The sequence below is a fragment of the Girardinichthys multiradiatus genome, chromosome 9 (genome assembly GCF_021462225.1).
Source record: "Girardinichthys multiradiatus isolate DD_20200921_A chromosome 9, DD_fGirMul_XY1, whole genome shotgun sequence".
Classification (NCBI taxonomy): domain Eukaryota; kingdom Metazoa; phylum Chordata; class Actinopteri; order Cyprinodontiformes; family Goodeidae; genus Girardinichthys; species Girardinichthys multiradiatus.
The window spans coordinates 36,605,901-36,722,303 of record NC_061802.1 but is presented as its reverse complement, the minus strand read 5'-3'; the positions used below and the strand labels follow the sequence as shown (position 1 = coordinate 36,722,303).

Below are 116,403 nucleotides of genomic sequence, written 5' to 3'. Positions count from 1 at the left end.
CTGTTTTTTGCTGTTGACAGCAAAAACTGTCTTTTTTTACTTTGTATGCCAGTTTAAAAAATAATAAACAAAACAGCCCTTTCGAGCAATTTCGTCATAAAATGAATTCATTATGTAGAGTCTGCAGATGGAAATATGTCAGTTTAACATGGATGTGTTTTAATTAAACAGTGTTTTTCCAACTACATTGATAAATAACACACTTGCAATCTAAACAAGTTGCATGCTGCATTTCTTACTGTATATACAGTGTCCACAGATTTCTTTTATTCTTTGCTCTCTTCTCAATCTTACATGTTTCAGATCAGATACATTTCAATATTAGACAAAGATAGCCTGACAAAATTAATAGATTGTTATATAATTGCTGTGAAATAATGTTTTGCTAACTCGTCAACAAATTGTTTTAATTTGATCATATTTAAGGTCATGACATGGCATCTCAATTGGACTGAAGTCCCAACTTGATCCAGGCCACTCCAAAATCTCATTCTGTTTTGTCATTTAGAGTTGGACTTGCTGGTGTGCCTTGGCTTAAAACACTGACGACCCAAAAGACACAAAGACCTGTCTCACATTTGCCAGAAAATGATGAGAAAAAGTGGAACACTTTAATAAGTGTGCCCGTTGCATTTGACATAAAACTCAGACACAACAATGTAAATAAAAAGCACACCATACGACAGTCAAACATCCTGCGCATAGAGAGATGGTCTGGGGTTATTTTGCTGTTTTAGGAATTACTTACTTTAACAATAAAATATTTTTATAAAATCTTTATGGAGAATGTCTTGCCATCAGTTCATAATCTTAAGCTCAAGCGCATTTATGGAGCAGGGCTATGATCCGCTTCTGATTGGGTCCAAAGCAAAAGTTAGAATTAAGGTTTTGGAATTTTCTTTGCAAGGAAAATATGTCACTTCTCACAGGGAGGACAGAACCACAGTTTTTCCCAGCCAATTCAAATTTCCATGGATGATTTTCCGGAATATTCTGATTCTGTCACTGTGTGCTGGAAATATGTAATAAAGGTCAAAGCCCCAAGAGTTCTGCCACATTTGAGATCTCTCAGTAGTGATATCAGATGAAAGCTTTACAGCATGATTCACAAGAAAAACAAACTTCAGTAGGTTGGGCTTTAAAGGATGTATTTTTTCTAAAACATTCGTTTTTTGAATATTTCCTCTTGAGATGGAGGCCTGGTTGCTGGTTTTTGTCTTCTGTTCTTAAAGGAACCAGCTGATCCAAAATGCTGCAGCAAGACTTCTGATGGGAAAAAAAATCATATTTCCCCTACTTTAGCTTCCCTTCATTGGCTCCCTGTTAAATCCAGAATAGAATTTAAAATTCTCCTCCTCACATATAAAGCCCTTAATGATCTAGCTCCATCATACATCAGAGATCTGATTGTTCCATATGTTCCTAACAGAGCACATCGTTCTCAAACTGCAAGTTTACTGGTGGTTCCTAGAGTCTCTAGAAGTAGAATGGGAGGCAGATCCTTTAGTTATCAGGCTCCTCTCCTGTGGAACCAGCTCCCAGTTTTAGTCCGTGAGGCAGACACCCTGTCTACTTTTAAGGCTAGGCTTAAAACTTTCCTTTTTGATAAAGCTTATAGTTAGAGTGGCTTAGGTTATCCTGAGCTATCTCTGTAGTTATGCTGCTATAAACTTAGGCTGCTGGAGGACATAATGTCCACTTTCCCTCACTCTGCTACATTCTTGTACTACTCTCCAATTTTGTGTTATTTGCTGTTATTTCAGCTTTTAACTCTATGTTCTCTCTCTGTTTTTTCTCTTCCTAGAAGCAACATCTGGCCTGGCTCTGTGTTTAGCTGTGACACCGGCGTTGGCCAAGCTGCTGCTGCCAACAACTTAATGTTCTCCTTCTACAGATGATATACTTGGCTCTGTCTTTCAGTGTTTAACCCTGTCTCTATCCTAGACATAGCTAGTGGCTGAGCTTAAACTGGTTCAGAGTTCATCTGCTTAGCTGTCTTTCTCTCCTAGATGAAGCCGCTAAAGGAACTATAACCATTAATGTTGAACTTTTCTTTCCCATTGAAAGTACTGCTGGATCAGTGCTTCTATATACTTTTTGTGTCTCTGTTCTGTTCTCTCAAACCCCCAGTCGGTCTGTTATGATTTGTGGTTGTTTGGTTTTTGGTTTCTGGGTGCCTTCTGCTACTTTCTAGTCTGCATTCTGGGGTCCTCTATCTCGCAAGTCCTAACACGGTCAGGGCTAGGGACGGGTACATTTCACACTTGAACCAATGCGGTACAGATGCCCGGTATCGGAATCAATACCGGTACTCAACAGTACCAGTTTCCGGTACTTTTGTGTGTGTTTATGTGGTAATCAATATTAATTCATTTAATAATAAAATCTCAAAATTTTTCAATTTAACATATTAATCTATCAATATAAAAACTTTAACGCATGTATCAAAACAACATCCAGCTGTTTGTATTGTAACATTTCAATTGTTCAATCATTTCTCTACATGCTCATCCAATAAATAAGTAAGTAAAGTTTATTTGTTAAGCTCCTCCTTCCAGGAGGAATGAATGCTGCAAGTCACTGACTCAATGCAATCTGTTGGGTGTCCTAAGATAGGAAATCTATTATTAAAATTTAACCAATATTAATAATAAACTGAATCCGACTGCACCTTTTGATAGTTAGGATTAATTGGAATGTATGTACCCAACATGAAATCTGTATGATTCGATTGAACTGACTTTGTAAAGTGCCTTAAGACGACATGTGTTGAGACTTTCTGGCCAGGATTCATGTTTCAGGAGGTGCTTCCAAAAAGAGGGGCAGTTGAAGATAAGAGCTCTTGACTGAGGCTTAGTTAAGTGCTGGAGAGCAGGCAAGCAGGTGATGGCGAGAGACGCTGGAGCTGCAGTGGCCGACTGGAGAGAATTGGCCAGGAGAGCTGTTGCTGAAGAGGTCCAGGTTTGTTGTGGGAACCAGTCAGAGCTTTTAACTTGAAAGGCGCAGAAGACACAGGACATGAACTCAGGACAAGGTAAGCAGATAAACAGAAGAACTCCTCCATAGAGGACAAAATATTCAAAAGGTTTGACAAAGAGATACTCGGCCTTGACTGTACCAAGAACAATTTGCATCAAGCCAAATCTGGTTGTCCAACAGCTCTTTAAATCCCCAGCAGCCAAATAGGAGATAGCCAGCAGCTTTGCAACAGGCAGCTACACCCACCAGCAGAGATCATCTGTTCAGGAGGGATCTCACACAAAATCACACTCACACATCAGGATCATGATGCAAAAAGTTATTCTGTTCGTTACCAAAAGTATGCTAGCAAAATGTAGTGGATAGTTCTTGACTCCTCCCATGCAAACATTTAAACCATGTTAAAACATAAAACCTAATATTGAAAAATCTTAACATTCAGATAAATCCAAATATCATATATTTATCCATAATGGCTAGTCTGGTGGGTTGTTCATTGTCATGTTCAGCTGGTAAGGTTAGTGGTTTTGTTGTGCAATAATGTCCTGTCTCATTTCAGACAACTTCACTTTCTGAGTTTCCTACCTGTAATCAGATGCAGTCACATCCATGTTATCCATCTGTGTCTCATTCTCTTCCTTTGTTTGTCATTTTATTCCTCATCCTATGCACCTTCCTCTTGCCAGTATTTTTTCTGTTGTGTTAAGTGTTACAGCCTTAATTCTAGTCCTACCTTCCAGTGCTTTTGACCCAGTATTTAGTTTTTGGACCTGCCTCTGCTTTAGATACCTCTGTTTGAATTGGATTTTTGTGTGCCAACCTTGGACTGTATTAATAGACTGCTGATTTGAGATAGAGTATTTTTAGGTAGTCCAAGCATGCAGAAGCTGGATGTCCTACTGGCTATTAACATAATATTTAGTACATCTCCCTTTTGCAGTATAAACAGCTATGACTTGTCAAGGTATGAACAGAAAAAACAGGGGGTGTCCGGTAGTGTCTGGCAACACAAGATAAACATAATATCCGTTGGCCTCTGTGAGTTATAGGTCTGTTGTTTTTGGGGAATTGCGCCTCCGTCACACAGATGCCAGCTGATTCCATCAAGACTGTATCTGTGGAGCATAGGGGCCGGATGTTCTTTCAGCCACTTCTCACCAATTTATGTGATTTTCGCTGCTGGGTGGTGTGAGCTGCCACTAGCACATCGCCACGTGGGGACTTGGTTGATCTACAAATACTTTTAGGAAATAAGTGTGAAAGCAAAATCCAAGCCTGCATCTTGGCAATGACATGGAAAGCATTGTGCTGTATCAAGATCACCAGCATTATGTCAGTGGTCATTATGCTATGGCTGTTTGGTGTATGTGACAGATATGGATCTGTGTGTCTGCCATATGTGGGTAGAGGCTTGTTCTTAAAGGATGTCAAAGGAACAAAAATAGGAAAAAAGAATGAGAAAATAAACTAGACTTAATGTTGCTTAACTTTAGCATTCATTTTAAATATCACACAATTGTTTTGACAGAAATGAGGACCGTATCTAACTGGAATACTTTTAATTTGTTTAGTTTCTCTATAAATTGCTATGAAAATAGTTTACTTGTGAACTTGAGTAACATAAATAAAGTTGTTGGGACCCACAGCCATGAGTTACAACAGGAAATGTGGTATGGACTTTTCTGGAACTTTCAAAATAAATGTATCTACTTCTGGCATAACTTAGGAATTGGGGGTAACAGCGAACATCCCATGATGCCACTGTCCACATAAAACCCTTACTTCCCCCACAAGTCTTTCTCTGTCATCCGGACTCTGCGTGAGGCTGGCCGGTGAGATAGCGCGCTGTCTCTTTGCTGACAAAAAGACATAAACTCTCCAAACTGGATCCAAGGGTGTCATAAGGTCACGTGATCATATGCACTAAGTTAAGTACGAGTGAATCACTGTTAGTGTACCCGGTGATTTCATTCATAAAGAGGGGAAATTAAGGTATAAGCGTTGATTTACTTTGTCTCTGAGGCCCACAGAAGCAAACTGTCTCAGAGAATTTTCTGCAGAGACGCAGTCTCTACAAGCCGAGTCTGAAAGGACGACAACAGGAGCCGCATCACCGTGGTTACAGAAATGTGCAGTTGGTTGGCGGACACAACGAGCCGTCTTTCATCCACAGCTACGGAGGTTAGCTGACTGTGGATGTTTCTTCAAACTTTGTCGTCGCCTGGACAACTCCTCAACACGTTCATACAAGGTTTGGTGTTTGGGCAGAGTAATAGAGAAAGATTTAGGTTGAAATGACCTAAACGTTTTTCATTTTATGAAGTTTGGTTTTGTTTGTGTGAAACTCAGCTATCTTGGTGCTAGCAGAATATCTGCAGCACACGTGTTCAGTTTTGTGTTCTTTGTTTGTGTGTTTTTAAAGTTAAGACACACTTTATTAAAGGGTGATTTTAAACACAGAAGATCGGCCATAACGCGCCATCCACGCTTCTGCATTTTAACCCTTTTATTAACGGTAATTTTAAAGGTGTGTGTTTGATTCTGGTGCTAAGCTATCAGCTTCCTTTGTTAGCTTTCACTGCTAACAAGCTAAGAACACGTGCTTGCCTGCTAGGGAACATTTAACAGAAAGGTTGTTAGTTTTCAAGCTAGTAAATAATAGTCCCTAAACATCATTTTACTAAATCTGATAACTAAGTAAACACCATTAAACCCCATTTCTCCAGAAAGATTTGGCTCTTTTCCAAAAATACTTCCTTAAATATTTTACCATTCCCTTAATAATATTTCTTTAAATATTATTTTAATAAATAAAGGCAGATAATTAGACACCGTTGAGAATTAGTCCAGAAGTTTGGTTTTATTCAGCAGATCATTATTTAAAACATTATTTTATTAAAATAATATTTTATCTGATCTTGCATTGTGAGTGGTTGTCTAAGTTGGTTCCAAGACTAACTTAACTTCATTTCCAGATTCTTCAAGATAATCCTTGGTTCTCAAACATAAATATTTCATGGTAATGTTGCATTACTCTTTTTGGTCATGGTTTTCAATCATCTTTAATCAACTTGTTTATATTGTACATAGCCCATTAGTCTTCATTATTCTTTAATTCTGCTTGGTAGTTTAGTTGGATTGTTTTAGCATAGTAAAGACTTCGTTGATTGAAATATGTTTAACTTTGAGTTGACTTATTTTTGTTATTAAATTCTTGTATTTTAAGAAATTGTGTGAATTCATTCCATGTTTGTGCAGAGTTTTGCTGTTCAATAATATCAGAACGTGGCTCACACCTTTCTATTTTGTCCTAATACCATCGCCTTGTATTCACAAGACAACCATTAAGAGACCGAAATATTATTTGATAAAATATTAAAATTAATATTTAATAATATTCTCAGATTCATAATCACAACAAAGCAAATTGTAAATGAAGCTACTGCTCTGCAGATCCAGTGTATCATGAATAAACATAATCATGGAAAATATTGCTTCAGATCTTAGTTGTAAACTGTCTTTTTTAACATTTTTACTTGACTGAGTTGTTATAAATATGAAGAATTTACCCCCATCGTTGCATGTTGCTGTATTCGTAATTAAAATCCAGAGTAGAGAAGGGCATTCAATCAGCAGGCTGGGCAGATGCTAATAAGTCCCAAATAAAATTTATCTCAAATATTTTAGTGGCGTGTAAAATGTGATGCTAGCCAGGTTTTCTATGATGCTCGGCATATACAGGGTCAGAATTTTCCATACATTCTTCATGGAAATGAATGTTTCACATTAATTTTGCATTTTCATCCTTTGTTTTCCAGAATGAAATTATTATTCACTAAATGACTTCAATGATTTTTAAAAAGAGGAATAGAGGTGATACATGAAAGAAATTTTATTCCTGATGAGACATACAGGGGTTGGACAATGAAACTGAAACACCTGGTTTTAGACCACAATAATTTATTAGTATGGTGTAGGGCCTCCTTTTGCAGCCAATACAGCATCAATTCGTCTTGGGAATGACATATACAAGTCCTGCACAGTGGTCAGAGGGATTTTAAGCCATTCTTCTTGCAGGATAGTGGCCAGGTCACTACGTGATTCTGGTGGAGGAAAACGTTTCCTGACTCGCTCCTCCAAAACACTCCAAAGTGGTTCAATAATATTTAGATCTGGTGACTGTGCAGGCCATGGGAGATGTTCAACTTCACTTTCATGTTCATCAAACCAATCTTTCACCAGTCTTGCTGTGTATTGGTGCATTGTCATCGTGATACACGGCACCGCCTTCAGGATACAATGTTTGAACCATTGGATGCACATGGTCCTCAAGAATGGTTCGGTAGTCCTTGGCAGTGACGCGCCCATCTAGCACAAGTATTGGGCCAAGGGAATGCCATGATATGGCAGCCCAAACCATCACTGATCCACCCCCATGTTTCACTCTGGGCATGCAACAGTCTGGGTGGTACGCTTCTTTGGGGCTTCTCCACACCGTAATTCTCCCGGATGTGGGGAAAACAGTAAAGGTGGACTCATCAGAGAACAATACATGTTTCACATTGTCCACAGCCCAAGATTTGCGCTCCTTGCACCATTGAAACCGACGTTTGGCATTGGCATGAGTGACCAAAGGTTTGGCTATAGCAGCCCGGCCGTGTATATTGACCCTGTGGAGCTCCCGACGGACAGTTCTGGTGGAAACAGGAGAGTTGAGGTGCACATTTAATTCTGCCATGATTTGGGCAGCCGTGGTTTTATGTTTTTTGGATATAATCCGGGTTAGCACCCGAACATCCCTTTCAGACAGCTTCCTCTTGCGTCCACAGTTAATCCTGTTGGATGTGGTTCGTCCTTCTTGGTGGTATGCTGACATTACCCTGGATACCGTGGCTCTTGATACATCACAAAGACTTGCTGTCTTGGTCACAGATGTGCCAGCAAGACGTGCACCAACAATTTGCCCTCTTTTGAACTCTGGTATGTCACCCATAATGTTGTGTGCATTTCAATATTTTGAGCAAAACTGTGCTCTTACCCTGCTAATTGAACCTTCACACTCTGCTCTTACTGGTGCAATGTGCAATCAATGAAGTCTGGCTACCAGGCTGGTCCAATTTAGCCATGAAACCTCCCACACTAAAATGACAGGTGTTTCAGTTTCATTGTCCAACCCCTGTATATCATAATGAATATAAAAGGAGAAGAAAATATTCATACAGGTTTAACTATTTAACTTTAGCTTTGAAGGTGAGGGAATTTCTGTTTGGTCGATCATTTCTTTAATGTAACAATCCTTTTTGGGAATAAATCTTATACTGTTGGAAAGCCTAATTATATCCAATTAAATTGTGTCATATTTATAAGGAAATGAATTTGTATGGTGAGCAGCAGAGTTGATTATGGGACATTTGCCAATAAAAACTGTCCAAATCCTCCCCACCAACACCGAACAGCTTTTGGTGGCAGTATCATGGTGTGGGGCGGCATCTCCCTCACTAGAAAAACAAAGCTTGTTATTATTTGAGGAAATCTTATTGTAGAGCAATATTGTCCCATATCTTCATTCTAAAGGAGCAAACTCTGTGGTCCAAACTAGAGTCAAGAGCTGAATAAGCTGTTGGCAGTGTTGGCATTGGCAGACACTCTTCTCCTCAGCCTATAAATGCATTTTCCTTAAAACAAAATTTGCCCAGTTTAAGTGAAATAAATACATTTTCAATGGTATAAGAATTATTCCCAAGAGGAACTGTTACAGCAAAGAAATATTCAATGAAACATATTTGCTTAAGGTTCTAGTGAAATTCAAGATGAAACTTGTCAGAATTTGTACAGTAATTTGAAATAGTTGGTTTTCTGGAACAAAGCCAGCTGTTGGGCCAAATCCACACGTTTATAATATGTTTGATGTCTGGACACTGAAAAGGCCATCCAAGGAAGGGATGAATGTTTGCCGAAATGTGAGGCTTTTAAACTTAAGAACATTGTACTAACTGTCATGCACAATGCTGGCAGCATCATGCTGTGGGACTGTTTTGCTGACAGTGGTACTGGTACACTGCAGAAAGTGGCTTGACTAAGGAAAAAAAGCCCCATTAGAAATCAAATCACTCCAACCTGAAAAATAGAATGGTTTTAATGAATCACTAAACACGAAATTAAGATATTTACACCCATGATGATTGTCTGTTAAAGGTTAAAATGACATGTATTATACAAATGATTAAACAAACAATTGGATCAGAACCTGAGTGTGGGAGAATTACTTAAGTAAAATAAATGTTAGTAGCTGAACCTTTACACAGATTACAAACGATTCCTTATTATTCATCGAAACAGACCAAACCTCAAGTCATAGTCTATTAGGTACAGAGACTAACATGCGTGAATGCACGTTCTATCAGTGTAAAACATCCCGCACTCCCCAGAGACGAGTCACCAAGCTGCATTTGACATTTAGGTCTCTCTATTTGTGGTATGAAGAGGCAAAGTCTTGTCTCGAACAGATCTGAGTGAACCAGGGTTTTAATCTTGTTTTGCATTTCATGACATTATCAACATCAACAACAGCATCATTTAAATATAAACTCTGTAAAGGCAACAGAAGGGGAGTGATAAAAAGACAGCCAGTAGTCAGTTCTTCTTGTGCTTTGATGTTTAAGGACCTATCATTAATAATTCTATTGCTACATGATGAAAAGCTTGAATTGGCTTTTTGAAGGCATATGCAAGGGGTTTTCTTCTCAGATTAAGAGCTATGGATTTGAAAAGGTAAAGCAAAAGAACTTCATGTGCAGAAAGAGCTTGAAATCATTAAAGAAACATTAAATCCTTATTTCTTATTAGCTTGATGTAAATGTAATTTAAGAGGTTTTCCCTCTTAACGACCAAACCTGAATGTTGTGCGAAGGCGTCATCTAGGTCTTTCTTTGTGCTTGTCATCAGACAGACACTAATTTATCATTTTTATGTGCTGTACAGGAGGCCTAATACAATAACCTGGACAGAATTATGGTAATCACTGAATGTCTACATAAATTATCACCTCACACCTTTAGCACATTAAGACCTCAAAGCCTAAACCACAGTAATCCATCTTGATCTAGTTACAGTGAAGGTTTACATACATTTTGAAACCATCGCTTACATCTTTTAAAAGAAAAATCCGAGGGCACTTTCATCAAGAGAAATTATACCTACTGATACAGATTCAGTGGGAATCCACTCCACTACTCTGTAATTATGAACAAACATGACTATTTTGCATTGTTGTATTGCTGTCAAATATATCCTGACAATTCTCACATAAAGAGATAGCTTGGGTGTCTTGAAGTTAAGTTATTACCAGCAACAGTTTATTTCCTTATTGAACAAAAATGTATTGCAGTGAGTTTATAGAAAAGTTAAGAAATCCTCAGATTGGTGAAAGGCTAAATGATAGACAGGCCAGATACAGACACAAGCTGTGCTGTGTTACCAACCAGTTCTGAAGGAAAGTCAAAAATTAAACCCATACAAAACAGATCAAAATCACAATAAAGCAGCCATGTGAATATGTCAGGAGAGGCCCCCTGTCTTTTATTTAGGTTCTGACTCTTAAATTGAGCTGCATGGCAGGACAGTTGTTACTTTGCAGCAAGAAGGCCCTAGGTTCAAATCCTTGGGGTCTGCATGGAGTTCGCATGTTCTCCCTTTCCATGGTTTCTTTCTGGGTACTCCAGCTTCTTCTCACAGTCTAAAAGCATGACTGTTAGGTTAATTGGTCTCTCTAAAATTGCCCTTAGGTTTGGTGGATACAGCTTATAGGTAGTGTGTGTGTGGATGACTGTGTGTCTCTGTGTTGCTCTCTGATAGACCGTCGATCTGTTCAGGGTGTACCCGGCCTCTCGCCCGATGACCACTAGACATAGGGACCATGTACCTGCTACCTTTCATGTATAAGTGGCTTTAGACAATGGGTGGGTGACCTCCTGCAATTTTACAAAAAGGCATTGCTATATTTGTCACTGCTTTCTTAGCTTATTCGCCAAGAGCACTACACTCACTATACTCTTGGCAACCCAGATTGACTCTTGGAGTTCCTCCCAACATTACTATAGTGCAGTAGCATACAAGCTGTGAAAACAGCAATCAGTGATCTCATACGAAAGAAGTATATTATCTATAATATAACATTACATCCCATGGATAAAAACTATTGATTTTGAGTTGTTTCACATGAGCTAGAATCGGGGGTCTTTCCTGGCAAACTGATAATCTTCTATCGCTCTGAACAGTCTTGTAGTTTTCAACAAAGTTGCTACGATACATTTCTACTATAGGAAAGGAAACAGTTGGAGATAATAACTCAGACCCCTTGGTTTTGGATGATTTTAGCCATGATTTTAAAAGAACCCAAACTAAAACTAGTTCTATCCGTGGGATACAACACTATATTAGCTAATATTAAACTAACCGTAAATTTGAGGCGGTTTCCTATCCAGGCAACGTCGTTGTTACTCTGCAAACCTACTTTAGGTTGAGGCTGTATAAATTCAACATATCAATCCACCAGATGTGCTGCGATATTTTCCATACAAAAGTGAGATACTGCAAATCCCAGGAATGTGCTAACTTTAACAAAGTCAGATAATCCAAACAAAGCATTACTCCACCCTTAGCAGACATAAAAGCAAACAGACAGGACGTGGCAATGGCACAGGGGAAAAGCGCATGACCCATGTACGGAGGCTCCAGTCCTGGACACAGCCGTCGTGGGTTCCAAACCCGGCTGCATGTCGTCTTCTCCTCTCTCTTTCCACCCCATTTCCTGTCGAACAACTTACAAAATAAAGGCCACTAGTGCCACAAAGATAAAAGCAAACAGATAATACACAGTTGATGAGGTGGATTGATACAGCCATCAATTTTTGCCTGTTTTTTTAGCTTAGTAACACTGATGTTCAGCTAACTAATCAGCACCCATTAGCGTCTTGTGAAAATACACATATAATATCCGCTATTCTAGTGCTGTATCCTAGGGATGTAACATTTTTGGTTTGAGTTGTTTTAAAATGGTAGCAACAGCTTAAATGGGAAATCAGTCAGACTTCCTGTTAGCCTCCCATCACTCTTAGCATTTCTTCAGTTTTCTACAAACTCACTGCTATATGACATCTGTCTACTCCATGATAATGACTTCACAGAGCCTCCTTTTTAAATATCCAAACTATCCCTTCATATACAAACATTTCTTTAAGGTTTGACACCTTTTTTAAATGGAAGAACATTGTATGGATTTTTACAGCGTATGACCATCAATTCTTACTGCATTCATAAAATATGGCTGAGCTCATCTAGCAGGACTGCACCTCAATTTGAGGCTGCACTGACTGTCTCTTAGGACACAGTATCTTTGAAAAAGCTCTTCGGAAGCTGCTGTGGCACAAAGGATACAGGAACGGGTTGATGGCCGAGTTCAGCCACAGAAGCCAGAATGTGATCTCGTACCAGTAGTTTGCCACACATTCGCCGCCACAGGCAGCGCGGATAATCATAAGCAGAGTGTACGGAGCCCAGCATATCCCAAAAATACAGACAATAATAGCCAACGATTTGGCAATCTTTTTATCTCGGGAAAGGCGCGATCCGGGAGTTCTCCGGCCGGGAACCATGCAGGAAGCTGTGTGCTGAAACAGCCTGGAGTTTCTTCTCTGCGGAGAGAACTTCTCCCTCTGGACAAAAATCTGACTGGTGTCAGGGCACCCGCTACAGGAGGGGGACAGAATGTCGTCGTCCTCTATGACCGGCGGGATAGCAGCTGGCTCGCTGGAAGTCACCTTCCGAGTCTTCACGAAAAACACAGACCAGCCGCCTGCGCTGTCTCTGAGCTTCTTAGGTTTCCTCTGTGGCTTGCCCTCAACCTCTGCACCAATGTTTCCTCTCTTGTTTCTCTGATGGATGTTAAGGTAGATGCTGAGGTTGAAAAAGGCCACTGACACAAACGGGGTGAAGAACTCAAAGGTCGAAGCGCTGAGCAGGAAATACCAGGTGAAATAAAACTCTGCATAGCACTCGTGGTCCGGGACTATGCTCTGGCCCACAATTGCCTCCCAGAAGATGATCGCAGGGCCGTAAAGGAGGAAAGCCAGCACCCAGACCGCCACCATCTTCAGCACCGCCTGGCGGGTGATATTCCTCTGAGCTCTGTATTTAACCTGCAAGTAAAGGAGAGGCACGAGTGTGACTTAAGGTGATGCTCTCTTAACATAAACTGCCCCATAATACATCTGTTTGTGACAAACAAACAGGCACAGCTGCCTTAGCACAAACAGCCTGAAAACCCCACTGGTTTCTTCTCCAGATGAAGCCCTTATTGTGTTCTGTCAGAGCAGCAGAGAGATGCTGTAAATAAAACCCACTCATGACGCACTCACTCCACAGTGTGTCACTGAAACCAAAGACAGCATGGGAATGTTGGGCTGCGAGCCACATTCACTTCTGCAAAATGGCTGTGAAAGAGACATCTGGTTTCCCCACGTTCATTCTCTCTGCACTCGATGCATTTAACTTCACCTCCTCCCAGTCTACACTATCATTTGGAAGGGTTCCTTTATTCACTATTCTTTGTGCCTTTTTGTTCTCCTGTTCTTTATTTTTTTTAATAAAACTGCCTCTGCACATTGCAACAGCTGGGTATATTGCTGCTGCTGCTGCTGATGTGGCTAAAGACTAAGTTGAGAAAAAGAAAAATGTGATAATGACATGACGCCTCTTTGTGATTGCCCCCCAATTAGAGCTGGCCTCAATCTTGGGTCTAAAAGCAAAGACACTTCTGCATATTAATTGAAAGAGGTAATGCTCCCCGCAGATTTATTAGCATGAAAGAAATATGATTTTATCCCCGGCTATTGAGAACTGTCAGTCAACTAAAGATCAAAATAGCTAAAGCAAGATGCTTTGCAGCTAAATTTAATTTTTACTCTGCATGCACAGCAGGGAATAGTTTACTTAAACTGAAAAAAACAGATTATAAGAGAGTAAAAATCTACATATTATAGTAGCCCAGATTTTAAAAATACCAAAAAGATTTCTTCACTCTAACCACACATTTAACAGGCGCATTGATAGCAATGTATTATTCTGCGGCAATTAACCTTACAAGAGGCAAGTTTTTAAAAGAAACAGTCAAGGATAATGAGCAAGGAAACAAGCCAACATGGACTTTAATTTGTCTTTGTTCCAAATAAAACCTTGTTTCACCTTCCCTGAAACTGACTTCCACAAGCCCTCCCTGCTTCCTCTCCTACCAAATCTCATCTCGGTACCTAATGGCAGTCAGGCTACCTCTGGTGAGCACATGGAGGGCCTTGTGGCCCTCCAAAGAAATGCCACCCCACACCATTACTGACCCACTGCCAAACCGGTTATGCTGAAGGATGTTGCAGGCAGCAGATCGCTCTCCACGGTGTCTCCAGACTCTGTCACGTCTGTCACATGTGCTCAGTGTGAACCTGCTTTAATCTGTGAAGAGCACAGGGTGCCAGTGGCGAATTTGCCAATCTTGTTGTTCTCTGGAAAATGTCAAGCGTCCTGCACGGTGTTGGGCTGTGAGCACAACCCCCATTTGTGGACGTCGGGGCCTCATACCATCCTCATGGAGTCAGTTTCTAACCGTTAGTGCAGACACATGCACATTTGTGGCCTGCTGGAGGTCATTGTGCAGTGCTCCTCCTGTTCCTCCTTGCACAAAGGCAGAGGTAGCGGTCCTGCTGCTGGGTTGTTGCCCTCCTACGGCCTCCTCCACGTCTCCTGGTGTACTGGCCTGTCTCCTGGTAGCGCCTCCAGGCTCTGGACACTATGCTGACAGACACAGCAAACCTTCTTGCCACAGCTCACATTGATGTGCCATCCTGGATGAGCTGCACTACCTGAGCCACTTGTGTGGGTTGTAGAGTCCGTCTCATGCTGCCACGAGTGTGAAAGCACCACCAACATTCAAAAGTGACCAAAACATCAGCCAGAAAGCATAGGTACTGAGAAGTGGTCTGTGGTCCCCACCTGCAGAACCACTCCTTTATTGAGTGTGTCTTGCTAATCACCAAAGATTTCCCCCTGTTGTCTTTTCCATTTGAACAACATCATGTGAAACTGATTGTCAATCAGTGTTGCTTCCTAAGTGGACAGTTTGATTTCACAGAAGTTTGATTTACTTGGAGTTATATTGTGTTGTTTAAGTGTTCCCTTTATTTTTTTTGAGCAGTGTATTCATTTGTTTTTGAAAATGTAGGTTCAAAAATAGTTTTTCCAATTTACCATGAAAATAAAGAAAACCTGTGATTTAGATGGAGTAAAATGCAACAAATTGTTTGCATGGCATGTAGAAACACCTGATGTGCACCGTCAATAATCTTCCTGTGTGAATCACATACTGAGAATGGAAAACGTATTTATGGTCTCAATAAAAAGTACAACAGGGTAAGATTCTATACAGATTTGCTCATTAAAACGGCTATAATATTTTTATATATATAGCTTTTGACTCTGCTTTACTTTTCTATTAGACAGGACCAGAAATGCTTTACCTTCCGTTCTCAGTAAGAGCTTTAAACAGGAAGATTAATAGTGGCACATCGCCTCCCACCCCCATTTCAACTGTAAACTATCATCAACCTCTCTATAAATATTTGGCCACATCAAAGATGACAAGGGCTTAAATGTTATTTTAAATAATGTTCATATAAACCACTATGATGGTTTTGATATTGGAGTTGTTTGAAGATGGTCCACATTAGTCTTTGGACCAACTAAACTAGATTTACAATGAATGAAGCCACCAAGAGTTACCTACTATAGGATCAACTGGACATAGCTGTGGGCATGGGCTGGTATAAATGTATTCTGCTATGATAAGTTTAAGCAAAAAAACATGATTTCTGTATTCACACAACATTTAAAAAAAGATGATGTGCAACCTGATCAAATTGCTTTAAAAAAACCGAAAACAACTATTATTTATATGAGGGCAGTTTCTATAAAATGACTGTTTTCCACAACTAGAAATATTTTCAGTCAATCTTGTTGACTCTTGTAACTGTAGGAAAATGTAGAAGCCTTGTCAAGCTGATCGTCAATGCGCAGCAATAGATGGTAGGAGGGGCCAAACAGAGCTATTTAATGTTCCAAATTTATTATTATTTTTTTTTTCTTGTGAACATGGGAAAAGTGCAGCAGCCTACGTTAAACCATCTGACCAGCAGTCCACAGCAACAGCTGGGGTAAATGCACCACTACCTAATGCTCATATCAGCCAAAGAAAATATCATGTATTTTAATGAAAAAGACTTTAAATCTAGAAACCAGTATGACAGAAACGTTAAGTGGTTTAAAAACCATAACTTCTTCAAACATTGGTTCACATTTGCCCCTTTTCCACCGGCTCAATTTGGCCCTACTCGACTCTACTCCTCTTTCTGTTTTTTTCTGTACCGGTACCTACTTTTTTGGTCCCTGCTCCTGAGCAGGTACGACCAGGGCTGAGTAGGGAGTACATGTAACGTGAACAGACTAATGTTCCCTGAATGGCCAGGAGAGGAGGAGAAATTAGAAGGTTTTCGTTGAGACAGGGCAGGGAAAAGTTAACAAAGCTCAAGAGCAACTACAATAATATTAAGGACCACAGTGGCCGGAGTGGGTCATACATGTAATTTTACCATTAACAGGTCATAAACTATACCTGAAGGCTGACAGAAAAGAAAAAGGACACATCAGCTTTCTGAATAACACATAAAATCAGCTCTTCAGAGGCACAAACATTTCCCCCAATACCACCATGAAACAATGTGTTTGGTTCGGACATTTATTGACGGTCCTTAAGCGAACCAGCGTCTGCAGGAGGGAGCAGATAGAGAGCAGCTGCCCCGTAATCAGACTGCCTGCATCGGACTAAACCAGAGGACAAGCCTGCTGAATTTGCGGAGCACGAATATGCAATATCCAACCTAAAAATAAGTTCAATGGTCAAAAGTCCAGTTTTTCGCTTTTAAGTCCTTGTCCTTGTTATTGCCATGGATAAGACAAAAACTTCCTCATGAAGCCCAAAATTGTAACTTCTTCAGGCAAACTTTGGAGCTTCACCATCCAGACACCATCTCCTCTCTGCTTCTCCTGCCACAACCCCTGGCATCAGAACCCCTGAGCCTTAGTGTGTATTCACACCAGGAAAGTCCTTCGGTCCGCTTGTTTGGTCTGGACCAAAAGCGGACTTTATTTTTTTCATTTGGTGCGGTTTGTTTTCACATTGTACTTTTTGCAAGTGAACTATTACTTGTAAACAAAGCCACGCGGGTGACGATCATTCTTCCCATTGGACAGAAATGACGGGGGCGGGACAGAGCACAGACCCAGAAATTTAGGAAAACATCTGTAGACGTGCTACGTGCAGCGCCTCTGTTCTGCATAATTGTGCCCTTATTACAGCTGCAAAATTATTGTGAGGGTGAAGAGCAGCACAGATTTTGAGACGTTGCATTTATAATGTTGGAACCCCGTCGGAGAATGCCTGCTGAACACCGACGTTCTCTACATGCCTTGTCCCACAACAAGCCAGTATCGTTGCCAAGCTACACACAGCTTTTTATGTCCGAAGAGACGTACGCTTTTTGTAGTTGGTTCGGATCGGGGCCGGTTTGTATTTAGACCATAAGCGAACTGCACCAGAGTCCGTTTGGAAGCGGACCAAGACCACCTCAAAAAGTGGGTCTCGGTCCGGTTGTTTGGTCCGGACCAGGGTTCGCTTGAGTGTATTCACACCTGCGCAAAAGGTCCAGACCAAGGGGGGAAACGAACCCTGGTCCGTTTAAAGCGGACCAAAAGTGGCAAGTGTGAATACACCCTAACTTTATAAGTTCTGGCTGGGCTGTGGTCCAGATAATTATCCCAGTGGATCATTTTAAACTTAACAAATATAAATAAGACATTCTTGCATATACATTAATACAAAAGTTATTATATTTAGTTTATTTATGTTTTTGTTTTCTATTTACTTTCTATCATTTCAGGCAGATTACTTTAATGTGACAAAGTAACACCGTAACCAATGGCAGCACAGCTGATGGCTGGAGGCGGGGCTTCAGCCTTCAGCAGGTCAGTGGAAACACAACAGTTACCGTACGTAGTAGAGCGAAACAGGCTAAAACAAGCCAGTGGAAAAGGGGCATTTGATACCTGCAACCAGCCCATTCCTACATGTCTGTCTTCACTATAGGCGTCTACAATAATTTTTCTGTTGTTAAAACTCCACTAATATTAGCTGATTGATGACAAATGGTTTCCTTGATTGAATATTGATCTGATTAATACGATTATTACAGAGCTATGTACCCTGATATCCAGACATTCAAAGAAATAACTCATAGGATATAATAAAAACCTTGAGAGACACTGTGGAAGTCAGTGATATATCCTTGTACCAAAATCTGTCTTGGGGTGTGACATCTTTGAACTGACTGAGCTCCTATGTGACTCTCATGTGTGTATGTGTGGTAATGAGCATCTTCACAGGTTGTACTTACTGCCCTAGTGACTGACAGGAAGCGATCATAACTAATGAGGACAATGTTGAAAACAGAGGCAGAGCATAGCAGGTAGTCCATGACCAGCCAGACCTTGCAGAGCCCCTTCCCCAGCATCCATCTCCCGGTCAGGTTGTAAGGGATGTACACTGGGATGCAGAAGGCACCTGGAACACACACAAAGATATACTGCGTGATGATTCAACACCTCCAAATCACTAACATTCACACCTCTCCACAGTCTGGATGCCAGCCCTTTAACAAGTAAACGCAATTACAAAATCATTATGATGGCTCATAAAGAGAAGAAACTGTTTTTTTCATTAGATTTGTTTTAATTAACCTCAGTTAAAGTAGAGACATATAGAAAGGGCGTGTGTGCTCAGCTACTATAATAAAGAAATGTTATAATTAGGCTCTTAATAATGCAGAGGAATAATGATAAAGAACATATTTAGATGGGAAAACTCCACAATACAGCTGCTTATATGATAGAATTTTAAACTAAACAAAATTTTAAATTAAACAAGTAACACATTAGAAATAAAGATACGCTTCTGAGAGCACCAACTCACCCACGAGAAAATCGGAGATGGCGAGGTTCAGAAAGAAGTAGTTGCTCTGATTCCTAAGGGTTTTATCCACGATGAAAGCCATGATGACCAGTGCGTTCCCAGCCACCACCACAATCACCAGAGCCACCATAAGCGCCGATAAAATGACCACCAGGTAACCCGGGAGCACGGTCCCAGCCTCGGACACCGCAGGTGTCAGGTTGGCGCTGGAGTTGGACTCCAGGATGTGCGCGCCCATGGTTAAAGCAGAGCCACTACCATTGTAGGCTTAATGTTTGACGGGGCGCACCGAGGCGCAGCAAAGGTCGGGCAGCGCGTCCGAGAGTTCCGCTCCACTTTAATGTGGAGCTGACTGGAGACCAGTGGATGGATGGATACCCCAAAAGTCCCATTTTCCCCCTCAGTGAAAACTCTCCTTTTCTATAAGTTTTTCTTTTCTCTTTTTCAATTAAAATCTATTTTTAAAGACCGTAGATCCATTGGGTGTTCTCTCCCTTCTTGATTTTCAGTTATCAACGGGGAGTGCTGCTGGATGTGCGGGTACCACGGGGCGCACCGCTGATTTTGTCACCAGTGTCAGTCCTTTCATCAAGGAGGAACTAGCATCCGCTCATATTGTCTAAATAAAGCTCCCACTGCACTAATAGCGTTAAACAGAGGCCGAAAAGACCAAATTAATGTGGAAAGTCACCGCAAGCCTTTCTATTTCTATAGCACAGGAACATTTGCTTTTAAAAAGATCGAGATAGTTTCATTTGGATAGAAGCGGTGTTAAGAATTTTGCGCTTTTATTTTGAAGACACGTCAATGTCCGGTTTCTGTCTCCTTATTTAATGTCACCCACCTCAAGTAACCTGGTTAAAAAATACTTGTTTCTTCGGGTTTCTTAGAAGCGCCAAAATTGCCACCAATCCCTCAATATAATAAAAAACATTAAACACACATTTATATCCAACAATGTATATACAATTAGCAATTCATAAATAAATACATAAACGGAACTATAATTATAATAATATTTCCATAATTTATATACACCTACAGTAGAGACCAAATGTTTGGACTCACCTTCTCATTCAAAGAGTTTTCTTTATTTTCATGACTATGAATATTGTAGCTTCACACTGAAGGCATCAAAACTATGAATTAACACATGTGGAATTATATACTGAACAAAAAGGTGTGAAACAACTGAAAATATGTCTTATATTCTAGGTTCTTCAAAGTAGCCAACTTTTGCTTTGATTACTGCTCTGCACACTCTTGGTATTCTGTTGATGAGCTTCAAGAGGTCGTCACCTGAAATGGTTTTCACTTCACAGGTGGACCCTGTCAGGTTTAATAAATGGGATTTAAAGCCTTATAAATGGGGTTGGGACCATCAGTTGTGTTGTGCAGGAGGTGGGTACAGTACACAGCTGATAGTCCTACTGTTAGAATTTGTATTATGGCAAGAAAAAAGCAGCTAAGTAAAGAAAAACGAGTGGCCATCATTACTTTAAGAAATGAAGGTCAGTCAGTCCGAACAATTGGGAAAACTTTGAAAGTGTCCCCAAGTGCAGTCGCAAAAACCATCAAGTGCTACAAAGAAACTGGCTCACATGAGGACCGCCCCAGGAAAGGAAGACCAAGAGTCACCTCTGCTGCAGACAATAAGTTCATCCGAGTCACCAGCCTCAGAAATCGCAGGTTAACAACAGCTCAGATTAGAGAACAGGTCAATGCCACACAGAGTTCTAGCAGCAGACACATCTCTAGAGCAACTGTTAAGAGGAGACTGTGTGAATCAGGCCTTTATGGTAAAATAGCTGCTAGGAAACCACTGATGAGGACAGGCAACAAGCAGAAGAGACTTGTTTGGGATAAAGAACACAATGAATGGACTTTAGACCAGTGGAAATCTGTGCTTTGGTCTGATGAGTCCAAGTTTGAGATCTTTGGTTCCAACCACCGTGTCTTTGGGCGGCGCAAAAGAGGTGAACGGATGGACTCTACATGCCTGGTTCCCACCGTGAAGCATGGAGGAGGAAGTGTGATGTTGTGGGGGTGCTTTGCTGGTGACACTGTTGAGGATTTATTCAAAATTGAAGGCATACTGAACCAGCATGGCTACCACAGCATCTTGCAGCGGCATGCTATTCCATCCGGTTTGCGTTTCGTTGGACCATCATTTATTTTTCAACAGGACAATGACCCCAAACACACCTCCAGGCTGTGTAAGGGCTATTTGACCAAGAAGGAGAGTGATGGGGTGCTGCGCCAGATGACCTGGCCTCCACAGTCACCGGACCTGAACCCAATCGAGATGGTTTGGGGTGAGCTGGACCGCAGAGTGAAGGCAAAAGGGCCAACAAGTGCTAAGCATCTCTGGGAACTCCTTCAAGACTGTTGGAAAACCATTTCAGGTGACTACCTCTGAGGCTGGTGACTCGGATGAACTTATCGTCTGCAGCAGAGGTGACTCTTGGTCTTCCTTTCCTGGGGCGGTCCTCATGTGAGCCAGTTTCTTTGTAGCGCTTGATGGTTTTTGCGACTGCACTTGGGAACAATTTCAAAGTTTTCCCAATTGTTCGGACTGACTGACCTTCATTTCTTAAAGTAATGATGGCCACTCGTTTTTCTTTACTTAGCTGCTTTTTTCTTGCCATAATACAAATTCTAACAGTCTATTCAGTAGGACTATCAGCTGTGTACTGTATCCACCTCCTGCACATCACAACTGATGGTCCCAACCCCATTTATAAGGCTTGAAATCCCACTTATTAAACCTGACAGGGCACACCTGTGAAGTGAAAACCATTTCAGGTGGCTACCTCTTGAAGCTCATCAACAGAATGCCAAGAGTGTGCGGAGCAGTAATCAAAGCAAAAGGTGGCTACTTTAAAGAACCTAGAATATAAGACATATTTTCAGTTGTTTCACACTTTTTTGTTCAGTATATAATTCCACATGTGTTAATTCATAGTTTTGATGCCTTCAGTGTGAAGCTACAATATTCATAGTCATGAAAATAAAGAAAACTCTTTGAATGAGAAGGTGAGTCCAAACTTTTGGTCTGTACTGTATATAAAGCTTTATTTGCAGAAACCGTTAATTCACATTTTAATTCATTGTAAGTCAGTCTTACTCATCTTGGTATTTAGTTATTAAACTGTCTAATCCTTACTTGATACTGCCAAGCAGCACAAATTTGTACAGGTCCTTCTCAAAATATTAGCATATTGTGATAAAGTTCATTATTTTCCATAATGTCATGATGAAAATTTAACATTCATATATTTTAGATTCATTGCACACTAACTGAAATATTTCAGGTCTTTTATTGTCTTAATACGGATGATTTTGGCATACAGCTCATGAAAACCCAAAATTCCTATCTCACAAAATTAGCATATCATTAAAAGGGTCTCTAAACGAGCTATGAACCTAATCATCTGAATCAACGAGTTAACTCTAAACACCTGCAAAAGATTCCTGAGGCCTTTAAAATTCCCAGCCTGGTTCATCACTCAAAACACCAATCATGGGTAAGACTGCCGACCTGACTGCTGTCCAGAAGGCCACTATTGACACCCTCAAGCAAGAGGGTAAGACACAGAAAGAAATTTCTGAACCAATAGGCTGTTCCCAGAGTGCTGTATCAAGGCACCTCAGTGGGAAGTCTGTGGGAAGGAAAAAGTGTGGCAGAAAACGCTGCACAACGAGAAGAGGTGACCGGACCCTGAGGAAGATTGTGGAGAAGGGCCGATTCCAGACCTTGGGGGACCTGCGGAAGCAGTGGACTGAGTCTGGAGTAGAAACATCCAGAGCCACCGTGCACAGGCGTGTGCAGGAAATGGGCTACAGGTGCCGCATTCCCCAGGTCAAGCCACTTTTGAACCAGAAACAGCAGCAGAAGCGCCTGACCTGGGCTACAGAGAAGCAGCACTGGACTGTTGCTCAGTGGTCCAAAGTATTTTTTTCGGATGAAAGCAAATTCTGCATGTCTTTCGGAAATCAAGGTGCCAGAGTCTGGAGGAAGACTGGGGAGAAGGAAATGCCAAAATGCCAGAAGTCCAGTGTCAAGTACCCACAGCCAGTGATGGTCTGGGGTGCCGTGTCAGCTGCTGGTGTTGGTCCACTGTGTTTTATCAAGGGCAGGGTCAATGCAGCTAGCTATCAGGAGATTTTGGAGCACTTCATGCTTCCATCTGCTGAAAAGCTTTATGGAGATGAAGATTTCATTTTTCAGCACGACCTGGCACCTGCTCACAGTGCCAAAACCACTGGTAAATGGTTTACTGACCATGGTATCACTGTGCTCAATTGGCCTGCCAACTCTCCTGACCTGAACCCCATAGAGAATCTGTGGGATATTGTGAAGAGAACGTTGAGAGACTCAGGACCCAACACTCTGGATGAGCTAAAGGCCGCTATCGAAGCATCCTGGGCCTCCATAAGACCTCAGCAGTGCCACAGGCTGATTGCCTCCATGCCACGCCGCATTGAAGCAGTCATTTCTGCCAAAGGATTCCTGACCAAGTATTGAGTGCATAACTGTACATGATTATTTGAAGGTTGACGTTTTTTGTATTAAAAACACTTTTCTTTTATTGGTCGGATGAAATATGCCCAATTTTGTGAGATAGGAATTTTGGGTTTTCATGAGCTGTATGCCAAAATCACCCGTATTAAGACAATAAAAGACCTGAAATATTTCAGTTAGTGTGCAATGAATCTAAAATATATGAATGTTAAATTTTCATCATTACATTATGGAAAATAATGAACTTTATCACAATATGCTAATATTTTGAGAAGGACCTGTATTATTATTTGTAGAAATTCAGATTGTATAAGCTGTTAAGCAGTTGTTAAGACTCTAGCCGTTTAGACTGGAGTCAGGTGTTTAATCTTGAAAGATGTAAAGGATATTTTGAAGATTTTATTAAAATTTTTATGTTTCTCAACTTTGGATTTAATAAATGTGCTATGGGCCTCCCTCCCAATATCACAAACACACGCCAAATATGATCATAGGAGCAGAGCTGATAGTTAATGGGATATTAATTGCTTTATTTCAATAAAAAGTAATTTTATATTATTGGGATTTGAATTTGATAGACCAAATGACAGGGGTGCATAGTTGCCTGTATTGAACGGAAATGATAAGCAATTATTTTTGCAAAAGTTAACACAACAAAAGTTTGGAAGAAGGTGCTTTAATCAGATCTGATCAAAAACTGCTGCTTTTTGGCTTGCATTCAGAACAATCATACTGAACACTGTTTGGTTGAAAACTGATGCCACACTTCATTGTGAACACAGAATTACAACATCTCTCAAAACACTAAATCCCCTGTGGAGCTTCTTCCAGCCATTTCTCAGTGATTATATCTTCTTCCACACAAGCACATTTAATTTTTATTTTGCTTGTTCTGTAATATTGGTATAAAACAGTTGCTTGTTAATATGGGAGTACACATTTGGCGAACAGCTCTTTTATTTCTACTTGTTTATTTCTGCAGACATTTTAAGAACCGTCCAGGGGAGAGGATGTTTTATGATGCAACACCAGGAACTGGAGGAATCCATCAGGCTGCTGGAAGTAGGGGACTTGACTCTGGAGAAACTTCCAAAGACCTTTACATTCTACTGATTGCAAACATCTATGTGTTTAGTTATGTTCCATTTTAGTTTAAACATTTGTGTTGTAGTTATAATTTCTTGGCTTGAATTAGTTCCTTAGATTTATTTATTGTTTGCTTCGTTTCCATTAGGCTAGTCTTTTTGTATATATTCCCCTGTGTGTTCATTGTTAGTTGAGTTTTTCATTTGTTTGACATTTCATTTGGGCAATTTTTCTATTTTTGAAATATTTGCTTTTCCATTTACTTTTGTTTGACTTCTATTTGTTGGAGAAAACTAAACAGAAATATTTTTAATACCCTTTTTCTTGTGCCTTACTGGTTGGTACCTGACACCCCACCACACATCACTAATGGTGGCAGCATCATACTGTGGAGATCATTTATTTCAGCTGGACAGGGAAGTATGGAGCAAAATATGGGGCAATCCTGGAAGAAAACCTGTTAAAAGATGCAGAGTTGAGGCTGGGCTGGAGGTTTACCCTGCAGGAAGAAAACAACACAAAACATGCAGCTAGAGGTACACTGGAATAGTTTATATCAAAGCATATCTACATGTTAGAATGGCCCAGTCAAAGAACAGGGCTAAATCTAACTTATAATCTGTGGCAAGACTTGAACATTGATGGTTTCGGGTGCTTTTAATTCGTCCTGACTGAGTTTAAGCTGTTTTGTTCAAAAGCTGGCTGAGACATACAAAGCACTGAACACAATCTTTTGCAGTGAATGCATACCACACATTCCAGATTATGATTTGTAAAAGAGTTTAAAAATCTAGTTTTTTTTCACGTGGATAAAACATACAAAAAAAAAAATTCAACATTTTACAAGTAAAGTGTTGTTAGGAAATTAGTATACATGGATTACAAAATACAAAACCTGGATATGTTCTCTATGTGATAATGGAGACACCCGCATGAGGTTCATAAACTTTATGGAGGCAATCATGCTGACCAAACATGAACTTTGGATTTTATTCTCACTACCAAGATGTGAAACATTACTTTTTGACTCAGAGCCAGACCAAAGAAGAAACATGAAAATACCCTCAAAAAAGAACCAGAGGAATGTTACATGTGTTGTTCCTCTGTCAGAGGACGGATGAATCCTGAATCCCTCCAAAAAGCACGGACCATAATAACAGGGAGTAAGTCAAGCTGTACTCTCTTTCAGGTTAACACAAACACCCATTTCATGTTATGTGATCTTTGTGTTACATTGTTTAGAAAGCAATCTGTGAATGAAGGAAATCATAAATTCACCAAGTACTCAAAAGGAGACGAAGACGCAAAAACAGCTTAAAAAAACCTCCATCTGAATGTCAGACAGCAGAAGCATTGTGGCTCAATGATGATAAAGTGACTGCGTCTGATGCAAAGTGTGGCAACTGTCACAGCTTATGACAAAGTGAAATGAAAAGAACCAAAAGATTCTCTGGTGAAAATAACATAAAAATACTTCAAATGGTCAAATATTGGAAGAAACTTTACTGCTTCTGTGTTAGATTTTTTTTGTCAGATTTTTCTATGATGTAATGGATAACACTTATTTTACAATTTATAAAATCCTTTATTAAAAAAAGCTATATTTACAAACTGGACTTTTGCAGTTCACCTTGGCATATATCACCTGGATATCAGCTTCTGGGCCAAATCCTGACTGTTGGGGGGTGCTTTATCAATGCGTGCATGGTGTTCCAGTGTTTGCAATATTCATTTGGTCACTTTCCTTTTTAAGACTGATCACAGGTCCTCAGTAGAATTAGGATGTTTTCCAGACACTGTGTCTGATATATGTGCCTGGATCCCGGAGAGGTTATCACTTTTCTTTGGGATCATTGCTTCATTGTGTTCATCACCAAATGGCTCCTTGATCAATGGACAAAGTTGCTGAGGATTTGTTTTTTTTTTACGGCAGTGTTTTTAGGTAAAATTTCAAAAACATATGAACTTTTAAACCTTCGTTTGTGGTGTATACGTGTAAATCGATTGTTAGAAATGATGTAGAAGTCCATGTTCCACATGTCTAATTTAACCTTGTGTGTTGGAAACCTCAACAGTGGAGCAGGTTTTGTTTTGTCTCACTTTTTCCTGACTCTGTTTCCATTAAACCTTGATATCATAAATTATTATAAGTGAATCCCCCCATCTTTACCATGCCTTAATATATTTCAGTTTTTTGATACTCTTGTAAACATTGGGCACTTTAGGATTAAATACTTGCAAGTTTTAACAGGAAATGTACTTGTATTGTAAACATCTACAGTATGTAGACATTACTGCAGAAAAACACCCAATCTGTCTTCCAGGATGTCACAGTTCTTCCAATAAGTGTCACCCCAATCAGCAGCAGGAAGTGTAAGGGTGAAATGTGTAACCCTAAGACAGCTAATAATTCTCCCCCGTTTTGCATATGAATATGAGATCACTCCAAGTCCAAAAAAAATTGATTATGGGTTGAGATGATTGGGTTCAGTGTGATGACAGCTTGTCAGAGATAGAAATCTCCGCTAAGTGAATTAGCTGTTATTAATCCTTATAGCCGAAATGTGCAGAATTCTAGCGTGTCTTGCATGCGTTATCATTTAAATGAAATGTCAGTCTACAACACGCTGCCCGTTTTATCTCCCTAGGTTACAGAACACATATAGCAGCGAATGTATCTGTGATGACAGCTGTTGCGTCATTCTGATGGAAACCTATCTGCTGAACCCTAAGGTATCTTTGGGAAAGTTGCTCTGTGTAGCCTTAATATGCAAGCAGTGTCCAGAATAGGATGGAGTGTCACAAACACGAGGAGCTGAGGACGACGGGAGATGAGGAGAAACCCCCAGAGGAGCCGAAGTGAAGTAAGAGGATGGAGAACTGTGAAAAGTTGAATATTTAACAGGCTTCATGTGGATGTCAGATGCGGATGGGGAAATTGGGCAATGTGAATAATGTGAGTGTGTGAGTAAGGGTGTTTGTGGGGGTGAAACCTCATTTTGTTGAGCAGTGATTTGTATCAGCACATTTCTGTTATATTCTGGACAAACCATGTGTGCGAAATTCAGTTCAGCTCCAGTTTTGGAATGAAGATGAACTAGTTAAATTAAGGGAAGAATTTTTCCATTTCTTTTTTCAGATGGTTCAGACGGAGAAAACCCCACAATCTGTTAATGTCAACGTTTCTTTTAATTTTTTATTTAACAAGTTCAGCTGTAATCACATCATTAAGGACTTCTCAGATAAACACATATTATTTAATGTATTAGACCTAGACTTAGAAGTTACAGTAATGTAGAAAAGTTAGATTATTTTTTTACACATCACATTATAACCAGAAACGTCAGCCTATTTTATTTTTTGATTTAGTATGATATCTCAACCCAAAGTAGTGCACAACTGTGTAGTGGAAAGAAAGTGACGGTTGGTTTTTATTATTTTTCTTTAAAGTTTAAAACTCTAAAAAAGTGTGTTGTGAATCTGTATTCACCCCCCTTTACTCTGACACCCTTAAATAAAATCTGTTACAACCACTTGCCTTCAGAAACCAACTTGCTTGGTAAACAGAGTCCATCTGTGTATAATTGATTCTCAGTGTAAACTGAGCTGTTCTGTGAAGGCCTCAGAGGTTTGTTAGAGAACATAAAGGAACAAACAGCATCATGAAAACTTGTTTAAGAATTCATGCAGCTTGTTCTTGACACATCATCTAGGCAGGACTTTTTTTTCTCCAAAAATTATTAAGCAAGTAGGAGGGACCTTTAAGAGTTCATAAAGGTTCTCAACTGGAGTACGTGTAAAGTATATTTATATTAATAGAAGTATTTTTCTCATTCTTGCCACCGTGACTTAAAGAGCATTTTTTCTGTTCTTGCGGAGTTTTGCATTGTCCTAACTGTTACAGGACAACTCTTCCAAGCCTTTCGCAGTTTGCCACAAGCCAAGGACAGGACACAGCAAATGTGCAAAAGTGAGCTCTGGTCCAAAAAACCAAAAATGGGACTTTTCTAATTGCATGCAGAACACTTTGTGTGGCCGAAAATACTGTACAACCCCCTGAACACCCTCACCATCTCCACCATGAAACACGGTTGTGGTCGTATCATACTGTGGGGATGCTTTCCTATAGCCGGGACAGGGATGATGGAGGTGGGAATTATGCATTACTAAATCATTGCAGTTTGTGGTTGTAATGTGAATATTTCTAGTATTTACATACTTTTGCAAGGCACTCTAAATAGCTCTAAATAGATTAATAGATTGACGACAAAAACTCACCTAAAAGCAAGCTTTTTATTTATTTAAGAAACAAACAAATCCTTTTTTCTTCTGAACTTCACTTTGTCTTCTTGCTTTTTGGTCTTTTGGTCTTTGCTCCCGACTTGTACGCCTCATCCTGTGAAACAAGAGGACAGAATCAGAGCAGACTGATGATTATTTTGCCTTGGTGCTCCATTTAACTGTACCAAAGCTTTTCTCTTGCAAAATATTTGAGTGCCGCTTTGAAGCTCATGACAGACTCTCTAGCCTAAACTCCCGCTGTGTGTGCAAACGTACAAATTACAATGTGATGATTGACATGCACCATACTGTTCTAATGTATTCCAATAATTGCATCAAACTAAACATTGCATTTCTAAGTACTCTTATCAAACATCCCCCGCCTTGCTACAGCGCCGTCGAACCAGCCTCCTGGGTTGTAGCCCTCTGACAGCTCCGTTACATACAGCAGGGTGAGGAATGTTTTTCCAAAAATTGTCAAATTCTTTAACATCCATGCACTGTTTTGTAGCTCACAAAGCCTTTGCAACAGTTTCAAATACTAACGTCTGTTATTTGCACCCCTAGATGGATTTATTGCAAGTTCTCCTCTGAGTTTTGGCTAACAGTTTTTTATAAGTGACTCATATGCTGCAAAATAACTGGCAGCAATCTTTTGCTCTCCAGGTGTAAAACTGGCAATCCAGCTTGTTTTCTCCAAGATTTTTTTTTTTACCTCCCAGCTTCCAGTTCAGGCGTCACGAGATTTCATCCAATTTTGGCTTCAGCCTTAGCAAAGCTGCTCTCACTCTTCAATGAGAGGAGGACTAAAGAGATGCTGTTAATAAGGTTTCAATCAGTAACATGTCTTTGGAGAATAAACGGTTGTAGCTTCAGGGTTAAACATGTGTTCTGTTTCTTTTCTTTCATAAAAACATTGCCAACTCATTGCTGTTCCTAATTGAGTCTCTGCAATGACCTAAATCTGCAGTAAAAAATATTTTACCCTTCGGATGTCAGAATGACAAAGAGGGTCAAAATACAAAAAAAATATTTGTATTCTGCCAGGAGCATGAGCTGCATTGTATTTAAATTTGTTAATGCCTTTTATTAGTGTGTGAAAACTGCCTGAGCCTTAAAGTATTACAAATGTCCATGCATAGCATAGATTAGCATGAAAAATATTAATTATCCCCAGAGAAGAAGGCGGCTTCCCCTCTGCAATATGTGCAGCCATTAGGAAGGAGAACTGAAAGCTCTCAACATCAACCGAAAACGTAGAAGAATATAATAAAAATGTCCTGCATTGTCCCACAGCTGGGATATTCAGGTGTACCAGCAGCAAAGTGAAAGATAAATGGAAGCATGCAGGTACACACAAAGGTAAAAAATATAAGAACAAAAAAAAACAAACAGACTGTAAAGTAAGGGAAAAATGTACAGCATAGGTAGAAAATATGATACGGTTTTTAAAAATGTCATACTCAGATAAAAAAAAAAAAAAACTCATGTAAGGATTATGATTATTGATGAATTAATATTCATCAAGAATCATAATTTAAAATAATTTGAAAAATATTAATTTCTTAACCAAAAATTATTACTTACGAATAGAAATCAGAGATATTCTCTGGTGTTGTGATTATGGGCTCAAAGCTCTTTAATAATTACAAATTATTAACCAAAACCACAAACTGCCACTGTTTATTCAACCACTTCACCAAAGGTGGGGGAACTTCGACCTTGTTTTGACAGATAAATCACTCTTGCAAGAAATAAACACAAACGCTTCTCTTGATTATATATATGAAGATTTATTGAAGCCAAATAATCCTGATATACCATTATTCTGGTCCAAAACCATCACCTAACTAACAAGCACCATTCTACACAAAGGGAATAACAATGACTACCTAACAATAATAATACAATAAAAATATATATATATATGCATTTAGTGTCTATGAAGATCAAACCAGCAGTTTATGGACAAAATGTGTAATTTGGGTTAAATGGAAAGAAATCCTCCTGTCGTGCTGATGTCTCGATTGCAGCGATCAGCTGATAAAACGGTGGGGCCACGCCCCTTTAGCCTCAACCAGCTGATCGCTCCAAATCTTGACAAAGGGTCATAAAACTCTGAGGCGGGAACTCAGTGGAAAATCTCCAGCAATAAAACTGGAACAAAGAGTGGTCGGGCGAGGCCCAGACTGCAGCTGCCTTGAATGAAAAACTTTTAAAAGTCCAACTTCTAACTCCTGGCTGATTTGGGATCAGCCGGACACAACATGAACAGCCCGATTCAGCAGCGCTTGTGCACCAAATCAAATCAAAACACAGCTCAGCATAACATAATTTAATCAGTATAGCATGCAACAAGTTAATACCTGAGATTAACTACTGGTAATCCTACATCACCTTAACTGCCTCATCCTGCCCAGACCTCTAAATGCACCTATCCGGTTTACTATGAAAAGAACAAAATTACTTTGACGTTGATTTCTGCTCTCCACCGGTTGAGGATGGATCAGGTCTGAAGAAAAGGAGGGGAGGGGGACCACACGTCCGTGATCAAATTAAGAAAAAAAAAAAAAGGTAACTTCTCATCCGTCCTCGAGGGGAAAATATGAAGAACCTTTAGTCGACTGCATACACAAGGAGGAAACTCTTCTCCTTGGACATAGAACCTCTGTAGGTTTTCACTTGCGCCGGATGTGGCGCGGTCTTTGATCGGCAAATAAATCCTCTGATCTTCTCGTATCAGGCAGATTTCCAGCTTTCAAGCTCTTCCGGGAATGGTCTTGTGGAGCAAAAGTTCGCCTGCGAGCTCTTGTCTCACCAGAAATGCGCCTCCTATGCGCTGTCCTGCGACAGGCGGGAAATGGCCCCGAAACTCTGCATCTCAGCCGGTTTATACTCCCAGTGATGTCAGAGCTGCGACGTCTGTTGAGCTGCGTGCGTCAAAATGTGCGACCAAAATGGATGGCCCCAACACTCAGCAGCATAATTCCAAAAATTTCATCATAAAAAACAACAGACTATTTCCAAGAATTGGAAAAACTGCACAAATAACAACAGGGACGTAAACACTGATGGAGTTTGTCGGGAGCAATGATGGTTTTAAAGTCTAACAACAGCTGGGAGGAAGGATCTGTGATAACACTCCTTTGTGCACCTAGGATGCAGCAGTCTTTCACAGAAGTAGCTCTCCAGTACTGCAACAATTTATTCAAGAGAATCATGATAATTTGCAACCACCTAAATAATCAAGGTAAGATTTTCCCTTTTGCCACAGTAAAATTGTAATGTATTTTTAATAATGACTAAGTACATAAAAAACTAACAAATACATCCAAATCAGCCTCCTGTTGGACATCATGATTTTGCACGCTTGACCTTTTTGCATCTCCATCTTTATCATAGTCCCAGCCTCACAGATTCACTATTACAGGCAGAGATTCATCACCTCAGCAAAACAAATTGCATTTTATCATGTCATAGCTCTTTATAAAGTGGAATGCAAAATAATGCATGGTTCTTAAAATCTTTTGTGGCCGGCATTTGTAATCCTGATACCACTAACCAGAATCTAATGCTAGCAATTGCTTTCAGATGGTACATAATTAGTTATTAGCATCTAATTGTGTTTAATTTAATCTCAGTATAAATTCAGCTGTTCTGTGAAGGTCTCAGAGATTTGTTAGAGAACATTAGTGAACATAACATCATTGTGAAAACTAAGGAACACAGCAGACAGATCAGGGATAATTATTTAAATGCTTAAGGCGGGGTTAGATTATAAAACAATATCCAAAGTTTGGATTAGACAGTGACCATCACTGTCTAATCCATCTTTTGCAAACTAAGTAGGCACAACTGTATGAATGGCCATGCACCTAAACTGATCGGCCTGGCAAGGAGAGCTTATCAGGATCAGCCAAGAGGCCTATGGTAACTCTGGAGGAGCAGCAGAGATCCAGAGCTCAGAGACAAGAAACAACTGGTTGTGCACTCCACAAGTCTGGCCTTCAATGAGGACTGACAAGAAGGAAGCCAGTGTGAAAGAAAGTCATAAACTTGTGCTACTGTTTGGCACAAGCCATAGACACAGCAAACATGTGGACAAGGATACTCTGCTCAGATTAGAATAAACAAAATGAACTTTTTGGGCAACATGCAAAACACTAAATCTGGCAGAGAACTAACACTGCACATAAAACTGAACAACTCATCCTTACATTAAAACATGGCTGTATCATGCTATGGAAAAGAGCTTCTTGAGCAGGGACGGGGAAGCTGATCAGAATCGATGCGAAGCTGGATGGAATCAAATACAAAATAACCGAAAGAAAACATGTTATATCCTGCAAAAGACTGGAGATTGTGGTGAATTTTCACCTTCCCGCAATATGTCTCAAAACATACTGCAGAATGGTTTAGATCAAAGTATATTCATGAGTTAGAAAGGCCCAGTTAAAGTCCAGATCAACACACACTTGAGAATCAGTGGAAAGTCTGCATCCAATCCAACTTCACTGAGGTTGAGTTATTCTTTAAAGAAAATGGGGCACAGGCTTTAGTCTGTAGATATGCATAGCTGGTACAGACATACCCCCAAAAATCCTGCAGCAACAAATAATAGAGCATCGATGCAACACCTCATCAGGAAAACTGTTTTGTATTATGCATCCATTGGAACAATGTTTTTGATTATTAGTCAGCCATTTTTATGCCTGAAAACATAAACCAGAATAGATCTACTTAACCAAACAAGGAAGCATTAGACATAATTGTGGTAATTAGTGCTGGAACTTGTATTAATCTATTGTTGCTCAACTTGTGTTCTGAAATGTTCTTAACGCAAAAAAATCATCCTTTTGTTGAGACCTCATTAACTCTGACATTGTTAAATAGCTGAAACTGCCTTTTATGAAGATATGGATCAGGATAATTGAAGTACTCCTTTGACCTCCTCAAAAGCTTCAGACAGACTTCTGATGGCCTAAGCCAACTACAATTAGGAGTTTCATTTTTTGGAAGAACAATTAGTCTAAATCCCTTATGAGTTCTCCCCGCAGAGCCAGCGAGCATGAATCGGTTGTCACAGAGTCTGGGTTTGAAGTCCGAGGGGACTAAACTCAGGAGAGAATTGAAATCAAGCACTCATTTGTAAAATGGGTAAACGAGGATCTCAAGAAAGACAGCTTTAAAGTGGCTTTGCAGTACATTTATGGTAACAACCTATAATGTAAAAGAAAAATGGATCTAACTTTAGGTGTGAATGGTGTAGAAAGAAGGAGAAAACCCAGCGCTTCTTTTAAATAAATGTCTGTCAGTTGACAGCATCTGAATATTTACTGTATAAAACAAGGAACATGTATTGCCACCACTGTTAGATTTGTAAAAGCCTGAAAAATCTATCCTTTACTACAATAGCAAACTGAAAACATTCAGAAAAATGATACCTTTAATATGAGTACATTTGTTCAGTCGAAGGAAGAAATCCAATGTAAAGAATATTGTCACAAAGTGCTGGTGGGATACTTAGTTACATCCCTGCGGTTAATACACAACCCCCTTTTGGTAATAGGCCAGCACTTATTTTCACCAGGTTGAAGCATACAGAGAGAGAGAAAATTTTCACCATTCCTCTTTACTATTGTCTCTAGATCAGCCAGAGTCCTAGGTCCTCTCTTAAGGTGCGTTCAGACCGAACACATTTCCAGCTAATTTTTTGCCTCATTCGCGTGCTGTCGCTCACCCGACATTTCGCCAGCAATTCCCGTGGCCAAGTATTCACACCCTTTATCATGAAGCTCAAAATTGAACTGAGGTGCACACTGTTCCCACTGATCATCCTTGAGATGCTTCTACAGCTTAAATGAAGTCCACCTGAGGTAAATTCAGTTGATTGGATGTGATTAGGAAAAGCACACACCTGTCTATATAAGATTCCACAGTTGACGATGCATGTCAGAATGCAAACACCATGCATGAAGTCAAAGGAATTGTCTGAAAACCTCCAAGACAGGATTGTCTTGAGGCACAAATCTGGTGAAGGATACAGCTGCTTTAAAGGTCCCAATGAGCACAGTGGCCTTCATCATTAATAAATGGAAGAAGTTTGGGACCACCAGGAGCTGGCTGGCCATAAGCTGAACGATTGGAGGACGAGAGCCTTAGTCAGGGAGGTGACCAAGAATCCCGTGGTCATCTGTCAGAGCTCCAGGGCTCCTCTGGGCAGTAAGGAGAACTTTCCAGGACAACCATCTCTGCAGCAATCCACTAATCAGGCCTGTATAGTAAGCCTGAAGGAAGCTACTCCTTAATTAAACTCCATGACAGCCTGTCTGGAGTTGGCCAAAAGGCACCTAAATGACTCTCAGACCATGAGATACAAAATTCTCTGGTCTGATGAGACAAAGATTGAACTCTTTAATGTGAATGCCTGGTGTCATGTTTGAAGGAAACCAGGCACCACCCTACAGTGAAGCATGGTGGTGGCAGCATCATGCCCTTGACTTCAGGCTGGGTCAACGGCTCACGTTTCAGCAGGACAACAACCCAAAGCACAGAGTCAAGATCTCAAACGAGTGGCTTCAGAATCCTGTGAATGTCCTGGAGTGACCAGGCCAGAGACCAGACTTGCATCAGATTGAACATTTCTAGAGAGATCTGAAAATGGCTGTACACAGACATCTCCCATCCAGCTTAATGGAGTTGAGATGTACTGCAAAGAAGAATGGATGAAACTACCTAAAGATAGGTGTGCTAAGCTTGTGGCTTAGTACACACATATGTTGCATACTTTACGAATGCAATGTATATGCCACCTCTATGATTTTTACACAACAGCCAATAAAATTAAATCAAACTTTAAATGCACAGTGGTGCAGTTGGTAGAACTGTTGCCTTGCAGCAAGAAGGTCCTGGGTTCGATTCCCATCCAGGGGTCTTTCTCCATGGAGTTTGCATGTTCTCCCCGTGCGTGCGTGGGTTCTCACTGGGTATTCTGGCTTCCTCCCAACAGTCCAAAGACATGCCTGTTAGGTTAATTGGTCTCTCTAAATTGCCCTTAGGTGTGTGAATGAGTGTGTGCATGGTTGTTTGTGTGTTGCCCTGCGATGGACTGGCAACCTGTCCAGGGTGTACCCTGCCTCTTTCCCATAGACTGCTGGAGATGTCAATGGGCAACAATGCTCCACTCGCTTCACTGTGTCATCAGAGTTTCTATCTACTACTTCCTGGTTTCAACTCAACATGGCAAACCTGGATTTTATGGAGCGAGTCACTGTGCTATATTTATGGAGAGCCGAACAACGCCCCTGGTGTCGATGTTCCTAGGTCCACCAGATTCACCAGAGACGGAACCAGCTTGGAGAGTACCACTACCTACTTTAGGAGCTCCGTCTGGGTGACAGTCGCTTTCAGCGGTACTTCCGTCTATCCAGGACCCAGTTTGAGGACCTGCTACATGCGCTGTATCCCCGCTGCAAAACGCCTGTCCATCTGTCTTCGGTGAGTAAATAAATCTCAGCTCAATCAAAACTTCACCCTACTTCAAAGCCACATCCAGTCCCTGATTGGTTGACGCAATGCGAATTGACAGAAAAGTTCAGATTTTTCAAACTCCAGCGGAATTCACCTTTCGTACATCGCGGGCTTCGCTTCGCTCTATTCCCCACTCACATCGCTAGAAACGCGTCCTATGCATCGTTTTGCTCCTGAACGCGCCTCTACATAGGGATAACATGTAAATCACTCGCTAAAACTACCTAAAGATAGGTGTGCTAAGCTTGTGGCAAAAAGACTTGAGGCTGTAATTGATGCCAAACGTGGATCAACAAAGTGTTAGGCTGTAAATACTTACGTAAATGTGTTTTCTTAGTTTTCTAACTAACTAAATGTGGACAAAGTGCAAAGCTGTGAATACTTTCCGTATGCAATGTATGTGCCACCTCTATGGTTTTTACACAACTGCCACTGAAATTAAATTAAACTTTAAATTTCATGAAGAAACTATGTAAACTCTCTAACTGTGCTGATAATGATTCACTTATCTCAGGATGCTGAAACTGAAAGCGACAACTTGAGGCTACCGTGTGATTTATTTGGTTAATAATTATCTGACAACTCAAACAGCAGTTAAATTTTTTCCCTGAAAGTCAGTAGATGCCTTTAAATATCGACACAAAAATATATATGTAGATAATTTCATAGCAAAACCAACCTGTACAACCAGATTAAACATTGTAATTTCCAGACTATATCCCAACACACACACAATATTAAAATTGGGTGAGCAGCATCAGAGACACACATACTTGAAAGACATGACCTAACTTTATGTTCCTCATGGTCCCCTTCATTTCTTCTTGTGTAGACCTGCAGAACATCTGTTTCCAATGTACAAGCACACATGAGATGATAGTAAACAGTGCAGCGGCTTTAGTCTCATTTGATACAAGTACACACATCCTAGTAGTATTTAGCAAACTACATGAGAGATTTGATATGGTAAGACGGTCTGGGATGCCTTGTAAACAACCATTTGGCATGTAGATAGCGTCTAATGGTTGTTATGGAGACTTGGTGATGCTACCCTTTGCTGCAGTTCTCTAACAGGGAGCTATGAAGATAGTCTTTCCTTTCGTTACCGTCCTGCTCACTATGCATGGTGGTACGATAAATATGGTAAATGGTAAATGGCCTGCACTTGTATAGCACTTAATCAAGTCTCCAAAGAAAATCAGTCATCCACCCATTCACATACTGACAGTTGTAGGCTACATTGTAGCCACAGCTGTCCCGGAGCAGACTGTGGCTACAATCAGCAGGCAAGGTGGGTGAAGTGTCTCGCCTAAGGACACAACGACTGAGACAGACAGAGCCAGGGTTCGAACCTGCAACACACCGATTACAGGACAAACCCCTTCCTCTCTCACCACCATTGCATCAATATGGTTTCTTGTCCATCTTTCTTTCTCCCAGTTCCAACTTTTTTAAAAATAAAAAAAAAGAAATGGTCATTTGTGTGTCTCACCGTGGAGGCAATGTATCCCTCCTCCATCAGAATATTTCTGGCGCAATTGTTGATGTGCTTGAAACGGTCTGGACCCAACAAAATGCCTCCATACCACCGAGACACAATCACCATGACGTTTCGCACGTCCAGAATCTGCAGTAAGACAAACAAAGAAGCAAACTGACTGCAAATTTCAAATAAATCGACATGTCACCTCTCTCTGGCACCTGATATTTCACACCAGGTGTGTTATTGTGGTTAAATTAGAATGAAATGTTTCAGTCATTGCTGCCAATTGTTCTAAAGTTGGGGATCTGACAATTTAAAACTCGAGGGAATTTCAACGTTTGCTTTCTTAGATGATAAAAAGTTAAAAATTGTCATGTTTCTGAGTTTAACTCGAGGTGTATTTTAGAATAGTAGGTTTAGGACAAAAAACTCACAGTTTCATTGTATTCTTCCTTTTCATCATATAGTTGATTTGATATGCCATTATTTTCAACAGCAAACGATCCAAAGTGTGACCCAAATGTGTTAGCATATTTTATACAACTAAAAGATAGCACTGTCATTAGCGAACACTGCTGTCAAAATGGTGGCCAACAGTTTGGTCTCGTAGTGACAATTAGATAAAGTTTCCCTAAAAAATAAAAGCCAAAGCCTCCCTGATTTTGCCCTGGTACAAAGAATAACATTTCATTCTGCACCACAACACAAACAAAAAGTACAATCTGTGACTCAAGGGGGACCCATTCATATCTGGCTGAAAGCAAACCCGCCTGCATCAGATCCATCTTTATTCATCGCTGAACATGTCCACATGAACTTGGCACAAATCTAAAGGAGGAAACGGGTGGAAGAACTTGAAAGAGAGGTATTAGATTGGAGAAAACAAGCCTAAGAAGAGAGCTCTTCTAGTAAATGCCTCAGCACCTCGAGGGTGCCACAAGTACAACATTAACCAATGTGTCATGAAGTTGAAGGCCTGATATTATCAGGCCATTCCAGACGCTGATGTAGACAAGATAGTTCATGTTATATCCTGGTTTAATATGTGCTAGTGTTAGAAAGAAGCCATGGTGTGTAAAGAAATTATGAAAAGAAGTACAGAGATCTCAGTCACTGGTTTGGAAGTGGCTGTTTTTGAATCCCTTAGCAGTAGGCGTTGCTGTTTTAATTGACAAAAACCAAAAACTACCATATTTGGACAAAAAGGCCAAGCTTTGCTATACCAAACAATGATTGCACAACAGTGTCAGCACAATAATCAAAAAGAGTCACTGAGATTATAAAGACAGATGAGAACAATTAACTGAATTAGCATTTTAATGACAGAAAATTATCTTGTTTGAATGCAGGTCCATTTTAGACCCAGCAGCCAGTGATGGTTCTTCCTCATTACCATATGCTTCTACATATTTCCATTTTTCTCTTAAAAAAATTATCCTAGTAAGCTGTTTAGTCAGCCAGCCAACTGCATATATTAGGCAGTGGTCCAGAACTGATCCTAGAACATTTTGTGCAGCCAGTTTTAAGAAATCACAGTTTTGTTGTTTTTTTGTAGAAACAGTTTGTGAAACTGTACTACTGTATTTTGTGGAACCTGTATTTTCCTTATCAATCAATGTCTGTCAGCCTTTACATTGCTTTTCACTGTGAAAGTGAGACTGTGTGGGCTGCTGCAGCTCCTAGGCCTTCAGTGTGATGTCACTTGTTCTGTCCACTGTGGTCAGACAGCTGTCAGTGTGGGAGGGAGCTTTTGACCGCATATGATTACCTGGATCTGCTTAGTACGTAACTATCAACAAGTCACATCAAAACAGAAAACATGCTTATGTTAGCCCTCGTTTTAGCAAACTGCTCTGCATGAAAACATTGTAAGGATGGAAAAGATTTGAGTTTAGTGAAGACTGGCTCAGACCTAGCCTTCTAAGCTGCATGAAGCCCTAGGGATGTACTGGACTGGCCTGCAGTGGCCAATTATGCACACAGTTAATTATGCACACAATCATCTGAAAAGGTTTTTTACTGCTGAAAAAACCGCTTTTATTTTAAAGGCGTCTGCTGTCTTTCTAAGTTTGTATAGGTAAATTTGAAGCGTTGTGTGCGCACCAGTGCCAGTTTAAGAAAGGTTCTGATAATATAGTGCCATTAAAAAGTATTTGCCTCTTTTCAGATTTCTTCTGTTTTTGGATTTTCTGTTACAAACATTTTAGATTATCTGACAAATTTCAATATTAAATATAACCTCAATAAATGTTAAATACAGTTTTCTATGTGAAACATGATTGCCTCCCTTTTAAATCTTGAATCAATTGTGATTACCATGTTTTTCTTTTTGTGTACCTTCACTAGGCACACTCAAGCCCGTTTATTACTTGGCCTCTAGATTCAAGAAATTACTCAAACAGAACCTGCTTGTGAATATAAAGTAGGCAAAAAGATCTCAAAAAGCAACACATCAAGACCAATTCTGAAATCTAAGAACAGACGAGAAACAAAATCCATACATCTACCAGTCCAAAAAGGACCGCAAAAGCTCTTTCAAACCAAAACTCTTTGCCAGTCATTACAAATATTAATTGGCAGCTGTTGCCATCCAGGGTGGCAAAATCAATTAGATTTAGGCATTTACTTGTCTCTGATGAACAAGGTTTGTTTAATGATCCATCCATTCATCCTTGGGGTACAGCGTTGACAGTTTGCCAGTCCACCACAGGGAAACATAGAGACACACAGGACAAGCAACCATCCACACACACACACACAGTCACTCATAAGGGCAATTTAAACTAACCAATGAACCTAACAGTCATATTTTAAGTATTTTATTTTGGGTCACACCTACATGTTTGTGTAGTCAAATGGCAAATACTGAACTGAAATAAAGCAAGTGAAGAACATGGCAGTGCAGAGAAAGTAAACAGAATACAAACTCAAAACCCAAAACACAGTGTTCAGGGTGATGAGCTGTGTTGCTTTTACACCAAACATAGCTTTTTGCATTGTGGCCAAACAGTTCGATTTTGGTTTCATCTGACCAGAGCACCTTCTTCCACATGTTTGGTGTGTCTCCTAGGTGGCTTGTGGCAAACTTTAAACGAGACTTTTTATGGATATCTTTGAGAAATGGCTTTCTTCTTGCCACTCTTCCATAAAGGCCAGATTTGTGCAGTGTACGACTGATTATTGTCCTATGGACAGACTCTCCCACCTCAGCTGTAGATCTCTGCAGTTCATCCAGAGTGATCATGGGCCTCTTGGCTGCATCTCTGATCAGTCTTCTCCTTGTTTGAGATGAGAGTTTAGAGGGACGGCCGGGTCTTGGTAGATTTGCAGTGGTCTGATACTCCTTCCATTTCAATATGATTGCTTGCACAGTTCTCCTTGGGATGTTTAAAGCTTGGGAAATCTTTTTGTATCCAAATCTGGCTTTAAACTTCTCCACAACAGTATCTCGGACCTGCCTGGTGTGTTCCTTGGTCTTCATGATGCTCTCTGCGCTTTGAACAGAACCCTGAGACTATCACAGAGCAGGTGCATTTATACGGAGACTTGATGACACACAGGTGGATTCTATTTATCATCATCAGTCATTTGGGACAACATTGGATCATTCAGAGATCCTCACTGAACTTCTGGAGTGAGTTTGCTGCACTGAACGTAAAGGGGCTGAATAATATTGCACGCCCCACTTTTCAGTTTTTTATTTGTTAAAAAAGATTGACACATCCAATAAATTTCATTCCACTTCAAGATTGTGTCCCACTTGTTGTTGATTCTTCACAAAAAATTAGAATTTTATATCTTTATGTTTGAAGCCTGAAATGTGGCAAGAGGTTGACCAGTTCAAGGGGGCCGAATACTTTCGCAAGGCAGTGTATTTAGCCTAACGGACACACATGATACCGAAGGTCCCACAGGGTGTTCAGAGCAATAATACCACAATCCAACTTCCTAATATTTTGCAGTCCTGCTGTTAGGTATTATTTAATGAAGTTAAAGGTAAAGTGAATTGTTTCTGGAGAACATAGTGCTGTTCTCATGGATTTCAGCTTCAGTTGAACTTATCAGACTAAGCATAGCATTTAAATTTGTTTGACTATTGTTTTTCTAAAAGCAAAAGTAAGATAGAATAAAGTTTCAGGTTGTAGTATGGCAATTTACATTTTATTGTACAGTTGCAATGCCTACTGTAAAAAACAGCTAATAAAAAATAATTTTTATCATTGGCTGAACTCAAGTAATTGAGTTCAGCCAATGACATCGCCCTCCACAGCAATACTCATGTGGCCCTTGGAAAAATCTAATTGCCTGGTTCTAGCTGTGAGTGTCAAGGCAGATTTATCTTTTGAGATAAATTGTGAATTGCTGCATACTTTAGATGACACATATCGACAGCTTTCATAACCTATTTAACCAATGTTTAAGCAGCATGTTAAGGCTGACCAGCAGAAACTCCTCTTGGGACAAAGTATCTCTCGCTGATAAGAAAAACTGATCATAGAAACTGCAGCATCAGCAATTTCACCAGAGTTAAATGCTTAAAAATCAACAAACTAATGTAAAAGCTACTGAATTGATTAACTTTTATGTTACACTTGGTGAGGACTTATTATCAGCAAATGCCTTATCCTGAATAAATTGGATCAGTAACAGGGACAGAAATTGTTATTTGGACTATTTCTAAAACAGGTAGATCTAAAATAAATTAGAGTATCATAAAAAACATTTTTTCACTCATTTCAGAAAGTAAAAGTCATTTATTATATAGATTTATTACACATAGGGTGAAATATTTCAAGCCCTTATTACTGGTAACTGTGATGATTATGGCTTTTGGATAAGAAAAAACAAAAGCAGTGTCTTTTACATCTATTTTAAAAAAAGCTATTTTTAATAAATGTGTAAATGTCATGTAATGACCAAATTATGGCCTACACCATCATAGGGAAGACTGCTGACTTGAAACATGTCCAGAAGACAGTCATTGACACCCTCCACAAGGGAGGTATGCCACATAAGGTCATGGTACGACAATTTGCACGAGGAACAGAAATAAACAAAATCTCGAGAGGCTTGTCAAGCAAATTCTTGAAGCTCAAGAATTTGGGGGGAGTGTCACCAGGAGTGTGCTGAGGCTAGAGTCAGTGTATCCAGACCCACTGTGCACAGTCAAATTCACCAAATTAGCCACAAATCTCAAATTACTCGTGTCAAGCCACTCCTGAACCAGAGCCAACGTCAGAAGCTTCTCATCTGAGCTAAGGAGAAAAAGAACTGGACTGTTGCTCAGTGGTCCAAAGGCCTCTTTTCAGATTAAAGTACAGTTTGGATTTTATTTGGAAGGTTGCAGAGGAAGAGTAGGGAGTCACTGAATACACGTTGCTTGAGGTCTAGTGTAAAGTTTCCACAGTCATTGATGATTTGGGGTCCAATGTAAGTTGCTGTTGTTGGTCCAAGGTCAACACAACAATCTACCGGGAAACCCTAACCCAGTTCGGACTCTCACAGTTGGAAGAAGCTAAAGAGAGATCCATCAAGTATTGAGCAATACTTGATTATCCTAACTGATAAACATCTGCTCAGTAAAGATCATATTTCACATATTTATAGGAAAATACAAGTGGATATGTCAGATAAACGTTAGCTCAGTGGACTTAAAGGCTCAAACAAGTTTACATTTTAGAGTACTTGACAGCAAGTCTAAAACAAAAAGAAATTGACATTTTTCCCTCAAGATGGATTCCAGTAATGCTGTTATCGAATGTGTAAACCTGATGATGTTAGAAAATCAATATAAAGAAGTGTTCAACTAGTTTTGTTGTGTTTTCTTCTTCTTTGTTTCTTTGTAACAAAACACAAAATAAAGAAAATGTATATTTATATATACATTTTAGGCATGAGAGACTGAGCTTCAACAAATTGCAAAGTTATTTATTTTGAATCAATTTATACTTTTAAGAATCACCCCTGCTGCCCTCCGTATATCACTACAGCATAATAAAACTCCTAAAATCCTTTAAGCCTTTTGGTTTTGGTGTGCTAGCTTAAGATGAATAGAGGTCACCACCTGGCCACCGCTTCAGAACTTTCTGGAGCCGCCCCTGTGGCAGATTTTAAAAACATCAGAGCTGGGTAAATTTCCGATCTGCAATATCTGATTGTTTTAATGCATTGGAGAAAGCACAACAAAAGGAAAATCTAATAGGTAGAGTATGGATTCCTTTAGAGAACCATCTCTGGTCGAAATAATCCACAAAACACAGTTAACTCATTCATTTGTGCTTCCTGCCAACCTTGAATTTTTGCTCTTTACCTGCTAAAATGCTCCACTGTGTTTATCATCTTATCGCTAACTACCTGGCGAATATTGAGTGTTTAGCACGAGGCACAGTACAGCTGGTTTTAAGAGCTTGTGTATGATAATGAGGCACGTGAGAGCAGTGAACGTGAGATAAAATATTGCATCGAAAACAGAGAGGAATGAGATCCAGAGCTGCCCAATAAAACCACACAGATTTTCAGTCTTTGATCTTCATTCCTGCATTTTCAGCAGTACATATGGGCTGGAGAGTGGAAAAATAAGACAAAAAGAGCAACATAACATTGGATTTTTTTTTAGCTTTTCCAAGACCACTTGGATTTCTGACTATTAGATCTGAGTTTTCTCAAATATCTCTTACTGTTTTGGAAGTGAACAGCTTGATTCATCTGAATTCAGTGCAGCAGATCACACTCTGCATCAAGAAGCCTATGTATTATTTCACAGGCATTTTTATCTGAAGCAGGGTCCCACAGGCACAGACGGCTACTGTCACCTCCCGAATGAGTATGAACTTTAACGAGAGTCATGGACCTCATCTGGAAGAGCTCTGACACCACGCAGCACCTGCTGGTAATGAGTATGACAGAACCACTCCGAGTCACCGCTGAGGCTTCATTACGGCAAAACTTTTTGTTTTGTCACAAACCTCACACTGGCTTTCATTCAACATTACAGGGAAACAAAAAGTGTGAGGACAATTGGACGTTTTAGTGTGATGTGGGAGTGCGTGTGTGAATCACGGTGCCATCTGACAGCAGAGCCAAAGGACCAGCGTGTTTGATATCAGAAATAAAGTGATTAATAACAGAGCCAAAACCGAGGTGAACAAAGTTCTTAGCAAAACAAACTTTGGTCAATGCCTCTGCGTTGGTGTTTAAAAGTGCACTCATTCTATTTTCCTTGAAGGAAGAGCACAAAACTGAGCTCATAGTTGGTTAAAAAAATCAGTCATAGTTTGCTCCAAAAATACGAAATATCCCTAGGAAATACCAGATGTTTAATGTTAAACCTATTAGATCTTAGAAATACATAAGTGTTTGACCTCATGGGGCTTCATTTGACTTTTGAATATGAGGGGAAATTAATAGGTAACAGATAGATTCTCACACTTGCCAAACATAAGGACTCAGTTCCTCTCATTCATCATACATTTCAACTTCCATTGGATACGAGAAAATGTAAATACAACCGCAGAACTAAATTCTACCATTTGGAAATTAATTAAACCCGAATATCTAAAACTATTTGTGAGATTCATCACATTTCAGAAATCAGACATACCAACTTTCTTCTCCCCCTGAAGTTTTAGATCCACTCTCAAAATGTTGGGACAGGGGCAACAACCCAGACAATGTGAGAAATGACACACCTGGTGAAGCATGTCAAAAATAATAAGATACTATGGCAACATATACTTTTGGGTGAATTACAAGGTGCTGATGTGTAGAAAAGAATATGTCAGTAAGGCCCAGTCTTTCAGAAGTGAGGACAAGGATGAGTCTTTGCTCTGTCAACACTAGACAGGCAGGAAGAAATACAATATTTCAAGAATAATGTTTGATCATATATTAAAAAAAGATGAATTCACCATCTATAGTAGATACGATAAACAACTATTGTATAATTATATCATAAAGTCAAAGAGTGTTAAATGTCCTTCTCATTATTCATTTTATAACTAAAGAGATGCCAAGACTTCTCCTTGACAGAATGACCTTTTCCACTTGCAATGCAACCTGAAGTAGGGCTGCCCGATTATGGAATAAAGATTATTGTGGTTGATATTGAAATCAAACTTATTTAAAATTATTACTGATTAAGTTGAGAAAAACATTGCATCTATTCCACTCAAAGCCCTGAACATAAAATTCTTCCTGATATTTTCTTGTTGAATCTTCCCTTTGAATAACTGACAAAGTGTGAATTAAATGTAAGTGTACTTTTGATCTCTGTACTTTGATATCTGGAAACTCAAATCTAAACGGAAAATACATCACACCATATACTAAATAAAAACAAAAATTACAACTTATTATTTCTAAGTATATTAAATAAATGATTAGAAGTGGTGGCCATGTGGTTAGAGAGCAGGGCATCTGCATCCTAGAGAAACCACAGGTACCCTGGGTCGAATCCCACAGCCTTCCACTCTGGGTCCTTGAGCAAGACCCTTAGCCCCTGAATGTTGAAATCAAAATGAGGCTCAGTATTGTGTGTGGCCTCCACGTGCCTGTATGACCTCCCTACAACATCTGGGCATGCTCCTGATGAGACGGTGGATGGTCTCCTGAAGGATCTCCTCCCAGACCTGGACTAAAGCATCCACCAACTCCTGGACAGTCTGTGGTGCAACGTGACGTTGGTGGATGGAGCGAGACATGATGTCCCAGATGTGCTCAATCAGATTCAGGTCTGGGGAACAGGCGGGCCAGTCCATAGCTTCAATGTCTTCATCTTGCAGGAACTGGTGACACACTCCAGCCACATGAGGTCTAGCATTGTCCTGCATTAGGAGGAACCCAGTGCCAACCGCACCAGCATATGGTCTCACAAGGGGTTTGAGGATCTCATCTCGGTACCTAATGGCAGTCAGGCTACCTCTGGCGAGCACATGGAGGGCCTTGCGCCCCTCCAACGAAATGCCACCCCACACCATTACTGACCCACTGCCAAACCGGTCATGTTGAAGGATGTTGCAGGCAGCAGATCACTCTCCATGGTGTCTACAGACTCGGTCACATCTGTCACATGTGCTCAGTGTGAACCTGCTTTCATCTGTGAAGAGCACAGGGCGCCAGTGGTGAATTTGCCAATCCTGGTGTTCTCTGGCAAATGCCACGGTGTTGGGCTGTGAGCACAACCTCCATTTGTGGACGTCGGGCCCTCATACCATCCTCATGGAGTCGGTTTCTAACCGTTTGTGCAGACACATGCACATTTGTGGCCTGCTGAAGGTCATTTTGCAGGGCTCTGGCAGTGCTCCTCCTGTTCCTCCTTGCACAAAGGCGGAGGTAGCGGTCCTGCTGCTGGGTTGTTGTATGGCCTCCTCCACGTCTCCTGATTTACTGGTCTGTCTCCTGGTAGCGCCTCCAGGCTCTGGACACTACGCTGACAGACACAGCAAACCTTCTTGCCACAGTTTGCAATGATGTGCCATCCTGGATGAGCTGCACTACCTGAGCCACTTGTGTGGGTTGTAGAGTCCGTCTCATGCTACCATAAGTGTGAAAGCACCACCAACATTCAAAAGTGGCTAAAACATCAGCCAGAAAGCATAGGTACTGAGAAGTGGTCTGTGGTCCCCACATGCAGAACCACTCCTTTATTGAGTGTGTCTTGCTAATCACCAAAGATTTCCACCTGTTGTCTTTTCCATTTGCACAACAGGATGTGAAATTGATTGTCAATCAGTGTTGCTTCGTAAGTGGACAGTTTGATTTCACAGAAGTTTGATTTTCTTGGAGTTATATTGTGTTGTTTAAGTGTTCCCTTTATTTTTTTGAGCAGTGTATGTTAAATTCCAGTTACTTTCACTAAGTTAGTATTTGATCACTCAAGGTGTATATTTCAGGTAGTTGCACAGACTTGTGTTGCCAAGTGCTGCAAAGGCCCAAGAGTAGCAACTTTGATCTAAACCATCCCACTGCAGCTGTATGTTTGGGGTTGTTGTCCTGCAGGAAGGTGAACCTCTGCTCCAGTCTCAAGTCTCCTGGTGCCTCAAACAGGTTTCCTTTCTGATCTATTGCCCCTTTTCCATTGGCTCCACTCCACTCTGTCTCTACTCAGCACATAACTTCTTGTGTTTCCATTGACCCACTGACAGCTGGAGCTATGGCTTGAAGTCCTGCCTCAGGGAAAAGGTAAAAAAAAAAAAAGAAAATAACATAACATAATACTTTAATAAGTACAGTTTGTATTATTGTATATGCAGGAATGTCATGTATTTTTTTTTTTTTCCATGTATAAAATTATTCACTGGGATAATTTTCTGGAACATAGGTCATAAGGAGGTTTTTGTCTCAGCCATGGCAATAACGAGGACAAGGACTTTAAAGTGCAAAACTGCAGACTTTCGACTGCCGGTAAAGGTAGTTTTAGGTTGGATATTTGAGCTCCGCGGATTCTGCGGGTTCCTCCCATTTAATGCGAAGAAGGCAGTCTGAATTCGGCCACCTGCTCTCTGCCTGCTCCCTCCTCCTGCAGACGCTGGTTCTCTTTAGCGCCGTTGATAAATTCCCCAACCAAACACGCTGTTTCATGGTGGTATTGTTTTGTATGTTATGGGGGAAATGTTTGTGCGTCTGAACAGCTGATTTTTGTGTGATCAGCTGATTTAAGTTGTTATTAAATACAGCGCACATCTAATTCAGAAAGCCGATGTCTCGTATTTCTTTTCTTTCAGTCTTCAGGTGTGGTTTATGATCTGTAAATAGTAAAATTATATTTCGATATGAGCCGCTCCGGCCATTGTGGTCCTTAATATTATTTTAGTCACCCTTGAGTTTTATTAACCTTTCTCTGCTTTACCTCAGTGAATACCTTCTAATTTCTCCTGGTCCCATGGCCAATCAGTGAACAGCAGTGTGTTCATGTCACATGTAGTCCCGAGTCAGTCCTGGTCAAACCTGCTCAGGAGCAGGGACCAAAAAAGAAGATACGGGCACAAAAAAAAGCAGTATTGGTACTGGAGTGGAGCCGGCCTAAATTGCGCCAGTGGAAAAGGGGCATTTGGGTCCATCCTTCTTCCCAGTAACTGTATGGACTCCACATAATGCAGTTTATTTTTGCAAAGAGATTTTTAGGACTGTGTATCAGTTTGTATGAGGACTTCAAAAGCAGTTTATCCTTTCCTTCTACTTTATAATTAAGAGCTGCTTTGTGATGGACTATCACATAAATTACATTGAAGTTTCAGGGCAGGATCTGAAAAAGTACTAGGGGTGTGAACACTTTTACAAGGCAGTATATGTCTGAACAGAACACTGGACATCCAAGGCAATATAGTAAAAAAAAAAAATGTATATATATATATATATATATATACACACACACACACACATCTGGAGATGTTTCCATTAAAGCCTTTTAAGTATTTAGGAGCGTCATATTGATAAAACTGTAGTTCAATTCAATTCAATTCAAAGATACTTTATTGATCCCCGACCATATATCAGTCCTAGTGAGTGCATTACCCTTGTGGATAATAATACACAGACACATTAACAAGTGGATTTGGGAGGGGTTGTTTTTCTTTAACTAAAAAAACAAAATGTGGCAATTTACCGTTTTTATTTAGGACACGTCTGCAGGTTTGCTTCTGAAGAGGCAGATCTTTTCAACAGCACAGCCCTGAAACTGGAGAAACTAAATCTAATTCTGTCATTATTAAATGTATTAATCACACCGAAGCTTTGCTGCAGTAATGTGTTATAACAGTGAAAAATAGACCGAATGTACTTTGCTAGAATAAATTTAAGTTGGAAATTTAAAGTTCTTTCACAAATAAGGCGTTGTTTTTCAAGAGAGAAATAGAATAAGGAAAAAAAAAACTCCCATTGCTGTCAAAAAACATAATCATAACCATGCTCTGTTTAAAACACTGATGTACTTCATTCAGCAGGTGTCTTGAGAGGCCTACAACAGAAGGGGAAATTACACCACAACTAGAAGCGTTTAGCTTTATATTGCAGCAGTCTATGGAGAGCTGCTTCCTGATAACAATTCCTGAGTAAAAGTCACAGAAGATGCCAAATTATGCAGGCTGTGAAAATTACCAGGGCAGCTCAGAACAGACACCAATTAAACATGCAAAAGCCACAAGAAGCTAAATGCGGCCAGCAGATTTAACAATGCGAAAGTGATAGCAATACTGAGCAAAAGCTTTGTTGCTTCTGCGCTGAATAATTTGTTGATTCTTTTAGAGCTTTACCCAAGGAACGCGGCTGAAACAGACAATGACTCGGCGAATGATAACCTGTAGTAAATGAAGCAATCTCCCCCCCGCTGCTGTCTCGCCGTCGTCCTCGCAGTCCTGCAGGAAGCTGTGCTTGTCCTCACAGAAAATCCTACAACAGACAGAGATCCCAACAGCTTGGCATTAGGCGATGGAGCATTAGGTTCTGGTCAGGGTGTGACGCCGTGACAACGGCAGCCTCTTCACAGGAAAAAGTTTGTTACGCAGTCTAAGTGTCAACATCTCCCAGTGAGTAATGACCACCCAGGCGATGCCACGGCAGCTCGACGCTGACCTTATTAAACCATGTTAAGAAAACAAACTGTGCACGGGCACATGCGTCAGAAAACTCAAAAACACACTGTGCTCCCACAATTTGGCAGGATGTGGTAAAGAGCCCTCATTTGCTCCTGTGGTTTTTGACCTTTTAACGCAGTAGTGCTTCCTTTAGAGGAGTAGCTTATCTAATTTTTCTCTCCACTAATGAGACAAACTGTAACCCTAACTCAAGGAAGAAGGCCTGATTTAAATACTCAACGCCAAATGCTCTGTACAGTATATACACTGGCTCAGAAGGAAATTTGGATCTCCTCATGTGAGAAGGACTGAAGAACTGGTTGAATTTAGCTACATTGAAGGGTTTTTGAGCATGAATGACCCTTGTAAGTTCATGTCACAGCACCTCATTCATGAAATCCCCCAAACGTTATTTATAAAGCTTTTAATATAACACAAGGCAAACAAAGTGCTGCACAGCTGAATAACAAAAATACAAGATAAAATCATAATTAAAAAGCAGTAAAAAACAACAACACAATAAAAAAAACAATAAAATAAACAATAAAAAGCAAAAAAAAAAAAAAACGTGAAAGGACTGGCACAGTTAAAACCAAATCATTGCACACCCTGAGAAGAGCTGTTTCAGTGCTGTGACATAACTTAAAACCAGACTGAATCTTCTCATAAATGACATATATCACTAGATGTTCCTGTAACTGAAGATAAAGTTTGAGAGAATGTTAAGATCCACGATGTCTTTTTTAGAAGATGCATGTTAAAAGCAGCTGGAACACAACTCAAAAGAAGAGAAGCGTTAACCCAACTGACTACCCAAGGAGCAACAGTACTGAAGACCTCATTCAACAGTCTATGGGGTATACTGTCACCTGGACAGTGTGACGGCCTCAGATATTGAATTATTTCAGAAATCTGTGTGATAGTCATAGGTTTAAAATGTTCTAAAACAGCAGGAAAGGCCGGGCGACATAGCAGGATCAGAGGTGCAATGTAAGGGTAAAAACCTGACAGCACTAACTTTATCAATCAGTTAAACAGTTTTTCAACATCTCCAAGGAAATGTGAAGCGTGTCCGTCCGCTTCCTCTCGTCACGCCGGCAGGTGAGTCTCAGTGCACTAGTGTGTTCATTGAGTAACAGCTCTGTAGCTGGTTAACAGTGTTTAGTCTTAAAAGGAGCAATGACATCCAAGATATCCTTAAAACCATCCAGAAGCTCATCAACATTTCCATGCTCGTGGGACTCCTGAGAGGAAAACTCAGATTTTGTAAATGCAGCTGAAAAATGCAACACCATCTGTGCTTTGATTCGGCGACAGGAGCGCACAGAGGTACCCGAACCTGGCACAGATGTTAAAAGATTGAACTAAAAAAAACAGCCAGACGATGAGAAATACCGGAATCAATAATCTCTTAGTCCTTAGATATCCATTGTATAACTGACTCATGATAATGTCCAATGTGTAAGAGAGCTTGGCAATCATAGACTAGAAGAGCAGACACGTCAGGCTGGTAATTAAAAACAGTAAAAGGCCAACAAACAAACCAAGGAGCAGGCCTGACAGATGGCGGGTCGCACATGCTGTCGCACATATTGTCCCATAACTTCAATCATTCAGATTTAAGTCCAGACTTTTTTATTCCAAAACCATTCAGAGATGGACTTGCTGTTTAGCTATGACTCACTGTCCTGCTGCATAAAGTGCTCTTCAGCTGAAAATCATAAACTCATAGCTGGACGTTTTCCTTTCCAGGATTTTCTGCTACCCTATCAATTATGGCCAATCTCCCAGGAGCTAAAGAAACCAAGCAGTGCAGAACATACAGCAATTTAAATGTTTTTCTGAGTTATTTTGTGGCTTCCTGGATAATTTGTTAATGTGCTTTTGGAGTAATTGTGGTAGGCCGGCCACTAGTTTCACCGCTGTTGGATGTTTCCTAGATTTGGGGATAATGGCTCTCCCTGTGGTTCACCGGCATCCAAAAGCCTTCAGCTTTATTATTTTTTTGGACTGATGTGTGCTAAAAACTCTGTTTCTTTAGATCGGGATGTGTTGCCTTTTGAGATCTTTTTGCCTACTCATGTTGTCAGACAATTTCAATTTAAGTGATCTATTAATTTTACAGGTGTGGCAGTATTTAGGGATAGGTACTGATGGTAAAATTAAACAAAAAAATCTTTGGACTTTGAACACAGCTAACAAACAGTTATTTCATGACTTAAAGGAGGAAATATAGGGCCAGGTTGGTTTAAACAGCTTTTTCCATTAATAAATGAAATTATCACTTGAAACCAGCTTTTTGTATTTACTCAGGTTGTATTTGTCTTTGTCTGATTTAAAACAATAGTTTGATGATATGATTTGAATGTGAAGAAAGCAAACAGAAGCAATCTGTAAGCAGGAAAACAAATGTCTTTTCGTTGCAATGTTTCCTTAAAGAGCATATCAGCAGTGAATCACATAACCGCTTTGACAGAGTCTGTTTCCATTTATGTTGGTGAATCTAAAAAGGTTTTTTATCTGGGTCCAAATGTGAAGAAATTAGTGTGTTGGTTATGACATGTCCCATTTTGTCCCTTGGCTGCAGTGTGGGGTGTTACTTTTTGCCTCGACGCCACCGTCTGTTTTGTATGTAATGATCACTTTGTGAACCCTGATCAACCAAGCCACTTTCTCCTGGACGTTTTCAGATGCAACTAAAAAGCACGGGTTCAATGAGGCTGCCCATAAATGATGGAATAACTTACCACCACTTCTCTGCAAAACTCAGACTACAGATTCATTTAAAAGTCTGTTAAAAACTCATTTATTTTCTTTAATAATTCTATGTTCACTTGTATAATTGGATTTTACACCATGTACTATGTGTGGGCACTACCAACCTGTAGGCATAAATATTATGAGTGGCACTGGCAATCTTCTTGTTTTCATAAAGTTTCTCCAGCACCATTTTAACCTGAAACACATGAGAAGAAAAACAAGGACCATCATAAAGAGCGAGGGCTGCTGGCTTTGTGCTTAATTAGCTCAGTGCTGAGTATATAAAGCATCGTACTAAAGGCAGGAGGGTTTATGAAAATGAATATTACCTGCAGCACTTGGCTTTATGCATGACAACCTCTGAGGTCAGTCTAGCACTGCAGATAAGTCAGCCTAAGTCAGCTATCTGACAGGCTCTATTACGTCAAACACTGAACTGAAAGGCTAAAAGCCAGTTTTCGCTAAAAGCTAGAGTTTGGGAGTGTAACAAATACTGTCGCCCCTTTTTTGATTCTGTCTAAAGATTACACAGCATCACATGTTCAGAATCAGCCGTTCTAGACACGCTTGAAAACAAAAAACGCTGAGCAAGCACTTCCTGAAGTTACATCAAGTCATGAGATTTCATGGCAGACCCAAAATGTTCAACTATAGACAAGCTCTGAATCATACCGTTTGATTACTGTTCTTTCTATTGCTAATCTCAGTGCTTCATTTATTCATATATTTTGTTTCTAGACTCTTTTTATGCATTTCTCTTCATCAAACGGCACTTCACAATGTGTCTCCTGTAGTACAGTTCATTTTAATCTGGAATAAAAATTTAGTGGCACATCTCTCTAAGCTCAGACTGCACCACAAAAAAGCTGAAATATCCATGGTGAGAAACATCAAAACCCAAACAAAACATCCTCAGAATGGCCAAGGATTGTCACCAAACATTTTTTAAATCTGCTATTTCATCACCATGTTTTTCAGCACAGTATAAAAAGGAGACCATGGAGCACAGAATGCTGGGGAACGTTGACTTCTTAGACAGCAGGGAGCAGATGGGAAAAGTAATCTTGACACAATTCTGGGTAAAATGGCTCAACTGCTATTTTAGCTTCCAGGGCAGAGACCATTATTGGGCTTTCAGGAAGAAGTCAGGTGTCACTGCTTCTAAAAATCTGCATTTACTGGGAGTCCAAAAACCCACCAAAAAATTTTATTTTTAAAAGACTTCATTGTCATTCTTCTTTTGAGGAAAAGCCTTTTTTATTTGGATGTAAGGTACAGCTGCAAAAACCTCTTTGCATGTGTGTTTAATAGTATGTGAACATGGTGTCAGAGTTTGAGAAGCCTCTGCAGCCTCAACCTTAAAATCCAAATATGCTCCACTGTGCTACACTGTGGTGGTGACCGATGCTACGATGTTTGCTAAAATAAATAATGCAGCAAGCTCTAGTGTTTGAAGGTTGTCATGCAAGACCCGAGTCATGTCCTAAAATGTCATAGTGACTCTAAAACAAGTCTTTTACTCAAATACGTCATGAATTAATAATTTCAGGAATTTATAAAAAGGTGTATTTGTTTGCAAGAACAACAAGCAAGAGATAATGAACTTTGTGAACGTCAGATGAAGGCTTTATTGGACATGACTATGGTTCTGTTATCTGCCCAAAGCACATAGGCTTGCCATGCACACCTAATGATCACAGGAAACTATTTGGGTTGCAAATAAACACTGAAATTGTTCCAACTTAACTTGAAAATTGCAAGGTTAGCAGATTGCAGCACTAATCTGATATAAAAGCCAATCTGTAATATTCTTTGGGTTTAGAACCTTTCCAGGCAAACTTAATCCTTAAGATAACATTAACTATAAATGAGTCTCTTACTAAGCTTTGATTCATCATTCTTTTGTGAGTTTGAAAAGTCGAAAGCAAGTTAGATATTTTTGCCTCTGTGCTGTAGTTTACAGCCCACATGTTTTATATAGTCATATGTATTCATATATAATTATGCAGGGTCTCTCTGTCTTAGAGCATTTTGCGCTGGGTTCATCACCTAACACAATGCCCACACATGTGGCAGATCTGCCATCCCGTAGAAACTGTCGGACACAGCCACCATTAGCACTCGCGCTACTGTCTCCAGGCTTGCAATCGACAACGTCTGTCTGCATTTGAAAGGTTATTAAAATGCCTATGTTATCGTGCAGAGCTGTGCTGTTGTAGCCCACGCTTTGTTAGGGTGATGCCACGCAGTTTTTTTTTGTGTGTGTCTTTTTCCAACTTTGCACACACCTCCCTGATGGCGCTTAGTGACAGCAGCCAATCATAAGTCATTGGTGTTAAAGTCCGAGACAAGTCCTTAGTCTTTTGTGATTTTACCAAGTCAACTCTGAAGTCATTACATTTGTGACGCGAGTCTGACTCAATTCCAAGTCACACGACACGAGGCCACACCTGATATAATTATTACTAACATTAGTAACGTCCGTCCGAGAGTTTAAGTCAATGTGAAATTAGAGCTGCACTATTCTGTAGCTGAACTATTCTGCAGAACCCTTGAGCACCATTTCTGATGGTGATGTTGATATTTATCTTGGGGCATCTGTGTGCAGGGATACTGAGGTAAACAATGCCATTTGAGTAGTTAAACCGTCTCTCTGTGCTGTGATCCACAAAAAATATGACTAAATTCAGACGGGTGCTATTTGGGTTTGATCAGAAATCAAAGTCTGACTAATCAATTGGCCCAAAGGGGGTTCAGAAAAAAATTATGAAAATTGAGTTTTGGTGTAATATTAAATCTTCAGAAAAATAATGCACAAATTAAGTTACATATGAGGTTTTATGAGTATGTATCTCTATGATTCACCAGAAATAATAAAAAATCCTGAGAAATAATCAGACATGTAATGGTATAGTACATAGTTACAAACTGGTTCGCTGACAGGTAAGAAATAGAAGAAAGAAGGGACAAAATGACAACACACAGGTACAAAACAAAGGTACAATTTAGCTAAAGGGTGAATTGAGTCAGAGCTGTCAGCAGCACGCTCTGGCTACCATCAGCATGTCTACGCACCTATGTGAGCTGTATTACGTTCATTTTTACAGCATTGGCAATACACAACCATAAGATTTTTCAGTAAATACATCTGGAAATGTTCTGTTTGTTCTTTTTGCAACCAAGTTTGAAAGAAATAGTGGCTCTTAAAATGCTTGAGTGTGTACAAATTTTCTTCCAGCATTGCCTGGAACAAAAGTTAAATTTCCACCCCAGGCGGAAACTGAGCCCCATTGGCTGCATTGACTGTCTACAGCATTAAAACACCTTACTGCTCTTAGTAAAGTAGGTGGCTAATTTTCCTGATAATTACTTTAGCAGTTGTAGTACTTAGCACTTAGAGAACATTACATGAAATTATGTAGCCTGTCCTGATCTCCATCATTTCAGTGGATGGAGCTCCTGCGGGACAGCTGCATCTGTTAATATTTTTGTCCAATTAGCATTTTGCAGCAGGTGAAAGCTTTTAAGATGAGCCAAAGAGTGAGATTAATATGTACGAAGTGGCAAAGAGATATTTCACTTCAATCTGTTGAATAAATCAGCAGATTTAGATACTTCTCACCTACAAAAAGCTCATAAGTTCCTCCTGCATCTCATTGAACAGTCTGGTTAGCTTGTTGCCTCCAGAGCTAAACAACAGAGCTACTGGAGGGTTTTAGTTGAGAAAATCAAACTGTTTTTCTTTCATTGGGAATGACACATATTTGTACTGAATGTCATAAACATTAATGCGCAAGTGTTGTACCTGGCTTGGAGTGACCACAGGTGCCAAATGAGGCTGGAAGGTGCTGCGTCGGTCCGTGATGGGGTTTCCATTTTTTATTGGAGGTATCTCCTCATCTACAAGTGGACAGTGTCACACATATTTATTCAGGATTTTAGTAGAAATGGAGCAGGTGACGACTTAAGTGAGCCATACCGTTTGCCTGATCCATGAAGAGGTGTGCTTTTTCTACCCTGAGAAGGCTGAAATTGGGTACATCTTCATCATCTACCACTTCCTCCTCGGCAGTTATGTTCACGTTTTCTTGTTGGACAACTGAAGTGGGTTAAAATAGAAGAAATATTTACATGAATGGTGGGGAAAAAAATCATGTTTTAACTAGCAGAGTCATTGATAATTAGGAGCCTTGAGGTTAATAAACATCTTCTGACAATTTGAACCAAAGGTTTCAATCTGAAGTGAAGTGACTGCTAAAATCTGTAATCCATCTGTTCCAGGATCCTCTATGTACACATAAAGTACCTCGCAAAAGTATTCATACTCTTAGAGCTTTCCAGTAGTTTGTCACATTACAGCTGCAAACTTTAATGTATTTTGTTGAGGTTTTATGTGACAGACCAGCAAAAAGGAGGCCATAAATGAGGTGGAGGGAGATTCATTGTTTTCAAAGTTTCTTAGAATTAAAAAATCTAAAATATTTAACATGCTTTTTAACTCTGCCACCTTTACTCTGATATCTGTAAATAAAATCCAATACCACATCACCCTGAATGCACCACCATCACAACACAAAAATGTGGTTTATGGCTGCATAATAGTGTGTTAATATTGTTCTTCAGTAGAAAGAGGGAAGCTGGTTAGAATTAATTGGAAGATGAATGGAGCCAAATACAGGGCAGTTCTGGAAGAAACCACATTTAAGGTTGCAAAAGACTTTGGATTGCAGTAGATAGTGTGGAGATAAGCCCTAATAGACTTAAAAACGAAAGATGGCTCTATAAAGAAATAAGTGAGTGGGTGTTAATATACAGTACAGACCAAACGTTTGGACATACCTTCTCATTGAAAGAGTTTTCTTTATTTTCATGATTATGAATAATGTAGCTTCACACTGAAGGCATCAAAACTATGAATTAACACATGTGGAATTATATTCTGAACAAAAAAGTGTGAAACAACTGAATATATGTCTTATATTCTAGGTTCTTCAAAGTAGCCACCTTTTGCTTTGATTACTGCTCCACACTCTTGGCATTCTGTTGATGAGCTTCAAGAGGTAGTCACCTGAAATGGTTTTCACTTCACAGGTGTGCCCTGACAGGTTTAATAAGTGGGATTTCAAGCCTTATAAATGGGGTTGGGACCATCAGTTGTGTCGTGCAGGACACAGCTGATAGTCCTACTGAATAGACTGTTAGAATTTGTATTATGGCAAGAAAAAAGCAGCTAAATAAAGAAAAACGAGCGGCCATCATTACTTTCAGAAATGAATGTCAGTCAGTCCGAACAATTGCGAAAACTTTGAAAGTGTCCCCAAGTGCAGTCGCAAAAACCATCAAGCGCTACAAAGAAACTGGCTCACATGAGGACCGCCCCAGGAAAGGAAGACCAAGAGTCACCTCTGCTGTGGATGATAAGTTCATCCGAGTCACCAGCCTCAGAAATCGCAGGTTAACAGCAGCTCAGATTAGAGAACAGGTCAATGCCACACAGAGTTCTAGCAGCAGACACATCTCTAGAACAACTGTTAAGAGGAGACTGTGTGAATCAGGCCTTCATGGTAAAATAGCTGCTAGGAAACCACTGCTGAGGACAGGCAACAAGCAGAAGAGACTTGTTTGGGCTAAAGAACACAAGGAATGGACATTAGACCAGTGGAAATCTGTGCTTTGGTCTGATGAGTCCAAGTTTGAGATCTTTGGTGACCTGGCCTCCACAGTCACCGGACCTGAACCCAATCGAGATGGTTTGGGGTGAGCTGGACCGCAGAGTGAAGGTAAAAGGGCCGACAAGTGCTAAGCATCTCTGGGAACTCCTTCAAGACTGTTGTAAAATCATTTCAGGTGACGACCTCTTGAAGCTCATCAACAGAATGCCAAGAGTGTGCGGAGCAGTAATCAAAGCAAAAGGTGGCTACTTTGAAGAACCTAGAATATAAGACATATATTCAGTTGTTTCACACCTTTTTGTTCAGTATATAATTCCACATGTGTTAATTCATAGTTTTGATGCCTTCAGTGTGAAGATACAATATTCATAGTCATGAAAAGAAAGAAAACTCTTTGAACCAGAAGGTGTGTCCAAACTTTTGATCTGCACTGTACAGGTCCTTCTCAAAATATTAGCATATTGTGATAAAGTTCATTATTTTCCATAATGTCATGATGAAAATTTAACATTCATATATTTTAGATTCATTGCACACTAACTGAAATATTTCAGGTCTTTTATTGTCTTAATACAGATGATTTTGGCATACAGCTCATGAAAACCCAAAATCCCTATCTCACAAAATTAGCATATCATTAAAAGGGTCTCTAAACGAGCTATGAACCTAATCATCTGAATCAACGAGTTAACTCTAAACACCTGCAAAAGATTCCTGAGGCCTTTAAATCTCCCAGCCTGGTTCATCACTCAAAACCCCAATCATGGGTAAGACTGCCGACCTGACTGCTGTCCAGAAGGCCACTATTGACACCCTCAAGGAAGAGGGTAAGACACAGAAAGAAATTTCTGAACGAATAGGCTGTTCCCAGAGTGCTGTATCAAGGCACCTCAGTGGGAAGTCTGTGGGAAGGAAAAAGTGTGGCAGAAAACGCTGCACAACGAGAAGAGGTGACCGGACCCTGAGGAAGATTGTGGAGACGGGCCGATTCCAGACCTTGGGGGACCTGCGGAAGCAGTGGACTGAGTCTGGAGTAGAAACATCCAGAGCCACCGTGCACAGGCGTGTGCAGGAAATGGGCTACAGGTGCCGCATTTCCCAGGTCAAGCCACTTTTGAACCAGAAACAGCGGCAGAAGCGCCTGACCTGGGCTACAGAGAAGCAGCACTGGACTGTTGCTCAGTGGTCCAAAGTACTTTTTTCGGATGAAAGCAAATTCTGCATGTCATTCGGAAATCAAGGTGCCAGAGTCTGGAGGAAGACTGGGGAGAAGGAAATGCCAAAATGCCAGAAGTCCAGTGTCAAGTACCCACAGTTAGTGATGGTCTGGGGTGCCGTGTCAGCTGCTGGTGTTGGTCCACTGTGTTTTATCAAGGGCAGGGTCAATGCAGCTAGCTATCAGGAGATTTTGGAGCACTTCATGCTTCCATCTGCTGAAAAGCTTTATGGAGATGAAGATTCCATTTTTCAGCACGACCTGGCACCTGCTCACAGTGCCAAAACCACTGGTAAATGGTTTACTGACCATGGTATCACTGTGCTCAATTGGCCTGCCAACTCTCCTGACCTGAACCCCATAGAGAATCTGTGGGATATTGTGAAGAGAACGTTGAGAGACTCAAGACCCAACACTCTGGATGAGCTAAAGGCCGCTATCGAAGCATCCTGGGCCTCCATAAGACCTCAGCAGTGCCACAGGCTGATTGCCTCCATGCCACGCCGCATTGAAGCAGTCATTTCCGCAAAAGGATTCCCGACCAAGTATTGAGTGCATAACTGTACATGATTATTTGAAGGTTGACGTTTTTTGTATTAAAAACACTTTTCTTTTTTTGGTCGGATGAAATATGCTAATTTTGTGAGATAGGAATTTTGGGTTTTCATGAGCTGTATGCCAAAATCATCCGTATTAAGACAATAAAAGACCTGAAATATTTCAGTTAGTGTGCAATGAATCTAAAATATATGAATGTTAAATTTTCATCATTACATTATGGAAAATAATTATCTTTATCACAATATGCTAATATTTTGAGAAGGACCTGTATGTGCATACCACACTTTTCAGATTTCTATTTGTAACATACTTTGATAACCAGGTTTTCTTTTCCTTCCAATACATAATTCTAACCTAATAATAATAATAATAATAATAATAATATTATATATAATTATATATAAATTATATATAATATTATTATATATTTATTATATAATTATAATAAGGTGGTTCAGGTGGTATGAATACTACTGCTACTAAGACAGGCAAAGCAAGCATAAACTATCTACATAATTTCTCTAAAGACAAAACCTGCTAAAAGCTAATTTTACATTGATTTTGCACATTTTCTCCATGGAGTATGCAAGGAGAAAGGTCTAGATGTTGGAGAGTCCATTTATAAGTATTCTCAACGAATCTTATAAAAACATTAATGTGACATTAAATTAGCAGGCCTCCCTATTGTTTCCCCAACTGATATTGGGCTACAGATCTGCTTCTGTGAGACCCAAGTGTTAAAATGTAATAACATGTATATAAGAACAAATAAACCATACTGCAATTGAGTAATGTTACTGTAAAAAAATATCTGGGACTAATTTAAGGTGGGGATGAATACACATTTAGTGTTCTGGAGTCTTTTCTGAATATGAAACTAGCAAATGTGTGGCTCACTGACATGCTATTAACACATTTTTTGGAGATAATCAAGGGCATTGAAGAAAGACGCAAACACAACATTATCATAAAAACAAGTACCTTTCAGGAAAAGAAAACTCACTGATGACAAAAACAGAGGTCAGAAAAACAAGGCTGCACCTGGCTTTGCATGCATAATAAGATGCATCAAAAAACAACTATTATAACTGGAAAAAAAAAGATTTCAGGCATATGCATTAATGTCATTCATAAGTCTTTTTAAGTAAATGCTGCGAAAGCTTCCACTGCCAAAAGAAAAACAGGAAATGACAAAGCTGCACTGTGGATCTTCCATGTTTACTCTCGTAATGAAAAGCTCAAAATTTCTTACAGTTTAATCAACGCAAGCACAAACCTCCATGGTAACACACTGCCAAAAGATTTAAAGTGGGTTTTATGTTTAGTTGAACAAATATTTGCTTCTTAATGTTTTTTTCTGCTCTTCATTTTGCTTCAGAGGTCTCATTCATCCAAACTATAACATGAAAGCCTTTATATTCCTCCTCACTTTTAATGTCCCCTGTCATCTCTTCTGCTTTTTTCATTTTCTTTATTTTTTTGTGAAATGTGCAACTTTCAGCATTATCACCAGTCCTTCTTCTCTCTCCCACCACGTGCCTGTCAGTCCCACTCCTGGGATGAAGAGCTGTGACCAGTTACACTTATTACCACATGAAGCTCTGAGAGAGGACTTATCGCACATCACAAAGGGAAGGCGGGTTAATATCTTTCCTGGCTTGTTGCCAAAAAGGTAAAATGTTCTGCCAGAGTCCGGTTTTAGATAAGTGAGACAGAGGAGAAGAGACTGACACTGGGGTAAAGCTGGAATTGAGGCACCTTTTGATCTGGTTTTGATCTGACATTACCATGGATACCGTGGCTCTTGATACATCACAAAGACTTGCTGTCTTGGTCACAGATGCGCCAGCAAGACGTGCACCAACAATTTGTCCTCTTTTGAACTCTGGTATGTCACTCATAATGTTGTGCTCATTTCAATATTTTGAGCAAAACTGTGCTCTTACCCTGCTAATTGAACCTTCACACTCTGCTCTTACTGGTGCAATGTGCAATCAATGAAGACTGGCTACCAGGCTGGTCCAATTTAGCCATGAAACCTCCCACACTAAAATGACAGGTGTTTCAGTTTCATTGTCCAACCCCTGTACATTATAAAGATATGAATCTAAATTCAGTGCACACACTCAAAAGTAGTAGTACTTTTTTAAAGGGCTTTGAGTTTGTCTTATCACACCTTCAGAGTGCAGAAGAGAGATGAATTTAGATGAGGTTTCACCTGCTAGTGGAGATTTGGTTTGATTGAAAGGAATTATTTTATTTCTAATAAATTGTGGGCTTCATTGTGGCCAAGATGATGATCTCAAACCATTATTGGTAAACAGAGAAATCAGATATTTACAAGCGCATACTAGAAGACACAACCTTTTTTTCTCACTGTCAAACTAAACTTTCTATTTTAGGACAGTTAGGATTACAAAGGACATCAGGGATAAAATAGTAGAGCTGCACAAGGCTGGGATGGGCTACAGTAAAACAGCCAAGCAGTTTGGTGAGAAGGCAACAACTGTTGGTGTAATTATAAGACAATGGAAGAAGTTCAAGATGACGCTCAGTGTTCCTTGGTCTGGGGCTCCATGCAATTTCTCACCTGGTGGGGCATCAATGATCATGAGGAAGGTGAGGGATCAGCCCAGAACTACATGGCAGGACGTAGTCAATGACCTGAAGAGAGCTGGGACCACAGTCTCAAAAAAGACTATCAGTAACACACCACGCCACCATGGATTAAGATCCTGCAGAGCACGCAAGGTCCCCCTGCTCAAGCCAGCGCCCGTCCAGGCCTGTCTGAAGTGCCAATGACCATCTGGATGATCCAGAGGAGAAATCGGAAGTCATGTGGTCTGATGAGACAAAAATAGAGCTTTTTGGTCTAAACTCCACTCGCCGTGTTTGGAGGAAGAGGAAGGATGAGAACAACCCCAAGAACACCATACCTACCGTGAAGCATGGAGGTGGAAACATCATTCTTTGGGAATGCTTCTCTGCAAAGGGGACAGGATGACTGCAGCATATTGAAGGAAGGATGGATGGGGCCATGTATCGGGAGATCTTAGCCAGTTACCTAACTGGGAGGGATCTCTGTAGATCCCCCAGTTACCATTGGCCTTTCAGCTGCTTATCTTATTAATTCTCTCCCTGCCTAGCCTGTCGGTTAAGGCCATTAGGGAATGTTTGGTAGGTTTGGATTTACACCATACTCTTTTCATTTTGTGATGATGAACTAAACAGTGCTCGGTGAGATGTTGTTTGATAACCTAATCCTGCTTATAAACTTTCCAAAATTTTATCCCTGACCTGTCAGGTGTGCTTCTTCATCACCGTGATGCTGTTTGTTCACTAATGTTCTCTAACAAACCTCTCAGGCCTTCACAGAAAAGCTGGACTTTATACTGATTTTAACTATCACAGCTGGACTCCATTTGCTCACTAGATCACTTCTTTAGGGAAGTGGGATATTTCTAGAAAGAAAAAAGAAACACCTTGTCCTTCAACTTCACCATTATGCAAGACTATTTGTTGATCGATCACATAAATTCCCAATAAAATACATTGAAGCTTGTGGTTATAGTGTGACAAAAGGTGAAAAGGTTATAATATAACTAGGTACTGTATGTGTTCACCATTAGCTCCAATGTAGTTTCAGTTTTCTTCCACCTTAAGGAGTGGCTGCTCAGCAAACAGTCAACTGGTACTAACGGATGCAACCAAAAGGTGCACGCTCAGAGTAGCACAGAGCAAGCTCTGCCATGCAGGTGGATGTCAGGTCTTTCAGAGTCATTATACAGGTCCTTCTCAAAATATTAGCATATTGTGATAAAGTTCATTATTTTCCATAATGTTATGATGAAAATTTAACATTCATATATTTTAGATTCATTGCACACTAACTGAAATATTTCAGGTCTTTTATTGTCTTAATACGGATGATTTTGGCATACAGCTCATGAAAACCCAAAATTCCTATCTCACAAAATTAGCATATTTCATCCGACCAAAAAAATAAAAGTGTTTTTAATACAAAAAACGTCAACCTTCAAATAATCATGTACAGTTATGCACTCAATACTTGGTCGGGAATCCTTTTGCAGAAATGACTGCTTCAATGCGGCGTGGCATGGAGGCAATCAGCCTGTGGCACTGCTGAGGTCTTATGGAGGCCCAGGATGCTTCGATAGCGGCCTTTAGCTCATCCAGAGTGTTGGGTCTTGAGTCTCTCAACGTTCTCTTCACAATATCCCACAGATTCTCTATGGGGTTCAGGTCAGGAGAGTTGGCAGGCCAATTGAGCACAGTGATACCATGGTCAGTAAACCATTTACCAGTGGTTTTGGCACTGTGAGCAGGTGCCAGGTCGTGCTGAAAAATGAAATCTTCATCTCCATAAAGCTTTTCAGCAGATGGAAGCATGAAGTGCTCCAAAATCTCCTGATAGCTAGCTGCATTGACCCTGCCCTTGATAAAACACAGTGGACCAACACCAGCAGCTGACACGGCACCCCAGACCATCACTGACTGTGGGTACTTGACACTGGACTTCTGGCATTTTGGCATTTCCTTCTCCCCAGTCTTCCTCCAGACTCTGGTACCTTGATTTCCGAATGACATGCAGAATTTGCTTTCATCCGAAAAAAGTACTTTGGACCACTGAGCAACAGTCCAGTGCTGCTTCTCTGTAGCCCAGGTCAGGCGTTTCTGCCGCTGTTTCTGGTTCAAAAGTGGCTTGACCTGGGGAATGCGGCACCTGTAGCCCATTTCCTGCACACGCCCGTGCACGGTGGCTCTGGATGTTTCTACTCCAGACTCAGTCCACTGCTTCCGCAGGTCCCCCAAGGTCTGGAATCGGCCCTTCTCCACAATCTTCCTCAGGGTCCGGTCACCTCTTCTCGTTGTGCAGCGTTTTCTGCCACACTTTTTCCTTCCCACAGACTTCCCACTGAGGTGTCTTGATACAGCACTCTGGGAACAGCCTATTCGTTCAGAAATGTCTTTCTGTGTCTTACCCTCTTGCTTGAGGGTGTCAATAGTGGCCTTCTGGACAGCAGTCAGGTCGGCAGTCTTACCCATGATTGGGGTTTTGAGTGATGAACCAGGCTGGGAGTTTTAAAGGCCTCAGGAATGTTTTGCAGGTGTTTAGAGTTAACTCGTTGATTCAGATGATTAGGTTCATAGCTCGTTTAGAGACCCTTTTAATGATATGCTAATTTTGTGAGATAGGGATTTTGGGTTTTCATGAGCTGTAGGCCAAAATCATCCGTATTAAGACAATAAAAGACCTGAAATATTTCAGTTAGTGTGCAATGAATCTAAAATATATGAATGTTAAATTTTCATCATGACATTATGGAAAATAATGAACTTTATCACAATATGCTAATATTTTGAGAAGGACCTGTAAAGTGTTTACCAACCTGAGGATTAAAGCATGACACACATTTCTTAAACCTCACCTGATTCTGAGCTGCAGGATTTTTCCACTAGAAAGTCTCTGATTCTTTCCACCCACAGGTAGAGGATGCTCTCCCCCGCATGCTCCCTGTTTAAAATTAAAGAGTTGCATGTGAGGCTGGAAGCTCTAAATCACACACAAACTCTGTACAGATATGGCACCCTGTGGAAAGAATAATGAAAGCTTTTGTTGTGACTAATATCGCTGCACACCATCTTCTTGTGAAGTCAGAAATTATGAGAAGCACTCACACGTAGATGTCTTCCAGGCTGTTTGCCAATTTGGCCCTCTCGGAGCCTCGCAACCACGCTGCACTACAAAAGCCGAGAACAAACACAGGGTTATTGAGTGGGAAGTGGAGTGTGTTTTTGAGTAGAACGTTGTTCTTTCAAATCAGCAGATCTCCCCGGTATTAAATCTGAAAATCAAATACACTTACTTGATCTGATAGATAGGTGGTGCTGTGCTTGGATAATCAGGTGGAAGAATTATCTGATCAGTGAGGAAAAAACAGATTTGAAATCTAACTGAAAGCAGAGACACTTGGGATTCATGTGCAGGACTTTTTTTCTTCCACACCTGCAGGCATGCTGTCATTTTCTGCTCCTCAGCGTCGCTGGAGATTTTGATGCAAAATATTCTGGACGCTTCATCTATCACACACCACTCATCTCCATAGATAGAAGACAAAGCCTCTATCTCTTCGATCTGAATGAGAAGAATCCAATTAGAAAGATAAAACAACTATTTTAAGAGTCTCTGGATTTTAATCCCTGGTTAATCCGCAAAGTGAGAACAATAGAAAAAAATAGAGAATGATTTAGCAAAAGCATTTGAAGAAGTCAAATGATGCTTTTTCATCCTCACTCATCTAAACCAGCAGCAAAAACACTTGCATTATACCTAAGATGCGACAAGTTAGGACAAAACCAAGAATACGTTCTGGATCCAGACTAAGCTCCTAAAGCCAAACACTAAAACAACCTGCTTTATTTAACGTTTACAAGAAATTAGTTGTGTACAATGTGTAAACAAGTACATTTTAAATAGCATTTTAGTAGAGTTATTCAATGCCACTAAGTAACTTGTTGTGCTGAACATGGTGTCAGGACCCCACCTCATGAGGAGTGGACACAACTGACACAAAGAGTGGGGAACGGAACAACGGGAGCCCAACACACTAAACACACAGGTTTGATTACATTCTGAATGTGAAAATGATAACTTGGGCCAGTTTATCTTTCATGTTCTCCTTTTATCTCACTTGCACTTTGTGCTGATGTTTGGCTCCTGTGGCCATCGCTGCACCTGCTAAGTGTTATCCAGTAATGGTTGTTTTTCAGTAACAAATGGACACTGATGTTAAAAACACAGCTGAGAACACAAAGGAGTTTGGGTTTTCATTGCAGGACTTTACTGAATTCAAAGTTTTCTAAAAGACACCTCTGTTAAAATAAACAAAACAAAAACAAAAAACAATGTCTGCTTTGTTTGTATTTAGCTTGAGGACATCATCAGTAAACACTATGGCTAACCTCCTGCTTAGAAAGCCAAATTTAACCATCTAAAAAGATTTCTGGTCACGAAAAACACAAGCATTCATGGTATTGAAAGTAAAGGAGCACCATCTATCCCTCCTATTATGATACCACTCTATTAAAAGTTCAGCTGGAAAGCTACAAGCAGGATGTCTGTTAACAGGCCGACTGCAGTCCGTACCCAAGCTATTAACCCGCTGAGGTTCAGTTTCTGTCTACTTGTGTTACTCAATAAGGGCAAAACAGACCATATTGTTTGAAATATGGACTTAAACATTACTAAATTCAGAACAGTATTCTATCAATTTCCTTAAAACTATATATCATTATCGAAATGAATGCTATAATAACACAATAACTGCAATAATTATCTTAATTCGTTCTATTAATAGTAGAAATAATTGGTTTTCTGTTTTAAATAAAAGATAGATGTTCAAATTATACCTTTTGTTTTAAATTGTTGAAAAAATACCATGACACAGATATGTTTTTTTACTCAGCGTTATCATACCTTGCCTAATCTCAATTTAGGTTCAGAAGCCATTTCCTCATCCTCTTCACAAACTGCTTCCATGTGTTTTATTGTTTCCAGAATTTCCCTAATTTAGGTGAGTTACTATCAGCCAGCCTGTGGTTACAATTTGGGCATTAATTATTGATTGCTGACTACACTAATGGTAAACATAATTTTTCATCTATATATTTCCATTCCTCTTTACAACATAGCCAGGCTTTTTTCCAGAAGTTTGGTTAGACAAAACTGTGTTTCTTTTAACTGCAGATAAGAAGAAGAATCCGTTCACATTTTCAAATTAATATAGAAAAAAAACTCAGCTAATACAACATTTTACATATTTTAATGTAAACTGAGGGACATAAATTACCCAAATTTTTCAGGTTTTAAAACACTGCAGTGGTCTTATTTTTTGTATCATTTACAAGTTCTTTCAGAACACAGTTTGCTTTGACGCACAGCTCTTTTGAAAATTTGTAATGTTTCTGCATTCTTAAGGAATAAAAAAAGCATGCTGATAAAGTGGAAGAAAAACAACAGGAAAAATATAAATAGATGAAATCAACAGAACTGATTGGTTACTTTATGTGATGTCACCAGAGGTATCAGGAAGCTATTTGGGAAGGGCAGATTTTATTTTCTCGATTAAATAACCATTTACATTATAACGACCCAGGAAGTAAAACTGCCCGTGATATTTTGTTCTATAGATGATGAACTATTCCTAAAGGACTCAGGTGGGTTTTTACAGAGAAATCAGGCTTGGGGCTTTAAACGTTCCTGGCATGTTTTCAAACTAAAGTGGGAATCTGCACTGAGTCTCTCTGCCTGTTTGTGCTTTCTAACTCTGCATCCTATCAATGTGATAATCACACTTTAAATAACCAGTGAACACAGTGTCTCATTTGTTTACTTCACTTTGTATGAGACACTATTAAAGCAAGATATAGAAACTTACTTGAGCCTGTAGATCTTCTTCACTCTCTAGATTTGTAATATCCGCCATGAATTTATCCTATTAAACATCACCTGTTGGGAACTGATCATTTAGTGTGTAAAGCACATGACAACACGAGTAATCCCCACTGTGAATTAGGCTGACCGTCCATGAAGAACTGCTTCCAGGGTAAAGTGGCTCCACAGGGAGCCTACGTTCTGACTTCCGGTTTTACTATTACGCTTTGGTGCACAACAAAAACAACGATGCACGGTATGACATGCTGAGATTTTGTCTTTTATTGTGTCGCCCCCAAAAATGTGTATTTTTCGCCTTTAATTCATGTGTTGTCATTTTGTCTTTAAAGGACTGGTCTTTTACTTTGAAGGGATCTGCCAGCCGACTTCCGGTGAGCGCCGATCAGCTGATCTCAGTGTAAACAGTCAGCAGTGACCGAGGTACGTGTGTAAAGGGAGAGTCACTGTGATACATATTTCTCTGTGTCTTCCGTCAGAGCCGACTGAAGACAATAAATGAGAAGTGAGTGTTTGTCAGCGAGTGAGAGCGGGATGCGTCGGAGGATCTACGCCGCTCGGTGTGCGCTCCAGTAGGGCAGCAGGAAGGGGCTTTCTCCATCACATGCAGCTCCTCGGTGGGCCCCTGTAAGAGAAAGCAGATGGATTTTAACTCACGGGACGTGGAAGCTGTAAGTCTGACTTTTTCTGTGCATTTAATTTAATCACAGTCATTGGATTGCAATGCCTCTCAAAATCGCATTAACACAAAAACTGCTGGAGAAACTGTAGTGCCTTTAAATAGATTTATATGGTCTGTATATTCCGCTTAAAGTTAACAAACTGAAGCTTTAGTGGCTAAATGCCTCGTTTTTTTTTATTTTGGTTATCATAGAATAAATAAATTATGTTCTATATAGGCATAAGCAGGCTTTAAATTCGTTAAATACTGCTAAATAGATTATTCCACCCATCTTAGAAACTGGACACATCTTAAAAGGGTCAAATAACAGTTTGATTCTAGTGAATCCGGTTTTATTCTGTTTTTTTGTCATATTTATCCAATTTATAAAGCAACATTATAAATTATAATGAATGCCATATGGAGGCATTTTAATTCAATTCAGTTCAATTCAGTTTATTTATATATATATATATATATATATAACACATGTCGTCTCAAGGCGCTTTACAACAGTCAGGTACATACATTCCAATTAATCCTAACCATTGAACAGTGCAGTCAGATTCAGTTATTTATTCAAATTGGATAAAAAGTTTTTCTATCAAAGGAAACCCAGCAGATTGCATCCAGTCTGTGACTTGCAGCATTCACTCCTCCTGGATGAGCATTTAGAGAAAGTGGACAGTCACTGGTGTTGACTTTGCAGCAATCCCTCATACTGAGCATGCATGTAGCGACAGTGGAGAGGAAAAACTCCCTTTTAACAGGAAGAAACCTCCAGCAGAACCAGGCTCAGTGTGAACGGCCATCTGCCACGACCGACTGGAGGTTTGAGAGAACAGAGCAGAGACACAAAGAAAACAAAGAAGCACTGATCCAGGAGTACTTTCTATGGGAAGGAAAAGTAAATGTTAGTGGATGTAGCTCCTTGTTTAGTACAAAACAACTGTAATTCACATCCAGTTATATAGAAATGTATAATAAAATCAATCCAATATCATATATTCACATAGACAGATTCAAATACAGTTACATAAGTTTGATCCTAGTTATAATACCATGCCGTCAAATTTTGTAAAAAAAATATCAATGGGTAAAACTGATTTAATCTGAGGAAACTCAGCCTGTTGCACCAACTTGATTACTTTGTAGCAGTCACCCTCCTCCCCCTCCTCCTCAGCAAGCATGTGGTGCCAGTGAACAGGAACAGCTCTGTTTTAACAGGTGTGTCACTTTTGATGTGCTCCTTGTTTGAGTAGAGCCTCGGGTAGAACCTGGTATTGAGAGGACAGAGCAGGCACAGAAAAATCCCAGAATATTCCCGGTTCAGGAGTACTTTTTAGTGAAAAAGGAAATCTTTTCACTTAAAGAAGGAAAGAGACAGTGTTAAAACCAGAAACAGCAGGCCAAGGGTATCTTCTGTATTGGTGGTTAAGGGATAGTTAAAACAGATCAAATTTTGGCTTCACACAAGCATGAATGTTTATTACTTTTACCTTAATGTCTTTTACAAATTCTGATTCCATAAGAAATATTAAAGTGGTTCTCAAACCTTGACGCTGACAACTCACAAAAACACAGTGGAAGGGACTTTTGACCGCAATCTTTACTTAAGTTCACTACTGAGTTAATTAGAAATGGGTGTATTGATGGCCCAAATAATATCGGCAGCCAATATATTGGTTTTGTCTAGTTGGAAAGCTGTTGTCACACTGTTCCCTATCTTATCATCTATTCTGCTGTATTATAAAACCTGTAATCAGGTTCTAAATATGAGGAGATTTTGTAGAATATAAAGTCCTGTTTCATATCTAAAGTAGGTGTGTCACTTTTGATGTGCTCCTGGTTTCAGTAGAGTATATATACTGGGTTTAAGGCAGTGGAAGCATTTAACTGCATCAAGAAGGGATATATAACTTTTCCCCATGATGTCATCATCTTGTTTTATTTCTTCTTTATATGTAAGGATTTTACCGATTTGCCTAATTAATCGGAAAGTAGCAAATGGCAGCAGTTTATATTTCAAGCATTCTAAATACTGAGCTGAGTGACTCTTCCTCAGCGTTGACAGATCATATGCACTTAGTCGGTTGTGGCAGATGGCCGCTCACACTGAGCCTGGTTCTGCTGGAGGTTTCTTCCTGTTAAAAGGGAGTTTTTCCTCTCCACTGTCGCTACATGCATGCTCAGTATGAGGGATTGCTGCAAAGTCATCGCCAGTGACTGTCCACTGTCTCTACATGCTCATCCAGGAGGAGTGAATGCTGCAAGTCACTGACTGGATGCAATCTGCTGGGTTTCCTTAGATAGAAAAACTTTTTATCCAATTTGAATAAATAACTGAATCTGACTGCAATGTTCAATGATTAGGATTAATTGGAATGTATGTACCTGACTTTTGTGAAGTGCCTTGAGACAACATGTGTTGTGAATTGGCGCTATAAAAATAAACTGAATTGAATTGAATTAAGTAATGGGATTATTAGGTGAAACCTGCAACTTCTTCTTGCACAGTTCAAATAAAAAGCAGATATACTGGGTTGTGACTGGGGTATAGTCGTTTTTTTTATCTTCTAATTAGTTTCTTAATAAAACATTGCTATTGTATTCATTAGCAGATACGCAATTTAGGTGAAAAATGTATGAAAAATAAACTGAAAATAAAATTAAACAATACTATTAATTAAATAGATTAAATAAAAGGCTTTCTGGTACAGCATTCATTTGTCCAGTAATGTAAATCTATTAATAGCAGGGGGGTTTTAAGGGGTTTTCTTAACATTGTTACATTCTAAAGATAAAGAGGCAGACAAACATCTTGAGTCACCTGCTTTTCAGTCCCAGGTAAACCTGTTTCTGAGCCGTGTTTGCTTCCCGCGGAAGTCAAGCTGCAGTCTCTTAATAGTCTTTTGTTGACCATGTGATTATTTTTTTTTTGATCCCTCTTCAAAGCCCCATGACATACCATAACATTGCTTTGTGACCACTTTCCATTTTTTCTTTTGCCTTTTAGCACCAATCATTTGACCAAAGCTGTGGGTTGTCATGCACACATGTCTGGTTACAGGGAAAAGGAAAAATCTGACTCCTTCCTGTAAGGCTGGGCTAGCAACGGCTTCCTTTTCAAAAAAAAAAAAATCCTCAGTCACTTCTGCTTGCTTTCTTAATTTCTGAGAAAACAAAAGCCCTTGTGACTTGTTTGTCACATGACATCATGCTGACTGGCTAAGTAATGTAAACAATAAGTAAAGCTGGGCAGTACTTTTAAATGCCCTGTCTGCTGGATTTAAACATGAATTTTAGTTTATTTCTGTAAAAATTGGTGACAGTGTATGAACGTTTATGCCTAATAATGTCACTTGGACATCTACAAGGGTATTTCTGTTTCTGTTAGAGATGCACCAGTTAATTGACCAGAGATCAGCCGGTCAAATACATTAAAACAAAAATGTCTTTGCTATTCATTAAATGTTTTAAAAGTAAGAACTCCAACCATTTTTAGTCTATAAATAAATCAACCAACGACTACTTCTTTAATGGACTTTTTTTTAGTTTAATACAAGTTAAACAAGTTAATACAAACACAGATAAGTAGCTGGAAGGCCTTATTGCTTAACTGCTTGGTCACCTTGCAGTTTACGCACCCATTCTCATAATAGTTGCTCGTTTTATGCATTCATGAAATAAAACAGTGTGTCCGAGCTACCGCACCCTGTTGGCGGTCAGACGCCTCGGAGCTCCTCCGGTCCTTGGTCCCAAGAAGCGATCACACACTTTATCTAAAGACTCTTAAACGAATGACTCTCATACAGTTTCTAACTTTTAGCTCCTTTAATCTAAATTTAGGCTGAGGAATGATTACAGAGATCAGCGCTGAAGGTCCTGTTTCGGACCGTTGCTGTCCGTGTAAGGATGACAAAAAGCCCCGATAGAAGGTCACATATAGTTTTATATCTAGCACTCCAATGCAATGGATGTGCCCTCCCTCAGTGATTATCAGTAGACTATGTGTCGCCATTGTGGTGTCTATCTGGTAGGTTGTGTAGTAGCGGGTGTCCATCCTTAATCTAAGTGTGCTGTGGCATTCTAATCAAACCAGTTATACCGGCCGCTCCACTATCAAACCCAGTGCCCCAGCTTCAGGTCATTTTATGACAAGCCTTGGGCCATTTATCCTTGTAATGTGTGTCGATGAGCCACCCAAGGGGTTCCCAGGCCAGCTGAGAGACACAGTCCCTCCAACGTGTCCTGGGCCGTCCCCTGGGCCTCCTCCTGGTAGGACGTGCCTGGAACACCTCCCGAGGAAGGTGTCCAGGATGCATCCGATATAGATGCCCGAGCCACCTCAGCTGGCTCCTCTCGATGTGGAGGAGCAGCGGCTCTACTCCGAGCCCCTCCCGGATGGCCGAGCTCCTCACCCTATCTCTAAGGGAGTGCCCGGCCACCCTACGGAGGAAGCTCATTTCAGCCACTTGTATCCGGGATCTCGTTCTTTCGGTCATGACCCAAAGTTCATGGCCATAGGTGAGGGTAGGAACGTAGACCGACCGGTAAATCGAGAGCTTCGCTTTTCGGCTCAGCTCTCTCTTCACCACAACGGACCGGCACAGCGCCCCCATTACTATGGCAGCCGCACCGATCCGTCTGTCGATCTCTCGCTCCATTCTTCCCTCACTCATGAACAAGACCCCGAGATACTTAAACTCCTCCACTTGAGGCAGGAACTCCCCTCCAACCTGAAGAGGACAAGCCACCCTTTTCCGGTCGAGAACCATGGCCTCGGACTTGGAGGAGCTGATCTTCATCCCAGCCGCTTCACACTCGGCTGCGAACCGCCCCAGCGCATGCTGTAGGTCTTGGCTAGAGGGGGCCAGCAGGACCACATCATCTGCAAAAAGAAGAGATTAAATCCACTGGTCCCCAAACCAGACCCCCTCCGGCCCTTGGCTGCGTCTAGAAATCCTGTCCATAAAAGTTATGAACAGGACCAGTGACAAAGGGCAGCCCTGTCAGAGTCCAACATGTACCGGGAACAGGTCCGACTTAGTGCCGGCAATGCGGACCAAACTCCTGCTCCGCTCGTACAGGGACCGGATGCCCCCTAATAAAGGGCCCCCGATTCCATACTCCTGGAGCACCCCCCACAGGGCATCACGAGGGACACAGTCGAATGCTTTCTCCAGGTCCATGAAACACATGTGGACCGGTTGGGCAAACTCCCATGAACCTTCGAGTACCCTGTAGAGGGTATAGAGCTGGTCCGGTGGGGGGCTTGTTCTCACATCACTTAACCTGAGCATTTTTCTAGCAGCTAAAGCTTTGCCAAAATTGGGTCAAGTCTTAGGACTTTGATCCTCAAACACACCACAATGAGCTGCAGTCTCCCAGTCTCAAATTAAAGGCAGCCTGGCTTGGCTGAAATGCTGGGGCCGCATTTTTAAATTACTGAGCAGAAACAATAGCCAGCTAACTTTATTGAAATAAAGCTACTTTTCCATAAATTGTGAATAAGAATCCACCCAAAAAGATAACAGATACTGATACTTTTACACAGATGATAGTTGAATCATGGGGTTTGGCTGTGTTTCAGACACTGTTTCTTTATTTTTACTTCTTGTGTTGTTAAATAACGTTATATGTTCTATTGATGTCAAAGTCAGACAGTCCTTTATTATTTCCCATTCCATAGTATTTTATATGTAACTACAGCTAATTCACACCTGGCTTCTTTTATGGTTTTTCCTGCAGGGTTCCATGGAGGAGCTGGAGCCAGAAGAGCAGCTCCTGCAACACGCCCGAAATGGAGATTTGCTCAAAGTTCAGGGACTACTCAAGTCAGAAACTGGGGCTGAGAGGCAAATTAATATCAACTGTAAAGGTGTGTGACTAACACATGGGTGTAGTTTCAGTTACAGTGTGCTGTTGTAATGGATTCAAGTATGTCCTGTTTTATTTTCTAAGGTAAAAGCAAGTCTAACTTGGGATGGACTCCTCTTCACTTGGCCTGTTACTTTGGTCACAGAGACGTAGTGGAGGAACTCCTCAAGGTAGTATTTCTTTGTATTTCATAGGTGGAATGTTAAATAACTACAGATTACTACAGATTACGCACATTTTACCTCACTTACGCAGGCAGGAGCAAATGTTAACCTGCCCAATAATATCGGAGACACTGCACTGCACAAAGCTGCATTCACAGGGAGAAAGGTGTGTTTATGTGTTAAAATATTCACCTCTGGATTTTAAATGAAATAATCTCTGCATCACTTAATTGATTATAAGATTTCTTTGCATGCATTTATCCATTCATTTCTGTCAACCAATCAATCAATCAATCAATCAATCCATCCATCACATATCAATCAGGAGGTTGTCATGCTGCTGCTGCACTATGATGCATGTGCTACTGTCATCAATGGGACTGCTCAAATTCCCAAAGATGTCACTCAAAATGCAGAGATCAGAAGCATGCTGGAAGGTGAGAGATACATCTTGTCATCTAAGAGTTTCCATGGAGACGTGCTTTCAATCAATATTTCCTGCTGGCTTGTTTATCGTCCATTCATACAAAGTATTTATGCTGCTTGTATCCTCCCACATTTCCTCCCGTCGTGTGGCGGATGCCAGCTGCTGAAAGAACAGAGGAGAGGAAACTGGAGGAGAAACTTCTGGAAGCTGCAAGAGAAGGAGACCTATCTATGCTAACTCAGCTGGTTAGTGCCAGATGTTCTTAATTGGTAGGATCTTCCCAAACATGGAGCACTGATGGCTGAGTCCTACATGTTTTTGTACAATTTTAAGGTTACATTGAGGATGTTGCGTTGTTAGGGATGCAGGAGAAAACTGAATGCATTTGATTATCAGTCAGAAAACATTAAATAAATCAAATGCTCAACACCATTCAGTAATTCATTTTAAAAAGAGAAAGGCTTTGTTATTTTAATCTGACAAAACATCTCTTGTGTGTTTATAGTTTAGGGCTCAAAGTTTCTCATGTTTTTGCAGCTGTATGTTTGATTTTAGTGTTTCTTAATTGGAGATGTCAATTGTGAATTATACTTACATGTGGGGCTGTTTTACAGTATAGCATTTGTACTTTTGCCATCCAATTGGATGCAAAAAACTGCTCTTACTACATCCAAACTCAGACGGCACCCTACACGGGAGCTGACACCCCTGGTAAAGACTTGTAAAGAACCTAAAAAATAAAACAAATTTTTATAGTGGCATAATCTCAGAATGAAAATTTCAGGAAACATCCAACCTATAAGTACATTTATTGGGTGGGGGAAGAAAAAAGGATAAGATTTGTATTATTACATGAAACCATGTTTGCCACAATTATCGGATCCATGCTCTTTTGCCAATAGGACAGAGTTTAAGATGCCAAGTACTCTAAGAAGGGTCCCAAGGACTTTGAAACAGAAACAAGCCGAAAGTATTACAGACCTTCCATCTGAGGTGCTTTTCTGCCTAATTATACACTTGGAGTGTTTGTTGCTGAAAAAATCTTTCATGAGAATAAAGATCACCGTCCTAGTTAAAGTCCTAAAATACTTTAGCAAACTCCACATATTTGTATTTCTGTTGGTTGGACAAAAAAGGCTTTTTCCTGGGATGCCTACTAAACAACTACTTATCATAGAAACTACTTATCATAGATACTGCCTAATAGGTGCTATGGAAACGTAATCTGACCGAAATGCCACTCTTCGTCCAAAAACTTTGGAAGTCTCATCCACAATCTACCTCCACTGCCATATTTAGGTCCTTATCAAACTTCTTATTATTATTCTTATTGTAGAAACAGGCAATCTAAGATTAGAAGCTATTTTTGTGACTCATGAAGATCAACACACATCTGCCTTACCTGATTAGTATGTTTTCTAATCTTTCCCTCATTGAAGAGTGGCCAAAAGAAATGCCTCTGTGTCACAGCATATCTATACCCCAGAAGTATTTCTTAGCTTTCAAGTTTTTTCCCCCACTGAAAAGATGTACTTATATTTTAGGGGGAATCTTTGTAAATTATTCAGTGTGAGATTATGCCGCTTTTATGAAAGATTAATTTATTGTCAGGTTTTTAAAAATCTGTACCGGACTGCCAGGGATTCTGTTGGCTGTTGCTGCACGGCCAATTTGAAATATCTCACACACTCCCATGTATCACTTTTCACATCTGCAGACAGATTGACAGCAACCCTTTTAAACACAATAGTTCACAAAAAACATTTAAAGGGAAAAACTTAAAAGCAGAAATCTGTTTTTGGAGTACGAAGAATCAAAAATCAGCAGAAAGCCATACAGCAGTTCTGAAAGACTTTGTTTCTATCCTGTGTGTTTGCTGTAGCTCAGCAGGAAGAAGCCTCCAGATATCAACTGCACAGATCTGCTGGGTAACACTCCGCTGCACTGTGCCGCCTATCGAGGCCAGAGGCTGTGCGCCATGAAGCTGCTCAGGAATGGCGCCAACCCCAATGCAGAAAACAAAAACGGTGAAGTACATCAGCCAATGCTGGCAGCAATGAAAGACTGCTGTTTTTCTCTTATTTTAACAGGAAATACCATAAAAGGATCAAAACAAGCAATAAACCAAACCTTCTACAGGTCCTTCTCAAAATATTAGCATATTGTGATAAAGTTCATTATTTTCCATAATGTCATGATGAAAATGTAACATTCATATATTTTAGATTCATTGCACACTAACTGAAATATTTCAGGTCTTTTATTGTCTTAATACGGATGATTTTGGCATACAGCTCATGAAAACCCAAAATTCCTATCTCACAAAATTAGCATATCATTAAAAGGGTCTCTAAATGAGCTATGAACCTAATCATCTGAATCAACGAGTTAACTCTAAACACCTGCAAAAGATTCCTGAGGCCTTTAAAACTCCCAGCCTGGTTCATCACTCAAAACCCCAATCATGGGTAAGACTGCCGACCTGACTGCTGTCCAGAAGGCCACTATTGACACCCTCAAGCAAGAGGGTAAGACACAGAAAGACATTTCTGAACGAATAGGCTGTTCCCAGAGTGCTGTATCAAGGCACCTCAGTGGGAAGTCTGTGGGAAGGAAAAAGTGTGGCAGAAAACGCTGCACAACGAGAAGAGGTGACCGGACCCTGAGGAAGATTGTGGAGAAGGGCCGATTCCAGACCTTGGGGGACCTGCGGAAGCAGTGGACTGAGTCTGGAGTAGAAACATCCAGAGCCACCGTGCACAGGCGTGTGCAGGAAATGGGCTACAGGTGCCGCATTCCCCAGGTCAAGCCACTTTTGAACCAGAAACAGCGGCAGAAGCGCCTGACCTGGGCTACAGAGAAGCAGCACTGGACTGTTGCTCAGTGGTCCAAAGTACTTTTTTCGGATGAAAGCAAATTCTGCATGTCATTCGGAAATCAAGGTGCCAGAGTCTGGAGGAAGACTGGGGAGAAGGAAATGCCAAAATGCCAGAAGTCCAGTGTCAAGTACCCACAGTCAGTGATGGTCTGGGGTGCCGTGTCAGCTGCTGGTGTTGGTCCACTGTGTTTTATCAAGGGCAGGGTCACTGCAGCTAGCTATCAGGAGATTTTGGAGCACTTCATGCTTCCATCTGCTGAAAAGCTTTATGGAGATGAAGATTTCATTTTTCAGCACGACCTGGCACCTGCTCACAGTGCCAAAACCACTGGTAAATGGTTTACTGACCATGGTATCACTGTGCTCAATTGGCCTGCCAACTCTCCTGACCTGAACCCCATAGAGAATCTGTGGGATTTTGTGAAGAGAACGTTGAGAGACTCAAGACCCAACACTCTGGATGAGCTAAAGGCCGCTATCGAAGCATCCTGGGCCTCCATAAGACCTCAGCAGTGCCACAGGCTGATTGCCTCCATGCCACGCCGCATTGAAGCAGTCATTTCTGCAAAAGGATTCCCGACCAAGTATTGAGTGCATAACTGTACATGATTATTTGAAGGTTGACGTTTTTTGTGTTAAAAACACTTTTCTTTTATTGGTCGGATGAAATATGCTAATTTTGTGAGATAGGAATTTTGGGTTTTCATGAGCTGTATGCCAAAATCATTCGTATTAAGACAATAAAAGACCTGAAATATTTCAGTTAGTGTGCAATGAATCTAAAATATATGAATGTTAAATTTTCATCATGACATTATGGAAAATAATGAACTTTATCACAATATGCTAATATTTTGAGAAGGACCTGTATGCTAATTTTGTGAGATAGGAATTTTGGGTTTTCATGAGCTGTATGCCAAAATCATCCGTATTAAGACAATAAAAGACCTGAAATATTTCAGTTAGTGTGCAATGAATCTAAAATATATGAATGTTACATTTTCATCATGACATTATGGAAAATAATTAACTTTATCACAATATGCTAATATTTTGAGAAGGACCTGTATGTGACTTTTATGTAATGTTACTTCTTTGAAATGACTCAGAGCAAAGTACTACCAGCTCTTCCTTTTTTTCAAGCTTTGATCCTAGCTTTTTTGTACTAGTGAAAATATTCCTTTTAGGTATTTCTTTGACGGTTTTACCAGCTTCAATACATATTTGTACATCCAGAGAAAAAAAAGCCACCAGCTCGGCATGTACCTAGAATCTCTGCAAGTTTCAAGTCTTCATTCTCTTTTCCAAAACTTAGTGTGTTTCTGTAAACAATCATCAGCGAAACAACAAATATAAGAGCTGATATTTTACTGGATGCACAAGTTTCGGATAACATCTTTACATTTACAGCTGCTGGCAGCAGCATTTAAACATCGTTCAGTCTAACGGTATTTCCCTTTCCCTCCACATGTGTTCTGTTGTGATAAAACTATTCGATTCCCTAACTAACAGGGCAGACGGTGTTTGACCTGGCCAGCGATGCAGCACTGAAGCAGTGTCTGGAAGGCAACGTGCATCGAGTGAGTGTTCAGGGGTTGGTTAGCTTCCTAACTTTTTAATAATTTGTTCTGACATTTGTTTTCTACGCCTATTATGTTTCTCATCTGCAGGGTTTGACCCGTCATGCCAAAAAGTACGAAGGACTCCTCTGGAAGGTAAAGCCTGGGAATTATGTTTTTCTTTTTTTTTTTTTTTTGTGGGTTTGAGAAGCTAAGCCTCGTAAAGGTACCATACTTACTGTCTGCAGGCACATTGCTGTGCCAGAAAGCTGATGTAAACCATGCATTATATTTCTTTGTTTGTCTTTTTTAAGGCAAACTCCTTGTTAGCAGTAGTTTCAATTAACAACAAGCAGCTTTAAAAAATAAAGCAAGAAAACAAAGTCAAATTGAAAGGAAAACGGCTGCATATCGGCTGCTACCATTTTGAAAAAATACCTAAGATGTCTTGCTAAGCTTTTAACACTTCACTGCTGTATGTCATTTTTTTCTGTGAGCCTACACTTGATTACCTGTTTGCTAAATGTGAGGTCTTACACAATGTATAGTGGCCATAGATAGTATTAGGTCCTGTTTCACTGAAATTTAAAAGCTAAGGGCTGAGAACTGCAATGTAAGCTATGTAAATGTAAACTATGGAAAACATTTGATATGAGGCTAAAGTAGAACTTTATGGACACCAGAACAGTGAACCGTTTTGACAAACCAAATACAGTATTCCAGGATAAGAACCTCATTACCAACTATGAAGCATGGAGGTGAAAGTGTCATGGTCTGGGATGCTTTGCTGCAGCAGGACCTGAACGAACAACTTTGGTTTATTTGCTTCTCAACAACAGTCCTACAGTAAATAAAAACCATTCAGCATCTTCAGCCATAACTAATTACACTGTTATTGGCTGATGTTTATGTATAGTTAATGCTTAGTTAAGTTGCCATGTCCATTACCCACAGCAGCATGTCCACTTCCAGTGCTAATGGCAGTATTTATTGTAGCTCTAAAAGAAGCAATTTGAAACAAGGAGAGAAAAACACTCCTCAACCCTGAATTTCAGTCCAGTGAACAACAGGACCTACTTATAACAATAAATAATATTGTTAAAATTCAGAAGTTCAGTTTTCAGGCCCTATCGGTTTACTTTTTTTATTTTGAGTTTTCTTTATCACCAGCTGTTTATGTATTTGGACCTATTTGCAGACCTGATTATTACTGAGAGTTCTGTGTTGCCATGTAAAGCTGGAGAATTTTGTCAAACTAGGATAGGTTCACATGAAAAGCTGCTTTAGTTTAGTTAAGATAAATGGATGCTGTGTATGGTACTGCTGTTTTCAGCCAATATAGCATTATGTGCATTATGATCAGTCAAGCTAAAGAAAGAACTCCCGACAGCTTATGACTCCTTGAGCCATGAGACACTCCTTCAGTTTTAGACATCCCTGTCTCCCTGGGCTTGACTTGACTCGGTGGAAAAAATTATCAAAATAGATATGAAAAGGTTATTTGCAGGTGTTGCTGACAGGTAAGCAACCACCCTCTCTTCTGCAGTGATTGTGTGTGGTGGAAAAGGATCTATGAGTCACATGTGTAGTGCATGATGAAAGCTGCAGCAGTAATATGGTTAGAATGGGGACAAATTGCTACCCAGGCCTGCACAGTTCCCGGCGGCTCAGAGCAGACAATCAAATTGCGTAAAAGACTTTTGAGCTGTCGACTTGTGCTTTGAAAGTCATGTTTTTATCTCTGTTCTTCTTCTTTCTATTTCTAGTGTTAGTCAGAAGTGCACATATTGGTTCAAATATATTCCTTCACCCCCACTAACATTTAAATAAATTTCCCTTAGCAAGCTGCAGGGAAACCACACACTTCAGTAGCCATTAACACACAGTAGCACTTTGTCCTGAAATGGTGAAACTTTATTCAGATTAATTGGTTTCACTGGTCCCTCATCATGATGCTATTACCAGCGTTTGACACCAGATTTAAAGAATCTATGTGAAGGTGGCAACTTCACTCAATACTACTCCAGAAGAGAGTTAGCTTGGTCAATAACAGCTCCACATTAACAGTCAAACTTGACAACATTGATTGTGGAACAGGTGCTCCTTTTTTGTGTTGGCATGATGACATTACGTCTGCCTCACTGTGAATGGTGAGGCAGACTAGGGTTGAGCCTTGGTGGTTCCTGAGCTTCATCTCATCTCAGGGTGATGGTCTGGGTTGGATGGATAAAACTTTGACACATATAGATGTTCCAGAAGGGCAATCATCCCAGAACCACATCAACACTTGGTTTAAAATGGATAAAACAGACCAACATTAAGTTTCTGAAAGGGTCATATGACCAAAGCACCGATGTATATGCTTTGGGAGCTACAGGTTCAGTGACAGAAAACAGAAAACCAGCCTTTTCTTTGTATGAAGAGTGGTCAGATAGCCATTCTGATGACTACAACAAAACATGGATTCTCTGCATCTTGCTATAGGATATTTACTGAAATATTAGTAGTGGTGTGTGTATAATTTGAGTTTGTCCCTGTGAGAAATAGAATAAAATACCAATAAGTTTCAGCTTGTGTACCATGTTGTTGTTTTTGAAAGTCACTTTTCAATGCAAATTCAAGTTTTTGGTCCTACAATCAGTTGATCCTGGAAAAGAATGATTTAAATGTATCACTTAAAATCCCTAAATTAATATAACATCAATTCCAAATATGAGAGTATGCAATCTTCAGTTGTAGCAGTTGTTTTTAACAAAGCTTTCCACCAAAAACTGGATGCAAGAACCTATCTGTTAACTTAAAATATGATATAAACAAACCCTGTAGAGCTGCAGCTGTCAGGTGTGACTACAAGCAGCATCTCTGTTCTCAGACAAGTACTCATAAAATCCAGAAATAAATTCATTATAGCAGATTATGGGATCAACAGGAAATCTATCCTACTAACAAGATAAAAGCCCAAATTAATAGAAGGCATTCCACATTGTTTCACTGGATGACATGCCTTCATTACTGTCAACACAGGCCTGTTGTTTTCTTTCAGTCATTTCCATGTATGCATACTGAACGTCTGGTGTTCCACAGCTGAAAATAAGTTATTACCACTCAGATGTTCATGTGAGGGCTTTAACAGTTAGAAACCACTAATTTCTGTTACCTTCTGAGTTAATTAGTCAGGGAAAAAAAGTGTTTTTTCAAGTGTTTGAACAGATTTTTTTATTAACTACTAAAAATACAAACGTATGTTCTGTTCCTGTTTTCCAACCCACAGAGCTCCAGATTTTTTGGCTGGCGATCCTACTGGGTGGTTCTGCAGGATGGGGTTGTATCGTGGTACTCAAAACAGTAGGTTCAACTCTCATTTTGGCTGTGTGCTCTGAATCAGACAGCAGGGAAAAAAAAGAAATTAGCATCTGATTTTTAAGTAAAAAAAAAAAACATATTTCCTTCATGTGCCAGATAAATGTGTGGGAATCTCACCATTCTGGCTTTTCAACTAACAATCGTATTTTTCATTGAGATTTCTGAGACTTCACTTCTCTCTCTGTCCAACGTAGGTCTGATGCAGCCGAAAATATCAGAAGGCAAGGCTGCAAGTCACTCACAAATGCTCACTGCTTGGTAGGCCAGCTTTAGAGTATTTGGCTTTCATTTTTGAACTTTTCTTCAGCCTGCATTTACACAACTTTGGCTCAAGCAAATATTTATGTTTCTGCCCTCTCCAGGTACGAGCCAAAGATAAATGCAATTTTACCCTCAAGTGCTTTGATGACAGCGTGCACCACTTCAAAGTTTGCCCTAAAAGTGAGCCGGAGGCAGCTAGAAAAGTACGTTTACATTCCCTTTGCTTTCTGTTGCTGGGAACAGAAAAATATCATTAATCACAGATGAGACCTTCAGTTCCAGCAATCAGATAAATGTTTTCAGTGAACCAACTGTCCTCCGCTGTTGATTCTCTTATACCCAGGAAATTACTTGATGTTACCACAGAAAAACACTTTTCTTAGTCACTGGCAGTTGTTAATGTCACAAAATAAAACATATGGATGATATAGATCCATCCATCCACGTATCCATCGGTGCAAGCTAGGATGGACGGATGGACCTATGCATGCGTGAATCTTTGCCATGTTGGTTGGTTCTATGAGTATGTCTTCCAGACAGCAAATATTTGGCCTGCCTTGCCTTTGTTGTGTTATGTTTTAGCATATTCTAATTTCGAGAAAAGGATCCACATTTTACTGGCAATTTAAGGCCTTTTAGAATCAGAATCAGAATCAGAAAAGCTTTATTGCCAAGTACGTTTTTGGACATACAAGGAATTTGTTTTGGCATAGTCGGTGCAATACAGTACAAATTAAACAGTACAAACATATCTACAATATAATATAAATATAAGTGCACAGTTTTAAGTGAGTGAGAGTAAATATAGAGCAGTATAAGATGCAAGAGCAATACAACAGTGCAGGTGATCATTGTGCAAGTAAGCAGGAGTCCATGCTGAGCGTTAATGTAACGCATAGAGTTACAGGTTACAGGTGTCCTGTCAGCAAAAAAAGGGGGGGTGTGGGGTAAAGGGAGAGTGTCAGTGTGGTTTCCGGGCTTTGTTAACCAGGCTGGTGGCAGATGGGAAAAAACTGTTCTTGTGGCGTGAGGTTTTGGTCCGGATGGACCGCAGCCTCCTGCCAGAGGGGAGAGTCTCAAAGAGTCTGTGACCGGGGTGGGAGGGATCAGCCAGAATCTTCCCTGCCCGCTTCAGGGTCCTGGAGGTGTACAGTTCCTGGAGCGACAGTAGACTGCAGCCAATCACCTTCTCAGCAGACCGAATGACACGCTGCAGCCTGCCCTTATTCTTGGCTGTAGCAGCGGCGTACCAGATGGTGATGGAGGAGGTGAGGATGGACTCAATGATGGCTGTGTAGAAGTGCACCATCATAGTCTTTGGCAGGTTGAATTTCTTCAGCTGCCGCAGGAAGAACATCCTCTGCTGGGCTTTCTTGATGAGGGAGCTGATGTTTGGCTCCCACTTGAGATCCTGGGAGATGATGGTTCCCAGGAAGCGGAAAGATTCCACAGTGTCAATTGTGGAGTCACAGAGGGTGATGGGGGCAGGTGGTGCTGGGTTCTGCCTGAAGTCCACAACCATCTCCACTGTCTTTAGAGCGTTGAGCTCAAGGCTGTTCTGGCTGCACCAGTCCAACAGATGGTCCACCTCCCATCTGTACGCGGACTCGTCACCATCAGAGATGAGTCCGATCAGGGTGGTGTCGTCCGCAAACTTCAGAAGCTTGACAGACTGGTGACTGGAGGTGCAGCTGTTGGTGTACAGGGAGAAGAGCAGAGGAGAGAGAACACAGCCTTGGGGGGAACCGGTGCTGATGGTCAGGGAGTCAGAGACGTGCTTCCCCAGCCTCACGCGCTGCTTCCTGTCAGACAGGAAGTCAGTGATCCACCTGCAGGTGGAGTCGGGTACACTCAGCTGGGAGAGCTTCTCCTGTAGCAGAACTGGGACGATGGTGTTGAAGGCAGAGCTGAAATCCACAAACAGGATCCTGGCATAGGTTCCTGTGGAGTCCAGGTGCCGGAGGATGAAGTGAAGGGCTAGGTTGACTGCATCATCTACAGACCTGTTGGCTCTGTAGGCAAACTGCAGGGGGTCCAGGAGGGGGTCGGTGATGTCTTTTAGGTATACAGTATATAAAATTGCTGTGGTTTTTACCCCTGGCAGGCAATCTGCTGCCCATACAGCTGCAGCTTCTGCCCACCACTCTGCACTTTTTCACATTTAGTTTTCTTACAACCACTAACTTCAATGTGTTGTATTGAGATTTTTTGTGATGGACAAAAAAGCAGGGACAAAGTTGATAAAATGATGGGTGGAGCAAAATACAGTTTGATTCTCTTAAAAGACTTGAAACTGGTGCGTGGTCATGTTACAGCGAGACAACATCCCTAAACGTACAGCTAGAGTTACAATGGAATAGTTTAGATTAAAGACTGTAAATGTGGTAGAATGGCTTAGTCAAAGTTCTGACCCAAATCCTGTTCAATATGCATCATCTGAGGGAGCTGAATATAAATACATTCAAAATTTTGTATAAGTTTTTAAAACCATTTATCATTTTCCTTCCATGTCTTAATTATTTTCTGTATTTCAAACATGTTTCAGTTACAACATAAAAAAATTTGAAAAGGTTTGGGGAGAATAAAAAACTTTTGTAGGACAAAATCTTGTGTTTGCTTAGTTAACATGTGATGTAAAAGTTAAGAAAAGGTTTTCATTTAATTTGACCCAAATTAGAGCCCAGAACAGAATAACCATGATGTGGAGTTGGGGATTTCATAATCAATTAGTCATGAATTTTGAAGTTCATATAAACATTTAGGTTATAACTAGAATATTGAACTTTTGTTTGTCGATGCAACTTCAGTTCGTCACAGATTTCGTAAATAGCCAATAAAGCACAGTAGCATCATTAAAGCTCAAACCATGTTGCTGACCCTTGACAGGCCTCTGATTCTTCACATCACAGTAAAATGAGCTGTTAAGAAGTTAAAGATGTTTTTACCATAAAGGATGTGAAACAAAGCAATAAAAATACAACTTGGGTAATGAGCACAGAAGTTTTGATTGTTATCTGTGGCTGTTCTGGCTACAGCTAGCTTTGTCAAACGATAACTTCCTGTGTTTTGTCACAGCCATCAAAGCTTTATCCTTTTATGTGTGTATAAAACCCTGCAACCAAACTTGTACAACGTAGGAAAAAAAGCTATGTTAAAGATCATACAATTAATTTAGTAGCAACACAGCAAAGAGGTGAAGTTTTTTGTGTTATGATTTTTTTTCCAGATTAACAAAGGCCTGTATGGAGTCATATATTAACTGTCTTATCTTTAGCATAAATATAAACTACAAGTGTAATCAAAGAAATGATGAATGATGCTTTTCTATTTTCTACAAGTATTAAATGAAATGAGTTATCTTTATTTATCAAGTTAAAACACATGATTGAAATACGATTGAGAACTGATGATTAAAATAAAACATTAAGGTTTAGAGATTTTTATCAGCTATACAGGTCCTTCTCAAAATATTAGCATATTGTGATAAAGTTCATTATTTTCCATAATGTCATGATGAAAATTTAACATTCATATATTTTAGATTCATTGCACACTAAGTGAAATATTTCAGGTCTTTTATTGTCTTAATACGGATAATTTTGGCATACAGCTCATGAAAACCCAAAATTCCTATCTCACAAAATTAGCATATCATTAAAAGGGTCTCTAAACGAGCTATGAACCTAATCATCTGAATCAACGAGTTAACTCTAAACACCTGCAAAAGATTCCTGAGGCCTTTAAAACTCCCAGCCTGGTTCATCACTCAAAACCCCAATCATGGGTAAGACTGCCGACCTGACTGCTGTCCAGAAGGCCACTATTGACACCCTCAAGCAAGAGGGTAAGACACAGAAAGACATTTCTGAACGAATAGGCTGTTCCCAGAGTGCTGTATCAAGGCACCTCAGTGGGAAGTCTGTGGGAAGGAAAAAGTGTGGCAGAAAACGCTGCACAACGAGAAGAGGTGACCGGACCCTGAGGAAGATTGTGGAGAAGGGCCGATTCCAGACCTTGGGGGACCTGCGGAAGCAGTGGACTGAGTCTGGAGTAGAAACATCCAGAGCCACCGTGCACAGGCGTGTGCAGGAAATGGGCTACAGGTGCCGCATTCCCCAGGTCAAGCCACTTTTGAACCAGAAACAGCGGCTGAAGCGCCTGACCTGGGCTAAAGAGAAGCAGCACTGGACTGTTGCTCAGTGGTCCAAAGTACTTTTTTCAGATGAAAGCAAATTCTGCATGTCATTCGGAAATCAAGGTGCCAGAGTCTGGAGGAAGACTGGGGAGAAGGAAATGCCAGAAGTCCAGTGTCAAGTACCCACAGTTATTGATGGTCTGGGGTGCCGTGTCAGCTGCTGGTGTTGGTCCACTGTGTTTTATCAAGGGCAGGGTCAATGCAGCTAGCTATCAGGAGATTTTGGAGCACTTTATGCTTCCATCTGCTGAAAAGCTTTATGGAGATGAAGATTTCATTTTTCAGCACGACCTGGTACCTGCTCACAGTGCCAAAACCACTGGTAAATGGTTTACTGACCATGGTATCACTGTGCTCAATTGGCCTGCCAACTCTCCTGACCTGAACCCCATAGAGAATCTGTGGGATATTGTGAAGAGAACATTGAGAGACTCAAGACCCAACACTCTGGATGAGCTAAAGGCCGCTATCGAAGCATCCTGGGCCTCCATAAGACCTCAGCAGTGCCACAGGCTGATTGCCTCCATGCCACGCCGCATTGAAGCAGTCATTTCTGCAAAAGGATTCCTGACCAAGTATTGAGTGCATAACTGTACATGATTATTTGAAGGTTGACGTTTTTTGTATTAAAAACACTTTTCTTTTATTGGTCGGATGAAATATGCTAATTTTGTGAGATAGGAATTTTGGGTTTTCATGAGCTGTATGCCAAAATCATCCGTATTAAGACAATAAAAGACCTGAAATATTTCAGTTAGTGTGCAATAAATCTAAAATATATGAATGTTAAATTTTCATCATGACATTATGGAAAATAATTAACTTTATCACAATATGCTAATATTTTGAGAAGGACCTGTATGTGACTTTTATGTAATGTTTCTTTTTTTAGTTGAGCTGCTTCCCCCAGTTTTCAGTCATTGTGGAAGCTGCAGTGCCTTACAATTGCAATTTATTCATACCCCTTGAACATCTTAAAGTTTTGTGCCATTATAAACATAAACCTTCATGTAATTTATGAGCCAAATAGGAGGCCTACGTCCAAATGCCTGACTTGTATTGTGTGTTCCCCAGGCTTCATGATTGTGATTGTTCCCTAATAAGCATCTGAGACGTTCATGAAACAGCTGTTAGGTGATCTGAAAAAACAATTGTTTCAACCGGATTTTATTTAGGTGTATCAGAGTCGGGGGTGGGCAACAAAACTATAAATGAGCACACATGGAAATAGGTAGTAAACAAAAAGTGTGAAATAACTAACCATTTTTATATTTTAGATTCTTCCAAATAGCCACCCTTTATTTTGATTATGGTTTTGCTCTCCTGGTATGATCTCAATGGGCTTCATGAGGACAGAAAACATGTTTTGAACAGAAACATATTTCGTCTGACTGTAACTAATTCATAATTTTGGAGTGACCCAAAATCTAAGGAGGGACCTAAAAATGATGGTGAGTACAAGGAGAGCTTCTAACCTCATTGACTTAGAGCTCCTTACCTAAAATACATTTCCAAAATACCAATGGTAACATGCATAAAGCTGCTAAGCCATTATAAGAAGGGTTTAACTGCTGTAATATAGATTTTTCCTCTTATTATTGAGAGTTTAAATCATTTACAACATGACATTGTTTACTAAAATGTAATGAAAACAAACATTGCTCCTTTTACATAGCTTTATTGTCTCATTTCCTGTCAGAAACAAACTTCCTGGTTGAATGAACATAATTTTAAATCTAGATCTGCCCGGGGTATTTATAATTTTTAGCTTAACTCTACAGGTCCTTCTCAAAATATTAGCATATTGTGATAAAGTTAATTATTTTCCATAATGTCATGATGAAAATTTAACATTCATATATTTTAGATTCATTGCACACTAACTGAAATATTTCAGGTCTTTTATTGTCTTAATACGGATGATTTTGGCATACAGCTCATGAAAACCCAAAATTCCTATCTCACAAAATTAGCATATTTCATCCGACCAATAAAAGAAAAGTGTTTTTAATACAAAAAACGTCAACCTTCAAATAATCATGTACAGTTATGCACTCAATACTTGGTCAGGAATCCTTTGCAGAAATGACTGCTTCAATGCGGCGTGGCATGGAGGCAATCAGCCTGTGGCACTGCTGAGGTCTTATGGAGGCCCAGGATGCTTCGATAGCGGCCTTTAGCTCATCCAGAGTGTTGGGTCTTGAGTCTCTCAACGTTCTCTTCACAATATCCCACAGATTCTCTATGGGGTTCAGGTCAGGAGAGTTGGCAGGCCAATTGAAGCACAGTGATACCATGGTCAGTAAACCATTTACCAGTGGTTTTGGCACTGTGAGCAGGTGCCAGGTCATGCTGAAAATGAAATCTTCATCTCCATAAAGCTTTTCAGCAGATGGAAGCATGAAGTGCTCCAAAATCTCCTGATAGCTAGCTGCATTGACCCTGCCCTTGATAAAAAAAACAGTGGACCAACACCAGCAGCTGACACGGCACCCCAGACCATCACTGACTGTGGGTACTTGACACTGGACTTCTGGCATTTTGGCATTTCCTTCTCCCCAGTCTTCCTCCAGACTCTGGCACCTTGATTTCCGAATGACATGCAGAATTTGCTTTCATCCGAAAAAAGTACTTTGGACCACTTGAGCAACAAACAGTCCAGTGCTGCTTCTCTGTAGCCCAGGTCAGGCGCTTCTGCCACTGTTTCTGGTTCAAAAGTGGCTTGACCTGGGGAATGCGGCACCTGTAGCCCATTTCCTGCACACGCCTGTGCACGGTGGCTCTGGATGTTTCTACTCCAGACTCAGTCCACTGCTTCCGCAGGTCCCCCAAGGTCTGGAATCGGCCCTTCTCCACAATCTTCCTCAGGGTCCGGTCACCTCTTCTCGTTGTGCAGCGTTTTCTGCCACACTTTTTCCTTCCCACAGACTTCCCACTGAGGTGCCTTGATACAGCACTCTGGGAACAGCCTATTCGTTCAGAAATGTCTTTCTGTGTCTTACCCTCTTGCTTGAGGGTGTCAATAGTGGCCTTCTGGACAGCAGTCAGGTCGGCAGTCTTACCCATGATTGGGGTTTTGAGTGATGAACCAGGCTGGGAGTTTTAAAGGCCTCAGGAATCTTTTGCAGGTGTTTAGAGTTAACTCGTTGATTCAGATGATTAGGTTCATAGCTCGTTTAGAGACCCTTTTAATGATATGCTAATTTTGTGAGATAGGAAGCAGTCATTTCTGCAAAAGGATTCCCGACCAAGTATTGAGTGCATAACTGTACATAATTATTTGAAGGTTGACGTTTTTTGTATTAAAAACACTTTTCTTTTTTTGGTCGGATGAAATATGCTAATTTTGTGAGATAGGAATTTTGGGTTTTCATGAGCTGTAAGCCAAAATTATCCGTATTAAGACAATAAAAGACCTGAAATATTTCAGTTAGTGTGCAATGAATCTAAAATATATGAATGTTAAATTTTCATCATGACATTATGGAAAATAATGAACTTTATCACAATATGCTAATATTTTGAGAAGGACCTGTAGGTGTAAATAAATTATTTTCCTTCAACAAATAGGAGCCCCTAAGAAAGATAATTATGTCTTAATTTATTTGTTTTTGAGAACATAATTTTTAATAAATTTAGTAAACCAAAATGTGATCTATATTTGATTACTCGATTAAAATCAGACAAAAGGTAAAATGACAACAGATGACTAAATCCTGACTGAAACTACATTACAATAATGAATGACTAATAGTGAATTAAAATGTGCTGTCAAAGTTAACCCTGATATACTTGTAGATACTTTTGCATAGCACAGGAACAGCCCATTCCTTGCCTTCCATTTTCTTAGACTTTCACGTTAAAATATTTAATGTAATGTTTCATAATCTTCCAAATTTTAATTAAAATCTTTGCATTTCAACTATTTGTAAGGTAAATCTTTTGCATGCTTCTTTTTATAACAGTTAGGATAAAAATCGGTGTTATTTTCCTCCAGGCGTGGCTGGATGCGCTGGAGGAGCACTCTGCTTACAGCACTCACTACTGCTCCCAGGACCAGGGCAGCGAGGAGGAGGAGGAAGGCATGTCGCTAGGGGAACTGACAGACTCGCTACAGGTGGTTGTGAACAAAGAAATGTATAATGAGCGTGTTGGCACATTGGTCTGCAGTGTTTTTCTGTGAAAGAGAATCCCCACACCGTTTCATTGCGACACGCGCTGCCTCGGCTCATCTGCATCTTTCTCATGTCTCTCTGAATCACCAGGCAGCCGAGGTCAGCCAGAAGAAGCTGGAAAAGGAGGTGGCAGCGTTCCTGTCCATGCTGAAAAATGACGGGCTGTCAGAACGTAAAACCTGCTATTTCACCATCATTTCTGGGGGGGGGTTCTCTCCCTTTACTGTATTATTAGCACATGGGGGACAAATTAAAGAGGAAAACAAAAGAAACAGTTTGCACAGTTTGGACTGCGTGTACAGGGAGAAAAACCAGCTTCACCATAACTTTACAATAATCTGACTAATTTCTGAAACTCTTCTTGTCCAATTATGTTTTAGTTTGTCTCCCTATTTATAAGTGCTTTTATGATTTATTGTCCCAGAGCCATAAAAGGGGTTATAAGAGGTGACTGCAAAAGCTGTAGCATATAATTTCCATCATTTCCATCAAACCATTTATTCATGAGGTCAGATTTAATAGGGAGAAACGACTCCCATCAGGGTAAAGGTGTTTCATGGTGGGATGAAACTGGGTGCAGCTCTATCAAACCAGTGTTGTATTTCTCTGTTCATTTCTCATTTTTTGTTGTTTAATTTGCACCCATCCACATGCGAGAAGAAAAACTTAAATCTCTTTCAACTATGTAAGAGCAGAAATAAAAGGCCTGTGATTAAGACTGAAAGCATCATCAAACAGATTATATGGAGTGATAAAAATGTCTGAACTACTACTAATGAAGACTGCTCCATCGGTTTTGGTTGTTAAGGATTTCAGCAATTTGCATGCCTTTTTAAAGCTTCATTGAATTCCTCATTTAGTTTTTAGGGTCTTCTTTTGTAATCGGCTGGTTTTCTGTTTGATCCTCTCAGGACTTCCTCTAGCTGTGCTACAGAAGATGCAGGAAATCTGTGAATTGTCCAGCGACACAGCATCCAGTCTCGGTGTCTGCCTCAGCTTCGTCTCCAGGCAGGAGGGGGTGAGTCTTCAGGTTTTCAAACAACCTAAAATATTTTCTAAACTGGGAGGATTTTTGTTTAAAGTTGCTCGAATAGAAAATTCTTTAGGAAAACCACTGACCATGGGTTATATAAGGTGCTTAGAAAAAGTTTGCTCCTTTAAAGATTTTTTTCTGTTCCTGCTTTTTTTTTATCACACTTACCGGTAAATGTTTTATATCACAAAATGAATGTCATAACACGTTTCAATATCATGCAAAGATAACCAGAGTAAATACAAAAAGCTAGGAGAGCAGAATTCATAGTTCCATCAATTATGTCAACTCAACCAGGTTCTGAAGAATTTCAGCCCCAGACCATCACACGACCACCATGTTTGACTGACAGCATGATTCATCTTTTCTGAAATGCTTTGTTAGTTTTACACCAGATTCAATAAGTGTCGCACCTTCCAAGAAGTTCCACATCTGTCTCATCAGTCCACAGAATAATTTCCCCGAAGGTCTTGGATCGTTGAGATACTTTTTGGCAAATGTGAGATGGGGACTTTTTTTTCATTGATGTGCTTTTGGAGTAACTTTACTTGGCACCATGTTTTCTATACTTGTTGATAATGGCTCTCATTGTGTTTCCTTGGAGTCCCAAAGCCCTAAAAATGGTTTTGTAGCCATTGAACCCTTGACTGATGAATGTCAATGACTTTGTTTCCTATCTTTTCTTGAATTTGTTTAGCTTAGGATATTATGCGTTGCTTTTCTGGATCCTTTAACCTATTTCAGGTTGTGAGACAGATTCTGTTTAAGTGGTTTCACGGTTCTACAGGTCTGACAGTAATCAGGCCTGGTGTGAAACTAAATCAAAAAATGTGGCTAATCAAACCTAATTTATGATTTAGCAAGCGGGGGCTTTTATTTTCACATAGGACTGCGCTGGTTTAAATAGATTTTTCTTTCCCTTAATACGTAAAATCAGTTTTTCAAAACTGCATTTTGTATTTACTTAAGTTATCTATCTCTGCTGTTAAAGTTTGTTTGATAATCTGAAACATGTAAGTGTGACATAAAAAAACAAAAACAATGGAAATCTGTAAGGGGGCAAACCATTTTTCACGGCACTATAACTTGCTTATTGTGTCGGTGCATCTGAAACAATAGGCAAGTTAGGCAACAATAGGCCTGTACAGGAACCATGTGGGCTTACTGTAGATCGATCGAACGTTTCCTGACTCGCTCCTCCAAAACACCCCAAAGTGGCTCAATAATATTTAGATCTGGTGACTGTGCAGGCCATGGGAGATGTTCAACTTCACTTTCATGTTCATCAAACCAATCTTTCACCAGTCTTGCTGTGTGTATTGGTGCATTGTCATCCTGATACACGGCACCGCCTTCAGGATACAATGTTTGAACCATTGGATGCACATGGTCCTCAAGAATGGTTCGGTAGTCCTTGGCAGCACAAGTATTGGGCCAAGGGAATGCCATGATATGGCAACCCAAACCATCACTGATCCACCCCCATGCTTCACTCTGGGCATGCAACAGTCTGGGTGGTACGCTTCTTTGGGGCTTCTCCACACCGTAACTCTCCCAGATGTGAGGAAAACAGTAAAGGTGGACTCATCAGAGAACAATACATGTTTCACATTGTCCACAGTCCAAGATTTGCGCTCCTTGCACCATTGAAACCGACGTTTGGCATTGGCATGAGTGACCAAAGGTTTGGCTATAGCAGCCCGGCCGTGTATATTGACCCTGTGGAGCTCCTGACGGACAGTTCTGGTGGAAACAGGAGAGTTGAGGTGCACATTTAATTCTGCCGTGATTTTATGTTTTTTGGATATAATCCGGGTTAGCACCCGAACATCCCTTTCAGACAGCTTCCTCTTGCGTCCACAGTTAATCTTGTTGGATGTGATTCGTCCTTCTTGGTGGTATGCTGACATTACCCTGGATACCGTGGCTCTTGATACATCACAAAGACTTGCTGTCTTGGTCACAGATGCGCCAGCAAGACGTGCACCAACAATTTGTCCTCTTTTGAACTGTGGTATGTCACCCATAATGTTGTGTGCATTTCAATATTTTGAGCAAAACTGTGCTCTTACCCTGCTAATTGAACCTTCACATGCAACAGTCTGGGTGGTACGCTTCTTTGGGGCTTCTCCACACCGTAACTCTCCCAGATGTGGGGAAAACAGTAAAGGTGGACTCATCAGAGAACAATACATGTTTCACATTGTCCACAGCCCAAGATTTGCGCTCCTTGCACCATTGAAACTAACGTGTTGCAATAACCGTAGTAGTTATACAGAACTTAAATTAAAACACATTGATTATCATGTTTATTCACTTAAATAAATCAGTTTCAGGAAGCCTATTTGTAAATTATGGATTCCAAATCTTAATTAATCCTGTTTTCATTGCTTCTGCTCTTCTGGCTCCTATTTGTACTAAGTTAAAGGCAGTGCGTTGTAAAGTACTACTGTCGGTATTACATTGGGAGAAGTTGTGTTGAGGCACAGCAGCAACAACACTGAGCTGTGGTCAGCTGATAATCTGTCAGTTTGTTGTTGACCATTTTTTTTCCAGCATTGAAGTGTTATGTTGTTAAAACTAATATTTTCAGGTTATATTTTTTGTAAAAATTGAATGGTAAACTGTTGCAAGATTTCTTTAGATTAATTTAGATTAATTTCCTCCTGGTAGAAATTCTGCAAGGCTGAGGTAATACTGATTTTTTTGGTAGTCTGACAGACCGGATCATGATGTTGCTTTTTAGTGCCTTGAAAAAAGTCTTACTCAACCATTATTTAGATTTTTTTTTGCAATAGATCAACACAAAATAGTGCAACATTGTGAAGTGGAAGGAAAAATAACACAATTTTTAAATGTTTTTAAAAGGTTTGGCATGTATTTTTATTCAGCCACTATAAGTCAATACTTTGTAGAACTACCCTGTACATCATCTACAACTACAAGCATTTTGTCTCTAGCAGTTTTGCACCCCTAGAGATTCAAATTTTTGACTAGTTTGCCTGTCTCTGTTGGATCCTCACGTTATGATGTTGCCACCATCATGTTTTTCTGGAGGGATGGTGTGTTCAGGTTATACAGTCTTGATTTTCCACCTCCCATACTGTTTTGCTTGAAAGCTAAGATTTCATTTTTGGTTTCATCTCACCAGACCACCTTCTTCCATGACTTGTGGCAAACTGGCAACAGGATGTCTGCTGGCTTTCTTTCAACAATCACTTTCTTATTTTCATTTTTTCGGATTTTAGGAGTGTAGGAATAATAGGTGGTCTGTCAACAGATATTCCCACCTGAGATGTGGATCTTGGCAGCTCCTCCAAATGCTCTGACTGAATTTAAATTAAAGGTATCCGAGTACAGGAGGATGAACATAAATGCTTTCTACAATTATAGGGTTTTTATTTGTATAAAAAACTTTAAAAGCCACATGTGCATTTTCCTTCGATTTTAAAAGTATGCACTACTTTGTGTTGGTCAATCAACACAAAGTTGTACTCTAAGTTTAGGCGATATGAATATATAAATACAACATACAATATATTTGGTCTAATGCGTAGTGTGCAGCACTTGGGCTCTGTCTACTAATTAAGTGACCTCTGACGTCCTCTGTTGGTGAACAAAGCCATTTTGTCCTTGGCACAATCACAAGAGTTTGAATAGGTGCTCATACAGTACAACAGAACATTGTGTCGGTGTGTGTTTATGTACTTCACTGTAAGCAATATGCTTTCTGTTTTCAAGATCGAGTCCAGATACAAAGAGATTCAACAGGCAAGACTAGATTAAGGTGCAGTTTGTGCAGAGATATTATTCACTAAGAACTGAAATGAGAGAAACAAAGGCAGTATCTTCTGTCTTCATTATAATTACACATTTCATCAGTTCTGTACTGCTTTAGTTAGGAGATTGGGGATTTTCTTTTAGTTTTATTCTTACCTATTGCAGTTGGGGATATATTCTGATTCTGAACCACATTTAAATCTGAATGTGACACTAGAATGAGAATGAGTCGCTGCTGGCACCTCTTTGCTCGTTAAAACTGGTACATGCTGTTGTCGTGCTGCTGGTTTTCATGGACTGCTGTGTGAACTCATGAACTGCTGGTTATGTAAATCCATGCACGCTCACCTTTACATGATAATGCAAAGATTTTGCAAGAGTGTTTTTTTTGCTGAGAAACATGGACAAAGGCATGAACAAAGTGATTGAATGTGAAAGCCTAAATTATCATCATCACTAGAGTTGAAGAGAGAAAGAATTACCATCAGTCATTGTGTGAGTAAAGCATTTTACTTTCTACTCATTCATCCTCCCTGAAACATTTTCATCTTTCAAGCAAGAGACCAAATTCCCGAGAGATCTTTATTGTAGACCACGGTGCTGCTGGTGAAGCACTGCCTGCCAGGAACCCTTTGAATGTTCTTGCTTGAGCAGCCGGGAGGCCACAGAGTTCAGTGTTTACATCTACTCTAGGCCTTGTTCGCTCAGCCGTTCTGCCTTTTGAACTGTGGCTTCCAGCTGCAGAGCGCACAATGCCTCATAACATCTTAGGGCTCACCATTCAATAGACCTGCGATGAATGGCACAGTTTGCACAGATACAGGTTACAATGTGAATAGTGCGGCAAAACTCACACGTGATAGAAGCTGAATTACTTCTTGCCCCTGCATTACGGCGCCCTCTGGAGAGGTCAACCAAATAACTGGTAGTCGGTGTCATCATACCACACTGTAGCTTGCTCGCTTTTATCATATAGTCAGTTATTATTTATTTTGCATCTTTGACTTCAGAGTCAGTAATTTCTCACTAGATCAATACAGAGCCAGTCCATCATTGGCAGCAGTAGAGATGGATTTCTGTAAAGCTGCAGCTCAAATTTAAGCCCTTCTTCTTGTCAACACATAGCTCAGGTGGGACAACATATCAAAACGACAACTGGTAGTTGTGCACTACACAAATCTGTACATTATGTAAGAAAAGCAAGAAGAAAGAACAAAAGAAAATTGTTGGAAGAAAGTCACAAGACACCCTGTTTATAGTTTGCCACAAGCCATCTAGGGAACACAGTAAACGTGAAAAAAGGTGATCTGGTCAGATGAGATCAAAAGTTTACTTTTTTGGCCTACGACTAAAATGGTATATTTGTTAGAAAACAACACTGTGTATAACCCTGAACACACTATCCCTACAGTGAAACACAGTGGTGGCAGCATCATGCTGTGAGGATGGTTTTCTTTAGCAGGGACAGGGAAGCTATTAATCACTTATGGGAAGATGTCTGAAGCTATATGCATGGCAATACTGGAAGAAAGCCTTTTAGAGGTTGCAAAAGACACAAGACTGGTGCAAAGCTTTACCTTCCAGCAGGACAAAAACCCTAAACATATAGCCGTAGCTTCAATGGAATGGTTTAGATCAGGGTGTCCAACTCCAGCCCCCAGGAGCCAGTGTCCTGCAAGTTTCTAGATGTCTCCACGGGCCAGCACATCTGAAACAAAGTGTTAAAATGGCCTAATAAAAGTTCAGACCCAAATCCAATTGAGAGTCTGACAAGACCTAAAGCTGCTGTTTCCTTAGACTCCCCATGCATTTTAAATAACCTTGAGTTATATGTGCAAAGGTATTGGAGACCTAACCCGAAGGACTTGCTTCTGTAATTGCAACCTAAAGAGGTTATTCAAAGTATTGACTCTGAGGGGGTGAATACAAATGCATGCCACACTTTTCAGATTTTTATTTGTTAAAGACTTTGAAAACATTTATTGTTTTCCCTCCACTTCTTAGTTATGGACTACATTGTCTTGATCCGTCACAAACTGTTGCAATTAAATACATTGAAGTCTGTGGCTATAATGTGACAATAAGGGAAAACGTTCTAGGGATATGAATACTTTTGCAAGGCACTGTATTTTGTGTTAAGATAGGGTTTAGCCAATGGTTTATTCAGCATCCAGCAGCTGTAATTTGATCAGTCTCGCCTGCACAGGAATCATGTTCTCCAGCAGGCTATTTGAGACCTCAGCATCAAGGCAGCTGTCCTCTGTTACAGAAAAGCAGGGCTCGTCCCTCTCAGCTCCCTCTCAGTCTCTCTGTGTGGCTTTGGTAAAAGAAAGGAGCATCAATCAGTTGACACACTGATTATTTGCAGACCAGCTGCCATCACAGCCTGTCTGATGGCCATGAGTGTTTGCCTTCTGTTTGCATTGAGAATGAAATTGGAATTAAATAGAGCTTGATATCTTAACTATTTGTATTTTACATAATTTTTATTTCTTTATAAACATATGAATTATTTTATTAATGTCTTTACGTGTCTTTTTCACCTCTCCTATCAATTGTTTTGTTCTTGCTGTGTATCACTTGGGTGCAACTAGTTTGTTGTAAGGTTGACATTGACTATTAACTTTTGCATCACCATAACAGCACCACATCAGCAGTTATTAAAAGTGCAAAACAGAGTCTTTTTTAGTCTTTCTGTCAGTGATTAACCTGTCCCCGTTTGTCTGTGTATATGTGTGTGTTTTGCCTATGTGTGTGGCGAGCTCAGGTGCGCAGTGTGAAATTGGAGCAGGAGGTGGAGAAGAACAAGATCCTCTCCGAAGCCCTGCAGACTCTCGCCACGGAGCACCACGAACTTGAGCAATCCGTCGTCAAGGGATCGTCACCGCGCAGCGCCCTCAGCGAGGATGAGTTCCACGACGCCATGTCTGGTGAGTTGACAAGTTATCGAACACTCTTGGGACGTGGAGGGGATTCTGTGACAGGCCGCCATTCACGCTCGCTGCACTCTCATTCACCTGTGGGACACTGGAATACTGCTGCCAGTGAATTCCTTTGGTATGTTTGAGACTGAAGTGTTGCCTGGTTTTGTTAAAATTACAGGTTTGACTGATGCATGATGACTTTTGCTCAACATGTATTAGTTTGCATTAGTTTGAATAATATCTATCCATTGAAGCATTTGATGTAATTCTTGGAAATTATAATGACACCTACTGTAATCAGTTTTATAGATGAAGGAGTGTGGAGGCTTCGCAGTTTAGTGATCTGTACTAGAGATTTGTATTCATTTCAGAAAACATGGATATTTTGATATATTTTAATAATAATAAGGCTTAAGACCAAATTAAGTTAATATTGTTTTCTTGATTAGACCTTTTCACAATTTGGCCTATCATTATTACAACATTATTGGATCACTGTTAATATCTAAACTGACCTTAATAATTTTGTGTAAAATAATCCGGTTATTTATGTGTGAGAAAGCAGGATAAAATTAACATTTTCATGCTTCTATGATTTTGATTTTATCGTCTGCACCATTTGTGATCTTTTTGTCTGCTTCGTGTTCACTTCAGCTGTTTCTTACCTTTAATTTTCAATTGACTGAATTTAGAAAAGAAAATTATTATGGCTCAGGTACAGGTACAATTGGCTTTGGGCAAAACAAACAGACTCCTATGACTTTAAAAAGGCTTTTTGTTGGTTTTGCATTAAAATGTGCTGAAATAACTCTTCAGATGAATTAGAAAAGAGTAGACCCCTGCAGGTACTCCTATTCCAGTTATTCGAGTTATCAGAATTTGGGGCATTTTGTGAAAAGTGTTGTGTGTAATTTATTTTTTTTAACATTTGAAAAAACATTTTTGGCCATTTCCAGTATCGGAATACCATTAAAAATATTTTTTCTAGCCCTTCTGCCACGAGCGATCATTAATTTTTTATAGTAGGATCAGAGTTGAAGTTACACTGTGTATGAGAGATTCGTCACAAACTGATTCTGTGACATTTTAAATTAGCATCTTATATCAGTGATTATTGTAGTAGCACGACCAACATTACTGAAACCGTAGTTTCTGTGTTGTCTAGCAAATGCAGTCCTGAACCTTCACTTTGAGATTACCAAAACTCCCAACATTTTCACATCCAGCATGTTCTATGAGAGACATATGTTAAAAACTCTGAGCAACTAGACTGAACAACTTTGCTGTACTCTGTTCAGCCTTCCTGTTGTCTGATTTAAGTCTCACTCTCTCACAGGCTGAATGAAGGAGAATGTTGTGAGTTGTAAGCCACGCCCCTTTAGTTCTGTAATTCCAGCTGCACTATCTGAAAGTGCACTCGGCTTGTGAGCTCAGCGGATTGACTTGTTTCCGACGAACAGAAAAAGTAATCCGCAATTTGGGATTTGTGTTTGTGAAGTGATGGTCTAGCACCAAGGAGCTAGGGTGTGTGAGCAAGTAGTGGGCGTTCATGCATGAATTACATTATTTGGCCCCTAACTCTAACCAAGAAATATACTCCCACAATGAAACCCATTCTTTAAAAAACAGAATGTACATACAAAATACAGTTAGAAAACTTATTTGGGTGCAGCTGACAGGCCTTTTTTGTAAGTAAGCCATCTCACCTATTTTAAAATCTGCCACTGGGAGCAATAAATAGAAAAGCATTATGGAGGTAATGAATGGACACCATTTACCATTTAAATAATCAACAATTAAATAAGCAACAAAGTAATTGCTTCATTACTATGTGCAAACTTGCCTTGACCAAGCCATTAATATATTATAAAGTGTATATAGTCTTGCTTACATATACGTCAAAATTTCAACAGATTCTAAACGTTTTATGATTTTTAAACTACTCTGTTTGCACTAGTTTGTCAATCAGACTTAAAAAAAAAACACAATTTTCCCTCTATTAATTAAAGTAGGCTCCATCAGCCTCTAAAGCCCCCTCTGTGAACACTGTGAATCATCACCATGTGTCCTCGTCTCTATCAGAGTCAGGCTCTGAGCTCTCCCTGAGTGGCTTTGAGACGGTGGCCAGCAATTCCTTTGAAGAGGACGAGGAGGAGGACGAAGGCTCTGTCATGTTAAGCAACTCGTGCAGCAGCCCCCCCACCAGCATGTTGCAGGAGGATCACCATGGAGACAGAGATGAGACTCAGCCCAACGGGATAACAAAGCACAGGTCAGAAGTGCAATATGCCCCCACAGTTTCCCAAATTGGCCGCACTCCCCTGCGCCTTTCATCTCTGGCTTAAAGACGAACAAATTCAGCAAAGGGGCCATTTATCTTTTATAAGTCTGGTATTGTTGCAGATACTCTACTTGCTCTGAGAGGTTGGTTGGTTCTTTCCCTGATCTTTTTCACCCTTATCCTCCCTCAGGTCTTTCCACTTCATAGTATGAATAATTTAGAGTGAGAACCTGTCTGGTAAAGCCATGGGGAAAGGTTGTATTGAGCGGGCCTAGCTCCGTGTCACAATGTTAAATATTGATAAGGTCACAATGTAATGCAACAATCTGGTGGGAGTATGATCCCATGTTCGCTGATCCCTCAGTAGTCCACAAGATTTAGGTGTCCTTTAAATTTACAATATTAACCTCTGTTTTTATTTTACTTGCATACTAAGCGCACTTGCACTCATATGTGTCTTATGAGAACTAAGTGCTACAAATGAATTATTCCAACACAACTATTACCTTTGGATTTTTTGTGACGTTTGCTTGTCTGGATTTTGTTGCTATATTGCTTATTTTAGTGCAACTCATGCCTTATATTTCGAATATATCCACTTGAGATAACACCTGCAACTATTATATGCCTGAGACATTGGCTCTTGTGACATGCACTGGCTTTTAAAGCACTTTCACAAAGCAAATCAGTTAAACACTCCTTGTAGAGGACATATAATTATGCAAGCAATTTTTTCAGGGCGAGCTTACCTGCACCAATGTTCTCGAGAAATGATTTCAGCATTTGGAGTATTCTGAGGAACTGCATTGGAATGGTAAGCATTAAGCTCAGATGTTGTTTTGACTATCTCGAGCCATACAGATGGCAGCCAGACTGCTGCTTTAGTGCAAGTATATGTTTATTTTGTAGGTAAATAGAAGATCGAACCAAGAGGATAAATCCTATTTATCATAATAATATTATAATATTATATACAGCTGTAAAGTTATTGTGACACTGTTACTTATCTTACCATGTATATTGACGTATTTAACCCAATAGAATAGAATATTTTATTGTTATGGAAGAAATATTGTTTCATTACAATCATACTTTTTTTTTTTAGACATTGAATTTATAACACGGAATTTGTATCCTGTGCAGTTTTCTATGAGTTTTGTTTTTCCTTTAAATTCACCAGCAAAGGGCGCGGCGTTGGTGGCCAATCAATGGTTCTAAAATATATTTTGTGACTCCTAACATAGTTCTATTTAAATGTAAATCTCAGCTAAATAAATGACTTTCATCTTTATTGATTGTAACGTAGCTACAATGATAAACTACTAAATATGATGCACTGAATTTTCAGGCCATACGACAAAAGGTGAAAAACGATCTTCTGCTCAGCACTTTATGAAAATAGTTAAACCTTTGTGGCTATGACCGCTGCTTATGATAAATGCCTTTAATTGACAAAAATATTTTAAAAAAGAGAAAATACAGTAATTATTTCAATGATGCATAATTGCCATATGGCTATAATATTTTTGGTTTCTCCAAAATTTGTTTTTATGATCATGAAAAAGATGCTCAAACTCAAACTTTAAAATGGAAAGATTTGGCAAAAATAAAAAAATGAAGAAATTCCCCAAATGCAGCTCATCTGAGCTATGCACTGAACTTTAGCTGTCTTATCTCTGCTCTACTACCATTGCTACTTTCAGTTTCAGCTCCACCCTCCCTTCAATGATAAGCACAACCTCTTCACTTTGCATTACATGGTGCAGGCGTGTAATCTGTTCAAATTAAAAGTCAGCGCTTCGGTCTGAAAAAGGGCCATGACACTACTTATATGAAAATGCTTGAAAATCTAAAACCCACGCTTCATTCAGAGGAAAAGAAAACCTGCCCTTATCTTTTTTTCATGCTGTCTGCTGACAGAACTATCTTTTGATAAATCTGTTTAAACACCACTTATAAACAAAAATAACAATTTTCCATATGAACGTCAACACAAAAATCATGATGTGGCCATAATAAAGCTGCTAGCTGACCTTTTAGTGGCACGGTGTGCATTATAATAAATTAACTCTTTACATGCTACCACATAATGTGGAGCTAAAAAGGTTATAGCCTGTTTTCGAGTCGAGGAGAGGAGAGGAGAGGAGAGGAGAGGAGAGGAGAGGAGAGGAGAGGAGAGGAGAGGAGAGGAGAGGAGAGGAGAGGAGAGGAGAGGAGAAAGCTAATGCATACTCTCCACAGCAACAGATAAATTTGTTCTCACGCAATTCCACAGTGTGTCTATAAAGTTTTACTTAGTCATCCAGGTAGTGGTGAGCTTTTTGAAAAGGTTTAGTTTAAAAAACTGGACAGTATTCAAAATGTTTCAGTGTTCATCCACACACCATCATCAGTTGTAAGTGCAAACAGGAAATGTCTCTGGCACAAGGAAGTCACATGATCTTATGCAGCCGTATGACTACTGTGAATTGTTGTTTTTGCTGTTTTGTTGCCAGAGCAGTTTATAGTGGTACTCCCTCCCCTCTCTGTAAAACGGAGTATGACAATTTATCTCCACAGCTACAAGCAATCATCTTCAGAACAGCATCGTAAACTTAAGACAATTGATGTTTCAGGCCATTCAAGGGTTAGACAAAACATATTAGCAAAAAAACACAGGAAAGTAAGAGCAGCTGACAAATTAGCTGCTCTGATTTGTCAGATATATATAGATATATAACTATATCTATACATAAGAAATAAAAGTAGTCTTAAAAAAGATCCCTGAAGCACTCCGCATCTTACTGTAGAAGGTCATAGTTAGTCCTTTGATCTGAACAAGCTGATGTTGGTTGTTGGGAGAACTAAAAAAGCAACTTGTAAATATTTCCATCAAAGCTGTAAAGTAAGTTTAAGTAAAATATTATGATTAACATTATCAAATATTGTACATATATCTAGAAGATTTTCTACAGCATATTCATTACTTATTGCTGAATGAATTTTCTCAACCAACTAAAGCACAGCCCTGGAGTAATTTTTTATAAAACAATATCGATGTTTGTACAATATATTCTGTTCCTGACAATCATTTGGCTTTAAACTAGCTTCTCCTGAATCTTTTAAAAACATAAAGGTCAAAAATGGGACAACAATTATGACATAATTTGAAATCTCCAGATTTAAAAAATAAGATCTACTTGAACTATTTTAAGATCATTAGATAACATTCCAATATCTAGTAATTTAGAAAACAGAACAATCAAAGCGATCACAGTTTGATCGCTAAAGTACCAAATATTTTATTTAGACAGAAATTCATGCCATCATGACCAGCTGCAGAATGTTTTAAATCAGGAATACTCTGACATATTTCACTGTCGTGTCAACATTTGGAAGAGAATATGAACTGACAAGCAGAAAATTAGTCACAGTTCCATCAGCAGAGTCTACACTTTCTGATAGTGGTTAAAAAAAATATTTAAAGTGTTAGCAATATCAGACGGTTGTGAGTGTTCTCCAGTTTCATCATAAAACTTTGATGGAAAACTATCTGCTCCTTCTTTCTTATTCAGAAGCTGCCTAATAAGCTTTTAAATAGTTTTTATATCATCTGATGCCTCTTTAAACCTATTGGTAAAGTGCTGCATTTTGTGTAATGAGATAATTATATTTGGCGAAATAAATTAATGAAAGATTCCTAGTACATTCTGTTCTTTGCTATTCAGACTTATGAAAATCAGAATTAAAGAAGGGTTTTTAAAACTAATACTGAAATTTATACTAGGGAAATCAAGGGAAAACATGATTAGTTTATCACGATTAGAGAAGTGCCCAAAAAGGACTTATTTAATAGGTGTGGAAATGCACCTTGTTGAAATGGCAACAAATTCCTGTTTATTAGCATTTTTATTTATATCTAGACAGTATATTTAGTGTTTTTTAGGTTTCACTGTGATTCCAGATTAAATTTAAGAAGAGTTCAGGGCTCTATACTCCCAGCATGGATTGTAAAAATCCCATAAATCATTTTGATCTGTTAGTCACAGGGTATAGTTTTGTTTTTTTAAGCCTTCTGTTTGTTACCCCATTGGAACATAGATAAAGCCTTTTGTCCAAAACAACATGCTTACTACTGGACGTTTAATCAGATGTATCTCAAATCTTTTGAAAACACAGCATGAATATTTCATTTTCTAAGAATTACCATGAATCTTTGTAATGAAACCTTGCACTCCCCATGTTTCTTTCAGGAGCTCTCAAAGATCACAATGCCAGTTATTTTCAACGAGCCACTCAGCTTCTTGCAGCGTTTAACGGAGTACATGGAGCACACGTACCTCATCCATCAGGCCAATGCATCTTCTGAATCTATTGAGAGGATGAAGGTGCAACGATTTGAAACATCCTTGAGTTAGAATGCACAAATTGCTTTCCAATCCTCAATTATGTTCTATTTAATGAGCCAAGCTTTTGCTTTATAGGTTAATGTGTTAATTCAGTGTTTTCATGTGTTTATCTGCTGCAGTGCGTGGCTGCGTTTGCCGTGTCCGCTGTGGCCTCCCAGTGGGAGCGGACGGGTAAACCCTTCAACCCTCTCCTGGGAGAAACCTATGAGCTGGTCAGGTGGGTGGAATAACAGCACATTGCTCCACACTGATACTGATTTTAGAAGTTTTTAGACACTTTATGTTTTAGTTTTCATGTGCCAAACCTTTTGCACATCATATTTTACAGTACTGGTCAGAATTTTACAGTACACTGATCATCTATCTTTGGGCTTTGAATGATGTATTTGAACCATTTTTTTTCAGGTTGGAATGATTATATAACAAACTTAAGTGTGTTTTCAAAAGATAACTAGATGCATACTTAAGTTTTGCATACAGGCTTTACATAAATATACATACAGCCCCCACAATATTTGAATAAAAGTCCCTTATTAAGTTCCAAAGAAACCAGATGCTTTTTTTTTTGCCGTCAACAAGCTTCTGTCATAATTCTGGCTAAATATTTGACTGCTCCTCTTTTCTCAAATGATACCTTATTTAAATGTATTGATTTCTTGTCGAGGACCCAGTTTTAAGCATTATCTGGGACCCTTCCAGAAGCTTAATGTCAGCCTGCTTTATACATTCTTAAACCAATTTTGATATGTGTTTAGGGTCACTGTCATCCCTGATCAAAAGAGGTTGGTTTTGGATGTTTAGATACAAACATGAACCAAGACACTAATAAGATCTCCAAACACCAGTGTGACTGTCGACAGTGAAGTGTGTTTTACATTAATGTGGAATAGGAAGGTGCCAAACAAAAATAAAGTCCCTGCACCAAAATTAGCGCCTCCAGTCTTCAGAGTGCTGCTGGTTTAGCCAGATGCCAAATGGAGAGAAAACAATAAGATGTATTTTTGGAAGACTAAAAGTAGGGCTTCAAAATTGTATAGCACTGTACCAACTATCAATCATGGGGGTAGTTGCATCATACTAAGGTTCTGTTAAACCCCTAGTCATACTGGTGCGTCACACAAAGTGAATAGTGCAATGAGGATGAGAAAGACGACATCCCAAATGTTCCGCTTCACCTGAAATTAGCAACTAGATGGTTGAGACTTTGTTCTTTTAAAAACCTAACAATGTCAATGATCCCGAACACATATCTAAACTGCAGGCTGAGGAGGTCTCCAACAACAACCGCATTGGAAATCTGTTAACTATGCTTACTAAGGTGGTCTGTGCAAGGAAAACAATTAATTTAGCTCTGCCATTTCTGATAAGAAGAGTGGTGACGTATCCAGACAGAGTTATGCCAGGACTTTGTTTATGGTTTTTCACCAACTATCTGAGGGACCATTAACCAAATATTAGCACAAACATTTGGACCTTTATGTATAATGTTGAACCTGCATTGATAAAGAAAAAGCCAAAACTTAAAAAGATATTAATGTGGATGATGAGTATATGCAAATGTCTGACCACCAGCTTACTTCTCATAATATTTTTACATCCTTTTCCTAATAAATCTAAGCAGTATGCGACCTGCAACTTTATCTTTGTATTTTACCCAGAGATGATCTGGGGTTCAGGCTCATATCGGAGCAGGTGAGCCACCATCCTCCTGTCAGCGCCTTCCATGCCGAAGGTCTGAAGCAGGACTTTGTCTTTCATGGGTCCATCTACCCCAAACTTAAGTTCTGGGGCAAGAGTGTGGAAGCTGAGCCAAAAGGCATCATCACACTGGAGCTGCCCAAGTAAGAGCAAATGAAACCTATGCAGCCATGTTTGCTTCTGTGCCTTGGACATTAAAACTTTTTTTTTTTTTTTCCTGCAGGCACAATGAAGCCTATACATGGACAAATCCTACCTGTTGTGTTCACAACATCATTGTGGGTCAGCTGTGGATTGAGCAGTATGGAAATGTGGAGGTGATCAACCACAGGTCAGATCCATAGATGTTTTTCCCCATTTGTGGACATATACTAAAACAAAGAAATTATTAAAATACCCATGTTTTACCATACACAGAGCAGCCATAACATTATGACTATTTAAGTACTGTTGCATCATGTTATAGTACAATGTTTTGCTGTAGAAACTCCCCTCCTGGCATTCGCCTGGATTTTTCTTTGCCTTTTGCTGCCCAAATGAGCATTTTTGCCCATACGTACATGGCAGCATTTCCTTAAAAAAAGCAGCCACAGAAAGACAGCTGTGCTTCCAGCTCAAGCATCTTTGGAAAGCAACGAGTCTGAGGTGTTTAACTAGCTTCCAAACTCCAACAGATGCCTGTCTGATGGAATCTGATTGAAGGGAGCCTGAACAGCAGACTACCCCCTACTGTTTCCTCAATAATGCCCCAGCTGGTCAGAGAGACCGACTCAATATTAGGCAAGTAGTCATAATGTTATGGCTGACTGATGAATATGTATTTGCAGCACCACGATTAAATGGAAAACAGCTTCTTGCTCTTAAGAACTAAATCATTTCTTATTATGCCACATCACATTGAAATTTAAATCCTAAACAATAAAGTGAGGAGGTGTGTTGCATATTTCATCATTGCTTTTTAGGCAGATGTAGAGTTTCCAACAATTAAGACAAAGCCCAGTCAGTTATTCTCAAAGGAAGTTGCACAAGGACTTTGTCTTTTCAGAGATGGGGACAAATCCCTAATTGCATTGAGAAATAAAAAAAAGGTTGCCAAATTCTGCAGGGAATTTTACCATCATTGTAGCAGCGATGGACAGCAGATCACATTAAAAGAACTTATGAGGCAGGGGGCAACATAGCTAGTAATTCAATTCAGTTTCAGTTCAGTTTATTTATGTAGCACCTGTTCACTACTAGTGTCATTACAATGCAATTTACAGAACATACTCCATTACATATAATCCAATTCGGCCTAAATTCGATTAAAATCAATCCGTTTTATTGCAGTGCAATCATTTTCAATTATATAGAGTTCATCTCACTTCAGGTTATATAACAGTAAGGTCAAAATCAGTTGATTATTAAGTTGAAATGGCTAAAAGCTATCTGTTTAAGGAAGCCCAGCCAGAAGTACCTTTCATAGGAATAAAAACATAAGAGTTAACAAAGTTTATAGAAGCAATAGCATCCATGGAAGAGGCACGGCTAAACACATAAGCACTAGACTTTAAGTACTTTCAGTGGGAAAGGAAAACAAAGAGTATATATAGTCAAGGGCAGAAATAGACACAGTCACTTGGGCAAGGAGTGCTTTCAATATAAAATAATACTAAACAGAGAACAATACGTTCATGGCACCAGTAGCCTTGTTAATGGCTTGACCCAGAAAAGAAACATGGCTAAACACAAAAGGATTGAGCCTGGAGTACTCTCTATAGGAAAGGAAAAATAGGTGAGTAGGCAGGTTAATGGAAGAAATAACTTTGTTGATGACCTTGTCCATGAAAGAGACATAGCTCAACACAAACACTGGACCAGAAGTGCTATCCATGAGAAAGAAAAACAAAGCGAGTGCATATAGTAAGTGTCAGTAGCTCAGTTACTGGCTTCATCCAGGAAAGAGACACAGCTATACACAGAAGAATTGAGGCGGGAGTATTTTCTATTAAAACAAAAAAGAGTGTGCACCAAATCAATTGAAGGAACAGCTTTGTCAATAACGTTGGGCTTGAAAGAAACGCTACTAAACATAGAAGCCCTAAGCCAAGAATCCTTTCTGTGGAAATTATTTTTATTTTTTATTATTTATTTTTTTTCAATGCATTTTCTGGCACAGAAAATTGAAAAGTCCTGATTTAACTGTCATTTGTCCCTCTTTTATTTGCTCTTATAAATATTGACTTGATTTGACTTTAATAAAGATGCATGGGAGTCAGCTAGCAAAGACTGAAAATAATTACATCATGTTTTATTACATTTTTTTCTACTCAGAACTGGGGAAAAGTGCTGTCTCAATTTCAAACCATGTGGACTTTTTGGAAAGGAACTGCACAAAGTTGAAGGTTACATTCTTGATAAAAGGTACATCAAGCACAGCACAGCTGAAAAAGTTTTTAAATGTTATTGCTTGTTTATTTGTTTTGTCTAAACTCACTCTTTTTTTTCTTTTTTCTTTTTTGAATGTAACATTTAAAACACTTTAAATGCATTCTGCTAATTGCAACATAATCTTGAGTATCTGGGAAATAATTGTTTTTCTCTCTGTCACATGGACTGTATCCATTTTCAAATTGCTAATTCATTCAGTAATGCCTGATAGTTTGCATTCTTGCATTTGCAAAAGTATTGCAGTGCAAATAAGATTTAATAGGATGCCTGTTAGGTTAATTGGTCTCTCTAAATTGCCCTTAGGTGTATGAATGAGTGTGTGCATGGTTGTTTGTGTGTGTTGCCCTGTGATGGACTGGCGACCTGTCCAGGGTGTACCCCGCCTCTCGCCCATAGACTGCTGGAGATAGGCACCAGCTCCCCCGCGACCCACTATGGAATAAGCGGTAGAAAATGACTGACTGACTGGCTTCAAGTAACTTTAAGCTCTGTTTTTGCAATGCGGCCTAAATGTGACCTACAACTCTGAAGCTGTCTAATGTCATGAGTAAATTCAAATTTATAACAAAGATAATTCCCTTACCCATTCTCCACCTTTAAGTTTTATAAAATGTGGCCTAGTATTTAGTTTGTTTATTTAGTTTATTTAACAGGGACCATGTATACAAGCATTAATCCCAATACCAGTTTAAAGCGCTCAGAGCTTTTTTCCAAAAAGACACCAACTGCTGTTTTTGCGCTGGTCCAAAATGAAGCTGTGCTCAAAATATCCACAGCTGTGATGCTCTGGCCCAATAAAGACGTTTACACGTTCGAAATAAAATAAGCACATAGCAGAAGATGTGCAGAGAAGCAACACAAAAGTCAAATCTCAGAACAGTCTGGTTAACTTCTTTTAAGCTAAAATTTCCAGAAACTTTTTACTTATCAAAGCCCTTTTATTGAATTTTGATACTTTGTTTTTTTTCCCATTTCCTCTCAAAACTGACTGAAATCTTCAACGTTGTGTTTGTGCCTGAGGACATGTGCATGTCTGTCTGTTTATATGTGTGGTTCACAGCAAAAAGAAGCTGTGTGCACTCTACGGGAAGTGGACTGAGTGCCTGTACGTTGTCGACCCGGCCGTTTTTGAAGCTCACAAGAAAAACGACAAAAAAGGAGCAGAGGAGAAGAAAGCCAGCAAAGCGGTATGAATTACTCAGCAGGACTCAGCAGTGAAATAAAGTTAATCGCAAAGCTAAAAAGAGTTGAGTAGAGTTGTGGCTTCCTCTCTTCTGTGTGAAAGAGAAAATGAACCATGTTCAAGCTTTGATTGACATAAAAAAGAGTGCGGATAACTCTGCTCATAGCGTGGTGTGTAATACGTCTGCATATCTAAACCGGTGGATGAATGAATGAGGAGTTTCAGGACCTAGGTAATTTCAAACAAGTTGAAAAAAAATTTTTCGATTAATTGCTGGTGGCCACTTCAAACTCTGAAACATGTACTCCTGAAATATATTCACCTGTGGTGACAAAAGAAAGTGGTGCATAACTGTGAAGTGAAACAAAAATGATAATTTTTGTAAAAGTAAATAGCCAACCACACTCTCCCGTCCCCCAATCTGATTCCCCAAAATCAAATCCAGTGCAACTAAGTTTTTTCAGAAATCACCTAATTGAAAAATAATGTTCTCCTGTGTGTAATTTATCCCCAATAAACTTTGTAAAATGACAGACAGGGCAAGGACAGCAATAATTAGAAAAGTAGCTCAAATGGTAACTCTGGCGGAGATGCAGATATGTGCAGCTCAGGTAGGAGATTCAGTTGACAAGACAACTATTAGTGGTGCTGTTCACAAAACTGGCCTCTATGGAAAAGTGACAAGGAAAAAAAAACATCAAAAGTTCAAATGCAATTTTGCCACAAGCTAGTTGGAGAACACAACAAACATGTAAAAGTGCTCTGGTTAAATTAGACATATTTTTTGGCCTACATGCAAAACAGTATGTGTGGCAGAAAACTAGCACTGCACAGCACCCTCCTCAGTAAAACACGGTGGTGGCAGCATCATGCTGTGAAGTTGCTTTTCTTTAGCAGAGACAAGGAAGCCGGTACGCATTGATGGAAGGATGGATGGAGCTAAATGTAGGGCAAACTTTGAAGAAAGCCTGTTAGTAGCAGCAACATTCTTGAAGTAGGACAAAGACCCTAAACATACAGCTAGAGCTACATTGTAATAGTTAAGATCAAAGCATATTTATGTCATAGAATGAATGGTCCTGTCAGTTCAGACCTAAACTGTAGCTCAAAAGTAGCTGAAATCTGAGTTTGAGCTACTTTTGAAAGAAGAATAGGAAGTTTTTCAGGCTCTCAATGTGTAACGCTGGTAGAGACTACCTCAAAAGACTTTCAGCCAAAACTGCAGTGAAAGGTGTTTCTACAGAGTGTTGGCTGAGGGAGTACAAATGTGCATCACATTTTTCAAAATTTTGTTTGACATTTTTGTTGACACCTCTTCTGTGTTGGCCTATCACTTAAAAATACCACTTAAGTACATTACAGTTTGTGGTTCTGTACATTCTACATCACGCTGAGAGCTCTGTTGTCAGTGTAGTATTTCTGTTGCTTGCCTAGGCTAATAGTGGGGAACAGGAGGGTGTACCCTCACCTGCTGCAGACACCGTGGAGGTGATTCCTGGAAGCCAGCTGCTGTGGAGAATTGCACCCAGACCAGCAAACTCTACCCAGGTCTCACAGATTCCTCCATAATCTAACATCTATTAGTCCATAACATATCATGTTTTAACATGAAATGGTTCCTTAAATCTAGATGTATAGCTTCACATCCTTCGCAATGCAGCTGAATGAGCTAAATAAGGACATGGAGGGAGTCATTCCGCAGACCGACTGCAGGCTCAGACCGGACATAAGGGCCATGGAGAACGGTGACATCGGTAATGACTAAATAAACTTTAGCCGAATCCTCCTTATTGTGACCCAAATACTCAACTGAGATGTCTCAAGCAGACCTCGCAAGCGAGAAAAAGAAGAGGTTAGAGGAGAAGCAGAGAGCTGCTCGTAAAAACCGCTCTAAATCTGACGAGGAGTGGAAGACCAGGTAACACTCATTCTCTCACCAGGCATTCATGCAGGCAGTCTATGTGAGAAGGAACTAGATGATTCTGAAAAGATGTCATCAGTGTGGATATCATAATCATCTGATCGTTCTTCCAACAGGAAATATCTTTGTATTGTTTTGCACTGTGTTGTTCTCCATTGTTCCAGCTTAACTTCGTTTTATCTCCATTTTTTACATTTCGCGGCTGCGTCTTGGCTTTGATGCTAAGGAGTCTTCCCCTTGGTCCGAGGTTAGAGCTATGACGTGTTTTATGTGCTCACGTGTTCTCAAAAACATCCTAATATCTCAGTGTGAATGTTATCTGTATGATGGAGAGCCGCTGATGGTAGAATCCCTATTTGAAGATATTTAATACCCTTCCCTTTTCCATTTACCACAGCTTCACTCACTGGCACTTTAAGGAGTTACTCAAATATTACAGTTGTCCTCCCTCCAAATCCCTGTTATCCTTTTATAAAAAAACTAGAGCTAAGGTTTGCTCAGTCAACATCCAAATAATGATCCATATCCTGAAGATAAAGCATTCCTGCTCTTCATTACAGTTTTTCAATGTTTTGTATGAGTTTGATTTCATACAGCTTCTCAGCTTACAGCTGCCGCTCTGTTCTCAGGTGGTTTCAGCAGGGACCAAACCCCCACACCCGTTCTCAGGACTGGCTCTTCTCCGGGGGATATTGGGACAGGAACTACAGCCAGCTGCCGGATATATATTAATAGATTTTGTGCACAGAAGAAACACCTGTTCTTTAAACGTCACCAATAATTGTTTGGTTTTCTTGATTTTCTTTTTTAAATGAATAACTACACTAATTATAGGGTCTCTGGCAAGTGTGCACCTGAACATTGTGGCCTTAATGTAAATTATGGGGGGGTGGAATCACTAACTACTTGTAGTTTGAGATGCATTATTTGTATTTACTTTGATTCTTGACTTTTACCACAGTGCACTGTTTTTTTTTTAGCATTTATCTTCTTTTAAATGTTCATAATTGTAAATCTGTGTATATATTCTCCACATCTTCAACCATCATTGACCTCAGCATTGTATTCTCTATTACTCTGGACATCAGTCTTTTTTTCCTCTGATTTCTGGCCTGTATAGTTAAAGGATGCTTTTAAACCCTTCTTACATATGACGCTGTGTATTTTCTGTTTCATTAACACACCTTACAATTAAGTATAGCAGTATTTTTTTTTTTAAATCATCTGGTTTTTGTGCTGCTTTTATGGAACCACGTGTAAAAATTGAGCTCAGTAAAGAGCTAAAGTGGGATATGATTTCTGCTGTAAATGAAAATCATGAATCCTGTACAAACTGAGCGATATTTGCTGGAAATCATTTGCACAAACAGAGAAAAACAAAAATCTGAGTTCACATAAGAAAACATTTCCCAATTTCTAGATTTATCTAGATTTTTTTCTGCATTCATGTAGAGCATTGAAATTGAAATTTGCTTATGAAAATAAAACATTTCAGTGCATTCCTGTGTGTTGTCACCGTTGCTGTTTAGAGCTATTAATTTAAGGAGCTATTTACCCTCATGTAATTATGTGTTTTGAAGTTATAGCTACTATTCCTTTAATCTTTGAGCCATACATGGCTGAGTATAAGTATTTCTACATACTGTATTTTACAACAAATTTAAATTGATCTATTTTCATTATTAAAGATAAAATACACAAATACCATTATCTCTCTCTCTCTACCATCTGATAAGGTTAGGTACACATTTTTAGTGATAGCTCAGTTAATTCAGTAGTCTGAAGAGCAGACAGCTGGGCCTTCAGATGAGTCTTTAAGGCTAAATCTGGTGTTAGTTTCTTAATGAACCCAAATTCGTTATTCATAAGCCTTCTGCTCTCTTTTTGGTCCCGTTATGTAAAGCAAAGCACTCCATCTGATGGCCAAATTTAGAGCAGCAA

The 116,403-nt window shown here is 39.8% G+C and overlaps 3 protein-coding genes across 9 annotated transcripts; 1 reads left to right on the top strand and 2 right to left on the bottom strand.

Annotated features, from left to right (window-relative positions):
* Positions 1 to 9,097: 9,097 nt before the first annotated feature.
* Positions 9,098 to 19,793, bottom strand: LOC124873513 (histamine H3 receptor). The gene is made up of 3 exons (XM_047374211.1): positions 19,106 to 19,793; positions 18,531 to 18,697; positions 9,098 to 13,175 (listed from the first exon to the last, which is right to left on the bottom strand). Exons 1-3 carry the CDS (start codon positions 19,341 to 19,343, stop codon positions 12,315 to 12,317), a joined length of 1,266 nt encoding a protein of 421 aa, XP_047230167.1. The 5' UTR covers positions 19,344 to 19,793; the 3' UTR covers positions 9,098 to 12,314.
* A 9,197-nt stretch (positions 19,794 to 28,990) lies between these two features.
* impact (impact RWD domain protein) lies at positions 28,991 to 69,425 on the bottom strand. Of its 5 annotated transcripts, none has more exons than XM_047375702.1 (12): positions 69,248 to 69,425; positions 66,817 to 66,945; positions 66,677 to 66,729; positions 66,489 to 66,551; positions 66,239 to 66,324; positions 57,319 to 57,438; positions 57,145 to 57,239; positions 53,462 to 53,535; positions 50,259 to 50,394; positions 38,020 to 38,154; positions 37,301 to 37,372; positions 28,991 to 29,112 (listed from the first exon to the last, which is right to left on the bottom strand). In XM_047375702.1, exons 1-12 carry the CDS (start codon positions 69,293 to 69,295, stop codon positions 29,053 to 29,055), a joined length of 1,071 nt encoding a protein of 356 aa, XP_047231658.1. In that variant the 5' UTR covers positions 69,296 to 69,425; the 3' UTR covers positions 28,991 to 29,052. The 5 variants fall into 5 exon arrangements, with proteins under 5 accessions (XP_047231658.1, XP_047231659.1, XP_047231660.1 ...); XM_047375703.1 differs by having other exon boundaries at positions 50,304 to 50,394; positions 69,248 to 69,423; XM_047375704.1 differs by lacking the exon at positions 37,301 to 37,372 and having other exon boundaries at positions 69,248 to 69,423.
* Positions 69,426 to 69,646: 221 nt separating this feature from the next.
* osbpl1a (oxysterol binding protein-like 1A) lies at positions 69,647 to 115,961 on the top strand. Of its 3 annotated transcripts, XM_047375323.1 has the most exons (29): positions 69,647 to 69,932; positions 75,674 to 75,803; positions 75,887 to 75,972; positions 76,058 to 76,132; positions 76,292 to 76,403; positions 76,553 to 76,638; positions 78,276 to 78,420; positions 80,784 to 80,851; positions 80,942 to 80,986; positions 84,102 to 84,175; positions 84,388 to 84,451; positions 84,556 to 84,657; positions 92,647 to 92,766; positions 92,915 to 92,996; positions 93,736 to 93,842; positions 100,405 to 100,567; positions 102,644 to 102,833; positions 103,581 to 103,656; positions 107,075 to 107,209; positions 107,350 to 107,447; positions 108,889 to 109,071; positions 109,152 to 109,259; positions 111,242 to 111,331; positions 112,419 to 112,545; positions 113,976 to 114,089; positions 114,172 to 114,295; positions 114,369 to 114,459; positions 114,689 to 114,709; positions 115,092 to 115,961. In XM_047375323.1, exons 1-29 carry the CDS (start codon positions 69,903 to 69,905, stop codon positions 115,192 to 115,194), a joined length of 2,949 nt encoding a protein of 982 aa, XP_047231279.1. In that variant the 5' UTR covers positions 69,647 to 69,902; the 3' UTR covers positions 115,195 to 115,961. The 3 variants fall into 3 exon arrangements, with proteins under 3 accessions (XP_047231279.1, XP_047231280.1, XP_047231281.1); XM_047375324.1 differs by lacking the exon at positions 114,689 to 114,709; XM_047375325.1 differs by lacking the exons at positions 69,647 to 69,932; positions 75,674 to 75,803; positions 75,887 to 75,972; positions 76,292 to 76,403 and having other exon boundaries at positions 76,108 to 76,132.
* Positions 115,962 to 116,403: the final 442 nt, after the last annotated feature.

Coding starts and splice junctions, on each gene's coding strand:
- LOC124873513 (XM_047374211.1), bottom strand. CDS start 19,343: ATGGGCGCGCACATCCTGGAGTCCAACTCCAGCGCCAACCTGACACCT. Junction 18,698..19,105: donor CATCTCCGATTTTCTCGTGG/GTGAGTTGGTGC, acceptor TGTGTGTTCCAG/GTGCCTTCTGCATCCCAGTG. Junction 13,176..18,530: donor TCCTGTCAGTCACTAGGGCA/GTAAGTACAACC, acceptor CTTTACTTGCAG/GTTAAATACAGAGCTCAGAG.
- impact (XM_047375702.1), bottom strand. CDS start 69,295: ATGGCGGATATTACAAATCTAGAGAGTGAAGAAGATCTACAGGCTCAA. Junction 38,155..50,258: donor GTTTCAGCCGCGTTCCTTGG/GTAAAGCTCTAA, acceptor GTCTTACTGCAG/ATTCTGGACGTGCGAAACGT. Junction 29,113..37,300: donor AGTTAGGTCATGTCTTTCAA/GTATGTGTGTCT, acceptor CTTGTTTCACAG/GATGAGGCGTACAAGTCGGG.
- osbpl1a (XM_047375323.1), top strand. CDS start 69,903: ATGGATTTTAACTCACGGGACGTGGAAGCT. Junction 92,997..93,735: donor AAATGACGGGCTGTCAGAAC/GTAAAACCTGCT, acceptor TGATCCTCTCAG/GACTTCCTCTAGCTGTGCTA. Junction 112,546..113,975: donor AGAAGAAAGCCAGCAAAGCG/GTATGAATTACT, acceptor TTGCTTGCCTAG/GCTAATAGTGGGGAACAGGA.